The 108,377-nt window shown below is 39.2% G+C and overlaps 12 protein-coding genes across 18 annotated transcripts; 5 read left to right on the plus strand and 7 right to left on the minus strand.

Moving 5' to 3' along the window:
* Positions 1-587: 587 nt before the first annotated feature.
* On the plus strand, positions 588-7,181 carry taf5 (TAF5 RNA polymerase II, TATA box binding protein (TBP)-associated factor). Its single transcript, XM_041984154.1, has 11 exons — positions 588-1,019; positions 1,460-1,691; positions 1,787-2,102; positions 2,221-2,384; positions 3,208-3,343; positions 3,429-3,549; positions 3,629-3,758; positions 3,888-4,052; positions 4,163-4,340; positions 6,486-6,663; positions 6,740-7,181. Exons 1-11 carry the CDS (start codon positions 608-610, stop codon positions 6,952-6,954), a joined length of 2,247 nt encoding a protein of 748 aa, XP_041840088.1. The 5' UTR covers positions 588-607; the 3' UTR covers positions 6,955-7,181.
* Positions 7,182-7,184: 3 nt separating this feature from the next.
* atp5md (ATP synthase membrane subunit k) lies at positions 7,185-9,515 on the minus strand. 2 transcript variants are annotated; one of them, XM_041984184.1, is made up of 4 exons: positions 9,414-9,515; positions 7,580-7,685; positions 7,400-7,493; positions 7,185-7,300 (listed from the first exon to the last, which is right to left on the minus strand). In XM_041984184.1, exons 2-3 carry the CDS (start codon positions 7,664-7,666, stop codon positions 7,401-7,403), a joined length of 180 nt encoding a protein of 59 aa, XP_041840118.1. In that variant the 5' UTR covers positions 7,667-7,685; positions 9,414-9,515; the 3' UTR covers positions 7,185-7,300; position 7,400. The 2 variants fall into 2 exon arrangements, with proteins under 2 accessions (XP_041840118.1, XP_041840119.1); XM_041984185.1 differs by having other exon boundaries at positions 7,395-7,493.
* Positions 9,516-9,591: 76 nt separating this feature from the next.
* Positions 9,592-24,899, plus strand: pdcd11 (programmed cell death 11). Its single transcript, XM_041984142.1, has 36 exons — positions 9,592-9,676; positions 10,015-10,146; positions 10,308-10,454; positions 10,573-10,737; positions 10,833-10,994; positions 11,103-11,223; positions 11,343-11,518; positions 11,726-11,833; positions 12,114-12,326; positions 12,415-12,539; positions 12,640-12,700; positions 13,223-13,369; positions 13,484-13,735; positions 13,821-13,940; positions 14,026-14,220; positions 14,330-14,500; positions 14,583-14,796; positions 14,881-15,030; positions 16,039-16,151; positions 16,242-16,741; positions 16,870-16,932; positions 17,121-17,217; positions 17,659-17,748; positions 17,875-17,977; positions 18,079-18,256; positions 18,989-19,045; positions 19,129-19,251; positions 20,847-20,969; positions 21,279-21,447; positions 21,718-21,858; positions 21,951-22,094; positions 23,219-23,469; positions 23,628-23,796; positions 23,883-24,036; positions 24,149-24,314; positions 24,472-24,899. The coding sequence occupies exons 2-36, from the start codon at positions 10,045-10,047 to the stop codon at positions 24,641-24,643; spliced, it is 5,442 nt and encodes a 1,813-aa protein (XP_041840076.1). The 5' UTR covers positions 9,592-9,676; positions 10,015-10,044; the 3' UTR covers positions 24,644-24,899.
* A 69-nt stretch (positions 24,900-24,968) lies between these two features.
* On the minus strand, positions 24,969-34,646 carry zgc:175214 (uncharacterized protein LOC557610 homolog). 2 transcript variants are annotated; one of them, XM_041984181.1, is made up of 8 exons: positions 33,986-34,645; positions 33,691-33,758; positions 33,397-33,584; positions 31,852-32,005; positions 29,559-29,601; positions 29,094-29,135; positions 27,485-27,567; positions 24,969-25,839 (listed from the first exon to the last, which is right to left on the minus strand). In XM_041984181.1, the coding sequence occupies exons 3-8, from the start codon at positions 33,419-33,421 to the stop codon at positions 25,719-25,721; spliced, it is 468 nt and encodes a 155-aa protein (XP_041840115.1). In that variant the 5' UTR covers positions 33,422-33,584; positions 33,691-33,758; positions 33,986-34,645; the 3' UTR covers positions 24,969-25,718. The 2 variants fall into 2 exon arrangements, with proteins under 2 accessions (XP_041840115.1, XP_041840117.1); XM_041984183.1 differs by lacking the exon at positions 33,691-33,758 and having other exon boundaries at positions 33,986-34,646.
* A 3,027-nt stretch (positions 34,647-37,673) lies between these two features.
* On the minus strand, positions 37,674-45,004 carry LOC121639022 (calcium homeostasis modulator protein 1). Its single transcript, XM_041984172.1, has 3 exons — positions 44,890-45,004; positions 43,628-44,206; positions 37,674-38,459 (listed from the first exon to the last, which is right to left on the minus strand). The coding sequence occupies exons 2-3, from the start codon at positions 44,171-44,173 to the stop codon at positions 37,947-37,949; spliced, it is 1,059 nt and encodes a 352-aa protein (XP_041840106.1). The 5' UTR covers positions 44,174-44,206; positions 44,890-45,004; the 3' UTR covers positions 37,674-37,946.
* Positions 45,005-45,856: 852 nt separating this feature from the next.
* LOC121639007 (inositol 1,4,5-trisphosphate receptor-interacting protein) lies at positions 45,857-49,037 on the plus strand. Its single transcript, XM_041984155.1, has 2 exons — positions 45,857-45,953; positions 46,234-49,037. Exon 2 carries the CDS (start codon positions 46,239-46,241, stop codon positions 48,165-48,167), a length of 1,929 nt encoding a protein of 642 aa, XP_041840089.1. The 5' UTR covers positions 45,857-45,953; positions 46,234-46,238; the 3' UTR covers positions 48,168-49,037.
* On the minus strand, positions 48,325-50,807 carry zp3c (zona pellucida glycoprotein 3c). The gene is made up of 8 exons (XM_041982448.1): positions 50,467-50,807; positions 50,255-50,361; positions 50,009-50,112; positions 49,232-49,415; positions 49,031-49,151; positions 48,872-48,960; positions 48,697-48,770; positions 48,325-48,500 (listed from the first exon to the last, which is right to left on the minus strand). Exons 1-8 carry the CDS (start codon positions 50,749-50,751, stop codon positions 48,325-48,327), a joined length of 1,140 nt encoding a protein of 379 aa, XP_041838382.1. The 5' UTR covers positions 50,752-50,807.
* Positions 50,808-51,773: 966 nt separating this feature from the next.
* Positions 51,774-58,260, plus strand: LOC121639024 (ras-related protein Rab-40C-like). The gene is made up of 6 exons (XM_041984174.1): positions 51,774-52,462; positions 52,548-52,608; positions 52,714-52,774; positions 54,225-54,302; positions 54,521-54,743; positions 56,434-58,260. Exons 1-6 carry the CDS (start codon positions 52,309-52,311, stop codon positions 56,733-56,735), a joined length of 879 nt encoding a protein of 292 aa, XP_041840108.1. The 5' UTR covers positions 51,774-52,308; the 3' UTR covers positions 56,736-58,260.
* Positions 58,261-59,267: 1,007 nt separating this feature from the next.
* wfikkn1 (WAP, follistatin/kazal, immunoglobulin, kunitz and netrin domain containing 1) lies at positions 59,268-61,413 on the plus strand. Its single transcript, XM_041984156.1, has 2 exons — positions 59,268-59,773; positions 59,897-61,413. Exons 1-2 carry the CDS (start codon positions 59,507-59,509, stop codon positions 61,400-61,402), a joined length of 1,773 nt encoding a protein of 590 aa, XP_041840090.1. The 5' UTR covers positions 59,268-59,506; the 3' UTR covers positions 61,403-61,413.
* Positions 61,414-61,489: 76 nt separating this feature from the next.
* On the minus strand, positions 61,490-65,315 carry mettl26 (methyltransferase like 26). Its single transcript, XM_041984178.1, has 6 exons — positions 64,983-65,315; positions 64,577-64,739; positions 62,837-62,896; positions 62,672-62,739; positions 62,348-62,426; positions 61,490-62,244 (listed from the first exon to the last, which is right to left on the minus strand). The coding sequence occupies exons 1-6, from the start codon at positions 65,174-65,176 to the stop codon at positions 62,188-62,190; spliced, it is 621 nt and encodes a 206-aa protein (XP_041840112.1). The 5' UTR covers positions 65,177-65,315; the 3' UTR covers positions 61,490-62,187.
* Positions 65,316-65,600: 285 nt separating this feature from the next.
* On the minus strand, positions 65,601-86,036 carry LOC121638997 (girdin-like). Of its 5 annotated transcripts, XM_041984138.1 has the most exons (30): positions 85,598-86,036; positions 85,425-85,516; positions 84,165-84,270; positions 82,284-82,353; positions 81,791-81,849; positions 81,607-81,690; positions 81,381-81,521; positions 81,007-81,191; positions 80,317-80,398; positions 79,375-79,533; positions 79,119-79,265; positions 78,387-78,531; positions 76,984-77,129; positions 76,485-76,872; positions 76,190-76,395; positions 75,877-76,071; positions 75,344-75,474; positions 75,113-75,254; positions 74,874-75,044; positions 73,710-73,871; positions 73,270-73,547; positions 72,968-73,111; positions 72,676-72,862; positions 72,332-72,477; positions 70,600-70,692; positions 70,026-70,225; positions 68,357-68,437; positions 67,652-67,864; positions 67,429-67,494; positions 65,601-67,130 (listed from the first exon to the last, which is right to left on the minus strand). In XM_041984138.1, exons 1-30 carry the CDS (start codon positions 85,658-85,660, stop codon positions 66,043-66,045), a joined length of 5,370 nt encoding a protein of 1,789 aa, XP_041840072.1. In that variant the 5' UTR covers positions 85,661-86,036; the 3' UTR covers positions 65,601-66,042. The 5 variants fall into 5 exon arrangements, with proteins under 5 accessions (XP_041840072.1, XP_041840071.1, XP_041840070.1 ...); XM_041984137.1 differs by having other exon boundaries at positions 70,056-70,225; positions 76,485-77,129; XM_041984136.1 differs by having other exon boundaries at positions 76,485-77,129.
* Positions 86,037-86,865: 829 nt separating this feature from the next.
* On the minus strand, positions 86,866-98,738 carry pld5 (phospholipase D family, member 5). Its single transcript, XM_041984162.1, has 10 exons — positions 98,467-98,738; positions 96,204-96,340; positions 95,589-95,772; positions 95,285-95,393; positions 94,664-94,791; positions 92,685-92,882; positions 90,444-90,595; positions 90,071-90,236; positions 89,905-89,995; positions 86,866-88,632 (listed from the first exon to the last, which is right to left on the minus strand). Exons 1-10 carry the CDS (start codon positions 98,497-98,499, stop codon positions 88,376-88,378), a joined length of 1,455 nt encoding a protein of 484 aa, XP_041840096.1. The 5' UTR covers positions 98,500-98,738; the 3' UTR covers positions 86,866-88,375.
* Positions 98,739-108,377: the final 9,639 nt, after the last annotated feature.

A 108,377-nucleotide genomic window follows, 5' to 3' on the forward strand; every position in this document is an offset into this window, starting at 1 on the left:
GAAAAAGACATTGGATGCAGGGATGGGCATAGTGATACTCTGGAATCAATAATTCAATATCCGCCAGTCAAAAATACTGGATTCGGTACTGTTTTGAATATTACAATGCCACAAATTACAAAGATGTAATTTGTTTTGACATAAGAGTTTTAGGCAATAAAATTCTGTGGAATAAGCAGCCCTAGTGTATAATTTGGTAGTCCAATAGATGTTAGTGATGATGATGATGTTGTGCTTTTTTTATTTTAATAGTTTAATGCAGGTTCATTGGAACTTTCTTCTTCCTTTACAAAAATGTTAATTTGATATAAATATTATGTCCAATTATTTTATTATATTTTTTAAAGATTAATTTTATTATTTCAACTGGTTTAACTGGTCAATAAAAACAATATTGTTTAAATACAACTGTGTCAGTGAGATATGTAGGTCATAAAACTGTTGGTGATGATTTCTGATCCGCTTCTTTTTTTTTTCTTTTTTTTACGCCGTTGGATAGGCGGCGTCTTACATGACGCGTCATAGTAAAAACCAATCAGATTACCTGATCTTGAACCGTTGGTGTTTCCGTTTTTTCAAGTCCGCACATGCGCATTTCATTTAGAAAATGGCGGCCGTGCAAAGTGGTATTGTCGACGCTAAAGACGAAGTAGACATAAAATCAGAACCGCAAAGCGATGGCTTCGGAAATAGCAATGCAAACGACGGAAAACTGCCTTCTACATCCCCCGGAACCAGCGCTTCGGCTGGAAGCAACAAACCTACGGTGGGAGCCCCCGAGGACCAGCAGACCCTGCTGGCAGTCCTGCAGTTCCTCGCGAAGAACAAGCTGTCGGAGTCCGCTGGAATATTGCGACGTGAGGCGGGATTGCCGGAGGATGCTTTGGATCCGAAGGGGACTGACTCCTCTGGGTCAGGGTCGGGAGGAGCGAGCGGTGGGGATGTGGACGGCGGTAATGCGACCTCTTTACTCAGCCGGGTGACCATCTCTACGGCTGCAACTACGGCGCCAACCAAGGGTACAGTTTATAATAGCTATTTTTGTTTTTACGTATGAGAAACTCAAAAGTCTTAACTACGAATTACATTAATGTATTAATTGGTAACTGTTACAGTTAGAGATACAACAATGAAAGTTTTTGTCGCTCTGAATATTTCCATATTGAATACATTAAGCTTAATACTGTAAGAGTTCAACCGAGGTTTTTTTTGTTTGTTTGTTTGTTTTTTTGGCAGACTTAATAAAATCAATAATTGCCATTTTCAATTTTTATTACTTGAGAGAGAAAGCATTTGATTTTTATAGGGGGTGTTGAATTGCTAAAATAACTATTTTAATTACAAGAATATAGATTATTTAAGTTTGAAATGTATGCAAATATGCTAAAAAATTACCATAACTGTTGTTACAATCAGTCCAATGCTGACAAAACTCCACATCTCACTACGATTCTTGCAGCAACAGCTGGGGATGATCAGCCAGATGTCAGTGTTGTGCTGTCAGCCTACAGCCAGCAGGGAGACCCAGCTCTGTATCAAGTTTACTACAGAGATCTGAAGAAGTTTATAGAAGCTGTTTTGGACTGCCACAGAGCAGAACTTTCTCAGGTCTTTTATCCGCTGTTTGTTCACATGTACCTGGAACTGGTGTACAACAATCATGAAAATGAGGCTAAGGCCTTCTTTGAAAAGTAAGTCTTCTAAAATAGTATATCTCCAAATATAAACAACAGTATACACCCTGCATATCTCCTGTACACCCTCATCTTTTACTCTCCTTTCTCAGGTTCAGTGGGGACCAGGAGTGCTACTATGAAGACGACTTGCGTGTTTTATCTGGCCTTACTAAAAAGGAGCACATGAGAGGCAACGAAACCCTACTGGACTTCCGCACCAGCAAATTTGTCCTGCGCATCTCCCGTGACTCCTATCAGCTGTTAAAGAGACACCTGCAGGAGCGTCAGAACAACCAGATCTGGAATATCATCCAAGAACACCTCTACATCGACATCTTTGATGGCATGCCACGCAGCAAAAGCCAGATCGATGCTATGTCAGGCAGCTTGGCTGGAGAGGCAAAGCGAGAAGCTAATAAAGCTAAGGTTGGCTAAAAACGCCAGATATAATTCCATATTTATCACCCACATTCCCCAGCAAAATTATGAGAACCTTATTCAAACAATAAAATGACCAATTTCCTGGTTTTTTAACCCGGTTTAGGTTTACTACGGACTATTGAAGGAGCCTGAAATTGAGCTGCCTCTTGATGATGAGGATGAGGAGGCAGAAAATGAGGAGGGTAAGCCAAAGAAGAAAAAGCCCAAAAAGGACAGCATGGGCTCCAAAAGCAAGAAACAGGATCCAAATGCTCCTTCACAGAATAGGTGGGGATCTTACAAACAACAACACATTGTTTAGCATTTGCTTATGTTTCTGATTATACATCATAGAGCAGGGGAGACAAACTTATTTAAGTTCAGGGGCCACATAGTTTGATCTCAAGGGGGTCAGAGTGGTAAAATAACAGCATAATAACCTATACATGTTGAAAACTCAAAACTTTTCTCTTTGAGTGCAAAGAAGTACAAGTACATTATAAAGATGCTTATATTCAATGAACTATCCTTTTAGAAAACATGAACAAACTAAAACGTCTTGAGAAGAATAAGGGCAGTTTTAACAATATTTTGCCTCATTTAGTAGTTTTCTAATTTGTAATGCATGTGTAATTACAAATTACAATGGATCTACAAAATTTCAAAACATTTAACAGGTATCTGGAACTGAAAAATAAAGTATATAAATAACTTTTCAAGAGCTAGAATTTATTTTAAATGTACATTGTGTAGTAATCCTGACCACCTGAACTGACTCACCTCAGTTGTCTGCCGTGGAAATGTTTGTGTTAATGTGAAAAATGCAGCCTCATATAGACAAATTGGGAATTGCAGATATATTTATTTAAAAATTTAACTTAATGTCTTCTGTCATTTTAACATTTACTAAATTTTATCCTGTGGGCCAGATTGGACCCTCTGGCTGGCCACGTTTGACACCGTCTGACACCCCTGTGTACAGTCCCATCTCACATTCTCCATCAGATGATTTAGTCAGCCTCTGCAATTTAGTTATTTTCTTCCGCCAATTAGATTCTCACTTTCTCCTAATTTACTTGTCAGTGCCTGATGATACAATATTCGTATTTAGGATACCTCTACCAGAACTGAAAGACTCCGACAAGCTGGACAAGATCATGTACATGAAGGAGGCCACCAAAAGACTGCGCTTGGGACCAGATAACCTCCCCTCCATCTGCTTTTACTCTTTCCTCAATGCATACCAGGTAAATGTTTGCTTACATAGCAAAGCAGTTGATTGCCAGGACATGTAAACCCTAGTACGCACTGTTTCGATGCAACCTTTTTTAGGGTCTGACTGCAGTGGACTTCACTGACGACTCCAGCCTAATCGCAGGAGGCTTTGCCGACTCCACAGTTCGGGTGTGGAGTGTCACTCCGAAAAAGCTCCGCAAGGTCAAGTCTGCAGCAGGTAGGATGATTTTATCTTTTTTTATTGTTACAAAATAATTGATAAAAAACTTAACATAATTTTTTTCCTCTTTTTCAAGACTTGAATCTGATTGATAAAGAGTCGGATGATGTGCTAGAGAGGATCATGGATGAGAAGACGGCCAGCGAGTCAAAGATACTCTATGGACACAGTGGCCCCGTGTATGGCATCAGCTTCAGCCCGGACAGGTAGATTTGAAGCTCAGCTTTGAACTTGTCAAGACTTAATATCCTGGCATAGAATAAGAAAAGAGGAGTGAGGAGATTTTTTTTTTTCTACAATAACTGTTGTCAATTGATTGTTTATTTGCTTTTCAGAAACTACCTGTTGTCAAGTGCTGAGGATGGTACAGTCCGGTTGTGGAGTCTCCAAACATTCACATGTCTGGTTGCCTACAAAGGTCACAACTACCCAGTGTGGGACACACAATTTTCCCCTTATGGATACTATTTTGTCTCTGGAGGCCATGATCGGGTAGCTCGGTAATAAACTTAATAACTCCTTCATGTGTGAGGCGGGTATCCTGTTTTAGTACAAGTGTTGCATCTTTTTTAACAAATGTCTTCCTTTTTGTTTTTTTTTCCCCAAACAGTCTTTGGGCGACAGATCACTACCAGCCACTGCGGATATTTGCTGGTCACCTGGCCGATGTCACTTGCACTTGTTTCCACCCGAACGCCAATTACTTGGTCACGGGGTCATCTGACCGCACCATCCGCCTCTGGGATGTACTTACAGGAAACTGTGTTCGCATCTTCACCGGTCATAAGGTCAGTTCACCCAAGCATTTCTCTGTCCTTCCAGTACATGAATAAAAAAGGTGTAAGCATTTCTGGTGAAATTATAATTGTTTTTTTTTTGACCAGGGCTTCCCAAGAGTTTTCCTTTAAGTGTACATTTGGAACGACAACATGGCAACATTTAAGATTTTTATTTATTTATTTAAAAGAAATTGATCAGTGTAATTATCAGCACAGTAAGTAACTGGGAGGTTCAGGTTGGTGGTTGTCATACTAACGTCATACAGGCTGGGGCATTATGGTTTTTACCTTAGAATGAATGGTAGTTGCAGCCTCTGGTCTGAAAAACTTAACCAGAGAATGGTTGGATTAGATTAGATAGACTTAACTGTCATTGTACAGTCACCTGAACAGCTAAATTGTTAAAGTCACCTTCTGTACATCTGCCATAAATCTAAAAACCACATATTTAACAAATGAAAAGAAATAAAAACCTTAAACTTGCATTATCTGACCAGCAGGGGGCGACTCTTCAAAGATAAGTTTGTAGAGAAATTGCCCACGTGGGGTCACGGCGTCTGTCTCCAGCATTTTGGCGGCACCCTGCTCCTGTTTAAGTCGACGCTTTCAGGCTTCACACTAGTAAACTGTGTTAAAACACGCTGAAAAGAAACATCCTCACTGCGATAAGCTCACAAGAGAAATGAAGAGTCATGATGCAGAAACACTTTTAATAACTTATATCATTCCGGTCTGCTGAACAGTGAATGAAGCTCAGGTTTAGATGCATTCCCACTGGTTTCAGTCTCAGATATCTGTGTTTGGTGGAAGTTCCTACACCCGCCGTGAATTTAAAATCTACCAATCATTAAATGTCCATGCAGCCATTTAACAAACGTATGGATTAAAACCTGTGAGTCTACAAACTGTCGTCTGCAACCACACCATCATACTGAAAATTTCTATGTTAATTAAACATTTACTTCTCTGATATTTTAAGCCTGAAATAAAAAACATCTGTTCATCTATGTGGATTCATTTCTGATAAACATATTCTGGGAGTTATGAAAGGAAAAGACATGTCTAAATATGCAGGATTATTCATTTTATACATCTTGCTTAAGCAAAAGAAGCAGTAAAAATATGAAAGCAGGCAAAATATAAGGAAGTATATTTATTTATTACAACAATAAAACAGCAATAATAAAATAAACAAAACTTTACTGGATCTGGAAGCATGTCACCTGGAAAAGTTTCTGCATTAGTCCACTGTTTTCTGGGATGTGCTTATCCAACGTATTTACTAAAATCTACTGGTTAATTTCCTTTTTGGGCACTGATAACGAAGCTGCTGCTGCAACCGAGTACGCAACTCCAAGATGATTGGATGAAATCCTCGTCAGAAATTCAATAAATAAGAGATTAAGAAGACGAGAGCCAGTGCTGAACCGATGCAAACAGACCTGGAGTGCACCCAAAATTGCGAATACCCCCACGATTCTGTGGGTTGATGACATCGGTGCACATTCTCTAATAAAGTTAATGAAGTGAAATAAGAAAAACAAAAACTGATGTCAGTAAACATGATCCTGGTGACTTTACAGCCTCAATAGGAAGTTGAACTTCTTTAATAAAGCATGATGTTCATTTGGAAATGTATGGTCCACTTCAAGTAAAATATACTGTATAACACGATACTGCTACAGTTTTTGTTTTTAATACTTCTCAGCTGTCAGTAACAGCTTCATGGAAAGTCTTTGGCTGTCTGGAAAATCAGCGTCTGCTGGTTTGTTGGAAAGCATACAAAACAAATTCCTTTTTCCAGGATAAAATACAACTGTCTTGTTTAGTCAGCAAAAGAAACACTTTGAGCTTTCTAGTTAATTTTAGTAGTATTCACATTTCCTGTGTAGCATCTCTTGACCTTCAAGTCAATGAGAACTCACCACGTTGTCATTAAACATAATTTCAGCATGTTTGTCGAGGTTGCCACCTTCTACAGTTTGAGAACCATTTATTTATTTGGAGACTAGAATTTTTTTTAAATGTTGGCAAATAAAATGTAAACTGAAAGAATTTGCTTTGAGTTAAAAACTCAAAATGCAATATTAAACACAACCAAAGTGACTCTTGCAGAGACCACCACTGAAGGTTTCCTCCTACTGTAACCTCCAGGGCCCTATCCATGCACTGGCTTTCTCTCCCAATGGGAAGTTTTTAGCCTCAGGAGCCACTGATGGCCGAGTTCTTCTGTGGGACATTGGTCATGGACTGATGATTGGAGAGCTCAAGGGCCACACGGATACTATCTATTCCCTGAGGTTCAGCAGGGATGGGGAGATTCTTGCCTCTGGTGAGTTTTTATCCTCATACTTTGCATTGAAGCAGCATTAGTATAGCTTCATTAACCAATTTTCATTGTGTTCTAGGTTCTATGGACAACACAGTTCGTCTCTGGGATGCAACAAAAGCCTTTGATGATTTAGAGACTGATGACTTCACAGCAGCTACAGGACACATCCATCTACAAGACAACTCTCAAGAACTCTTGTTAGGCACTTACATGAGTAAATCTACGCCAGTTATTCACCTTCACTTTACACGGAGGAATCTGCTTCTGGCTGCAGGAGCCTATAATCCATAAGACATTACTGCAGTATGTGAAGATGAACTTTGGAACCTTGACATGGTGCAAACAACTCCATCAGTTCATACCTGGCTGATATCTTACAGACTGTGACTCATCCGTCAGTACAGTGGCCCTGCAGACTGAGGAATTATTTTGTTTGTTTTTTTTAAGTCACTGCCATGACTTCAGCTTCATAGTCTTTTATAATGGTGCACATTGTAAATAAAATTGTGTTTTCTACATTCTGGGCTTAAATTTCTTTATTGTTAACATGGAAAAACGAAACAGTCATATTTTAACACAAGCATGTCCAGCTGCTCTCTCCACTCCGAGCTGTTAGAAATGATGGTCAAAAGGAAACCTGTCAGAGGACAAGAGAGATGCAAAGTTAGCTGAATGGAGCGGTAGCTTGTAGCATGAAACTGGAACATTTTAAAAGACTTTAATGTACTTACATTACATTACTTCTTTTCTGTGACAGCAGCCTGTTTCTTGGGCTTTAATTTGAAGAAAAGGATGATGGCTGCAATGCTGGCATATGTGGCCAGAACACACTGAAAATAAAAAATAAAAGATGTAAGAATATCACACAGTTAAAGTTTTAGGCAACTTATTGGTGTAGCAGCTGAATAAAACTCACATTCCTCCTTCCTGTGATTGTGTATGAATTGAAGTACTTGGCAAAGCCAGTGAACTGGTGCTGAGTTCCTGCATCGTGTCCTCCCATGATGGATGAATTAACGGTCCTGCCAAAAGCACAATGGTAAATGAATGATAGTATGGGAGATAGGAAAGTTGACTTTGAACTTTTGATAAATGATTTAAGAGAATAATACAGAGCTGCAATGAATTGTTTTTAGAATTGCCTTATGAGTTGATCAAGTGAAAGTTTCCTTATATCCACCTTACATTTACGCAAAAACTTTGGCCGAAATTATTTTAGGCATTTTACAGCTTTCATGAGGAATGGGCAGCAAAGTACTCTGCAAGTGCAGTGCGACACCAACTGGAGATCTTAAAGCTTTATTATCTGATGTTTTGCACAATTATTCTTACTTCTAATAATTCCTTGTTCACTGTTCACAATATTCTTTTAGTACTACTGAACTTTAGCAGATTTTCTAACCAAGGTGCTCCCCTAATGATGGTTAATTCAGCATCTATCTTGAATCCTGTCTCCTCTCTGAGCTCTTTCCAGTCAACGAAAATCAGTCTGATGTTAACTCTTGGCTTATCTCATGTTCCTTCCTCTCTCCTTTTCGCTCTTCCTCTGATCATGTTCTCTAAGGTTTCTTTGATGGAAAAAAGTGTGACATGTGGTTACTCGGCCTTGGGATGCTGCTGGACAACAAAGCTCCAGGAATGTACATAATACATTACATTATAATACTCATTTTGCCATCAAAACGAGTCATATTTTTAAGGTTAAAAAGTCACATGGTGCTAGTTTATTGTCTTTTGAACTCCTTTCTAATTCAAAAAACAAATTTTAATGTGGCTAATTCAATAAAATTTAAAGAAAAGCATTCTGGCTAAGCAACTTTTTTTTATTGGGGTTTTTGAACTCAAAATACATCTTGTTACAGACTGTGAAAGGTAAATGTATTTTAAGAAAGTGTCAAATATGATTTAAGTTATTTGGTATATGTTGCCACTAATGCAAATGGTAATATTAAATGTATTTCATATTAAAATCTTAGCAAAATCTGGCTTTTGTTTTAGACATGTGATATGTTTTCCATATACATTGGACTGTGATTTTAATAAAAGGCATTGTGCAACGTTAGAAAGAGATTTGAATACATCTGTGCAAATACTGATAGGTCATTTAAAAGCTGCACTCCTAAACAATAAATAAAACAATTATAACAACCGCGTGTAACAGTAAACAATGAATCCATACTTTAATAAATAATCCACAAATTTAACATAAAATACATCTAAAACTTAATTTGACCTTTAGATCTGAGAGGATCTCAATGCACATTATTGTAGTGTAAAACAACGTAAAACTAAAACACGTTCATCGTTACGTGGTGTATTTAACTCTTTCTAAAGTGAAATAATAATAAGTTATTATTATTATTACATAACAGAGATGGTGGTCTTTTTGGTGCTTGACGTGACATGTTATATTACTCAAACACCACAGGGGCCCGGACTTAATTTTACCCACAAAAGTCCAGTGCAACACTACTTTCCTTCCAGATTATTCTGGTCTACGAATGCATTAATAACAGACATGTCATTCACAAATGTCTTTTCAGTATCTGCGAAGTAGCTAGCACACTATATTAAGTCAACGTTAGCTCGCTAGATTAGCCTACTAGCTAAATTGAAGCTAAAGCCGGGTTTTGTCATTTGTAAAAGACTACACTGTAAAAAGGGGCGTTTTAAAGATTCGTTGGTCTCTATTATACTTTCTTAAACTGAAAATAACTGACTACTTCATTTCTAAACAGGTAAATGCTTACCTTTAACACACGACCCTGTAACAACTGAATGAGACTGGTGTCCTTCAGAAGAGGCCGTAATGCTAATGCAGTAGGAAGTCCTGCCCATAATGCTGCTGTACTATTGGTAAAATTTAATGTCACTCAAATCTATGGTCATATTCGGTAACTGAATGGCCAAGGAAGTGCCAATCATTATTTGTGCTCTCTGATTGGACAAAGAATCCAACGCCCAAATCAGTTTTTCTTCCGGGTTGCGGCGATGGCGTGTTACTGAGCAACATGTGAGTATTTTATATACACAAATCTGAGTTTAAATGGAAGGAAGTATCGATAACTGTGTTATTTTTTTTATTAGATATAAATTGAGGTAGTTTATAACTGAACATGCTTCTTATTTTCTGGAGAACATGTCTCTTTTATTCTACCCAGGCGGTAGCTCGAGTACCAGAATGCGTGCGTGACTTGGTTGAACCTTCACGTTTAATTAAAAAAAAAATCAGATATTTATCTTAGAGTATGTAATTCCATATTTTAGACGTCTGCTTCAATGACACTGAAATCTAGCTATAGAAAACGTGTTAAATCTAATCAATAATCTCTTCATTGATTTGTATTCTAGATATCTAAGACATCTGAAGCAGCATCAAACATGGCATCAGTGGATGAGGACTTTCCTCGTGGAGGAACAACAAAGAAAACTACTGAGAGTAAAATAGTGGTGGACCGAACGGAAGTGGATAACCTGTTTCAGGTATAATTAAATATTTTTTCCTCTGGTCATAGGGAAATGACTTCGTATAGCGGTCTCCAGAAGATGATTGCACCATATCACTGTATTGCTCTAAATTCCATTAACTGTGAAGGCTTTGGTAAAAATACATCTATTATTTAACACTAGCTTTCCTCTTGCAGTCAAATGAACAAACAGAAACTAAGAAAAGAAAGGGGGGCACCAAAGATGACAGCAAAAAACCCAAGACACAAAAGACAGATGACAAAAAAAGAGGTGGCCTGACACTCAACGAAGCAGCTAAATGTGTGGAAATTCTGCATGTCAAGGTCAGATATGTACCAGAACCCAAAATTTGTGTATTTAATTAGTTGTTGAATCTATTCTGTTAATTTTCTATAAGAATTTATCAATTTTATTATGATTATATTGTGCTCTTTTTCCTAGAATGTTAAAGAGGGGATGCTGTTCCTGGGCTGTGTGAAAGACGTGGCGGAGTTTGAAGTGACTGTTAGCCTCCCCTGTGGTCTGCAAGGGTTCCTCAGCATCAGAAACATCTCTGACTCTTATACCAAACTGCTCTGCGAGCAGCTGGCCTCAGATGACACAGAGGTAAGGATGCAGAACTATCATCGTGTTTTGGTCCATGTTTCTTTCGTGAATTCAAGGAGATTTTTAGATTTGTGTCTGTGCTTTTTTTCTCTCAGGAGATCTGCTCTCTGGCGCGTCTTTTCTACCCCGGTATGGTGCTCAGATGTGCGGTTGCCAAGATAGATATAACTAAGGGGGGATCTCTTAGCATCCAGCTGTCAGTCAATCCAAAACTAGTCAACAAGAGTCTTACCTTGAGCTCTCTGAAAGCTGGAATGGTGAGCCAAGATGAGCATCATCAGTTAAAGAATCGTTCTGTGTCCATTGTCAAAATATTATTCAAAGCTATGTTTTGTGTTGTTTTTTTTTTTTTATCTGTGATTAAGGTCTTGAGTGGGTGTGTGGAGAGTGTAGAAGATCATGGCTGCATCATTGACATTGGTGTTAGTGGAACCAAAGCTTTCCTTCCTGAGAAAGCCTTGACAGACAAGCAAACTAAACTGGAAGGTAAGCTAAAATAATAACAATAATGGACACTTTTCTGTCTTATAGAGCAGGTTTATGTTGCCTTACATCATAAAGTTTTTTCCAACTCTGAAGCATTTTTGTTTTTGCATTGTGTGCAGACCTGAAAGTGGGCCAGCTCGTGACTTCTCTAATAGAGGAGGTGAAAAACAATGGACGAGTGGTTCACCTTTCTGTAAACCCTTCCACCACTGCTCAGGCCTATGCCGAAGCCAAGCAGGGCTGGAACCTCATCAATCTTCTGCCTGGTCTTCTGGTCAAAGCAACCATCAAAAAGGTAAATAGCTCTTTTAACTTCTCTGTGACTTAGTCATGTGAAAAACACACAACTTCCTTCAGTCCTGAGATAATGGTAATCAGTTCCTTTCCAGGGCTTAAAATAATCCTCTTTGGTGATATTGCATCATCCTTATATGTTCAGTGAAATTCTCTCAGTGTTGTTAACTTTGCCTCAGCTGATAAGGTCTATATATCTGGATTGCAGGTGACCAAACATGGTCTGCTTCTGGACTTCCTGTCCTCCTTCACCGGCCAGGTGGACTTTCTCCACATGGACCCTGAGCAGGCATCCAGCTACACTGAAGGACTTGTGGTAAAACTATTTTGATGTCTTCTTCAAAGCATCTCTGGTCATTTTCAGTCCTCAATAATCTTGCTTGTAATCTATTTAAAGATTTTTTTCTTTTTTTTTTATGTCGCATTTAGATATACAACGGTTAAAATTCATACAACTATAATTCACAAAATAAATAGAAAGTTTTACACACACAGTCAGTGATTTCCTTTCAGTTCATTCTTGGAAACAGAGGGGAGAAAAAAAATCTTTGAATGTAAACTTTGCTTCTTAACCACTTCTGCGTTCATTCATGCAGGTTCGAGCACGGGTGCTGTACATGGAGCCGTCCACTCGTCTGGTGGGACTGAGTCTGCGCAGCTACCTCATTCAGCCCGATGCTGTGATCGAAACAGGTCATGCTAGTGGAGATCGGGTTGGCGAGGTGGTGAAAGGGTGCAAGATGACTGCTATGCACCACATGTCAGGAGCCCTGTTGCAACTTCCAGACAAGTCGTTGACCTTTGCACATGTGAGTTTAGCTGATGCTTCATATGATGGATGTGAATATTCTGCTGGCCCAGCCTGGTTTAGAAGCATCTTATTGTCTGTCCCAACAGAGGAACCACCTAAAGGAGCCTAATGAGCCAGCCAATGAGAACAGAGTGTTTGCAATGCCCGAGCACACCTGCAGGATCCTGGACTTCAGCCCCATAGATCAAATTTTTTTTGTTAGTTTACGAAAGTATGTATCAGCTTGTTTTATACTTATATTTATTTTATTCCTCAATAACTTGAATAATCTGGTTTATTGAATGACATTCTGCTCTTACTTTTTATTTCAGGAGTATTATTGATAAACCTTTATTCAGATACCATGATGTCAAGGCTGGTCAGGTGGTCGAGGTGAGGATGGAGCATTATCTTATATTCCTGTACACTCTCATAATGTGACTTGGATTTAGCTTTTAAAGGAGTTTGTTAAAGTAACAGCTGGTGGCCGACTGCCCAGAGCAGGGCTGTCAAACTCATTTAGTTCAAATTTTTATTTATACATTTGTAACTATAACCTTTAATAATAAACTTGATCATTTTTTTTATTTGGTATTTTCTTAATTTCATATAAATCTTTTATCAGTGTAACTATGGGAATTTTGTCTGTTCCAGTTGTATTTATAAGATTTTTTTAATGAGAGAAAATCAAATCTGATCAAAATAATTCTTACAACTATAAATATTTTATGTTTTATAAAATATTTTATTTTTATTTTATATATATTTCCATTTACTATAATTCCAACATGCCAGTTTTGGACCTCGGGCCATGCGTTTAACACCACTGATCTAGACCCTGTATTTTTTGCTGAATTTAGATTCATATTTGATTGGGTTGTTTGGATATTCATCCTTACTGTCTCTTTGTCCTAGGGCACCGTGTCAGTCCTGCTGAGTCATGGGATGGTGGTGCATCTCTCAGACCAAATTAAAGGTCTCGTACCTCGAACACACCTCTCTGACATCATCCTCAAGAACCCAGAGAAGAAGTACATTGAAGGCATGAAGGTTAAATGTCGGGTTAGTGCAAATATTTATGAAGGGCTACAGGGATAAAACCAGTATTGTGTCATTTCAATAGTTTGGGCCTACTTTCATGTCATCTTTCCTGTGTGTGTGAACATGTGCCTTCAGGTGCTGTCAGTAGATCCAGAGAATAAAAAGTTGTACCTGACCAGAAAGAAGGCTCTGGTTGAGAGCTCTCTGCCGTTGTTCCTCAGCTATGCTGACGCCCGTCCTGGCCGCATATCACACGGCTTCATCGTGTGCCTCAGAGACTTTGGCTGCATCATCCGTTTCTACAACAATGTCAAAGGTTTGGTGCCGCTCAGCGAGCTCAGCTCTGAGCCCATCCTCAGACCAGAGGATGCTTTCTATGTGGGGCAGGTGAGGAGGTCAGACTGCATGGATGCTCAGAATTATGGCTCAGCTTGGAGTCTGATGGAGTTGTTTGTTTCTGGTGACTGTCCAGGTGTTAAAGGCTAAAGTTCTTCAGTGTGACCCAGAGAAGGAAAAGATAGTGCTGTCATTTAAGGCAGTGGTGGAGGGAGACACAGAGGAAGCTGCCAAGGTTGATTGTGAGGTTGGGAAGGTAAGGTTGATTTTTTTTTTTTTTTTTTTTCAGCTTTTTTTTAATTATAATTTTTATTTGGTTCAAATATTTCTGTGTGCTATAGAGGCTAGAGGCAAAGGTGGTGAAAAAGTTAGCCACTGGTTTGGAGGTGGCCATCCTCCCCGATGATGTCTGTGCTGTGCTACCCACAATGCACCTTTCCGATCACATGTCCAACTGCCCTTTGCTTTGGGAGAGTCTCCAGGAAGGAGACATGATCTCAAACCTTGTCTGCTTTAATAAGAACAAGCGGAATATTGTATCCTTTTCCCTCACATTTCTGACCAGAGGTAAAGTCGAACTTCAGCAAATCCAGTTCATTTTACCCTTCTGAGAATGTCTGGTTTCCTTAGCTGCTGCGTTTTTAGATTCTCACCAAGAAGCCAACAGTGAGATGTTTACTGGAGGAAGGAGTGGTTGCAAAAGATTTTTCTGAGATCACTGTAGGAATGCAGCTGATTGGCTGGATCAAGAACATCATGTCTTATGGCGTCTTTGTAGAATTCCCATACGGCCTTGTTGGTCTTGCACCCAAATCGGTAAGTTAGAGACTTTATACATCTGATCACTGGAGACGCATTTCGGTTGAAATGTTTAATTTTCAACCCTTTGTGTTTTAAGGCTTTATCTGACAAGTTTGTCAGCGATACAGCGACCGCCTTCCAGCTTGGTCAGACGGTTTTTGCTAAAGTTACCAACCTGGATGAGGAGAAGCAGCGATTCCTGGTCACGCTGAAGATATCAGAGGTTATATCCCCAGAGGGGGACGTCCAGACCAGGCTCATCAATGGTCTGAAGGAGAGAAGAGCTGTGAATGAAATGTTGGCTATGAAAGGTATGCTCTGTCTCATAGCCAACAATACCATGCCAGACACAGATGTGCGGATTTTCCTCTCATTGCCTCTGTCTCTATATCTAGATAGCAGTGGCGTTCGCCAGCAGCTGTCTGCTCTGTCTGTCGGTCAGAAGCTGAAGCTGATGGTGGATTCTGTGAAGGACAACCGTGCTGAGTTCAAGTCTGATGGCTTGCTCGGTGCTACTATCATCGCCACTAAGCATCACATAACAGGTCAGTGTTAAAGAATTTCTCACCTTTCTAGTTACTTAGAATTTATCAACATGCATAACAAATCTGAACTGTTGCCAGGTGTAGATGATGGGATACGTCAGCCAAAATGATGCTGAGCAATGTTGCGGCATTACTCTTCTGTTTAGTCTGTTTCTTTACAGCTGAAATAAGTAGTTAGTTGGTTATTAGTCTTCTGTGATCCGGAGTTAAAGATATCTTTGGCAAAAAACATTCAACTAACAAATTCAGATGCTTTAATTTTTCCCTTTTATATTACAAATGATTTAATAATTGATTATTAATTAAAAACTGATGTTTGTCCGCCACAGCGTTCGGCTTGAAAAGTAACTGAATAAGGCGTTTATGTGGTGAGATGAACTTCCCGTCCACAAAGAGGCGTGGCCTGTAACAGGAATTGTTCACAGCAAGGGTTTTATTATGATCGTGCAGTTTAAATTTCTTTTAAAAAGAAGTTTTTAAAATATTTTGTAAATGTTTTCAGTACTATTAGCAGTAGAAATAAAATTTTAATCAGACCATATTTTACAGCCTGCCACAATAAACAGCAATAACATTAAATGATTTACAGTCAGGAATAACTTCAGGAGCTCACTCTTTATCATCATATTTCACCCATATTTTTGTTTGTTTGTTTTTATTAGGCTTTTTACAAAATTAGAAATTAAAATTTGTCAAGAATATTGCACTTTATTTTGTCTGGATAATAAAGGCCATATGAGCCAGTTTTCTCTATTGCTGTGTCAATATGAGTTAATTTAATATTTACTCTGCTTTATGGTGTGTTTCTTAGCTTTGTTGAGAGAGTTTGTGTTCTTTTCTACACAATGACCACAACTAATTAAATACACAACCAGTTTATGTTGCGTCTTTAACAGATGAAAATAAAACCTAAATTTCCTGTAGTGGCATCAGGAGCCAGCAGTTACTGTGTCATTCTATTAAGTTACAGATGTAATCCATCACTGTCCCTTTGCTGCATATTTTCAGCCATCAGCCTGACTGCAGGACAGAAAGTAACCGCAGTCGTCCTCCACGTTGACATCCTGACTACTTGTGTCCACGTTTCTCTTCTTCCCAAACTGGTGGGAATGAAGAAAGCTGTAAGTGTTTTTTTTTTTTTGTCTGTTCTTTGCTGGTTTATTTCACATTTAAACAAAACATCAGTTCATTAAATTGCTTTCTTTTCATAGTTGACTGAGGGATCGAAATACACTGCAACGGTGCAGTACACAGAAAAAGACTTTACTGTCATCTCACTGAAGGATACAGCACAGCTTACTGTGATCCAGACCTGCAGCCACCTGAATGACATTGTCCTCTTGGAGTCAGAGAAGCTGAAGGAGGGGATGACTTTAGCAGTTCAAGTTGTGGAACCCAGCTGTGAAGAACTACAAGGGCTCCCCCTGGTGTCGTGGGAGCAAGGCGCGCCAAAACGCCAACGGATGACCTCAGAAAACCAGACGGGCTCCAAGGGTCACTGCTTTGGTGAAATCGTGCAGGGCAAAGTGCAGAGTGTGAAGCCCACCTGCATTCAGGTAAAGCTGGAGGATGCAAGCACGGGCAGTGTGCACGTGTCCGAGGTGGTGGAGGCGGACAAGGTGCTCCTGGGATCCTTCCCCACATCCTCGGTTAAAGTGGGCAGCGTGGTCACCGCCAGGGTCATCGGAGGACGAGAGGCATCCAGTCACAGGTCAGCGTGGCTCTAGAGATTTATCCACATTGTTGTTTTTATTCATCTTTCTTCATTTTCAGCTTTCATGTTAATTATCTGACCAATTATTTTGGGCCTACTGTTAATCTGGGCTGTTTTTATTACAGATTTCTGCCTTTCTCTCATCCCAAATTCACATACAACATTCCTGAGCTCACACTTATACCCAGGTAACCGTTCAGCATTTGTATTGTACAATGTAATCATAACTAGAAAACTGGAAATAAAATGATATAATAATGAATATTCTAAGAATTCTATTCTATTTAACCTGTTGCAGTGGTTGACGTTTTGTCATTTTCATACCACTGCAATTTAAACCTGTTTTTCTTTTATGCATTTTGTTTTCTTTCTGTAGTAAACTGGATAAAAATGTTTACTTCAGACAAGCTACAGCAAATGAAAAAATGCAGGGCTATAAGGTCGGGGAGGAAATTACATGCTTTGTATCAAAGGTAAGCTTTGAAAGCTGATTATTATTGTTTTTAATTGTTGATTTAAAAGTGTCTTATTGCACTTTAATGAACACAAATAAAACATACACAATCTAGAGCTGAGGCTAGCAGCTAATTTGCATCTGTTGTCCCCTGGCAGGCCACAGTTATGTCCCACACATGACAAGAAATATAATGAGAATAAAACACTTGACGTATTCAGCACACACATACTTACATGTGCGTACATACATGTGTGCTGCAGAGCATCTATCTAGCTGTGAGAACAGGTTTGGTTAGTTATAAGCCAGTTTTTGAGATGGGTGTATATGAATATTTTTGAACAGTGATATGAATAATTTTTTTCTTTTAAAAGAGTTGTGGGGCCTTTTTATGAAGTGATTTTTTAAATTTTGAGTACAGTCATGCTAGTTTTTTTTTTTTTTTTTTTTTTGTCTCCAGTTTCATTCAGACAGGAAGTCTTTGGAAGTCACCACTGATCCTTCAATCACAGGGACCGTTGAGCTGCTTGCAACAATCACTGATCCTAAAGTAAGTCCATGTGGCTGCTATCCTGTGTCCTAAATATTAGAAAAGATGATAATTATTATTATTATTATCATTATTATTATAAGAGGAAGTAAGATTTAAAGACTAAGATTTTCTTGTCTTTTCCAGGATGCCAGCCACCCAGAGAAACTGTACAAGCTGGGCCAAGCAGTCCGTGCTAAAGTTGTAGAAGTGAGCGTCAAACCTCGTCGCTTTGTGCTCTCACTTACAGGTTGGAGATCTTTTGACTCTCTGCTTTTAATATGTTATTTTAAATTACCATTTAGCCATTATTAAATAACGATTTGATCGCTGGTTTCCTTTTGTTTTCAGGTGTCCATAAACTGGAGAAAGGCAGCACTACTGTAGGAGTTGTGATTAATATTCAGCCCCAAAATGGCCTCCTGGTTAAACTTCCTTTCGGTAATGTGGGTACTGTCTCCATCACTGACCTTGCTGATGCCTACAGGCCAAACCCGTTAGTCTCATACAACAAAGATCAGTTCCTCAGGTCAGTAGACGCTGATGCTCAAACAATTTCACAAAGCCCTGATCAAGCCTGGTAAAGAGGGTGTTTTGTTTAACTGGATTTTTAAACTGGTAGCAGTGAGGGGATCCTGTGCTGGTGGGTTTGTAGCAGTGCCTGAAATGATTTATGTACCAGAGAACAGTAGCAAAAGAGATGGAGAAACAACTGAATCTCTAAGTTTACCTTGACACCTCGACCTTTACAAACTCTAAAGCAGGGATTTTTTGGTTTTGTGTTTGTTGCTTGGCAACAACTGAGGTGTTGCTGTCACATGCTGCATCGGCAGGTCACACAGATAAATTCTCCTGCTAGACAACGTGGTTGGAAACCTACAGGCTGCAGTTCATCATCCGGAGAGCAGAGAAGCTCACTCTTAGCAGCATGTCCAGAATTACAGCATCTGTTGCTAACAGTCACTGCAGTCCCTCCCCCTTTTGCTGCTCTGTCTCTGGTCTCGGGCTAAGCAAATTTTCTGAAAGCTGGATTGTGAGGTGTCAGAATTCAGAACTTTTTCCTGCAGCCATGTTTAATTAAAGCATAAAGCTGCATTTCCAATATTTCTGTTTTGTATTGATCAGCGTTGCACACTCAGCCTACGGAGTCAGACTTCCCACAGACCAGATTTCCTGTAGCTAACCAGTACTAGTACTGTAACGTTCCCACTGACTACCTCAACCCACCAGAGTTGTAACTTTAGCTTCTTTTTATCATCAGGTGTTACCTTCTAGGTAATGAAACAGGAAAGTGGCAGTTGTCTCTGCGTCCATCAAGGTAAGAAGAGTCATTGAAGAGTTTTTTAAACATTTTGCCAGAGTTTTAAAGAAACCTGCCTGATATTCATCACGCTCCTCCAGGCTGAACCCGCAACAAGCCAAGCCGGTGAAAGACCCCGAAGTGTTGTCTTTAGACAAACTGGAGGTGGGCCAGATCATCAGAGGCTACGTTAAGTCTGTAGGAGAGCAGGGGGTCTTCATCAGGTAACTGAGAAATTCATCCCGCACTGGTCAGATGGTACACGTCACACAAATATAGGAGTATCAGAAAAAACAGCATTCTCCTCCTAAAAGTTTCAAAATAGAAGATTTCAGCAGGTTTCATTACACATCCTCTGTAACAGCGGGCAGGAAATTCAACATCATACACTGGGAGGATGTTCTTACTGTGTTAAAATAAAAAAAAAATAAACACGTACAGGTGAAACTCAAAATTAGAATATTGTGCAAAACTTAAATAATTTTAGTAATTCACCTTAAAAAGGTGAACTAACATTTGTGAAGTAATATTTTTCAAGCATTTATTTGTAAGGATTTTGATAATGGCTTACAGCTTATGAAAACCTCAAAATCTCAGAAAATTAGAATATTGTGAAAAGGTTCAATGTTTTAGCATCTAAGTGCCTCTAGTCAGCTAATTAACCCAAAACACCAGCAAATAACTCCTGAGTATTTTCCTCAATCTATTTCTGTAGAATTCACAAATCACAAGGAAGGTTGCTGACCTGACAGTTATACAGAAAACCATCATTGACACCCTCTACAAGGAGGGAAAGCCTCAAAAGAATTGGATGCTGCACCAAAGCACATCAATAAAAAGTGGAGTGGAAGGGAAAAGTGTGGAAGACAAAGGTGCACAACCAGCAGGGATGACCTCAGCCTGGGGAGGATCGTCAAAAGGTTGATGAAAAGGAAAGGAAGAGCATTAGTGACCCGCAGTTTGATGTCAGAAGGCCAGAAGTTACTTGTTGTCCCAAAAATCCTGTTTCACAACACCACATCACTCTTTTGAAGCGGTAGCAGCCAAGTTGTGGAACGTTCTCCCTCTTTCCCTTCACTACGTGGACAATGTTTATATATTAAAAAAGCAGTCAAAGACTTTGCATTTTAAAAGGCTTTTAGTTAGACAATAAGATTTATTACTGTTTTTGCAGTCATTTTGTTTTTAATTCATGTTTTAAATCTATTTTCTATACTTCATGTAAATTGTTCTATGATGCACTTTGTGATTTCTATATGTTTGAAAGCTGCTTCATAGATACATTTAATGAATATTCTGAATATTATTTTAATTAACCTCTGCTTTTCTGCATTAACCACACCCACTTCAAATTTGAAGTGAAAGCATTCTGATTTGCATATTTCAACATATATATTAGAAATGCTAATTACAAATGGATTGCATAATTCAGAGATGTCAAGCTCTGGTCCTCGAGGGCCAGAGTCCTGCAGGCTTTAGATGTTTCCCTGCTTCAACACAACTTACTCAAATTAAAGGTACCATTTGATTTAAGTAAGGGGTAGCAGAGAATCGCCTATAACCAGCAGGATACTGGTCTTTAAGCTCCCTTTGTTTTATTTTATTTGATCTGGAAATAAATGTGCAAAAATTAGTGAAATGTTAAATATCTTTGAGTTATTTTTACAAAGCCTCAATGAGCGTTTATTGTTGAGTGAATTTTATTTTATTTTTTGGAACAAAATAAAACAGAACATCTTGTAAATGTCACGATTTCATATATTTTGCCAAGTGTGTCATCCTTCCTCATAATTTCTTCTAACCTTTTTTCTTCTTCCAGGTTGTCGAGGAACATCACTGGGCGAGCTCAACTTCAGCAGTCCACCAAGTACTTTGTTAACAACCACAAAGTCCTTTCTGAGCACCTGCCTCCCAACACTCTTCTCACCACCAAAATCCTCAGGTAAATGTCACGTTTCAGATGAATTTATTAACGATGCCCCTCTAAATGCTCCAGTCTTTCTGTCACCTCTGGTCCAGGCTAGACTTAGGACAGACACTCCTTCCTGTCAGGGACAGAAAACAACAACAACAAAAAAACAAGTTATCATGTTTAATAAACAGACATCCATCTGATCTAAAAGTCAGGATTCAGCAGTAAAATACTGATTGGATGGAATCTTTCCAAGAACGTCAGGCAGCAGCCACTTTCAGAGTCCAGATTGTTGTCTTGTTACATTCGGTCTGTACATCCTTCTGTTTCTCTCCTTAGTATTGACAGAGAGATGGAGTTTGTGGACCTCTCTCTGCTCCCTGTGGACACCGGGAAGCCAGACGTCCTTCCTGAAGCTCTCAGTCTGCGGCTGCGTCTCATCGGAGAGGAGAAAAAGAAACATGACATGGAAAAGAGCAAGAAGCGCATTCTTTCTACAAGCGAACAGGTAACATAGCAACATAAACATTCACTCTATCCCACCTCAGATTTGATCTTTTTCTTTTGTAAGAAGATAAATGATTCGTTGATAGACCTTCTCTATGTGCTGAAAGTAATCAGTGCTCAGTAGTGGAAGAAGCCAGCATCACCAGTCCATCATCCTATCAGTCATCATTGTTTGGGCTGACAGTAATAAAAGCTGCCTGGATCTTTATGTGTTATGTGGTTTATATGGGGATTGATGGTCGTTTTTACTGTTCATTCATTTCTGACGAAGCAATCAGAGTCCCAGGTTCCAAAGAAGAAGAAGAAAAAGGAAACAAAGAAAGCAAAGAATGATGGCAATGACAGCGGAGTGGAGGTGTACTTCAGAGAAGAAGAGAATCGGGAAGAGGAAGAAAAACCACATCCTGTAAAAGTAAGCAGCAGCTCAGTATTAGTTTTTGTAATGTAAATTCACTCTATGGGCTGATGAATCAGTTTCCTTTTTTTCCCCTTCTGTCTCTGCAGGTGACTCCCAGCTCAGCAGGTCAATCCAGACTGCAGGTGTCTGCGGGTTTCTCCTGGGACGTGGACCTGAGTTCCCTAAAGCCTGCATCTGCAGCACAGGAGGACGACTCCAGTGATGGAGAAGACCAAGATAAAAACGCTAAGGTGAGACAACCACAAACGAGCTTTTAAACCACCTCATGACCACAGCTTCAAGGGCTGCATGTATAATCTTGGTCTCTACAGAAAGTTGAGACATGACATTATTACAGTAGTGTCAGAATCAACACGTGTTATTGTGTTGGAGTAAATTCACCTTGAACACAGTAAATAATTTAAATGGTTATTTCTTCCTAAAAGAAAACCTCCTTACTTTAAGTGAAAACCAAAACAAAAGATTGCAGCCCAGTTCCTATAGGAATTAGTAAAGTAATGTCCATTGAGGAACTGTACAAAAGTAGAAGGTGAAAGTTTTACAGATGTTGTAATAGAGTTGTTAAACAGAACATCTCCCCTGTCAGGATTGAGAACCAAGCAGTAGAGCTGGTTAACACTTACAAATATCTGGGCACCCACTTGGATGAAAGGCTGTCCTTTCAACCCATCGGTTGATGTGATAGATACTTATAACAAGGGGCTTTGACACAGACACGGTTCTGGTTCTGGCACCGGCTCCGTTATCAAGTCAGAACCTTGGTGCTTTTTTCTGAACTGGCCTGCGTTCACACCATTTTTTCCAGAACCAAAGTGGGTGGACTTCACTACATGGAAGTAAAACATTAGCAGCTTTTAAATTTCATCCTGAACGTTTATAACCTACAGTTATAAACCTATATATGCAGATGACTGATAAGTAGTTAATGTTCCAAAATGAGTCAATATGAATTACCTAGCGAAAGTTAAGTTGGTTGCCAGGCAACATAACAATGCAGACATTCAGGTTTTACTCTATAGGTGTGTCCCAATTCAGGGTCTGCACACTTCAAAGTGCAGATTCGTCGGCTACATACGTCATCGTGGTGTGCCAAGCACTGTCCGGTTTGGAAGGAGCCCACGAATGCACACTTCAAGAGTGTCCTTTAACTGAGTTTCTTCCTGTCATTTTGAAATGCTAACTGTTAGGATTGGCGCTTTGTAGCATGTACACAGATCTTCTTCACTGCACGCATCTCATGTACAGAGCTCTAGTCAAGAAGAGGTTCATCTCTATAGAATATAATTTTGAACAGATGACCTCTCAAATATAGTCACAAGTTCTCCCTCCAATTTGATTTGGTTTCCTCTGCCAGCCCCAGAAGAAGTCTCGCCACGAGCTGGAACAGGAGAAGAAGGCAGCAGAAAAAGCCCTGGTACAGCGGGAGGCTGAGCTGATGGATCCAAACTTGCGGCCCCAGGATGCTGCCGCCTTCGAGCGCTTGCTCTTAGCCTCACCCAACAGCTCACTGCTCTGGCTCCAGTACATGGCTCACCATCTGCAGGCCACAGAGATCGAGCAGGCCCGTGCTGTGGCTGAGAGGGCCCTTAAAACCATCTCCTTCAGGTGATTAAAATGATGACATTCATGGTAGATAAAAGCAAGCTTCAAGAGGGCTTGAAGTCAACATAATCTGATGGATTAAACTTTTTTTTCCCCCTCAGTAATAGCACTGTGTGTATTGACTGTTCTTTGTGTGAAATCGTCTCCTGCTTGGTGCCCAGGGAGGAGCAGGAGAAGCTGAATGTATGGGTGGCCCTACTGAACCTGGAGAACATGTACGGCACAGATGAGAGTCTCAAAAAAGTTTTTGAGCGAGCATTGCAGTTCTGTGAGCCCATGCCTGTACACCAGCAGCTGGCTGACATCTACGCCAAGTCCAACAAAATCAAGGTTCAGTCTAGTGAGCTTTTCTTTGGTAAATATTAAATAAATTGTTCTATAGCAAATAATGTCTGAATGTTTGTGTTTGTTTCCAGGAGGCAGAGGGAGTGTATAAGACGATGGTGAAGCGTTTCCGGCAGAATAAGGCGGTGTGGTTAAGCTATGGGACCTTCCTGCTCCAGCAGGGTCAGGGCGATGCTGCCAGCATTCTCCTGCAGAGGGCGCTAAAGAGTCTCCCTCCTAAAGAAAGTAAGACCGAAGTTTAATTGTTGGCATTTTACCATCTACTGATAAAAGCTCCCTGTCTTAGCTGCATATTGACATGTTTTAACCTTCCATGTGTTATCATCCATCCTGTCAGGTGTGGATGTCATCGCCAAGTTTGCTCAGCTGGAGTTCCGTTACGGTGACGCCGACAGAGGTCGCAACATGTTTGACAAAGTCCTGACGAGTTACCCGAAACGCACTGATCTTTGGTCCGTTTTCATTGATCTCATGGTAAAACACGGATCACAGAAAGAAGTCAGGTAAGCAGAAGCTCTTTTACCACTTTGAATTCCTCCTTCTTAATTTTTACATTTAATACATTTCGTTCATTTGTCATTGATTTTATTAAGTTAAGTTGCATTTTAAGTTAAAAGGCAAATCTAAAATGATACATTTCCATCTTCTTGGCTCTTGCAGGGCACTATTCGATCGAGTGATCCACCTCAGCGTTTCTGTGAAAAAGATTAAGTTCTTCTTTAAGCGTTACCTGGAGTATGAGAAGAAGCATGGCACGCCTCAGAGCATCCAAGCAGTTAAAGAAAAAGCCATGGAGTTTGTGGAAACTAAAGTCACTGAGGCTGCAAACTAATGAGCAAATATGACAACTCATAATTCTTCCAAAAAATGTATGCTCAACATCTTAACATATCTTTACATTTTTATCATTATTGTGGAATGTTGATCCTTAAACCTCTGTGTGAACCTGTAATTCTGCAAAGCACAACAGACTTTTGTAAAAAAATAAGTTGTAATCATCTATAAATGTTAAAAACAAGCTGGTATTTTTAACATTTCTTCAGCTTACATTTTAACCATTTTGTATAATAAAGAAGGTAAGCACAAAAGAGTTTCCTCTAAGATTCTTCCAAGAATTCCCGTAAACACTTGTTAAAAAAAATCCAATACTAATATAATACATTACATGACACTTTATTTAAAATACAAAATAATGTATAGGGAGACGTTTACATACAATACATACAGGCAAGACTAGTTTTCTATTAGTCTCTTTTTTTAAAAAGGAGAAGGGCCTGGGACACAATCTGTAACAATATTGTCTACTTAAATCATGGTTGTATTCCAGCTGGTCGTCGTTTCAGTCAGGAGTTCTGGCTGCCACCGGCTGCCCGAGTATTTCACCTATGTTGGCAGTATTGAGGATGCATGTGTGGCACTGGGTTATAAGATTATTGAAATGGTTTGTGCTGGCTGTTTGGTAACACCCCTGAGATAATAGAGGTATCCATTCCGATCCTGTTTTCTAATGTCCTCCCCCTCCAAGCCTCTGGTGATGTTTGTCTCTGGCAGTGCTGCACTAGTCATCTGGTGACGATGATACTCAGCTCTCTAATGTGGCTGCTTTTCCAGTCTTTTTGTTTTGTTTTTTTTTCCTGGTGAGCAGTGCAACATGGAAGTAGAACTGGGAACATTTTAATGGGAAGATCCTACTCATCCAGTCTCTCACTTTCAGGTCCGACTAGACCATGTTGGCGCTATCAATATTCGATTCCCATCAAGGCATATTGCTGAAAGGTCGTCGGCAACGCTGCCACTTGGATCATTATCAACATTTCTTTTGAGATGATCATTGTTCATCATCTTTAGTGTATTTAATGTGTGTTTTCTGAAAGGGGGGGAGTCAAATTTTATCCTCCCCAGCTATCTCACACCTCTTCTGGGTCCATGGGACCCTCAGCACCTTGGGGAGCATCGTTGTGGAGCCGCAGGATTGGTTTGTTACACATGGGGCACACACTGCGGATCTCAAGCCACTTAAGCAGGCACCTAATAGGACAAATAAATAGATGCAGTCAGCTTATTTTTATAGTTTAATAGCTTGTATGGTTAAGAACTGGAAACATAGTAATTTATACAATTTTTACAAGCCTTCAAAACTTCAATTTTTTAAATTTTATTAAGTTTTCTAGCTTTTCAGAACATTTAGAGTTAAGTTACAAAGACCAAAGACCTTTTTTCTTTCCAGCAGAAGACACTGGTCCTGAACTGAAATACCATTTGTGGTTCACTTTTCTGCTTCATGGTGTACAGTAATATACTAACATTTCTGTCTCCAGCTCTTAAATCACGGGAATCAGCTGAAGACTGAAGACTTCCACTGCTCTCCAATGGACAATAAAGTTTTTCTATGTCCTCTTGTTTTGTTTTTTTCCCCCCTTAGGAAGGCTCCACACTGGGGGAAATTGGGGGACCTTGAAGTATCAAAGCAGCAGCCATTACAAGAACTGATCAGATTCTCCAAATCCATTGGAAAGGAACAATATAACTTCTATTATCTCTATTGGGATAGGATGCATTGGAACATCCTCTTGTTTGGAAGACTGCTAGTAATTCTTTGATAAAGGGGATTTATGTAAATATATATTAATGGTAAATGAACTGTACTTATGTAGCGCTTTTCCAGTCATGTTGACAACTCGAAACGCTTTAAATTACATGTGTGGAAGCAACTGGGGTTTAGTGTTTTGCATAAGGACACTTCAGCATGAAGACAGGGGAAGCCTGGAATCGATCCACCGACTTTCTGGTTGATGGACGACTGCTCTTCCTCCTGAGCTACAGCTGCCACATCGGTATAATAAAGAATTTAGTAACTCTTAATAAAAGGGATTAATGTGAGTATGAGGACAGAAATGTCTAGTGTGAGCCATAAATTTCACTTTTATGTCTTATGATTAACCTTGATAATGAACATTTTCCACTGGAAAAATGTCCACATTTAAGACTGCAGGGGTGAAAGTATCTCCATCTTGGAATGGTAATAGTAATTGTACACAGTATCTACCACTACTACTACACTTTCTGATTTCAGCACATTTGTCTTTAAGAATTTATCATTTCATCTTTCTTTGACCACTTGGTGTACAACATCAAGCGAAAAGGATTAACAAACAAAAGTTTTTTTGTTGTTTGTTTACTACTCTGATTTACTTACAGAGCAAACAGCAGCATTATGCTTTTTTAGGGGGCGGGGGTCCTTTTGTGTTGACTGTAAATAGATATGAACTAAAAGGTAATGTTTCAGGCTGAAGATGTTAAAGTTTGCAAAAACTATGTTCATTAAACACCTCTGAAAAAAATCTGAATTAGTATATTAGTGCAATATGAGGCCTTTGATAAACTTGATAAGGTTGAGTAACATAAAAAAATATTCTAGAAAGATTTTTTTGAAAATAATAGTTTATGGCCAAAGTATTTTGAATGGGTGCAGAAATAGCAACCTGCAACATTTAAGAAGTTAAGCTAACTTCGTAGTTTAACTTTTTAGCATTTAAAGTATGTTTCTTTTTTGTGTAAGTAAGTAATAATAATAATAATAATAATAATAATAATAATAATAATACTACCACCACCTGCATAGCACAAAGTCTAAAGTAAAAATTTGTGAAAGTTAAAACTTCATAGCACTCACTTCTTGTGAAATGCATGTGAACATGGACACACTCCAAGTTCATCTCGGGTCCTGAATTCTTCCAGACAAACAGCGCAGGTTTGCTGTATGAACAGAAATCAAAACATTAGTTAAGATGAGCTTTTCTCAGTTGAAAACTTACTTTACATATTTACTTACAAGTCTGAGTCACTTATACTTTATTTGAGCGTTTACAATTTTTAACTGCTTCATATTTTTATTCACATATATTTCACTTATTTAAGGTTTGCTAATGCACAAGCTTGGGAGCTTAAATTCTGACCAATTTCAACAATCATCTATTAAATTAGGTTTCATTTGTTTATAAATATCTTGGGAGGGTGGGAAGTGTGTACATTGTTTTTTGTTTTATTTTTGTTTTTGTTTTTTTTTGTAAAGTAGGAAATTTGAGTTGTGTAATAGAGTTGGAGTGTTACAGTGTAGTGTATATATAAGCTTATACTTTTACCTACTCCTTTTCAGGCATGAAATGTGAAGACGTAAATATTGTACATGAAAGAACATGTTTGAAATAAACTTTAAAATGAATAGAATGAAAAGGTGTTTGCTTTTTTTTGAGCTTATCTTGATCAAAGTTATCTCAAGAAAAGCTTTAAGGGTAACCAGCTGCAGCATGGCATTATTTCAAGAAAATGCAGATTTCTCGTCACGTGAAAATGAGATTGTGGAGTTAAAAAATAAATCATTGCAGTAATCGCTCCTCTCGGACATAGATTAGATAAAAAGACAACTACATTTTAACATCATATACACAAAGATAATTTATTTAACAAGAACTAATCAAAAATGAAGAAGCAATGTTTAAAAAACTAAGTGAATCCTCACTGCATCATACATACACACACACACGCACACACACACACATATATATATATATATATATATATATATATATATATATATATATAATTTTGCACTACAAGTACTTTTACTTGTGGTAGGGAAAAATAAAAAGAGAAAAATCAAAGGTAAGACTTTTAGGTGTACAATTTTTAGGTGAAAATTTCTAGATCGTAACACAAATGCTTTTAGTTCAGCATAGGATCAGGTTACTGCTTCCACTTCTGCTTTTTTCTTCATTGAACTGAATCATATCTCACCACAGCTGTCGTTTGTAGCATCATTTTCACAGTAATGTAATTCAGCCCTAAAGCACAGATATGCCAGTGGTCATAAAGTAGGCTTTGGCTGTCTTTCCAACCAGCATAGCAGCAATTGGACAGTGAATTTAAAGAAAAATGTCCCTCTGTGTCCAGTAAACAAAATAAATAAATAAATTAAATATGCAGTCTTTTTTAGAGACACCAGAAAAAAAGATCTTTTGTTAATGCATTTTGAATGAGTGTGGTTATTCCTGGAGTCCTACATTCTGCAAGCACTCTCATACAGCCATTCAAAAGATATTTGCAAGTCATCTTCACTCGGAGTGTGTTTAGTTTAGCCTTTGAATAACTTTCAAAAGGACAAACTGGGTTAATTAGAACCCTCCCATCTAAGAGTGGATAATCTGATCTAATGTGGAAACACTGTCAGTAACATTAAATGTGTACAGCTGCCTTCGTTTGCTTTAGCAGAAAGAGTGACTTACTCCAAGAAGGCTTAGTTTCTTGCTTGCTCCCTTCAACACCACCTACAGTAAGGAAAAGTGAGGAGAGAAAATGCAGTTGTTGGTGTGTTATTAAAGCTCTTCTTATTCCTGTCAGTCACCATAGCAGAAAAGCCGCAGAGTAGAACAAACACTTCAGCTGGATTCACTGTCCTTATGTGATTGCCTTAAAAAACATATGCAAAAGCGGTATGCATTTTTTTGTTTTTTGCATAGTTAAAACAACCATGTACATAGCTCATGTCACACCCTACTACCTGTTCACTACAAACTGGATTAACGTTTTAAAACCAATGAATTGTGGATAAATGTCAAGGTCATCTATAAAAGGTGGTGTTAAGTTTCACAATTGACGATAACAGCATGAGATGCTACTAGTATTTATAACAAGCCTCAGAAGCTTGTGTTACATATTTACCCACAGTGGCAGATACTGCAGAGACATACCTCATTATAGCTGAACTGCTCCCTCGTTCCTTGCTGTTTCAACCTGAGAGGGACACAGAGAGAAGAAAACTGCAGTCTGCACAGCAAACATAACTGTATCATAGGTCACTGGTTGCCATCATGGCACGAAAAGGACTCAACAGAACATGAGCTGTTTTAATATTCATATGTTCAGATATTCATATATTAAATATATGAAATGCATATATTATAACTATTTCATGAATCAATGATGGATGGTGACCACAAATGTTATAGATGTATTTGTTGTTATATACATGGCTGCACAGTACGAGAGGTGGGGATTGAAGGTTTGGTGGATTACCTCTGTTTCCCTTAAAAAAGATCATTTAAAAAACTTCCTGTCTTGTATAATATTCTTTATTCTGTATTTCATACACCGATTCCAACCAAAGTTAACAATGACCCTGCTAACATTGTAGTCAGCCGTTCCATTAAAAATTTCCTGGATGTGCCACTACGATACCGTTCACAATAGAAGTCACATCACTGTGTCATTGTCAGTTTGAGTCTTTTACATATGGTGTTTACTTTTTTTTTTAATTCATACATTTTAAAACCATCTGTATATAAATATATAAGAGATAAATGATGGCATCGGGTCTGAGACATGAAGCCAAGGTGGAGGAGCTTTAAAGTGTAATACCGCTGATAGCCACTAGGTGCTGGGCTAAAACATCCTTAAGCTCCAATAAACTCCTATTAATAATTCATTAACTTTTCTCAAGAAATACCAAGTCCTTATTTTATTTTATTTTATTTTTTATTATTTCTAACAAGTTATTATGGTCTAATTGGCTCAATCCAATCACTGTATGTCAGTTTTAAAAAGAATTACATTCCTGAGAAGAAGTTAGATCTCAGACTATACAACTTCTGGAGAAATTGCTGTGGGATTGTTGGGACTTACCATCAATTCTGTTTTACTACCTGCTAAAAAGCTGAATCTATTAAAGTGTTTAAATACAACAAAGGTGAGAGAAGCTGTCAAATGTCTATCTTCAATCAATCAATCAAAATTTTATTAATATAGCACTTTTCATACATAAGAGCAGGACAAAGTGCTTTACACAACAGTAACAACTAAATATCAACTAAATATGGCCCTTTACTAACGAATCGGTGACCAACTACAGCAGCGAACCTGCAGACCGAGCAGGCTAAGTCCCCAGCGTGGAGGATCCCAATAATTAAAAGGAAATAATTAAAAGGAAAACACTGGGAAGTTTAATTTAAAAGGAATCAAATAAACTTAAAATACTACTACTACTACTACTACTTCTACTACTAATAATAATAATAATCATAATAATAATAACTTAGTTTTTATCTAACGCCAGTTCAGTGTGATTGTGCTTGCACAACACTCCCACCAAAGGTCTTTATGTCTAGTCAGGTTTCAAGTATCATTTCCCAGCCGCACCCTTCTATCCAAAGATCAGCCATTTCCAAAAAGGTCAAGTTATCATGATGATAACTGCATGCTCACTTCTAGGCTTCAAAATCTAGCTTCACAAATTGTTAGATAAGATCAGTGTTTATGTCCACTTTATATACAGTGTTTAATACACTCTATGTAATCATGTGATCAACATATTAACCAACATTTGCAGCGTTAGCTGTTAAATGAAGTTTAAATGTTTATTTAGCTCTGTTTTGATCTATCTGGACAGTCAGGAAACTAGTTGCTAACTTTGTCCGCAGTTTAGTGCTGGACAGGTGGCTTTTAGAGGGTTTTTCTGACAACAGCTGTCTGCTGCATCTGAAATCAACACCGACGGGAGCAGTGAGTGAAACCAAAGCAGCGAAGATGTGGCCATAAATCCAAACTATTACAATTTTTGTTTTTCCACATAAAAACGCTGCTATTTGATCTATTGTTGATTAAAAAGGTGTTGCTTAGGACAAAATCTGATATACAAACAGACTGTTTTGCAGTTCAGAAACAGCACTTTTCCAAATGAAGCTCTTTGTGAAAGCAAATAATTTGTCATCTAATATTATCTACTTATGGGTGTAATGATATGGGTCTGTAGTTTTCTGCTTAGCGGTTACAAACTTCTTCTTGTGACTTTAGCAGGTCTGCAGGGCAACAATGCATAGATTTGGTGCAAGGGTGATGCTTTCACCATCACACTGAGAAGCGATGACAGCTTAGATATGAATCAGTTTTACTCTGCAGTATCACGTTTGGTTGCATTGCTTGATCAAAGCGGCAAAGAATCTCTAAATACTTGAGTCTCCATCTTTCTCCGAAAGCTGCTCCACCTACCTGAAAAGGTAGCAGCAGAAGATGAGGCTGAGCATGAAGACGAAAAGGCCGATGCCCAGCACAATGACATACACATTGAGTGGAAGTTGATAGATGTCAGACGTCATGCTGCAGTAGTGTTCAGACCGTTGAGAACCCAAACCACAAAGGCATCCTGCCAGAAAGAGTGAGCAAATACATACATTTGTCACCTTGTGGTGTAAAACTCACAAATTCCTTATTTATACATTATAATAACTAATCATTTTCTTCTTTGAATGGCCAATCCCAGCTCTGGAAAGATTTCAAGGATGGGAAAATATAAATTCTTTTTGCTTTTAAAGGTGTGCACATTTTAAACTAGTTTACAGTTTATGAGCCTCAATATCTTCAGAGTGGGAGGCTGTTGGAAAAAAAGCAATATGCTATCTTATCTATGATTTACAGTAGTTAATTCAAGTCTGCTCCAGTAGCATAAACATCAGGCTGTCCAGGGTTCACTTTGTATAGACAACTGCTGTGTAATTGTAAGCAGCGGAAACTTCTTTTTTTTTAAATGACAAAGTGTTTCATAATTATTTAAACAAACATTAAATTGTGATTATGCAGTGAAAAGAGATTATTGCTTATAAGTGATCAGACAATGTAGACTTGTAATGCCACCGTAATAATCTAGAGCCACCAGCTTTGAGTCTGTGGGTGCCTGAAGGTACAAAACTGAATATATAATGAATGCAGTTTTACCAACAGGATTGTGTATTATGTGAGAACTTAAATGTAATAATTGCTTGGCTGCAGGTGTGTCTGGGGACCTGTGACTGCCACTGTGGTGGCAACTGAGATGCTCGTAGGATTTTGCGTTAATTGGCTGTGAACAAGACAAACATGAAGGACAGACACCACTTCCGTCACACCACCATCTGTTCCACAGACTCTGCAGAGTGTCAGTGTGTGTGTGTGTGTGTTAACAGCACTGGGGGATGGAAGGGTAAGTCTGTGTAGTGTCTGTGTGGTACGGTAGAAATGTCCAAATTTGTTGCAGGGGGTGGGGGGTTATTAAGCAGAATGAACTCTGGGGACAAAGACCATTTGTTAAAACAATAGCAGAGGAAGGTCCACTTCCACTGGCCACATGCGCACTTATTAATTTACACAGAGGGTGCTCTCTGCCAGCCTCTAAATGACCATGGGAGTCTCTTTAGATTGAGTGAATGGGTACAGCTTGCACACTGTGGGGGGCATGGGCTAGATAATTTGATGTGGTTTGGGGTTGGGGGATTTACAAGCAGTCAGGGGCAGTAAAGGGGAGACCAACTTATGGGAGATAGAGTTACTAGGCAAGTTTTTTTTATGTGGGGTAGGCACACAAAAGGAATTAAATAAAAAACAGTTTAGAAGGTAAAATATATTTAGTTATCATTACTGTCAAAAAGTTTAATTCAGTTTTCTTGGTGCTTTTACCTCACTAACATCAACTGAGGCCTCAACTCTGACCACTAGCTGGGTTCAGAAAGCCCTTCCACCTCTCATGTGTTTGGAAAACAGCAGTGAAATCTGCTCACTTACCGTTACACCATTGGAATGGTTGCATGAAATTTGACTCCCAAATCAGCAGCAGTGAATTCGGGCCCAGTCAGGAGAAGGCTGGAGACAAGCCAAACTGGTGGGCTGAAGCCTCGGACACTGAACCTGTTTTGTAGCCTGGGTTCAGTTACCCTGAGCTGGATGGCTATTTTGTTGGGCTACGGTGGCTCCTGCAAAAACAGTCATCAAGATTTTCAGATTCCAGAAATCCTAAGGAGGTTGTGGTTTTGTTGGCTCAGCAGTCTGTGCTGCCCAGCATTTTTAAATCTGGATTACCCCTCTGTGTTAATATTGGGAGATTTGGGATAGGGGGTCTGGACCAGGACTGGAGACCTTGTGTGCTTCTGGAGTCCAAGAGAGAATGATGTCATCACAGAAGAGAGAAGGAGAAAGAAAGAAAGAAAGAAAGAAAGAAAGAAAGAAAGAAAGAAAGGCATAATGTTGAGTGGAAATGCTTGTTTTTTCAGAGGCCTCACAGCATATTGTAGCTGAGGGTTTGTAAATGTAAAAAACTGAATCTCACTCAGTCGCGATATTGTAAACAAGTAGCTTGCTAACAGGAAATACTCACATTTCCAGCAGAAAAGGGCCTCTTTGACTCCACTTTGCTTCTGCAGTGCCGTCCCTTCACCAGTTTCAATGACATCCAGTGTTCACAATGATAGTCATCCCCCAATGAAGGTAATTATCCAACAATAATCTGCGCTTTGTATTCCTCCTAAAGCTGCTTTTTTAACAGAGGATTTTCACAAGTCTCACCCCCTCTCGTCTCCTCTGTTGTCTCCACCTCCTCCACTCCTCTGATCTTGCAGTTGATATTCCTCTTCAGTCTAAAAGGCAAAGACGTGCTTCCCTTTAAGCCCAAACAAAGTGAAGAGAGCTCCATGCAGTCAACAGCAGTCCTCTAGCTGGGTTTGCTTGAGTGTTTGTGTGTCAGTCAGCAGATATGTGTGTGCGTAGGGGGGTGGGGGGATCCTACTCTCCCTCTAACCATCTGCTGCTTCGATTGAGAAAAAAAAAAATCTGAGACAAAGGCGGAGTGTGTGTGCAAAGCGTGTTTAAGTGCGTCGCATTCAGCCTCTCACACCTCCATCTGGCTTTGTCATGGCAGGCTTCCCCTCTTCTTCTTTCAATCCATAATGGTGCTCAGAGAGAGCCTACAATTTGCCTTTCCCTTCCTCTCCTCGCTCTGCTCTGCCTTGGGTTTGTAAACAGATCTCTGCTCATGTGACCACCCGTTTTGCCTCGCAACTCTCCTCTCTCTCAGCCCTCCCTCGCTGCCTGTGTCCTCCAATCTGTAGGCAGGAGGAAGGCAGAATGAGCCAGGCACTGGCGAATAGGGCGCCTGCAAGCATGCTGATGTGTATGTGTCTGAATGCGCACACTCCTGTGCATGTATATGTGAGAGGGAGACAAGAGACACTTGCAGCAAAGTCAAGGGAGGCCAGTAATATGCGCATGGCTGATGTCCTGACAACCAAAACAAAGCCATTTGTGTGAAATGGAGGTCAGGAAAAGACAAAATCACGCCACTGTATGCACCACTTCCTGCTTACACTGACACACCACTGATACACAGATTGTATTTAAACGGTTGCACGGCTGGATCTGCATTAGAATAACATCACACTTAGAAAGACCAAGAGTATGACATAATAAAACGTGAATTTAAAGAAATAGGGAGAGAAAATCGGGAGAGACCAGTAAAGAATAAAGACAAAGACGTTGCATGCACACCCACCCCCACACCAACAGCCCTGCCTGCCAATTCACCGAGGAGGAGAACAGCTGCTGGGCTACTGGGCAAACTGTGAGACGGTCAACGGGGAGTGCTCCTCCACTAATCCCCAAGGGCAGAGGGGAGGGAGGGGGAGACTTCAATGGGATACATGCCATTTTCATCCCCCACGTCCATGTTGTAGTAATGACATTACTCTTAACAGCTGGATGGACTGCACAGATGTATAAGCATAAAAACAGGATTTGATACTCTGCATACATTGCTGGGGGTCCAGAGGCTGTGAAATTAAACACACTGTGTTGTTGTCAGCTCAGGGCTGTGCTGTCGTTGGCATGAGAGGGGTAGTGGTTCTGGTAACGCACACCCTCTTGTGAAATATGATTTTAAGTAAACAACACTGTGTCACATCATGTAAACATTCAGCTGCACAGAGTAAAAGGGAAATCCACCTTGTTGACTATATATATATATATATATATATATATATATATATATATATATATATATATATATACGTACACATTTTTATTAGTTACTTTTATTTTTTTGCCAGGGAGTCACTGATCAAAAACAGGGACTGGGCAAATGAGATGCAAATGTTGCCCTTGTTTTCATTGTGACTTGTAAATGCTTTGGCTGCCACAACCTTTTGTTTTTGCATAAATCCTTGGCTCCACATAGGCCTGACTCAGTTTTCTGTTCAGAACAGGAAACTGACTCATTAATGTGTTTTGTTGCACAGCAATATGAGATAAGATAGCCATCATTATCAAACGACCCGTCAACCAGACAAAAAGCAAGATTGACTTTTATTGGAAATGAATTCAGCTTTTCATTTGTGAAAGGTTAGGTCTTGTCTCACACAGTTTTGTTGTAAATAGAGGGGTCACGGGTTGAAGTAGCTTCAGTTCTTTCTCTTCATATAGCCCATGTTTCACTTTGTATTTCATACTCTGGGAATATTTCTGACTGCCCTGAACATGAGAGCAACACAAACATGTATTAGTGATATCACCGAGAGCTCTCCAGTGTGCTGCAGTAGTGCTTTACAATCAGCTTGAATTTACAAACGTCAGGTTTTGTCAAGCTGAGTCTCATGTAGAGCCACAACCACAATTCATGAGGATTTGATCAAAAACTGACTTTATCTGAATCAATTTTTTAGTCTATTTTTCCCCTTTCACTCTGTACCATGTACTTTAAAATGATACCAGTCGAACTACAGTCATGTAAAAAATGCAAGTACAGCCTATAGGATTATTATTATTATTATTATATTTGAGAACAGAAATGTTTGATCCACTTTGAAGAAGCAACTTTAAAAATCAAGAATGACAGACGAAGCTTCTGGCTTCATATTTATGACCTTTTTTAAGTCAGTATAAATGCTACATGCTTTTTAACATTTCAGTAGTATTCAAGAAAGTAGAAAAGTGTATAAAGCAGCAAATGTCATTTACAAAAACAAGCACACACAACTTATTTCTCCAGAACAGCAGGTGTGTTTGGAATTGCTTGTATTCATGTGACATCACACCCGCCTCACTGCCTGGAGCAGGTGATGGTCAACCTGGAGCATTTGCCATGAACGTGTTGTTCATTGCCTTGATGCCTTGTGTTTATGATATGTTTAGCATTCATTCAATCAAATTGTGTTTGACTTTACGTCTGCTTTTTAAGTGAAGACATTAAAAAGGGAAAGTAAGCCATGGATTTTATTACTTCTTTAAAGTTTTGTAAATCCCTTATTTCATTTGGTTAGGATGCCTCTTGGTTAGTTTCTGCTATTTTGTGATTAAATTCTGCATTTAACTTTAACTAGTCAACAAGGGTCTCAATCCTGCTGTCATCCACACATGAAGAAGTTGTAGGCTTCCAAGCATTTGCATGCTTTCATCTGCTTGGACAAATAGAAGTTCTCAAACTAGGACTGACAGCCATTTCCCCAGTTCAAAGCATACATCTTTCCTGGGTGACAAATGCCACCATATTGATCAGCTTTTTAAAGTTATCCAGTATGTGAACTTGCATCTGTATTGTGAAAATACTCAGACATTCAGCATCTGCCTTGTACTGGTAATATTAGCCATTTCGATTTGACCACCACTTTATATGTGGGTTTGCAAAAGTCACATGACTGAATAGTAGCATTTGTAGGAACTGATCAAAAGATTAGACACATGACATTTGATTGGCTGTACCTACACTTCTGCTTGAAAAGCTGAACTTCAAGCAACAACATTTAAAAGCAACAGACCAAGAATTTAACCCTTAAACTTTTCTTTCTAGCTCTTCATATTTTTTGTGAGTGTGCTCACGCAGCATACAGCACGTTAGAAAAATCCAAAGGTGCATGACCTGCCAAGGCACCACCGAAGCACCCCATACACCTGCTGGAATGTTTTAATCTAAATCAAGTCTAGTCATTTATATATATAAACTTAAACTCATAAGAAGAATTTATAACTGAATAAATCAGATCAGCCTTATGGACATACAACCTTTTTCCTTAGGGATTTGTAGAGCTCTTTTATTCTACACCTGTTGTCAAGAGATTGTACACATTTTAATATGACTGTACATTTTGCACTTCTAATATTTATTCTGAAAATGATCTGTGCATTGAAATAAAAACAAAACTGGATGAGAATACAAAGCTATATTTCTAACTAACAGGTTCTAAAAATATATATTTAAAAAACCTTTCTGGAATAAAAGAATTGCTGCAGCTCTGAAACACAGTGATTATCTGACAGCTGTCTTGCCAGTCTGTCCTTTGCCTTTGAACTCTTCAGACCTTACTGTAGTACACTGCCCATTGCTTTTTTTCCACATCACGGGTGTGTCCCTGTGCAAACCCATTTACTCCTCCGGTTATATTTCCGTTCAGTTTGTCACTGTATTCTCCATCAGTTTGGTCCTTTCTCAGAGCCAAAGCTGGCTTACAGGCATGCCAGTTCCACAAAACCTTGTTCATGTCATCTTTGGCTCTGATACCCAGGAGCTTTTCTTCATCACTTTTCTTCTTGTTTTCATCGTCATCGTCACTGTCATCCTTGCTGGAGCCATGGTGATGGATGCTTCGCATCTCTCCACTGATGTTCTCAAAGTACTGGTGGATGCAAACTTTAGCAAAGCTCTTAGCGTGCTCCTTACAGGTTTCATCGAACATCTTGCGTTCAATGTCAATATAATGAGACCAGTACTTGGTTTTGAGGAAGGCCGCTTGAGTAAAGCATGGTCGAATAGCTCGGACCAGAAAAGCAGTGAAGGTCATCATGAGCAAAAACATCCACCCGCATGCCTGTAAAAATAATAATAATAGTTATTATTATTATTATTACAGAGAAAATGCCACAAGGCAAAATATTACTCCACAGTGGAAATAATAAGAACAGAATAAAGGCTCATTGACAGGCATTGAAAATTTTGCAAGTCTTGAGTCTGTCAGTGATCTCACTGACATAGAAGTTAAAACCATCTTGTCAGATATCAAAATACATTTTGCAGCATCAGTTTTATAGCTCACCAAGAGTCTCAGCAGACTTCACTTTTTAAGAGATGTACTTTAAATAACAGTATGTTTCTTTTCTCTTTTGCCACACTGACATTCATTCTGACAGTTCTTGAACCTATTTTTGCCCTGCAGCATACCAAGGTTAAGAAACTGCATTTCACAACATTTATATTTATATATATATATATATATATATATATATATATATATATATATATATATATATATATATATATATATATATATATATATATATATATAAAAATATATAAACAGAAAAACTAGGACAACCAACTGCAACACCTGCAGAGAAACAGAAAACATCTAGACAATCATCAGGAGCACCTGCAGGGGCACACTGTGAAAATTATGAACAACAAAACAGTATGAACAACCACAACAGCAAAATGTATGTGTGTGTATAAGGTGTGTGCATACATTTAAGCCATGTTGACAGGTTCTCACATACCTGAAACCAAAACCTCAGAACAGGTGTAAAAGACTACAAAGCACGCATACAATCATCGGGTGTGTTAATGCAATGTGAGATGTTTGATTGTGCAAGACCCATCCTGAACATCGTCTATCCTGTATAATGAGTTCTGTGGAGAATTTTGTTATGTATTTGTAATGTTATGTAATTGTAAACATTAATTTTTAAAAATTTTTAACAAATTTGTGACCAAATGTTCTTGTTAAAACATATGGGTTTGTCTTTTTCTCATTTTAAAGTTGGGAGTAAGGCTTTATCATCTGTTGTAAAGTGAATTTTTAAATTTTCATTTTTATTATTATTTTGCAGGATCTCAGAGTTTTTGCAGGTGGGCGTAAGCTTACATGGAATAAGTGAGGACTGAGTTATTTTAAAGGTCCCATAATATACAGTTTTCAACAATTTCATATGGGTGTCTGAGGTCCAACAACATTGTTTTCAAAGTGTATTACCCAAAATACGGCCTTGGTCCTTAATTTCAGACATTCCAAATGTGGCTGTCCTGAGAACGGGCTGTTTCTGTGTCTGAACCTTCATGAGTTGTGCCTGTCCACACCCCTCTCTGGTAGAAGATCTAGCTTTCGCTGGCACCCGCTGTTTGAGGGCAGACTCAACTAGCCGGGACGGCAGGTCAGTGGCTGTATCCACTACCAGTGGCAGTGGTTATTTCCCTTTGTGAGGTCACAAAAGGAAAGATCTCAGACTCACCCATTTGAGCACACATCCGCTAAAAAGTGGAGCAAGAAAGTGAGAGAGGAGACAGAATTTTCTCATTTTGGGGCCTCATACACAGACTATGAGGACACATATGACTGTAAGAAAACCTTTAGAAATGGAATTTTGCATAATATGGGACCTTTAAGAAATTCCCACCAGACAGTCAGAGAGGAACTGATGTTGATGCTTTTAAAACATTTATGGCTTTAACAGCTGAGCTAATAAATGGCTGGTCAGCGATTACCAGATCATCACACAGTGTTTGGTCTGCATGGAGCCATGGATCATTTAGATGGCTAGATTTAAGCCATTCTGAGACATACTGTAGCCTGTTGACTTAAAAATAGTAATGGAAATTGGGTACATCTAAACCACCTCTGTTTTAGCCTTCTCTAAAGTTTTAACTTATACCTAGTGATTTATCTTTCCAGAGAAAAAAATGAAGATGTCCAATGACTTGACCCAGGTGGTGATGCGAACCACTGAAAACAGACAATTGACTTTAGGCAGAATGATCATTTTTATAGTGGCAACTCTTCCCATGAGTGATATGGATAAAAATACACTGGATGACATCATCCTCAACTGTTTTTAAAAGCTGAACATAATATAGCTTTGTTAGTTCTGACAGCCTGGGATAAATGTTTATTCCTAAGTGTCTAATATTTACTGACTGTAGTGTAATATTGGGGATATCCTGGAAATCGTGGCTAATGGGTAAAACAGTTGTCTTAGACCAGTTAATAGAATAATCAGAAATTGATGTATCCTGTCTAATACTAGCTGCTAGCAGTTCAATAAAAAACCCTGAGTGCTTTCAGTAAAAAGTCAAGGATAAATCAGCAGGGCTGTTAAGCCATTTCATTGTGGAATATTTCATGTTTTGCACTAATAAAACTGGGTAACGTATTTACATTAAATATCTGTTGATGTTTTCCTTTACTTCCAAATGCAAGTTCAGTAAGCCACACTCATATATCTCTAAACATATATCAAGAAAAACAAAAAATTAATAGTAGGCAATATTTCTGAATTTGCTACCCTATTAAAAGCAAAACCATACTGGTATGATGTAAGCCAACCACAAATCCTGCAAATGAATGTGTGTGTTATTTTAAATGTGTATGAAAGTATCAAGCACTAGTGATAGTGGAGTATCAGTGTTACTGTGGTGGTCCCCAAAAAACAAATTTACCTTAGGGCCCCTTAAGGCTTTGAGAGAGAAAATCTGCCAAAGTTTAGTGGTGCTGCTTTAATGAGTAACCAAGACCGGTTTGGTTAAATATAACCAATGTGGCAATAAAGCAAAGGAAACCAAATGAACTTTTCTTTCAAGGATGAACTGACAGCCAGGTAGCCAGGCAGTAGGTAGAACTGGTTTAACCTACTTTATATAGAGCATTTACATAAAGGGATACAGATAAAGCTGAGGAGTCATGAGATGATTAATAGTAGAAGCCAAAGATAAAACAAAGCTCTGGCTGACAAATAAGTTTTCAGTGTTAAAAATGTGATTTTTCAGGAGACACCAAATTATTGTACATCAATAGAAATTAAACCAAGTGAGATTTTACAGGTTATCATCTTTTGCTGGCGGAGCTGCTTTCTGTGAGAACTGGAGCGCTACTTTGATTTTTAAAGTCTTATGGTTAAACAACAAAAAACGTTAATTTATTCTGTTTAAAATCTTAATGTGTGCAATGACTAAATCTTTCAGAAAAATGTACAAGAAAAGAAAGTTGATTTTTTTTCTCATGTAATCTGTGGAGTGGGGAAAATTATAAGTAGCAGCAAATTAAACACTAATGCAAAGTAGATATATTTCAAGAGATCTTTAGTAAATGGGCATATTTGATTAATCCTCCCCAGTGCTGGAATATTTCAGTTATGCTACATAACCATCATTTACCCCCCATCATGGAAATTTCCCTCTGGGATATATAAAGTACTTTTCATTTAATTTAATTCATCATTTAGACAACAAGAACTTACATCAGCATTGTTGTATTATTTTGGTTGATTTTTCACATTAACAACAGTTTTTTTCCATTCACTAAAAAGCCTACAGCAAGCTAGCATGATGAGATTTGGGAACTCTATCATCAATTTGTAAAATGTTTGCTTTTGAAAATATTTTCCTTCTGTAGTGGGACGTTTTTCCAGTGAAGAAGGTTAAGAAAAACACACACTAGACTTGGACTCTGCAGACATGCATGCAGTCTTATTTATACTTTTATATTGGTAAATCTTGCCAGAACTTCCCATTAATGGATTGTACATTAAGTACGAGCTATTCGATTTGCTCCTACGAGCACCTCAGTCCTGCAGGTTTTAAATGGTTCCCTGCTCCAACACACCTGGCTCAAGTTAAATGGATTTTACAGCCTATGAAGTTCTGCACAATGGCTCATTAATTTGAGCCAGGTGTGTTGGAGCACGGAAACTTAAAATCTGCAGGACCGTGGCCCCAATAAGATTAAACTGAGTAGACCTGCATCAAGCATGTGTATATTGTGGCAGTGAGGAAAATGGTGGTCTTCCTGCAAAGCGTCTCCAACACTGACCACATTGGTCTTTGCTCATCTTATAGACTTACTTTTTAACCTTGCACTCACAAGAGCTGTCTCTTAGTTCAAATACTTTCTTACGAACTACACTTGTATCCAAAGGATTACACAAGGGGACACACAAGCAAACTCAGACTGTGCAGATCTTCAGAATTTGCAGAATATAAAGTATACATTTTAAGACAATAAACGAGGTTAGTTTTTGGTTTATGTTAAAATGAGCTTGTCAAATTCCAGAAAAATGACAGAATTTCTGTTAGGTATTTGCATCCTACTTGACTCCCATTTGTGTATCCTATTTTTGTTTGGAGCACTTATTGTGCATTTCCTTAAAAATAAAGCTACACATAGCTAAGATGCTACATGAGGGTAGAGGAAGTGTGGAAGGAAATGTGACCAGATATTCAGTGTATTTCATTTAGTGGCCTTGAATGCCATCAGCTGTCCCACTTATGTTCTGCAGGGATCTTCACATCATTTTTGTATCCATGTTCTATTCTATTCTATTCTATTCTATTCTATTCTATTCTATTCTACAGTCATTTAGCAGACGCTTTTACCAAAGCGACTTACATTACACACACATGTTAAGAAGGCCAATGCAGAAAGGGTGACATATGTGGGACAGCTGATGGCATTCAAGGCCACTAAATGAAATATATTTAATGTCATGCAAATCCAGAAGTTCTGTAGTCTGAGCTTACTGTTGCACCCCATGGTGGAATCCTTCAGTAACAAATGTAGTACACTGGCAAGTGTGTGGACAATGACTTTGATTATTTTGGCGAATGCCTACGTTAGCACATCTTGACCTTAGATAAGAATATATATTTGTAATTAGTTTTTCTGGACAATATAAAATAAAACCAACCTTCTCAATCTGCATGATCACAAACTTTTGGGCTGAACAAGGTCAGCTCCTGAGGGACGTATATATATATGTATATATATATATATATATATATATATATATATATATACATATATATATATATATATATTAAATGGATTAGATTTATATAGCGCTTTTCAAGGCACCCAAAGCACTTTACATTGTGTATCCATTATACATTCACACACATTCACACACTGATGGCGGAAGCTGTCATGCAAGGCATATATATATATGTATATAAGACCTTCAACAAACAGGAATATAAAAAGACATATTCACTTGCCTGTGATATACACTTGATGTATCTTGACGCTGCCACTCTTACGTCATGATGCTCAAACAGGTCTTTGCAAGGAATCTTTGCCAGTAGTTTAATCTTCTCTGTCTCCGACAACTCTGAAATAAGGCTGTGATTTACAAACTTATCAATATCCAAACTGACGCTGAAAGCACAGAGGAAGCTCTTCCCATCCATGAGAGTGACAGACACCCACACTGCAGGTGCAATCAAGGATCTCTGTGTGATTGAGCAGAACATGTAGCGCAGGACTGCTGGATCCTTCGTTCGTTTCCCAGTTGGTCTTTTCCACTCCTCAGCTAGTACAGACACATTATTGTTCAATACAAAACCTAACAAAAAGAACCATATAGGAGGAACAATAAGCAGGCCGATCCCATAGGTGTAATTATATTCTGGCATACAGGGGCAGCTGAACTCAAAGGCAGAGTACATCTGGGCACTCGCTAGTGCCATAATCCCACAGATACCATTCATAAAAGACTCCTGATTGGATTGGAGAAACTGGAACATCATACGAAACTTATCCATCTTGTGATGTGTTGGTTCAGATGCTTATTAAATCTGAGAAGAAGCACAGGTAGAAAAAAGATGAGAGTAAAAATGGAAGGGAGGCTACACAGCACCCTAAATCTTGTGTTATTACACAAACAGTGAGAAGCAGCATTTTTTTAAGTCTTTGCTTGTGTTAAATTTTAATATACTAGAAATCACTTTTTTAAAAGAGAACCTGAACGGGATCATTAGTAATAGCTTTAATAATTCTTGGTAATCAATAATACTCATGTTTAGGAGAAACACTCGGACTGCTGTTTGTAAAATATCTGGTTCCCAAGCTGTTAATAAAACCATTAACTGACTTAGTAAGGGATTAAAACAAACAAACAAAAAAAAGATACTCCGGCCAAGATACTCTGTGGGACATTTCCAGATGATGACAGACTTGGCAGTTTCCTTCATAAATCAGTACTATTGGTCACCCTTTATGCCTGTCTGTAGTTTTACAAATATTTAACCAAAGATTTATGATGTAAAATACAATACCAAGTTTGATGACATTATGTATATTATTACAAAAACCATACAGTTTTATTCATTTCTTTAAAAATAAGAGTTTTGGACGTAGGAGGTTTGAGCGCGACAGCAGCGACGATCAAAAACACTTAAATTCTCATTATCATGTACAGATAACAATACAAAGTTAGGATTTTATAGTCATTGATCTGAAAACAAAATCACAAACTTACCTTTTTACTTAAGTGTAGATAAGCAGATAAAAATGAAAACAGAAAAATCATAAAATAATAAAGTTGCAGTTGTGTATAGACATGGCAAACACTGTATCCCTGTATCCCTGCACTGTAGCCGACTGTAAAATGATTCTCGAACTCTCTGGTGATATTCCAAGTCAACCCAAGCATCTGTCATTGTGCCCCTCCCTTTACAGGCACCTACATTAGTGTGACTGAACAAAAGATTCTCCTTCAACTCTTACTGTGTTAAATGTAAACCTGTTACATACTAAGAAAACGCATAGTTTCCATTCTGCCTCTCCACACTTCACATGAATGCAATTATTTTCTAAGATTAAATGAAAGTCATTTGTTTTTGTCTTAATCCAACGTGATCACCGAGGTATTGTTCGTGTGTAGCTCGGACAATCCAAACATGCAAAGTTTGGGTTGTCCGAGCTTGAATCCGCCATTCAAATTTCTGTGGCACTGGCTGGAAAATTTGGTTTCTGTCAGAGAGGTGAAGGGTGAATGCATTTCCACTAAACTGGAAATAAATCAATCAACACAATAGTTTATCACATGCAAAATGATACCATTATTTAATCCCAGAGGGATTGGATTATTTAGCAAAGCCCTTTGAACACACCTGGACCCACAGAATGACACAGAGCTTGACAAACCAGTTAGAAACCCACAGGAGGATAAAAGGCAGGGGTTACTACACTTACTACACTTAGTTTTTGTTTGAACAAAAGTATGCAGCCTTTAACCTAATCCTCATTGTTAAGTCATAAAACTGTATAACTTAAAACAATTTCAGTGGTTCAGGATTTTATGAATATGCTGTCAAAAATTCAGGAAATCAGCTCAAACGTTTTTTTCTTCTGAATCTTGTACAGGAAAATGTCACAGCAGAGCACATGGGTGGGCAGGGTGTGCAGGAAGTTAGTCGCAACTTGCATCTAAAATAGGAAGAGATGTAAGAGCCTGGGGCTGTGCAAGGTTGTTTCCTCCTTTATACCTAGTCACACATTACCGGAACCTTGTACTGTCAAGATAAGCAATCTCTTATGTAGGTGCGTATTCTTCTTTTTCTCTTTTAAGGTATTGTGGAATAAGTAACAATGGCTAATGTTCAGTTAAACCACAAAAAGAAATTTAAAGTGCTTTCAGGAAGTCACTTCATTTCCTGTTTCTTTGCATCATGGTGAAATTTAACAGCAGCATCTTCATTTATAAAATGTTTCTAATTCTCAATTTAAGGATATTAATTCACTCTCTTGTTTTTACACATTTCAAAGATCAGAATGTGTATTTTTAGATTAACTTTTGATCCCTGCTTACTTTCACAAACAGTATTGATGATGCCAGAAGCTTTTCTGCGAGTGTTAGTGGTGGCTCTGGGTCTCCTGGTGTGTCCACAGGACGATCCCGGGGTTGAAGAATGGGAAGACATCGTCACCACGAGTAATCAAAAGCCTGAAGAGAGGCTACTGAGAGGAGACGAGGAACTAAACCAAGTAAAGTCATCTGTCAGCAACAAAGGGCCTCAGGATGGTTTAGATGACTTTCCTGAAGAAGAGCAGCGTAAGTCTGATCAGCATCCTGCTGAGAAAGATAAGATGTTAGACTTAAAAATCACTGAACAAGAATCAGAAGAGGACAACGCTGATCACAGTTTACCAGAGGGACAGTTCACTAATAAACCAGGCTCAAGTCTGTCAGAAAAACATGACAGTGAACTTGAGACTGATATGAAAACTTCCCAAATCACCCATGTGCAAAGTGGAAAAGACATCCTGACTGAGAGCTCGGCTGAAGAGCCTGGAAGACCACAGGATAAAGACAGGAAGCCTAAAGAGGTAGAAACGTCCCAGCAACAAGATTCACCTCCTTCACATGTTGACACCAAGACAACAGAAAATGAGACTTCAGAGAAGGCAGCTTCAGGGTGGGAGAGGGATTACCTCTGGTACATTTGGAACACATTCTCTGTCCTTTCCATGATCCGCTTCTTTAGGAAATACCTGACCAGAAATTCCCACACGAACATAAAGGGAACCAGGTCCCTCCCCATGATCTGTACTGCTGCTGAGGTGTCGCTGCCTGACGTGAAAACTCTGTTGCAGTTTCATGCTAAATGTGTTCAAGTCTCATCAGAGAAGAAATGGAGGGAGGATGAATTTTTGGAAGGATTCGCAAATGACCTCTTAGATGCCATGAAGACCATCTGTGATAAAGATGGCAGTATGGTGATTGAGGGCGTCCAGATGGTGAATACATGTGACATCATCGTTCATTTTACTCCACCTGAGCCTTACAGGTTTCAGTGTCTGCTCTGGAACAATAGGGCAAGTGATCTGCTGTTGGAAATGCAAGTTTGTGGTCAAATCAAACTTGTGGAACATGAGAAAATCCAAAATGACTGCCCCTGTCAGTCCTCTGATGCAGACGATGATATGGTTTGCCTGCTGCATTGTGAAACTGAGAAAGTAAAGGCAAAAACAGCTGATGCTTGTGATGGCCCTCTGTGTTCTAAGAACACACCATTCCTGTCAAAATCACAGGTTACCAGATGGTTTCAGAGCACTATCAGACAAGCATGGGCACTGATTTCACATAAGTACGAGTTTGAGCTCAACATTCGCTACATTGAGGGTCCAGGTGCTCTGGTCATTCGATTCAGATCGGGGAAGATGATTAGCTTCAGTATGAACCCAGTGGTTAAATATCACACTGATGCCCATTTCTTTATTTCCCCCTGGTCCTCCAAGGAATTTGATACTTTTTGGACACTCTCACTGACCAGCTATGAAAAGCAGCTTTTAGAATATCTCAGTAAACGCCTCCCTGAAAACTCCTGCCACAATCAAACTCTTGAAATTGCACTTTTCCTTCACAAGAGACAGATGGCATTTTCAGGAAGTACGGCACTGAAGGATTTTCACTTCAAAACTGCACTAATGCACCTGCTTCTGAGCACAAAACCATCACAGTGGGAAGAAAAATGTGTGGTTTCCAGGCTACGAGACCTGCTGGTGTTCTTGGAGAGAAGCCTTGAGAAGAAGCTGCTGAACCATGTTCTTATAGGAAATCCTTTAACTGAAGTTATTGGAGTTTCCAGGGAGTTCACCAAAGCAAAGATGGTGAATCTTTTTCATCCCCTTGTGGTGCATAACTGTATATACAAAAATGCTGTCATGCATTTCCAGGAGATGCTTAGAAATGCACACATGCTGATTCATGATTATGTCGTTCAATGCTGCAACATTCCCAGCTCTTCCACTTAAAAAAAAAACAAAAATCTGTAGTTTTGATTTAAGTATTTTCTTTAAAATAATTTATATGGCAAACATTCAAGTTGTGGTCTGATCATGAGATAACGGCATACTGATCCAATAAAGGAGTCCCCCAAACTGAAGCAATTAATTTATTGTAAAATTCTGATTACATCTTAGCCACGGACATGGTCGTGGATTCCGTATGCTCTTCCATATGCGGATCCTCCAAGCTGACCTTTTCAGCATGTGTGGTTTTCATCTGAGGGTCTGCTTCCTGATATTCATCTTCACTGCTAAAGTCAACCTTCCAAGGGTGACTGGAGATTATATCCTCGGATGCAGCTGAAATGAAAAATGTTGAATTCCAAACTTTTATTTGCTCAGAAATAAATAATCACTTTGGATTTGTACTGGATTTGTTGAACTGTAAAAATGAGTCTTGTGCCACACAGAGGGTTGTGTCAACTATTGCATTTATAAACAGTTAAAGCTGCATCTTCCTTCCGTTATGTGGAAATGAAACCATGTGTGAACTTACTCTTTGGTTTTGCTGATGAACATGTTGATTCACAGCATTTGCAAACAGAGTCTTTACCGTACAGCTCCTTCCACCTAAAGCATGAACATTATCAAGTTAAATCAGGTCATTGTGTACACACATGCAACACCCAAAAAAGTTTGCCTCAGGCATGTTTTAGCATGTCTCAACTCACTTGTGGGTTGCATGATCATAATTGCAGGCCTTTGAGCTTTCACTTGGAGTAAGTGGCCCCACAGACATCTTGCAGTGCATGTAGAATCGCTTAGTAGAATTTTAGTGTTTACATAAATATCCCGTTTGACAGCATGTAGCTCTTTAATTGTTGGCTTACCTGTGGCGAGGTAGAAGAACTGTCCTTGAAAATGAAAGCACCCACACTGAATTTCTGGACCATCTTTGAGTCACCAGCAAGGAATTTTGACTGCATCGACAGCTTGCCATCAATCATACAGCTAAATTTAGAGCCAAAATAAGTGTTTATTCAAAGGAAATGTAACTCAAAACAGCAGTACTGCTACAGTTCAAATACTACCCTTGATTGGCAATGACTGTGTAGTTAGGGTGTGAGTAGGGGTCTTTGGAAGCAGTCACAAAGCAATTATTGATGTACATCCTCTTATCCCCAGAACTTGTGCTTCTGTCAGGTCCGCTGGCCTCAAAATACATTGGATGGCCCAAGCTGTAGCTTATGAAGCCGGAGATTTCATTCCCTGATGCTGCAGCAGGACGACAAAAGAAACAAAACAGTTAAACTAAGACTGCTGCAGAACATTTGACAAGTTCACGCAGTGCATAGCAAACAAGTTTAAGAAATGTTTGTGGGATCAGGCAATCTTCTGAGTAATATGAATTCCTGAGAATAATTGTCCATGTTTGTTGTGATGTACTTAACATAAAACAGCCGTTGTGGTTGCATTAAATTAAATTTTGTGCAAACTAAAAGGTTGTCCTCATTGTTTTGTTTTTTTTTAAATCAGTTTCAAATGAGGCCACAAATTCCCTAAAAGGCAGTTAACAGCACCTCAGAAGCAGATGCAGTCCTTTGCTCAAATAGCTTATATTAAAAAGGGCTACTTTCCACTTTGTTGCATAATTCAGCCCAACAATACATTTCCTGTTCAGTGTTTTCCAAATTTCCAGCCGCATTAAATTAGGAAAATCTTTTCAGCTCGAGATATTATTTAAGGCCTTAGAATGTCTCTGATTCATCTGAACATTTCAGTCTTTTTTGGCTTAAAGGTGGCAGCTTTGATTGTCATTCAAAATGTTTGAAAGTGGATATGTTTCAAACCACATTTGAAAGTCATACCATCCTGAGGGGTAATGGTGAAACTGCCTTTTGTTTGGAGTGCTCTGTAAAGTGTTCCTCCCTGTAGTTTGGGATGGAAGCCAACTTTGTAGGAGTAAAACCACCTGCAGCAATTTAGAAAGAAAGAATGAAACAAAAAAAACAACATAATACACAAGTCAGACTAAAAACCAACACACAACAGGGATCAAAAATAGCATTCACCTGAAAATCTTCAGTAAATCTAAAAGACATATAAAGTCTTACCTGGGATATTTACATTGCAGAAGAATGTCAAATGGAATTTCTCTTAAAACTGTACTGGTTGGCTTGTAGTGGAATGTTATGCTGACAGACAAATAATTTGGAAAGCTCTGGAAAAGAAATATTCCTGTTTAGTTCCCAGCATTAACAAAAAAAAAAAACAAACAAAAAAAACTAACGAGTTTCAAATTAAGGAAACTTTGTTCTTTACCAACCTCTATTTTGAATCCACAGTCGGTTTTCAGAGAGTGCATTAGAAAGTAGTAATCCTTATTTCGATAGTTGACAGAACAAGTACCTAGTTTTAAATACTTGAATGCATCCTTAGATTTGAAGAACTCCCTTCTGACTCTTACATATATTCTGTCAAAATGACACAAGATTTCAACCAAGTCTGGTGTGTGTGTTGCTCCTTCGTCATCAGAAAAAGTGGGAGGAATTCCAAGTAACACTGTTTTGAGCCATTTGGGTACATCTCTAGCTCCTTTTTCTGGTTTCATATCAGCTTTGTGATCATTGGAAGGTGACACAGTGAGATATACAGGAAACTTCTTTGCTCCAGGAACCGAGGATCCATCATTTGATCTATACCAAGATTTAGATTTAGGAAGGTGAGCTTCTTCTTCTTCTTTATCTATCACAGTCTTCCCTCTCTCCCACTCTGATCCACAAGCAAGCAAACCAGAGCAGGCAGAAAAAAAGAACAGGAATACAAACCCATCATTTATTGGCACCATTCTCACTCCACCATATGCCTCTAGCAGAGGTTCACCTAGCTTTCCCACACTGCAATCAAGAAAGAACTGTTACAGCTGCAAAAGATGACAATCACAAACAACCAATGAGGTGGAAAAAAAAAAAAAAAAAAAAAGTAAAAAAATTGCTTTTTAATTTGTGACACAAATTAGTTATTTTATTACTTTAAAGTTAAGTCATTTTACATTGATTTTATAGTAGCCTCTTTAAATAATTGAACAACAACAAATTAGCCTATTCAATTAAAATTTTCAAAGGGGTTTATGTCTTTTATTCTGCAGTATTGCAGCAGAATGACATTTACCCACATCTTTTTTATTCACAAAATGAAACGCTTGACTGAGCCAAGATTTCAACTGCAACTTATTTATCGAATATAAAGATAAGATAAGATAAGAATCTTAATTTGTCATCTTATTAGATCTTATCTAAAAGAAAGTAATTGTATAGAGCCAATATAGCATTTATTCACCTATACATTATAATTAACTTAAAGCAGTAAATTAAAATGGGACAGTTTATTCTAAAACACATATTACTTTTTTAATAATTCCACTGAACGCCCTAATCAGTACAATTGATTACATGTAAATAAGTGGATACAGGGCAGGTTAGAAACATTAGTTATACACATTTTGGACATTTTGAAAACTTAATTAAATACTTGATGTAGTTGAAAAATAGATAAATAAATAAATAAATAAATCTATTTTTTATTTTTATTTATAAAGAACGGATGTTACGTTTCTTGTGACGCAATTCACAGGAAGTTCCAACACGTTACTCTTGGATGTACATTTTACGGTAGTTGAATGTTCCTTTTCGGCTCTTTCTGTAGAGTAACTGTTAAAAATATTATTTTGTTTGGTAGATTCTAATTATATTTATTAATAAATTGCCCAGTTTATTCTCTGCTTCTGTAATTTTTAACAGAATGCAATAACATCGTTTGTGTTTGCAGACTAGCTAACGAGTAAGCTAGCAGCTGAGCTTGTTTTGATTATTCGATACATCTTCGGTGTTTAGATTTAGCTTCAAATGCTAAAAAATAAACTCTTAGAAGATCCTTCACGTTACGGCCTGTTGAACTAGGAAGTTACTTTGGTTGTCAAAGGTCACAAAAAGTAAAGACATTAGTAATCGGAAACTCAAAATAGCACACCTGCTAACTGGTTAGACTACGCTAACGTCAAACGGCGGTCCTTAAGCTTTCGCGACCTTTGTCGGGACCCTCTGGTTTGTCCCGTGCCCCGAGTAGGAAACATCGGCGAGCTTAAAAAGCTCTCTGTTATTCGAATCCAATGCGTGGGATGATGGGAACTCAGAGCAGCCCTGTAAAGAGTTATGATTATCTCCTAAAATTTCTACTGGTGGGAGACAGCGATGTTGGAAAAGGTGAAATACTGGACAGTTTGCAAGATGGATCAGTAGAGTCTCCATATGCCTGCAGCAGTGGTAAGTATCTGCGTGTGTTTGCTTGTTAAATTGAGTTGGAAGCCTGGAGTATGGCTTACTCTCTGTGGATTATTTTTACCTGTAGGGATCGATTACAAGACCACCACTATACTGCTGGATGGAAGAAGAGTAAAATTAGAATTATGGTAAGCTTTTATAACAGTATTGCACAATGCACTCGTGTTTACAGTGACGACCAGCCCTAAAGAAAACTTGTAAGGATTATTTATGTGCTTGTGCGTCTATCACAGGGACACGTCAGGACAAGGCAGATTTTGCACCATCTTCAGGTCTTACTCTCGTGGGGCACAGGTAATGTGTACTGCCATTGTTTCCCTTTTATATTAGAAATCTGTATTTAAAGTCTGGGCTAGAGGTGTGAATCTTTACTGATTTCAAAATTGGATTTGATTAAGATTTACATGCTAATGGTTTGATTAATCTACACTACCAGCCAAACGTTTGGACACACTTCTCAATTAAATCTAATACATAAGTGTTTCCAAACATGTGGCTGGTAGTGTAGATTTGCATAATGAATGTACTATAAAACCAAAACAGCTCTCTGGTGTATTACAGCTGTCCTTATTTACAAAAAAAAAAAAAAGAAGTTACACAGCAGTGTAAAAATTGGACCAAAAATTTGTGGTGTGTGGCAAATTTTTTTCTTGGTTGCACTGGTGTGCGTAACATTTTGCAGGTCTAGGTGTAGGACTCACCTACACCTAGACCCCCACCCCTCCACCCAAACAAAAAAAGGCAGTCTGGGTATTCAGTGTTAATTCCTCCCTTAACTGAGCACAGGGAAGAATAACATCCTGATTTAAAAAAAAAAACAGAAGAGGTGGTTCTTCTCCTTGAATTGGCTCTAGTCCACAGTTGTACGCCATATTGTGTGTTGGTTTGAATCCAGTACAACAAAGAACAACACAGACATGTAATTATCATTTCAAGATGGAGGAAAATTGGCCTAAAGAGTGTTTGAAGAAAATGTATTTGTAAAAAAAAAAAAAAAAATATATATATATATATATATATATATGAGGCAACAGTTAAAATGGATTCAAAAGTGTTGAGAGCAACACCGAAAATTTGGTTGCACATCAACTTTTTTGCTGGTGCACCCAAAATAAAAAGGCGCACTAGTGCAAAAAGTTAGTCTAGCGCCCTGAGTAGTTTCTGTATAGTCACTTATACACCAGCTCCAAGGTTATCCACATGTGCTAAAACCCAGAATTTTCTACCAGTGAAAAAGGTCATTAGCTATTAAAGCTAATACTGCTTTTTATTTATTTATTTTTTTGCTATCTAGTCAGGCTAGCTGTGTTCTATGAGGTTGCAAAGGTTAAGTCAGGATGGAAAGTTCTGCTGTGATTGCTCATATTATTTCTTTACAAGGTAGACTTCACAATTTTACTCATTTCCATCTTATCAAGCTGCTTATTTATAACAGGGCTACTCAGTGGAGACTTACGAAGGCCACAGTCCTGCAGTATTTAAATGTATCCCTACTTCAACACACCTGACTCAAATGAATGAGTCATTGTGCAAAACTAAGTTGTTGGATCCATTAAATTTATCTAAAACATTGAAAAGCTGCAGGACTGCCGCCCTCTCGTATGACCAAAATGAGTAGCTCTGCTTTATAAGTTCATCAAATGTGCCTACAAGTTTGCTTTAACAGTCTTTTTTTTTTTCTTTTGTGGTCAGTCACTGTTGATCATGTCTAAGAAGGTCATATGTGAATATGTTTACTTCACAGGGCATCCTGCTTGTGTATGACATCACCAACGGCTGGTCGTTTGATGGGATTGACCGTTGGATACGAGAAATTGACGAGGTAATCCCCCTTCAACCCCTTTCTGTTGCACAAAGACAATAGCATGTACACGTCGATGAGGAGATTATCTTGTTTCATGTTATTACAGCCCTGGGAAAGGTCATCATCTTGTTCTAGGTTTATTATAAATAGAGTTAATCTAGTAAATTTGCATTTTCAAGAAGCAAATTAGAGTTTAATAGCCTAATATTATCGCATTATGATATTATTTCCATCAGCATGCTCCAGGTGTGCCCAGGATCCTTGTGGGAAACAGACTTCACTTGGCCTTCAAGCGGCAGGTGCCAACGGAGCAAGCGAGGGCTTACGCAGAGAAGAACAGCATGACCTTCTTTGAGGTCAGCCCTCTTTGCAACTTCAACGTCATCGAGTCGTTCACAGAGCTGTCACGCATTGTGCTGATGAGGCATGGGATGGAGAAATTCTGGAGGCCCAACAGAGGTAACCCTGCTAATTCATTTTATTTCCCACAAACTAGGTCTAATAAGGAATGAGTGTGTTTTTTCCTGTCACACAAACAAAATTATTATTCTAAAAAAAGGAAAATGTTTCAAAGATTTAGTTTGTTCCTAGTTTAATTGTAGTTAAGATAGTTAGATTATAAATTAAAATATAAATAAATTGAATGAGGAAATTATTGAAATTAATAAAAAATGGCACCAAGACAACTTATCAGATGTCTAAAGTTCAGAAATAACTTTACTTTGAAAAGTATTAGCTTGTTTTAAATTATTCAGCATTAAAACAAAATTAAACTAAACAGAAAGAAGTTGGGATACAGTAAACAAATGTTTTCAAATAGTGCAAGTTCAAAAAAGATAAAAGAAAAAAACCTCAAATGGTTCATTGGTAACAGACTAGTAATTTGATCGTGAACACACACACAACTTTCCAGCCAGGCTTTCTTTCACAAGTAAACCCTGTAAGATAGTTTGAGGAAATAGTTTAATATGTGAAAAGTGAAATTAATCAGCATAAAGAAAAAAAAATTCAAACAGGAATCAGGTAGGGCTGGTATGATCATGCTTAATGATCGCAATAAATGTCTGGTCCATCAGCTGTAAGCCCATTTACTCGATCAGACATGGCGGAAATGCACGTGAAAACAGCCAGTGAGAGTCGACCTTTTTCTGCTCCACCTCCATATGCTGCTGGAGAAGTTGAAGCTAGGCAAGCAGAATGACCGAACGTGGTGGTGAAGGCAGCAAAATAGATGCCAGACATGACATCAGAGTTATCCTCCAAAGACGAGGTCACGTCGGTTGTGTGGCGGAGGTTTGGATATCTCCAAAGAGACGTGGAGCAAATTAAACCAGTTTGCAAGGCATCTAAGTGATTGGTGCCCTCAAAATCCAGCAACTCAACAAATCGGTTTAATTATTTAAAGGAATAACACCGAAGTGATTATATGCAAAGCATTGAAATGCTAGCACACAGTCCACACAGCCTGTCAGTTTGACACAAAGTAGACCGAGCAGTTTAGCCACTACTAGCGGTGCAGCCACACGACCAAAACAGCAGCCAGTGGCCTCATCGTTTGCAGCTGTTACGCTGTATGTGCATCTTTCAAAGAGGAGCAAAAGTTTTGCTCGGGCACATGCTTTTACAAGTCATGCAGACAGACGGACAGATGTTAGTGCATGGTAGCGTGTTCAAAAACATGTTACTGTCAAAAACATTCTGCTACTACTGTGTGCAGTAGTAGCAGAAAAGTAGAACTAACTAAAATGAACTAATCTCTAATTGTTTTAGTTTTCAGTACAAATGATTTAAAACTGACAGTATTTAAAAAAAAATCATCAACAAAATTGATATCGGTCAATATATTTAAAAAAAAATGTATCGTAATCTTTTTTTTTTTTTTTTTTTGCCATGTCGCCCAGCCCTAGGATCAGGATAAAGCATATAATTTCTAAACTTAATTAGAAATATTTAAATTTGCTGTCTATCAGGTGTATACGTATATTATATATCTATTCCACATGTTAGAAAGCTTAAGTTGAAATATTTTATAAGAGCATAAATCTGCTGAGGTTTAAGCTTGTTTACTACAGTTCATTAGTTCAAGGAAAAGGTTCAGGTACCAAAAGTACTGTATTTGTCTCACAACCCTTTGTTCTTTGTTACGTAGTCTTCAGCCTCCAAGACCTGTGCTGCCGTTCCATCGTTTCCTGCACACCAGTGCACCTCATCGACAAACTACCACTTCCCGTGGCCATCAAATCCCACCTTAAATCTTTTTCTATGGCTAACGGGATGAATGCTGTCATGATGCACGGACGCTCTTACTCGGTGGCTAACAGCACGGCATCTGGTGGAAGCAGCAGTGGAAGCAAAGCTAACAGTCTCAGACGCTCAAAATCCTTCAGGCCTCCACAGAGTCCTCCAAAATACTCATCATCCTCCTCCAAGGGGAACTGTAAGATTTCATAGTGACAGAGTGGACTTGTTCTTGTCTCCATGGGGCCGGTATTAAAGGCATTGTTGCTTCAAGAGATCACACAGCTAGAGGAGAGCATGGAGAGCTGCTAGCAACCTTCATCACTGATGAACATAGCTGTGAACTATGATCTTTGGGAACTGACTGGGACAGTTGGGTTGGTTTCTGTTGTCTTTGCTCCTGCTGGTGCCATCTTGTGGATGTTTGTTAACCTGTACCCCTTACTACAGAGGCTCACTGTGACCGAGTAGAACAAGATTTCCTTGGGACCAACTGATGTGAATTGAGGATTACCACTCACCCATTAACACTACAAACGTCTTGCTTTTATGTGGAAGAGGATTTATAGGTATTTAAACTGGACTTGAAGTTGTAAATATACTGTTTGGTGATAGTTGTGGGGAGTTTTCGAATGCTTGTTTTTGTCTTGAATGTGTTGGGAGACGTTCTTTTGATGTTCTTTTTTTACAGCAGAAAATTACCTGTGCAACCTCGAGAGTGCTTTGCTGTTTATTTTAAAACTCAGCGTTTCCTGAGTATTGATTAAAACTGGTCTTAGTTGAGTTTGATGGGAGGAGCAGCTGTTTTCCAGATAGACTGGAACTAATGAAAGATTCACGAGCAATTTATGGGAAAACATTTTTAGACTGTGAGCCAAAAAGGCAAATCAAATTTTTCTTGTTTTCAAGCCCAACCCTTCATCTCCATTATGTTTTTATGCCTCTAGATCCTATCCCATTTGATGCATCACTTCTTTAACTGGCTAAAATCACTATCATGATTCATTTTAATCTTGGCAAATGAAGAATTTGCTTTGGAGCCGATGAGAAAACTGAGCATTTTTTGCTCACATGGATATGAATTTATAAACTCACAGGATGTTGGTTAGAGAAACTTCATTTTTTTAAATCATAGTTGCGTTTTACTGGATGTTTTATGTATATGCTATGTATTTATGAATGTAAAACGATATCCATTTGCTTATTTTCTGCAGCTATGTGGTAACGTGTGCGATTGTGAACATCTGAAGGGAAAAGCTGTGGCGTACTTAATTTCATTCAGCATCACTGCTTGTTTGAGTATTTGTTCTTCTGCTCAGTGTACTTTCCAGCCTGTGTGTAGAGTAGGAACAGTTACAGTGGCTGTTTACCATGGAAGATGTATTATGGACAAAGTGTTTTAATCAAAACGGATTATATTTTAAAAATCAAATAAGCAACACATTTGTTATTCTAATATGAATTTTAGTTTTCCTTCCACCACCGATGTGCTGTGCTCAGCATCTTCAGTGTCATGGGTCTGTGTGTGTGTAATAAGGTCATCCAGGGCATAGAGAATGGGTGCATGTTTCTCTTTTATGTTGTACTGAGACCAGAACAATAAACTACCAGAAACTCTTGAGTGAACATTTAAAGCACAATATGTAAACGTTTCTTAATGATTATTTCAAGGTTTAACATTAATATTTTTGCCTCCATCAAAGGCAGTGCTCCATCAAAATAAAGGGTAAAAGCCAAAGCTGGATTTTAAGTTTTCTTGAACTTGTTCCACAGTGTAATATTTTTCATTCTAACATTGATTGGTGATGCTGTGAGAATTGTGGGACTCCTTTCTTCCCCCTTTCCTTTGTCCACCTCTGAGCTGTGGGTGCTTAAGTGCATTAAAACCCGTGGGAGGAGGAAGGGAGGGGGGGTGCTGAATTGATTATCTGCTCTCTCGGTATTGGTTAATTTGGGGGGGTAACCGGGACGCATGAATGCAGCGCGGTCAGAAGTCATCCAAAGGTTGCGGGGTCACTGCCAATGAAAGGACGAGGGGAGCTGCTTCTCATCGCCTTCCGAGCCTGGTCGGCTCAAAGATGAGTCACACACTGTTGAAAATGTGGCGCTTTACGTCTTCCCACCTGGCCGTGGCATCTCTGAGCTGCACGTGAATGAGGGCCGGTGATAAATTGACCCATGTCTAGACAAGAAGGGCGCAAACAGCGTGTTTGTGTGGGACGTGATGCGACACGCCCCGTGTTTGGTTTTCATGCTTTTTCTGTCCTGCGCCTTGGGCAGCTATAAACATTTTGGCTCTCTTGATTTGTGCACAAAAAAATAAAGGTTTACAAATATCTGACTTGCATGAAAATATTTTAATTTATTCATTTAAACGGACCTTTTTCTGAATGGCGCGATTTGGACGCATTTCTTGTTGGATTTCTCACCGGAATGTGTAGCTCTGTGCGCACGATGGTGAAGACAGCTTGCAACCAAGGCCACACGTTTTCTTTGATGTTTTTACAATGTTTGTCCAGTTGCGTAGCGCATGGTGCTGCTTCATAAAAGTTTCAGACACAGGACGACCAGGGGGGCGGTCAGAGGGGGCTGCCCTTTCCACCTCCATTCACACCCTGAAAGGCTGCTGTGCGTCCTTCACTCTCATTGTGCACTTTTCGCTCGTTTCTCTCGCGTTTACTGGAGGTTGATTTTGCTCATTGTTGCATAACTTGTGATAATCGAAGGGAATATTTTACACAGCCAATTACGGTGTCTTATCTGACCACCGGAGTTAACATTGTTCATTAAACGTGCAGCGCACCGGGACTAATCTTAATCGTTCGGAATACAACTTTTTTTTTTCTTCTGCGCACAATTTTCCTTCACTTTACGCGTAAAACGGTCTACTTTATTCGAAAATTAACCATAATCGTCTTTCTTTTCTTAAAACCCCAAAGGAGGGATGGGAATCTTTGGTGGGCGCCTGATACAAAGGAGCAACAATGTGTAAAATCTCTCTACAACCTTGGGAAGAAAGACATTCAAAGGACACAGATTGGCATAACGCACCGAGCTCAAATAAACTACAAACAGGATGGATTCGTGCGTGTTTCTTGGTGATCTTGGTGTGCGATATTCTCGAATTTTCTTTGTGTGCAAGTGTGGCAGGGTCCAAAGTTGAACATGAGGGGTTTTGTCCAAATAAGCTTAATGCCAATCTTTGGGTTGATGCGCAGAGCACCTGCGAGAGGGAATGTAGTATCGATGAGGTGAGGTCATTTGTTTATATTCATTTCAACATTAGAAATAAAATAAACAGTCAAAATATGTTCATTTTGAGTTTTTTTTTTAAAAAGTAGGAATTACAACTAATTAAAATATTCTGTGTTCAGGACTGTGCTGACTTTGAAAAATGCTGCACAAATGTGTGTGGCCTCAACAGTTGCGTTGCTGCACGTTTCTCTGATGGCACTCCAGCTCAGCCAGATGGAAAAGGTGGAGGGAAGGAAGGCGATGCCACCACTGCTACCTGTGAGGGCTTCATTTGCAGCCAGCAGGGAGCAACATGTGACATCTGGGACAGACAGCCTATCTGCAAGTGTCAGGACCGATGTGAAAAAGAGCCCAACTTCACCTGCGCATCAGATGGCCTCACCTATTTCAACCGCTGCTACATGGATGCAGAAGCCTGCATCCGGGGGGTGTCTTTAACGGTCATACCCTGCCGCTTCTACCTCGCTGGGCCCCATACCAGCCCACTGCCTCAAGACACTACAGCTTACCCCACCCCAACATCGTCCCAAGAGGATCCTATGCCCCCGACACTATACTCCAACCCTCATCACCAGTCTATCTATGTTGGAGGCACAGTCAGCTTCCACTGCGACGTAATTGGAGTCCCCAGACCTGATGTAACGTGGGAAAAGCAGAGTGATCGGCATGAACGTCTGGTCATGAGGCCAGACCAGATGTACGGCAACGTGGTTATCACCAACATTGGACAGCTGGTCATTTACAACGCCCAGGTGTGGGATACAGGCATCTACACCTGTATTGCGAGGAATTCTGTTGGAGTTCTTCGTGCAGACTATCCTTTATCTGTCATTCGTCGGGCTGATGATGATTTCTCTGAAGATCCTGAGATGCCCATGGGGCGTCCATTTTCACCAGCAGACTGTCTGGCTGAAGTCGACCTGAGAAAGTGCAGCGGAGAACGTCATGTTGACTGGTATTATGACAGCAAGTTGGGATCCTGCATGGCCTTCAACAATGGTGGATGTGATGACAGTCGCAACCGATTTGAGACTTATGAGGAGTGCAAAGCATCTTGCCAGAGAGAGGGGATGGGGATTTGCTCTCTGCCTGCTGTGCAGGGCCCCTGTAAAGCTTGGGAAGCCCGTTGGACCTGGAATTCCTTAATGAAACAATGCCAGGCCTTTGTTTATGGTGGCTGCCAAGGGAATGCCAACAACTTCCGAACCAAAAAGGAGTGTGAGGCAAACTGTCCACAACCTAAACGGAAGCCCTGCAGGACCTGTCGGATGAGGGGGAAAATGATGCCCAGCTTGTGCCGCAATGACTTTGCCATTGTGGGCAGGCTGACGGAATTGGTAGAGGATCTGGACTCTGGGTTAGCTCGCTTTAGCTTGGAAGAAGTCCTGAGGGATGAAAAGATGGGCCTGACTTTCTTCAATACAAAGCACCTTGAGGTGACCATCACCAAGATCGACTGGAGCTGCCCCTGCCCCAACATCACCGTGGAGGAAAACCCTTTGCTAGTGATGGGAATGGTGCAGGATGGAATGGCCGTTATTCAGTCAGACAGCTACGTCAAAGCCATAACTGAACGCAGACTCAAAAAGCTGCGCGATGCTCTGGATAAAAAGACATGTGAGTGATTATAAACTTCCTAGTACAGACTGGTTTAGCCATAAAGGGACATTGGTCACATCTACCTTTATAATAAGAAAAAAAAAGCACCAGAATGACCACAAATAAGCTGATATTTAATATGTGATTACAAAACACGCCCACAAGCATTTCAATCAAGTTATGAAAGCATTTTCATCTCAACACAGCCTGTTACATTCCACTCGAACCAGTACTTAAAATCTATATTTACACACACACAATTTATATATATGTATGTGTGTGTATATATAATGTGTGTGTGTGTGTGTCTGTGGAATGTGTTGTATGTGTTTGTATTTAACAATAAGACAGCAGCTAAACAAGAGATTCTTGTATGACTTGAGAAATGGGCACCTGCAGATCTTTGCTTCTAGTTTGTTTTGTTTTTGCTTCCTTAAATTAGTTGTTACATTTTAAGTGTTTTTATACAAATATTCTTATTTTATGTAATGTATGTTATGCAATATATATTCTCTCTTATCTCTGCAAAGCACTAAATTACTATAATAAAAATAATTCAAATAAAATAGAAAAATAATAGCTGGTAATTTTGAGGTAAAGAACAGAGGCAACATAAACTGTTTCAGAGCTTTTAACTCAGCTAAGCAATACAGAAAAAAATGAGTTGTTTCAGTGTGTTTCAGAGTATGGAAATAACATGACTTGTTTATGAATCTTAAAAATTTGGCCATATATCCAAGCTTAAATTAAGATGCTGAGGCCATGCAGCTCCAAAACCAGAGTGAATCCAGAAAAGGACTATCAGGATACCTCACACTAGGCTCTCCTTCCTGAACAGAAGACATTTATTGTTCGCTGGCATGTCCACCTACAAAAAAAAAAACAAAACAAAACATTACATAATTACATATCAGGAAACAAATGTACTCCCACAATGAAAGTGCAGAAGGTCAACAAGCCCACTAACTTACCATTTTCTCCAGGAATAAACCATATTTCTGTGCCAGAGAACTGAGGAGTGAGATATCCCTGAGTCCCCATTCTGGGTTCCTGCAAGATAAAGAAATAACTAAAGTTTTTTTTCATCATTTTTTGCTTGGCTTATTGCATTCTTTGCATGTAATATGTACTTAACTAATCTGTAAAAAACAACCTTGTGTATTTAAAGCTGTATTATAAAACAGATGCCACTTGGCCTCCCATTTATTTTCACAACTCAGTCCCTTACAAATATATAAAGTTATCATAAAACTCACTTCAACAAGGCATAAGTAATAAAAAATGGAGCTTTTTACCTCTGCCTTAGACTGTGGTCAAACTCTACATTGCTCCGAGGGGTGATCTGACCATTCACCGCATAAGGCTGAGAAGAACAAAACAACATGTCATGTGGAGTTTATGTTTATGGGGTAAAGTGTGCATGGTAATGACACGTTTTTTTATTTATTTTATATACTTACCCCATATGTCAAAAGAAGACCCTGTGGCTTCAACACTGCCCCGGCCCCTCTGAATAAACCCTGAAAAAAAGCAGCAGTGTCTTTAAGTACTAGAATCTCATCACAGGCAGTGGGGGTTGAATAACAGATGGTAACCACTGAAGCCTTTTACTCTATTTTATAGAATAAGGCCTCCAAGGTGGATATTGTACAAAAAACACTGTCTATTGCAATTACGTGAGGAGTTATGCATCTTAAAAGCTGTAGTATAAATACACTTGCACTGCATTACTTCCACATCATGTGACTTGAAAACTATTCAGCGAACATGAGTGAAACCAAACCAGGTCAGTTTCTAAAGGAGGAACTTTTTTTCTTTTTTACACAAGTGAAAACATTTTTAAAGCAACAAAACAGACTGTTATATACTTAGTTATGACCTCAAAGAGTACTGTGTAGCTGTCGTTTGTCCCTTTGTGACTCTTTATGCAAGTTATCAGACTGTGACCATTGAAGCCAGTTAGTCACACTGGTCCCCTTCAACAAATCTCTGATGATTTCCAGTGAAGAAACAAATACTTACGGAAGTGATAGAGACTTACTGTGAGACAAATAAAATATAACAACAATTTGTATTTTTTGCATGGCAGGACCATCTGATGAGATGGTCCCTGAATAAAAATAAGCTCAGGACCCATTAAGTGAGTTAATTTACTAAAAAGTGGCTTATAACAGAAATAATAATAACATAATATAATAATAATAACATAATAATATAATAATAATTTGCTAGTAACAGAGGGTACAATTCATCCATCTTCTTTTGTTTATCTGAGGTTGGGTAGCAGAGGCAACAGATCCAGGAGGGAAACACAGACAACCCAGCTACACTCTCACTAGAGGGTATATAATCCCTCTTGTTTGTTCTGGGTCTGCCCTGGTGTTTGCTCCCTGTTGGACATGCTGGAAAAACCCCCAAAGGGAGGTGACCAGGAGGTACCAAACCAGATGCCCAAACTTCCTCAGCTAACTCTAATTTGAGCTCCTTTGGGATCCTCAAGCTCCTCATTGCCTCCTTAGGCTGAGCCCTGTGTCCCTCTGGAGGAAACTTATTTCATCTGCATGTATCTGCAATCTTTTTCTTTCAGTCACTGCTCAAATCTTATGGCTACAGGTAGGCACTGGAAAAAAGAAAAAAAAAAAAAAGGACCGGTAAATTGAAAGCTTTGACTTTAGAACAAGGTTTGGTGCAACATCCTTAATACAGCTGTATGTCCATCTCTTGCTCCAACTTGCCATCACTCATGAGCTATAGAACCAAGATATAAGAATCACTGTATGAATGTGTGCACGAACGGATGAATGCAGTCCATTTACTATTTCCCATACTGAAGTTTAAAACCAGGGACAACTACGCAGTGTCCAAGGCTGCAGATGACGGAGGTGTAAGTATTTAAGAATAAAACAGCAACTTAATGAGTTTGGTGTGTCCTGGGTCAGGCACCATTTGTTCTTTTATATGGTGAAAATGCATCTCAAGGATTATGGAGTACGACCAATCTCAGACGGGGCAGATACTGCATAAGAGAGAAGTGAACAAGCCAACACAGGCCAGTCTAAACATTACACTTAATACATGGATTTTAGATTTGGATTGTTATCTTTTGGTCTAAACTGCTTTGTCTTTTGACAAGCAGTCCTTGGGTGTCACAATGAATAAAACCATTCTTTTCATTACTGACATACATGAAGCTGGCCTACCTCCGTACAAGCAAAAGGAGAAATATGGATCATGTTGATGTTGAGGACCAGGTCGAGACTCTCTGGATGGATCCATCCCCAGTGTTGGTACGGCAGAGAAGCATCCAGGTGGATGGCAGGCTTCACATTGTCCAGCTTGTAGTGAGCTCTATAAGCTTCTATACTGAGAATGGTAACAATAGGCTTTATTGTTAATACAGGTACCCTCAAACAAAACCCAGCTGACACACACTGATGGCCTTCATCAGCTCTTGTAATGGTTGTAGTGAACAAACATTAAACAGTATTTTAGGTGCTGATATTCTCATCACCTTTATTACAAAGATAGTAACAATTAGCTATCCGAGGTAGGATAGGTAATTATTCAATGTGTAGAAATGTTCACTGACACACAACCCGTGTTTACCTGGCAAGAGACTGGTGGTCATACTCGGAGGGTTGCCAGATTATATTCCGCAGAGCTTGTGCGAAATAAGTGACATGCTGCCCTGTACCGGACGATATCTCCAGTGCCTGCAGAGGTCTGCCGATGTTCACCGTCTGCCGGAGCACCGCCAAAATAGGCTCCTTATTTCTTTCTGCCGCGGCGGCGCTCAGCATCGTGCCAAGGCCTGGGTATAACTGCCGTGTTACACGGTACAGATTACGTAACCACTCCAGATAGCTGGGTTAAGATACAAACCACACTGAGTTACCAATGCTACCTTTAAATGTTTTTCGATAGATCACTGGTCACTTCCGCATTGTGTCTCGTGACTGATCTGTGAGCCAATGAGAACAAGGGGCGGGAACAAGCTCCTTGATATTTAAAGAAACAGAAGAGGAAAAAGAAAAAGAAAGAAATGAAAGACATTAAAAGTAAAAACACAATTTTTTTTTTTTATTTTATTGTGGGAAAACAGCGGTCAAGCGGTCACGTATTCTATTTTACACGACACAAATTTATGGATTTTTTTAAATATATAAATAAACATAGTCAAAGCTATAAAAACAGATTAAAAAGAAAAAAGAGGAAAAGAAAGAAATTTAATAATCAGTTTGATAATAGGTTAAAGGTTATGTATTAGTAAAAAAAAAGGAACATGACTTCAAAACACCTTCACTGAACAAAATGGTTTGGCCGAGGTTCTTAAAGGATTGTCAGAGAGGCAAAATATAAGTAAACAGACTTGTCTGACAAACACCAATTAAATTGATGATGGAGAAAAAAATAAGTCTAGGTCTAATTTGTATAAAATAAGGACCAAGACGGAAACATAATACTCTGGATCTACTGCTTATATGTGTGTGTGTTTGTGTGTGTATTGACGACACATTTTAAATAACTGTGCACTCATTTAAATGAGAACAGTAAAAATGCCTTAAATTAAAATGATAAATGTTGTCTCGTGTTAATGTGTGGAAAAATGGCATTGCAAACACCTGCTTTGTTTGAATAACTTAATACATAGATATAACAGCTGCTTTCATGCAATTATGAGCAGCTGGCTCTTCCCTTCCAGCCCAGCTACATGCTCTGTGTTTTGACCCGGCTCCGTTTCAGAGCTGAGCACCGTTTGGGGTGTGTTTTCAGCCAATCCCTGGCTCTCAAATGGACAGTTTTGCACCAGAGAAGGATTAGGGCATAGAAAGGTCTGGTCCACATCAAGCACATCCAGACTAGTTCTCGTTGTAACCACAGAATCACTGAAGATTGTGTTTGAAAAGACAGAGTTAAAAGTGAACGAGGAGCCAAGAAAAGACTCCTGCACAGGAGATTTGTGGTGTTCTGCTACAACAACAGCAGCCGGATCTCTTGGAGGTTTAACAGGAGGAATGGGATCAGGCTTGCTGTTTTTAGCAGCTGGTTTTGTCTCTTGACTCTGACATGATATTTCTTCTGGATTATGGTTCTCTTCTATAATCTGCACATGCTCAGTTGTGACTATCCTCTTACAGTCGCTACTGACACTTGAACGTCGAGAAGAACCCTCTGCTGTAGAAATAACACTGCTGGCATGGGGGAGACTTTTAGGGGACTTGGTCCCTTTTAGTCGTCCCTCTTTCACCAGAGGTGTAGAGAAGCAGTTGAGGCAGCCAGACATTGAGGATGACTTGCCCTGAACGTATAGCACTGTAATTGGCGAACAAACAGATGCTCGAGTAGCTTCAGCTTTGGAAGTCATTCCATTGAGCTCTGAGTTATTTTTGCTTGTGCCTCCTAAATCTGATGAGCGACGTGCGACCTTGTTTCTCGACCCCCTTCGGATGGTTTTTGTACCTCTTGTGAGCCAGAAGTCCTGTGACAGCACAGGGTCTTTCTGTTTTTGTACAGATCTAGTATCTGCATTCTGACTGTCAAGAGTGGGCATGGTAAAGGCTTTCTCCCTTTGCTGGTGCAGCTTTTCATGCTGGGGTGTTGAAGCATCACTGGGTGGTTGGTAGGAGGTGGAGGAGTGGCGTGATGTGGGCCGCTGAACAGGACTGCTACCATTTGACCATGGCTCATTTTCCAGGCTTAGACTAAACTCACAACTGCTCTCACTTTGGGCTCGACTCTGGACTCCATTCAGCCCTGGAAAGAAACAATACTTTTATTTATTCATTAGTATTTTTAAAGAGCTATAATAAATTATGTTTAGAAAAAAAATCCTCTTTTATGAGAACATGTATCTGCCATCACAAGACAATATCCTTAATGGCCAACAGGGAGCAGCAGAGTCAAGTCTCAATACTAGTTGTTGTCCTCAGTGATAGAGATTACTATGAAACAAGGTCATGGTTGTGATTTGATGGGTTTAATCTAATTCCTGAGCTGGCTACACATCTGCATGCTGGCTGAATCCTCTACAAGAGTATCCAGAAGGTTTTACCATGATTCGGCAGCTCATCGTTGTCCTCACATCCAGATGGCATGGTGCTGTCATTTGGATCTTTGTCTGTTAGGCAAAAATGAGAATCACCTATTGAATAAAAAAAAATTGCTTCTAAAGAGAAAAGCACTTGAAAGTGTATTTCTAGTTCTCTAAGCCAAATTCTACCATGTAACTGTTGAGGATGATCTCAAACAAAACAGCAGTGACTGGATGGCTCTACCTGTTACCCACAGCCCAGAAACATCTGGGACAGCGTCACCAGTGGTGTGATGGTGAAGATGGAGGGTGGACAAGTTGGAGGTGGTATGGGATGAGGTCAGTGGGTCCTTCTGGCCATTTTCCACATCAGCCTGTGACCCCTCCAGCAGCTCTGAGCTGTCAGCCCACAGTGCTGCCTCAAACTGGGCTGAGGGGGAGGCTAAGCTGCTTAAGGCTACATTGTCGAAGGAAAGGGAGTGGTGAGTGAGGGAATGGGATGAACAGGTGAAATGGTCATGTGGTTTATGTTTTGTTTCCCCTTTAGCAAAGCCATGTGGGAAACACAGAACTTTTATCCTCTGTACATTCCCACCACTTACAGCTGGCTCCAAAGCTCATGCATCATCTATGTTTTTCTGCTATGCAGAATTTCTAATATAGCAAAAAAAAAAAAAAAGAAACAAAAAGGCATGTTTAAATCTGAAGTCTTGAAGGGAATAATGAGTACTGATGGTATGAAGGGTGATGAAATGTGGTTGATGGACACAGTCCTAATATGACCTGTAAATGTGGTAACAAATGCACATCATAAGTTGATGTTATGCTTGCAATATGGCATGTAATACTAAAACAAAAGGCATAGCAGCTACAAGAATTATTGTGTTAAAAGCCAAAGAAAAGGTGCCAGTTAAGATCAGAGCGGATGTCAAACTGTGGGCTTTCTTACACATGGACCGACGGAAGAGGGACTTGACTTTGGCTCTGTCCTTTAGCCTGTTCCTCAAACGGGGAAACTTTTTCAGAGAGGCTTTTTAACATCGAGTGAGACCACATGAGATGTAGACAGAGGTGATGGGAGGGAAAAGATGGATGCAACAAAGAGAGACAGTAGTGAGGTAGGAGAAGAAAAAGACAAGGGGAAGAAGGAATCCAAAGGTGATGGGAGGAGTGAATAAATAAAGGACAGGAGAAAAACACAGGGAAGACATACTGAGGATTGTTGAAGAAAGTTCCACCATCTCATGCATCAGGAAAAAATGACTATTTGGATGTGACATAAAATGTGTTTGATTTCTAAGTTTTGAGCCAACCCTCATTTTGTCATTTATAGTTTTAAGTCAGACTGTCTTACAAATGTTCAAAGTGGACTGGAAAATCAGTTTTCAAAGCATTCTAAAAATCTTCTTTTTTAGACAAAAAAGGTTGTGTTTTTTCTTTTTAACTTCTTTTCAGTTCAGTCCATCTACTGTTCAGCAGAGCCTCATTAAAATGGTCTCCATGGAAGAGTGGTTCTCAAGACGCACTTCTTAAGGATGGAAAAACAGGAATGAAAATCTATAAATCTATAGCAGCAGGTTTATGGAGTGATAGATCCTTCCCAAACTTCAGAGCTTGGGCTCATCATCACCGAATGGTAAAAAAAAAGGCAGCCAACACCCAAAGAAGAGCTTTGGATAATAATAAAAAAAAAAACAAAAAAACTGGAGATTTATTCCTGAGGAGGAATAGTGGCGAGGGTTTGGCTTGGTGGTTCAAATCCCAGTCCCCCAGTCATCTGTTGTGTCCTTGGGCAAGAAACTTTACCCTCCTTGCCTCCAGTGTTGGCATTGCTGGTATATGACTATGGCTGCATATGTCGCTTATCATCACCAAGTTTGAATGAGCAGTGAATGAATAACGGATCCAAATTTGAATGCTGTCAGCAATATAAATCTAAGCCATTCTTATTATGAAGATACAAAAGATGCTTGAGAGGTTTTTGGCTGTGAAAACTAATAACGAATATTGACTTATAAGTTCCTAAGGTTCACACCCTTTCTTGCTTTACATATTGTATTTATATTTATGCTCGCACATTTCAGTAAATACCTGACAATGCTACTAGCAAATGGTTGCACATATTTACCATTTTCCTTGGCAGTTTGGAGAAAAATAAAGGATGGCTCAAGACTTTTGTAAAGAACACAGAACCTTTTGTAGATAAGATACAAATTGAGTTTTCTGTTTCAGTCATGCACATTTTACGGAATGAGAAATATTTTTGTTTTGTTACCAAACTGATTAAAACATTTCGGTAATAGAAACATCCTGTGAAAGTTAAAAATGATGGACATCACAATCTAAACAAGCAAAACTGTAAAAAGCGCTCAGAGGAGTTTACATCACAATAAATTTATTAGATTTTCTTTTCCACCTCTGCTGAAAATACAGCTGTGGTGTTGGTAGATTTGGCAAATTTTGGGCAGATTGCTGCCTTTCAAATGCAACTTCAGACGATGCTAACACTGTTGATGATTCACCCATGCTTCTGTGGTCTTCATATGAACACCCTCCTGAATGATCTGTCTTCCCTGCCTCTGAAGATGATCTGGTGAGTTTCAGAAGGTCATACTCACTGCTGTTACGTTGGTGTGAGGCGGGATCACCTGCTGAAGTGGAGGCTGAGCCTCCAGAGCCATCTGAGCTGATGAAGGAGCTGTTGTCATGAGAGGAGAGTTGAACCTCAGAAACACCCAAGTGTGCAGGCTCAGGCCCATTTTCACGGCTGCCAGACTTTATCAGCTTCTTTAGCTTCAGAGTTATCCAGCTACCACGTCTGTGAGCAACCAAGTGACAAACAACACAGATATAAGACATATGAGGAAGTAGGCTGGACATACACTGGCAACTGAGATCAGATTGATCAAACATGTAGGGCTTGAAATATTAGAGAAAAGCTTCTATTCTTAGTATATCCATATTAATGACAGAGAACTGCAGATAACAGATGTCTACATGTTCCTTGTTGTGACAGACTTATTAAAAATTATTTTCTACTTGTCAACCTGCAGCTTTACAGCTCTGGCTTACTTTCTTTAGCTAGATTCAGATTTTATTCAACATCCCATCCAGTAAACACGTAACACGTGGAAATTGCTGCATATTAAAAAAACAGAAAAAGGCCATGTGTCACTTTTACAGGCTACTTACTTGCGAGGAGGTGTGGGCTCATAAAACCTATACTGGTCCATTATCTTTTCCTCCAGCTTCTCCTTCTGCCTTCTCAAATCATTAAGTTTATCACTAAACAGAGAGACAAAGAAAAGATGGCGACATCATGATTAACATTGTGGACCTATTTTTAAGTACTGTGGCATTTTTGGTGTCTTAATTAGTTTAAATCTAATGGTAATTGTGAATATGTTACCTCATTAAGTCTTGAATGTTTGGGCAAATATGGTCCATTTAAGTTTTTGGGTAACATAAAATATTAATGTGTTTTAAACTGTGACTGATGCATTCCAGCAAAAAAAAAAAAAAAAAAGAAAAAAAAAAAAAAAGAAGCTTTTTTTCAGCCTATTTTTATTGGATATTTATCATAGAACCTCTGCAAAATTTTATGGTTGTAATAAAATAGACTTAAATCACATTAACATTCCCATATTCACCCAACAATAAAACACAGATTTTTTGCAGCTTCAACAGCTCCTATTTTCATTGTGCACTAATCAGAATGCAGAAGGCTCTTCATGTGGGATGTGTTCCCACTAGTCAAGTGTACAGGATGCTGAGAGAAAGCTGCAGAGGTTGAACTTTTGTTTTGCCAACTTCACCCTGACGAAGGCAGATTAGACTGCAGGCTTATCTTTATTGACAACTAGTTTTTGCTTTGACATCAGTTTGATATTTTTTGGACACATCTGCACTAAAAGACTGGAAAAACACATACAGGCCTGTAGAAGAGAGTGTGAAGCAGCAGATGTTACTATCTTGCACATTGATCCCCTGGAAAATTATTCATTCACATATGGGCTCATTCATCTATTATGGGAGAATATTATTAGGCAGCTAGCAAAATAAACCCCACACAGATTCACCCTGAATAATTAAGGCATTTGCATTCTCACAATTATCTCTTGCAGGTCATTTTTGGAAAATTTCAGATCTGTGATGCATTCAAGAAAGCTGCAAAGTCAAGCTGCAACACCATTATATTTTAGGCACTCAATATGTTACTTTCTAAAAATATCTTGCATGAACTAACACAATGTTATCTCAAAACAGACTAACAGAGTCAAGATTCAACAAATAAATAGCCTTGTATGCAGGTTTTTATTACAGTTCATCGGTGCAGTGAAGGAATTCTCTGCTCATAGAACTTCATAAATTGTTCCTCTAATATTTTTTAAATAATGATATATTTTGTTTTTAAATCTAATTCATTTCTACAAAATGACATGTCTCCACATGCTGCAAGACACTGCAACTCTTCTCTGGTTGCAAGACATCTCCACATTGCACCAATATGCATATATCTGCACCAATCTGATGAGTTTGTTAACATGTTTGTCCCAAAACACTCAAACCCATAGAAGGACTTTCAACAAATCACAAAGTATTCAATAGAAAAAACTCTTTCCTAGCAAAGCACAAGTTCCTAAACTTTCAGAACATGATTCAATTAAAAACAATCTGCTTAACAAATTAAGGTACTACATGGTCCCCATTGATGGAATTCATGACATGTAATATAATATTTGTGTGAATAAGAAACAGACTTTAAATCATTTTGTAGAATCTGGATAAGATTAAAAGGTCTACATAATCGTAGAAAATTTACCATTTACCCCCAAAAAACAAGATCTTCATGTGACAGTTAGCAGGCATGGTAAAATGACAGAGAGGAAAATATTAAACTTGACATTTTCTTTGTGCTGCTTACATATACTGTCGCTCTTCAACATGAAACAAATCCTTGCTCTCCATATTCTGCTCCAACAAACTGCGGTTCTGTAGCATTAAAGTCTCAATCTGGCTGATCAGGTGACGATTTTCTTCCTCAAGGTTTCCTTTTAGCTGGCTCAGCAACTAAGAATTGCACGGACAAGTAAACACATTTACTTCTGTGCAAACATCTCTCAAAACATTTACTGACTCAAAATTATGAAACCAAAAATGTTGCAAAGAATAATATGTTTAGTTAACTGAATCTATGTAGACATTATAAGGTAAATAACAAAGATAGTTAAAGTATTATATAATATCACTTCAGCGTCATGGTCATACCTCACACTGGTTGGTGAGTTTTGTGGAGGTGATGTCCAACTGCTGGAACTCCTTTTTGAGTTTGGAGAAGTCTGCCTCCAGCCAGGTGTGCTCCAGTTTGGCCTCGTTCAGCTGGCTCTTGAGCTGTTTGTGATCAGCTGTCAGCGCCTCATTGTCATTAAGAAGCTGACGGTATATCCGGTTGAGCCTTAACAAAGATGGAGTGTAATATGAATGCTTGTGTTTAAGCTTGAACCCATGCACAGTCTGGTTAAAAACTGACATGCGTATATCTATGCTTGTACTTTCTCACCAGTCCTTCTCATCACGGAGCTTGCAACATTCAGCAGCTGTTGCTTGGTGCTGCTCTTTCTCCAGAGTAATCCTCATTTTCTCCTCTTTTAGGACTTTTTCTTGGTCCTCTAACTTGGTTTGCTGCTGTAGCAAGTTGTTGTACCTAAACACCATGTGAAGGACATGAAGAGATTTTGCATCACATTAAGTGACTGGGTCTGGAGTGGGAATTTAAATACACCTTTAAACATCTTACATATAATTCCTTGCATTTCCTAAGTCTTCCTGTACTGAGAGACCGTTTCCCTCCCTCTCACCCACCTGTCCTGCAGGGTGCGATGCTCCAGTTCCAGTGTACGGTGGACATTTTTCACACAAGCATGTTTGCCCATCAGAGTTTCATATTCCATGGCTTGCCGCTCATGCAGAACTGCCAGCCGCTCATGGTCTCGTAACAGCTGCTCATGTGCACCACGCAGCTCTTCACGTTCACGTATGACGCAATCACGCTCATTTTCCATCCCAGACTGCTGCTGCTGCAGCTGGGCATTCTGGGCCATGAGGGAGACGCTCTGTGAATTCAGTGTAGACTTTTCCACCTGGAGAAGAAGGTTGAAAGGTTAAAAGGTTAAAAGGTTGAAGGTTAATGTTAAAGCATAGATGGCTGGTAAGTGCTGTTGACCAGACTGAGGATTACTGGAGTGATATAGGAGCTGTTACGTAAAGTATATTATAGAGAATCGTGTATATTGTAATGTCACCTGCAGGCCAGCATTGTGTGTCTGCAGGGCTGTGTTGTTCTCTTGCAGTGAGGCTGCCTGCCTCTGCAAGGCGAGGATTTGAGCCTGCTGGCTGTCAGACTGACTATCAAGCTGTCTTAGTTGGGCCTGCATAGCTTGCCGTTCAGCCTCCAGTGTCGCATTCTGCAGAAATGAGGAGAGGAGAACAGATTAATATAATTAAAAGCAAGACGTAAACAGCAGTCCAAATCCAAAGGATAATACCCGTAATTCTAATTATAAAAAGATTATTGTAATTATCGTTTCAATTCAAGAGGTTAGAAGAGTCCAAATCATAACTACAATGACAACATCAGAGGTTTGATGAAAGATTTGAAAAAAATTATAGTCAATAAAAAAATAATGATGCAAGAGCCACTTTCCCCAGAAATAAACCAGGCTTGGCTACAGATTACTTATTAAGATATCAGTTACATAGACATAAATTGAAATTTGATTAAATAAATAAATGAAATGAAGAAAAAATAAATCCCATCTTTGTTGCAAATGGGATCTCTTAAGTTTTATTTTCGCTGATGTCCTCTGATGATTGCCAGGCTATCGTCAAACTGATTTTAAAGCAGCGGCAGATCCCTCAAATCCATTTTAGGGTCTAGGAACAGCTTTAGTTTGCAGTGCAAATATGGGATCACTGTTTACCGACTATCACCATTCTGCATGTAGATGTACATTTCTATTAGGGGTTTTGAATTTAATCATTTCTACAATGCTCCAAGACACGGACATCGACAATTCTGCATCGATGCAGCAACAAAACATAATCGATTATAATAATGTAATTTATATATTATGCTGTCATAAAAGAGAACATGAAAAACATCTTCTTAAATTCCGTATTCTTTCTAAACTGACTATGGAAAGACTGAAGGGACAAAACACACTGCTTCACTGCAAGAAATCTCAACACTAGAGGGCTGCTTAACCAGAGCATCACATGTTTCTTGATTTTCCAGCATTGTAGTTATTGTTACAGTTCTTGTTTTTACTGCCCTCTACAACTAGCTTAAATGCAATCTGTGCTCTACTTTCATTTCAGTATGAAAAGAAAATTCTTGTGTGTAAAGGAACTAAAAATTAAATTAATACTACAGGGTGCGCTTTAACAGTCAACAAAAGCAAACTCACGTTTCTCTCGACTTCAATGAGATGGTCTTTCAGCCTCAGCAGTTCCTTTGTAGCCTCCTGGCTTTCACGCAACCATTCAGTCATGGCCTTCCCAGTCTCTGACGGAGGGCTGGAGCTTGACGTTGTCCACTCCTCGTGCCTCTGTTTCAAGGCCTCATAGCTCAGCTTCACCTGTGTAATAGCGAGGGGTATAAAACTTGTACCTTGAGAAATGAACTGAATTTTATGACATGACTTACAGTCTTAAGCTCCTGGCGCAGCTGCTCGTTCAGGGAGGATGATTCCTGCAGACGAGCCTCCAGAGCGGCCATCTTGTCTGCTTTGATTTCTAAAGACTTTTTAAGAGATGACTCCAACTCTGATTCCAGCATCTTAAACCTGCTGTTTAGATAAAAAAAAAAGGGGTTTGACTATGTACAACTTATTTATTTTCACATGAAGATATATAAATCCAAGCAGTATGCATGTACCTGTAATCTGGGATTTCTTGCTCAGCCTGCTGTGTGCTCTCCTGGTTCAATACTTTCATCTCCAACTCATGGGTCAGCCTCTCCAGCTCATTGTCTCTCTGCTGGGTCTTCAGCTTCTCACTCACCAGCTCCTGAAATGAACAGTACATCCTGATTACACTAAATAGGTCATTACTAGCAACACTGCTTAAGCATTAAGTGACTAAATGGCAGATTAGGAAGGTTTATCAAGTCTAAGAGAAAGGAGATTCTACGCATTTCGTTTTAAAAAAATTAAGCCCAGTCTACAATACTTGTATCTATTCTACAGTGCTACTTAACTGTATTTTAAAACTCTATTAATAATGTTAATATAAAACTAAATTATAGTCTGTAATGCACCATAAAAATCTATTCCAAACATCTTAGATTATCAACTCTTACATTAATACTGAGCAGCAGGCTTGTTTGATTGTTTGAGAATCAGTTATAATTGAAATTTCATATTGGTAAGACAGGGGTGCAGACAAATGATATATTTAGTCAGTTCTCACCTCCCTGAGGGTTGCAAGGGTCTTCTGGTCGATAGCAGCTTGCTTGGTCAGTTCTCTGTTATCTCTCTCCAGGTTTTTGACCCTCTCAGCAGTTTCCCTTAACCCCTCCACCTCCTTCACTAGATAACGCATCTCTTTTTCCAAGCTAGCCATACAGACATGACTACTGTCTAAGTTGGCCTCCTGAATCTCAGCCTGGAGAAGATAAAGATACAGCAGAACAGTTTAACCACAGCAGACTGAAGACTTTTAAATAGATATCCAGTCTTCAATTAGCAACAAATCTTTTATCTGTGGAAACAAGGAGTCCCACCTGCTGCCGGAGGCGTCGGTTTTCTTTCTCAAGTTGCCTCTTGTCTCTCTCCAGAACGGTAGCTTCCTGCTCCAGGTCCCGCTTCTCTGTTTCTAGTTGCTCCAGGCGTCTTGCAGTCATTCTAAGTTCCTCTAAAGAGGCCTGCAGAGTCTGGTTCTCTGCCTCCAACTCCTGAACTTCTGCTTCTAAACGCTGAACTTTTCGGTCTCAAAGGTAGGAAGGAGGGCAAAATAGGTAAACAATTTAGTTATAATTTTAAGAGTATACATTTAATAAATAAGTCAACAGAACCTACCAGTGTTGTCAAGGGAAGCCTGTAGCTGCTGATTGGCTGTGTCCAGAGCCCTGCACTTGGCCTCCAGTCGCTGTGTGTGCTTGCTGGCATAGGAGGAATGTGCTGGCAGACCTGAGAGGATGCTCTCATGGCAAGGACCGTTTCTCTTTGAGCCAGGAGAGTGATCACGCAATCCAACAACACAATGGAGCCTATTGTGATTATTTTCTAAGTCTTTCAGATCCGAAATTATTTCTTTGAAATGTTCTCCACTGGCTCGATCCTCGAGTTGTCCTTTCTCCTTCACACGAAGGTCTACATTATCTGTAAGAAAGATTTCACTATGGACTCCCTCCAGCTCTTCTGTATGGAGTTTCTGATGGTAGTTCGAATCTCCATTCAGGATTTGCTGTGTTAGTGTGCCGAAGGAGGGTGCATCAGAGTGTTTTTCTAGAACTGAGCTGGAGGTTTGTAACACTGAGGATTCTTCTGTTGAAGTAAAGTTGTGGTTGCTACATACCATGTGGTGTTTAACGTTTGCACAGTTGTTGTGAACAGAAGCTCTGAGCTCCTCTACGGTCTTCAGGAGACTTTGGTTCTCCTTTTCCAGCTTCAGCATATGACTACGTGTCTTCTCACTGACCTCCTCACTCAGAGTCTGCTGCCCTACAAACAACCACACAACATCAGTCAACTTTTCCTGCAAGGAAGTTAAAAAAAACTGAGAAACAGAATTCAAGATGAGCTGTAGATGCAAACATTGATCTTATTTTATGTTTTAAAGTGACTAAGAGTGATTATGAATCAAAATTGGATCAGTTAGGCTTGTAAATTAGGAACAGAAAACTGTTTGATTAAAAGGTGCCACAACAACTACCTCTTCTTGCTGAAACTGAGAATAAATCTTGCAAATTTGGGTGAATGTCGATCTGCTTTGGGTAAAAGCAATAGGAATATTATAGAAAATTTCAAATGAATTATTTTAGTTTTTCTAATAACCAATAAATAGAAAACTTAAGTCAATTAAGCAATAAGTTTAAAAAAAATGTTTTGGAGAAGCAAAACAATAAGAAAAGCCAGCCTTCCCCAATTAGTCAGCTACATGCAAACTAGAGGTAAAGGACATAAAAAGGCACAATTACGTCTATTTTTCATCACAATCTTTCCAAATGAATATAATTTTACATTCTTGTTATTTTTATACCAAATCAGAAAATAAAACATAACCAAAGCAACAGAATACATTAAATCTTTCAATAAGAATAAATTAGCTTAAAATTATTAATTCATTATAATACTCATTATATACATTATAAACATAATTATTATGCTCAACCAATCCTAAATAAAAAAAAGTGTCAATTGCCTCAAGTTATTTCCCCTGTACCAGTGTTACCTGTAATGAAAGTCAGTATTAACTGTGAAGGTAAATAATAGCTTTAAATTTTAAACTGATTAAAATTTCCTGGTTCAGAGTACAACTTAACTGTTTAAAGAAAATTAAACAAAAAAAGAATTATATAACAAATTTTAACATTTGGTGCATTATAAATCAAATTAAAACATCAGGTTCTGAAATGAATCGTCTAAATCTGGGATGCCAGACTCCGGTCTTTGAGGATCGCTAGCTGTAGGCTTTGGATGCTTCACAACTTAGGTGAAGTTCTGCACGTTGAACTATTAATTTCAGCCAGGTGTGCTGAAGGAGGGACACATCTAAAACCTGCAGGACAGTGGCCCTTAAGGACTGGAGTTTGACACCACTGGTCTAAATGCATAGATTTAAAAAAACTGCTGCATGAATGTGATCTTTTTGTTACATGCAGTCTAAATAAATAACAGATAGGTAGAGTCATGTAGACATCAGGAAACACATATCCTTCACTACTTTCCCTGTTAACACCCTCTCGCACCAGCTCTAACCTTGGGAGTTTTCTGAAGTTTTGGAGAGTTGCTCCAGCTCCCAGCCTAGGAGCTGCGATTCCTCCATGCTCCTTCTTTGTGCCACACACAAAGCCAGGTTCTCTTCCTGCAATTCCTTGATGCGCATCCGATCTGCCTCCTTCTCCTGAAACCAAAAACAAGTCTTAGTCGTACCAGAAGACAGCCTGTTGTAAGGACTACCTGAGCTTTGAGCTCAGATCTAAAATCAGCCCTATCACTTGGTGCAACACTTAAATTTTGAAGGGATAAGCTTCGGCTGTTTTGACAGGATCAAAGATTAATGCTAACAACCTGGTTTAAGGGCTAGTTGACTCCATGACACTCAGAAGAAAAGAAGCACCTCACCTCTTTGAGAGGTAGGGTGGAGTAGTGAAACTGGGAATGTGTGAGGGACTTTTAGAGGTGTAGTATTGGATTCTAAATGTTTGTTGTTTGTTTTTGTTTTTTTAATAGTGTGACCAGTGACCCTTTGTTTTTCATTTCTGTTAGAGACTTAACAAAAAGCATGACAAGAAGTAAAAAAGAACAAAAGAGAGTGCATCCTCTACCACGGCCAATTATAAGGCAAGGTTAACAGAAGTCTCCACCAGGTTTTATGAAAACCATCCTGTAATCTTGCTTTCAAACAAACATAATAACAACACTCACATACCTCTGCTCAGCCTGTGCAGAGGAGCTAAGAAGGCTTCTCTTTGTGTGCAAATGTCTGACCTGCTCCATGTCATGGACCTGGGCATTCAACAGTAGATTCTGCTTTTCTAGCTGGTGGATCTTATCGGTGCGCGTCCTCCAACCTTCCAGCTGATCTTCCAGTACTTCTTTGGTTTCTTGGAGTACCCTGTTATCTTCCTTTAGATCCTGAAGCAGAAAACCAGATGAATAGTTAATTCTAACTGCTTACTTATCAAATTAATTTTCTCTGTACCACTTTCAAATTAAATACACAAAGTTTTTATGCTGCTTCAACCTCCACTTTGGCCTTGTAGAACTCCATCTTATGCAGCTGCTCCCTGTAACGTCCAACTTCACTCTCCAGCTTGTCCGCCTTGATGGCTCTCTCTCTAAGGGCATCCAGCTCGTCACGGTAGGTCCGAGCAGCGCGTGCATCCACAAGCAGCTGGGAGTTCTGATGAGGGTTCACACAGAGATCCAGTTTATGGCAAAGGTTTAAAGTAAATGCACCTCTTTTGTCTTTACAGTGAGAAACTCCCCCCACTAAATGAGAGAACAATAGTGTTTGTTGTCATGCAGCATAATCAGTTTGAAATATGAAAAACTGTAATAATTGACATTTGTTTATGGAAAAATTACAAAATCTATTCTAAGAATAAAAAAAAATATTTGCAGTTTTTTAAGGCTATAGATTTGTTTTAATAACATACTTCAATGTTCAGTTTGACAGCTCTTATAAATCTTGCTTTGAGGTGCAGCAAGCTGATTTTGGAGAAAGTTTGGATTGAAACCCTGATATGTAATTGGACAAATAAGTTAGCTTCCATTTCATACAGAATTAAATTTACCTTAATGTAGCCATGGATCTGTTGCATGTGCTATATATGATCACAGCTGTCACCATAGAGTGTATAAAAAGATAAATGAGAGATTAACTCAGTACAGAAAAGCCTTAAAGTCTAATATCACTGATGGCCACCAAAACATCAGTGGCTCTACCAGACTCCCTGTAAGAATGAATGTTAATAAAGTTTTACTGCTTTTAATTAGTTGTTCTGACAAATCTAAAGTGCTGTAGTTTTATCTCTGAATATTGACAGCCTTGATATGTGCTGTTGTTAAGCACCGTAGTGAATCTAAGTAACAAAATTAATCCGTATGGGCTCCAGAAAGCTCATGAGGTTAATGATTGTCATCATCACAGGATGCCATGATTTACTCTCTGCTGACTTTATACCTCCTGCTGGATCCTCTTCAGCTCTGCCTCCACGTTCTCCAGCTCATGTCTGCAGTCGAGCACCTGTTCACTCTTCTCCTCTCTGTGGTCATTTGTGTAGTGGAGATTAGCATAAAAAAATGTAAAAGATAATGAGACCCTCATTAGTGCTACACTATTCACAGAGCTGATTCTTATGTCATGACAAAGTGATGACTTTATGTGACAGCATACATGTTCAGAGGCAGCAGGATGTAAACCTGAGCATCCCAACAAGAGAGGATAATACAGCAGAGATGAATGGATGGATCAGGGACCATGATTGGATCAGGGTTAGTCTGTATGTGTGTATGTGCCTGTGTGTGTATGGTTATCTGCTGAAATGCACATCAAATGTGGGTCAGTGGTAGTGCACAGCCATAGAACCTGCCAAGCAGGCAGCAATGTGGGCCAAACTCCGCAGGGCTTCTCTTATCCTGCACTATCACTCTCACCACCTCTTATTCTCTCTGTTTGCAGCTCCAGGGAGGAAGAAACTAACCAAAACTTAAGCAAAATCCCCAAAAACATTGTGAATTTATGCTCTATGAATATGTTGCTATGATTTAATGGCTGAAAAAAAAGAAGTACTGAGAACTAGTAAATTCTTATGGCCAATTTCTGTCAATAAACCAAACGTATTCTTTATTTCTCAGTTTATGAGTTACTTACAGTTCTTGTCTGAGTCGTCTGATCTTTGCCTTGGAGTCGGCTAGTTCCACCACCAGGTGTTGCTGGGTTCCCGCTGCCCCCGGCTGCTGCTGCGTGCTGGGAGAGAAGCTGGCGGACTGCGGGTTGGAGGGACTACTGAGAAAGCTAACAGCGCCTTCTTTTTCCTGCATGAGCTCCGTTATAGTCTGCACGGATAGAGGGAGAAGACTGCAGCAGGTTGGAGTGCATATATTGTGCTTTCTCTGCTTTTTAAAAACTGTGACCTTTGTTTAAAACAATTTGTTTTTAGACAATTCTCATGTACACTTTTTACCCCAAATACAACAGATTGCAGAAAACATGTGATCATTACTATATTTCACTTGCCACTGTACCTCCAGATGTGTGTCTCTCTGCTCCAGCAGGTATCTGAGATGAGTTGCCATGTGCCTCATTGCTGCCTCCATCTCCTCTGGGTGCATATCACTGGACTCCAGCCACTGCAGATCCAGCACATTGTCCTGACTGTGGGTCAGCTTTTAAAGACAGAAAAAGAAAGCCAAAGATTCACAACAATGCTGCGGCCTCCAAAGACATATTATAAAACTGAAAATCGGATACCTCTTGAATATGTGCTGCTATCGCAGCCTTTGTGTCAAAATCAAGGGTCTGGATCCTTTCAATGTACTCCTCCTTTTTCTCACACTACAGATACGTAAAAAATAAACACAAATTTGAAAAAAAAAAAAAAAAAAACTTTCATATTTGAAATGTTAGTGCACTGACATCAAATGCCAGATTTTACCTGAACTGCACATCCCAACAGTAACAGCAAAAGTTTCTTCATTTCGTCCAGACTTTGCTCTAAAAGAAGCAGAAAAAAGTTAATTGCATGAAGTTTATCCTCTCAGACTGAAGTATGGAGGATTGCTGGCATGAATTTCAGCTATACAGACTTCTGGCTGGTGAATTTGGGTCACCACTTGCCAAAGCCTTGCCATCACAAGCCAGTGCAGTTATCAGATTGATAATGTGTAATTGAATTAAAATGGTATCAGTAAGAACTTAAACATTCTGTCTGAAAGGAAATACTGGCACTCTTAAGGTCTGAAAAGCACTGAAGTTCTCCAGTATCTCATAAATGACACCAAGTCTGTGTCACAAATCTCTTAATATTCGTGGAAAATCAAACAGTGCATGTTAAGCTTCTGCAAGATTTTCAGCCATTTGCTAACTACCCAGCTCCAAAAGAGGGACGAGCTGAAGAATAATGCTGTAAGCTGCTTTAAAAAGCATACCACTGTAAGGAGTTCCGCCAAGAAGCAGCACGTCTGGCAAAGGAATCATGATTAATTGTCTCAGATTGTCCTGCAGAGAAGAGAAACACAAGCGGAGATGGGCAGTGAAAAACAAGATAAGCACATTTTGGTTAAAGTGAAACAAGAACTGAATAAAAGACTTCTTGAAGTTTTGCCAAAGTGTTTCAAAGGATGTGGATGTATGTATGTACAACACATAGCACTCTGCTAGACAAATGTATAGGAGCTCAGCCAACAAATGGGTGAGGATTGTGAATGGGTAGATGACGAAGCCAGTTTCCTTGGTGCAGTGCTGAAATTCTCCAACACTGTTTTGTGCAACCTTGTTTCAGACGATAGGTGGCGTAGATGTGTGCACGGCATGTATAAGTTCTTGTTAGTTTGTGCTGAAACCCTTTAAGGACAATTTAACTGATACCAAAGCTCTTGTTTCTGCTTAATAGCAGTCTATAATATAAAGCCATTTGATTTAACTGTTGATCTAGTGGAGAGACAGAATATAGACTAAAATGTGCATACATTTAACACATGATAAGACACATCTTATCAACTTATTGCTATAAAAGCTTTGCAGATATTTATGGTCTCCAGAAAATGAAACATACAGAATTCTTTTTTACAAAATAATTTGCATGTTAGCTTTGCCACAGTGAGTTTGTTCCCATCATTTAGCATAGTGTTAGTTCTATCAGGTAACTCAAGCCACACCCAGCTCCTTATATCAGCTGATCTAAATACATGATTGATCAGCTATTTCCATTCTATGAATCCATCCATCCATTGTTTATACCTACATATAGGTGTACCAAATGCAGGATCACAGGATCCTGGATCTCCATTTATAAACTGTACTAGTCTCCTTAAGCTGTTTTATAGTCACACTGTGCTCTTGAGCCTCCATTTCAGGTTGAGTTTTACTTTTCCCCCTGCCTAGGGAGTTATATGATTGAATGTGGAAATGCAAATAGGTGCCACACTAGAGCCATGCCAACAAATATAAACTACTTCAACTGCAGAGGATTACACAACTGTATTTAAGGTGAAACCTCTCATGACTGAACCAAAATTTAGCTGGAAGTTACACTTAGCTTTGTTTTTCAACATAGGAGCAGACAAGTCTTTCAACTAACCTAAGAGCATAAAAATAACCCAAAAAAAACAGACTGCAGCATCGTTTTCTAAAGCTGCCCTAGATGTGCAGTGCTTGATGATTAATCATTGTGAGGCTGATAAAAACATGAAGAGACCTCAAAGATGTCTCAAAATTTTATGGCCAAAATTACTTACTACAGCAAAAAAAAAAACAAAACAAAAAAAAAAAACAAACAAAAAAAAAACAACAACAACAACAAAAAAAACTTGTGATATCTCTGATATCTGTTGATCTGTGGAAATAGTATTATTAAAAAGCTAATTTTTTTGAGTGTGCTCATCTACAGCATTGACTTTTGCTGTCCTCAGTGAAGTTACTTCTCTTATGAATTTGAAAGGTCTAAAATCTCATCTCAAATCGTACTTAATTACTCCAACAGAGCCAGACAATCCAAGATTTGAGCATCATTGGCATCCGCTCATGAGTCTTGTGATTTAGTGTGTCACTGTAAAGCTCTGAGTGCAGCTTTGCTCTAACCTCTCTGCTGTGCTGATTACACAGATGTTAACATGACTGATATTTAGGCCACACATCTTAAGAAGGACAACACGATCCGCTGGGACATGTATTGCCTAAATGAATGAGTGTGTGCATGAAACAAAGTTGTAGAAATAAATTAAATTAAATCAGATTTAGGGAGACTTAAAGCTTTGAATATGAAGCACATATATGGCTTGTGTAACATTAGGATAAGAAATCAGACTCACCAGATAATATGTCCTGATTTGTTGAACAAGAAAGTTCAGGTTCTGGATGCTTTGACTTGGATCCCTGCAGACTTTGTGTGCACCCTGAGGTGCAGCTGAGGGGTTTCTGAAGATGATAAACAACAAAAAGACATTTCACCTATTATAAATATGCTGTTCCCAAACAGAGAAATACTTGTCACTGGAAACATGTATGAGGACCCCATTCATTCCTAACTTTAGCCTGAGTGACATCATTCCAGTAAGCTTCCAAACTGGAGTTTTTTTTTAATGAAATGGGAATGGCATTACAATTTTCAGCCAAAAGCAATGCCTGTTCGTGGGCTCATGGGCAGTTAGACTTAGAAGTAAAACGGACCAATTTTGTTTATTTTGACTTAAACAGACATCTGTGATGCTCCATGCAGCTTGTCCTGTCTCTGGACTCTGGCTTCCTCCCATCTGTTTCCCACTGGCACTAAACACCAGGCCCTAATCCTGGAGGGTCTCCCAATCCAGAAGATTATCCCGCCTCTTCCCCTCCCTTTAGCACTGCATTGTTTTGCATTTGGAGTTGTGACCACGGGGGATAAGTGGGATAAATGGACATTGCAAACTTGGGGTGGCCACACAGAATCATCAACAAGTGCACAAATTTCTCCTCTTCCTTTGCAACTTCCCACATTCTGCTGTTAATGTCTGAAGGGTAAACACATGAGCACCATCAGTTAGTGTTTGTTATGTGTGTGTGTGTGTGTGTGTGGGGGGGGGGGGGGGGGGGGGGGGGGGGTCCTCTGAACATAAGGCAAGCAAATCATAATCTCTTAAGTAGCATCCTGACAGTGTCTATGATGTCCCTCATGTTTTATTTTGGCAGATCTTATTTGTCTTTCGGCCTTGTCGGTGAACATATAACTTACTGTATATGTTAATTCTAACATTTTCTGAAAAACCCCAACCTGTAAGTAATGAGGAAGTTACAGTTAAACTTGGCTGCTTACGACAAAGATCCCCTTTATTACTGCAGAGCGACAATGCCGGTACTGTTGTGGCCTGGATGAGATACTGTTTTAGAGATGGTATGGGAGAAGTTACTTCCAACTCAAAAAACATTTAATGTCAATGTACTCCAATGACAACTGATGCCCATTTAAATTTTACTTTTCATCATAACTTAAAGGCAGAGACCTTAAAACACAGGCTATTTATTCAAATATGCAGCTGAATGAGAGATGTGACAAGTGAAGACTGCAAGACCCAAACAGGCACGAGGTGACTTACATTTGAGTCATTATGTCGTTCAGTAAGACTCCATCCACCAGTTCTGAAAAGTCCAAGTGCGTTCTCCCATCACTTGGCACAAATGTCTTTACCTAAATAAAGAAGATATTGGATGTATTGGATATTGATTCTCAATCTCTGTGCAGAAAGAGCTATGAGAATTCATTACTTACCCAAGTGACAAGTGGGCTCAGCATGAACTGATCCAGACAGGGCAGAAAAACTCCACTTTCCATCGTCACTAAGGTTGAGATTTATCTCAACTGAAGATCCGAGCTGTTTCAATCAAGAAAATATTGAAAGCCACGTTTTTTTTTTTGTTTTTTTTTAGTGAAGTGGTCCAGCCGGGTAGGAGTGCACCATTCAGGTCGCTCTATCCATCTCATTCAGCCAAGTTGAGAATTTCTTCCTGACATTGCGGACTGTCGACCTTTTCATTCACAAACTCACGAACTGTGGCAGTTTAACGTCAACGTTCAAGCTTTTGATTCCGCAGCACCACGCGCACACCCTGACAAACACAGACAGACACACACACACACGCACGCACCCTCCCTGGTGCTTTGCTGCAAAGGCTTCTGCCGTCAATCGTCTCAAACCCCTCCTCCTCCTCCTCTTCCTCCCCCCAGCCTCCAGGCTCGTCCCACACAGAAAGAGTTAGCGCTGATGTATTCCAGGTATTAAAACGTGGGATAACAAAATAAACAAACACACACCTCCTCCTTAATAAAATTTAGTGTTCCACGAATTAAACGAAACGGGTCTGGTCTGAACATTCGTATTTCCAAGCTACTGCAGCAGAAATGGGAACGATCCTAAAAAAATATCTCTGCTTTTAATCTGTTACCATGGCGACAGCCGTGGCAACAGATTAACGGCTAAATAAATAAATTGGAGGAAAAAAACATAAATAGGCTACATAAAGAAATAAAGCATAATCAATTGCACAAATAACTAGATGTGGTGATGCAACAGCACCATCTCGTGTTAACAAAAGGAGTTGCATTTGTCAAAGACATCAGTCACTAAATCTTCAGAAAGCTTCGGTATGTTGTGTGACTTACCTACCAACTCACCAACTTCCCTGAATTTCCATTCATCCTTTTGTAGTCTTGAGTAATAGTTCTCCAAAGTTTTGCTTTGGACTTTGACTGCTTGTTTTTTTTTTTGTTTTTTTTTTTTTAATATTTTTTGTCACCAAAATGTTGACTCAAAGACTTATTTGCAAAACATCACAACTATATCTCATGTGGTGTTCAGTGAGTTCTTAAAAATTTGTGGGAAGTGGAGAAGTGGAGGACAAACGAGGAAGTGGTATACCAAAAAATAATTTATCTACATAAGATGAACAGTATCTGGAAGTGATGTCCATTACTCAAGTACTGTGGCAATGTATAAAGGAATGAGGAGTGACTCAAGACTTTTGCATAGTATAATTTATTATATTTTCAGATAAATTACAATGTATTTGTTGAAACTAATCAAAATAATTGTTTTACGTGTACATTCAGGGCAAAACCATGAAAACAGACTTCCAGCTGTTAAAAAGAAAATACAAAAAACAAAACAAAAAAAAAAAAACAAGATAATTTTATCCTAAAAAAAACTTCCGACTGCTTATTTCCTATAAACTTTAGGCTCACCAACCCTGGTCCTCCAGGGTCCTGTCCTCCAGGTTTTAGACATGTCCCTGCTGCAACACACCTGACTCAAATAAATGGACTGTCAACAGGCTTGTGTAGAACTTGACAAACTGTTGGGGAGAGCCATTTAATTTTAATCAACTATGTTGGAGCTGGGAAACATCAAAAACATGGAATACAATAGCCTTTGAGGGCCAGGGCTGGTGACCCCTGCTTAAGATTATCAATACAGTGGAATAATGTGAGAAAGGAACCTTTAGTTGGCAAATCTGGTTCAGTGATTATATTGGCACCTTGTTATCCTGAAAGATGTGGAAAAGAGTAAACCTATCCTTAAATGAAAACCAGTTGTTGCCAGATACTAATTTCAGGGGTTTTCATCCCCCAAGTCACCAAAAATGGTTGATTTAGTGATATATGCTGAGGCTTTTAAAGCTTTCTCGGCCCAGACATGGTAAACACTGAATTAAAAGATTTAATGTTAATCATGCCAATCTGTTTATCATATCTAAGCCCTTTATTTAAACCCTACGGTATGAACAGATGCTGTGATTCTTAAAATCTATCTCTCTTTAAAGCACTTTAAGAGAGCCCTTCAGATCAATACAACTTGGAGATGCCTCTCCACTGCTCTGTGTGAATTATTTTACTTCCTGATTTGTAGAAAATAAAGAAAATACAAAACAGACCCATAAAGCCTGACTATCAAACATTTCTCAACGCACTCGATCTTTTGTTGGTCACACAACCTAGCAGACTGAAATAAACACATGAGGAATTAGGAAAAAAAAGCTCAATTTTATAAATGCAAATAAATAAATATTAGTTAGTACTACTGCATAAGCCTGTGAGTGTCCCAGAAATGGACTTAATTACAACTGCAGACAAGGTTGCGTAGCATTAAAACCTTATTTCAATCATTAAAATATGTATTTCATTCAAACCAAGACTGTAAATGAAAGGTATTTTTTCAGGCTTCAAGAGTTTGATTGGATATATAAATATTTTTTTCATACATTGCAGATTGTTTCTGTTTTGTAATATTGCATATAGTTTTTACATATTAGTTTTTGTATATAGTTTGTAACTGAATATTGATTTCAATATTCATGCAGCAGTTCATGCCCATCACAGCTGATTAAAACGTGAAGCAGAATTACCTTGCAGTAGAGTCACAGCAACACTTAAGAAGTGAATTCTCTAAATTAAGGACACAAAAACAAGTTTAGGTCTACATTCTTCTTTGTCTACATGTTTGTAAAATCTAGTTTTCAGGCATGTGAGGCTGAGAAAACCGAGGGTTTGTGCTTAGAACGGCTTGTTCCATTCATTTTCCTCCTTGGTTTCCCAGTGATTTTTTGGCCATTGTGGGTGTCTGTATTTTCCCTGCTGATCTTTGCTTCCTTGTAGACTTTTAGCATAACGGGACCTCCAGTCTCTTTCAAAGGCAGCTTTAATGTGCTCTAAGACCGTCACCCCTCTGTCTCTAGGACCATCTTCCATCTTGATCACCAGTCCAACTCCTGCATTAATTGCAAAGTCACTCCCAACCCAGTCATGGTTTCCTGTGGACCAAAGGAAATCAGACTTTAGATATTATTCTAGATGATAAAAACAACAACAACAACAACAAACAAACAAACAAACAAACAAACAAAAAAACAGCTTTGATTCATAGACTTCTGTCCATTTTCTCTTTATACTCTATCAATATTGTCTGTGTCAAAGAAAAGAAAATGCTTAAATATTTTGGCTGATTATCACATAAAAAGATAAAGAACTGACAGGACTGTTCCTTAAAGATCTGATAAAATGCCCATGTATAGAATTATAATATATCCTTCAAACGAACAGTCTGCAACTGTTACTGACATCGGGCAGTCAAGTTGGAAAAGGAAACCAGCAGTGTTTGTCAACCCACTATCCAGCAGCAAACTGTATCTTTATCATTGGAACAAACTGAAGAAACTCTGGCCTAAAACAGCAGTACCTTTGTTCTTCATCTGGGAAAAGACACACCAGTATATGTTTTCCTTTTCTGCCTTTAACTATCCCGAAATCTGCTAATCCTCTGATGTCTTTTCTTTTCTTTTTTCTGTCTTTCTTAATAATAATAATAATAATAATAATAATAATAATAATAATAATAATAATAATAATAATAATAATAATAATAATATTAAAACAACAGAAACATGACCTGTAAAGTTCCACAGTTCCAATATTCCCTAAAACCAACATTTTCCTTGAATGAAGCACTATGTTGTATCTCTTTAACGTCACCTAAAATAAACAAATAAAAAGAGAAAAAGAAAAAAGAAAGAAAATACCCATCTGGTTAAAATAAAATAAAATAAAATAAAATAAATAAATAAATAAATAAATAAATAAATAAATAAATAAATAAATAAATAAATAAATAAAATTTTTGGGAGATGTCAAACTTGGTAATTTTTTCTACAACATAAGATAGATAGTCTGTTGTAACTCTACTGCAGATTAAGCTGGCTAGCTAATGCTCCGTGCCTTAATAGTGTTCGTGTTTAACTCTTTTGTCTGACAAACAGAACTCATAAACTCAAGTTTTCAGTTATTTTCTTCTTGTCTTGTTAAATTTTCTACTCAAGTTTTTTACATTTTAAAATAAATGAAATCACATTTTTTTTGCCTATGTGTATATGAGGACATTGTTGGGCTATAAAAAACCTTAAAAACCCAATTAAATCCATGACCAAATTCAGAATATCCCAGATTGTCTTCAGTCATTTCAATGTTAAATTTAACCAGCTGACAATCCCAGCAGAAGAAATATTCAATCTAGAGTTTACATTTCTTACCAAGATAGGCAGCATTGTCTGTCACCATGTACTTGTTATGGTTGAGTCCAAGCTGAAAGTCATCTGTATGCTCCTTGTAACTAAAAAACCTCTGTAAGAAAAAGTGAAGGCATGTGAAAGACAGATAATGGACTAAATAAAACACAGATTTGGATAACTCACGTACCACCTCCAGGGAACAGTTGTGAAGCTGCAGGCACAGAGACTTGAGGGAGGTCACAAAGTTAAAGGTGAGGGGGTGAGTTTTCTTCCAGAAACTTATGAGCAGGCGAACTTTGACTCCTCTTAGTACCACAGCCTCTCTGATCGCCTCATCAATAGGTGACCAGTACCTGTGGATGTGCCCATTGTAACAGATAATAGTTTAACAAATTTTGTGATCTAAAAGGTAATTATACCCTAATTTGAAGTTGCTGTAGTCAGGCAATATCTCATATTTACTTTCCTTTACAAGTTTATCAACTAAGGTTTAATTTCTCTGTAGCACAGTCACACAAATAATCAAAACGTGACCAAACTGAAAACATTTTTAAAAACACCTCATGACTGAAGTTCCTCTCAAACTCCTCTTCACCAGAGGGAGGTAGTCTGTCACAGATATAAAGATAAAGGTCTTTGCACTCTGGATGACTTGATAGATGGCGTCTACATCTCTGGTGCGATCTTTGGCACAGAGGAGTTCAGGAGAGGTCTGCAGAAAAGAAACACACTAAAAATTCTATCTTCTTTCTTCCCTTTTCTTTTTTATTGACAATAATCAACAATGACAATGAATGATAACAAAAAACACCAACGGTAAAATCCAAAACAAAACAAAACAAAACAAAACAAAACAAAACAAAACAAAACAAAACAAAACAAAACAAAACAAAACAAAACAAAACAAACACGCACGCACATACACACACAAAAACTAACACCAAAATAATGAAGAGCAACATGTATTCCTACAAATAAAAAAGTAGGAAAACAGGAAACAGAGGAACAAAACAATAACATTTATAAATCCAGCTACAGAAAAAGGTTGCTTGTGCTACCTCAGCTTTTGGGTGAGTGTGAACGACTGTATGAATGTCTGTAATCTGCGTCTGTTTTATGTTTTGAGAGAGGGAGGATTATAAGAATGCAAACCTTTAAAAATGTATAACATACGACTGTAATCAGGGAGCAAATGACAATAATGGATTGTGGAGGCACTGCATCCCTTCTCAGGCCCAGTGCAAGCTGGCCCCCACCCACACAGGTGAGGGGTTTAGGTTTTTCATCATATGCAGGTACAGGTGTACAGTGTATGCTAGTACATGCACACACCAGTTGTAATTGTGTATATATCTAATCCAGATGAGTGAAAACAGAAACAGTCCCGGTCAGAGGACCCAAGCAGAAATGTGATGGAAAAAGCCGAAACATGAGCCCCAAGACGATCCAACCACTGCTGTCCCATCCAATGCTCAACAGGCCATGACAAACTCAGGCAAATGCAGGGAGATCGAACTGCCAACAACAAACTTTAAGAGGACATCATATAACTGCATTTCCACAGCGAATCATCTGCCTCCATCAAATCCTGTCCTCTGCTTCCTCTTCACGTCTTACACAACATCCATAAAGCTCCTCGCTAGTCTTCATTTAGGGCTCCTACCTGGTAGTTTCTCCCTCTGCATCCTTCTCATATATTCATCATCCCTCCTTTGGACATGCTCAGACCAGTATGGCCTCAGTCTTTGTTTGGAAAACATCTAACATGTTTGTGATTCCTGATCATGTAATGCCCAAAGAGAACCACAATATTTTAATCTCTGCAACTTCCAGTTCTGCCTCCTGTCTTTTCTTCATGACCAATATCTCCAAACCATACAACATCGCTGGTCTCACCACAGTCATCAGGATAAAACAAAAATGACCAGGTTAGATAATAATATAATGCAGAAAGCTTTTTATAATTCATGCTGGCGTGTTTAATTGCCAAAAGCTTCCACCTAACATATAAACAAAGGGAAGGATAAGAAGGCCCTTTTCCACAGCCATGTATCATTACTGGAGGAAGTGGAGCAGAAGAGCTGTTTGGAGCTGCCAGCAGCCTGTGACAGCATGGTGCCATTAGTTCATATAGGATGATAAATGCCTTAAACACAGCTGATAAGTGTCTTGTCGCTTGGAGGGTAACAAGATTCATTACTGTCAAATTAGGCTGAGGTGCTGAGATAGTCAGACTCAAGATGCTCCTCAGCGTGATATCAACATGATTAATCACTTGCAATATGAGTGTTATTACTTTGTAATAAAACTTTTATACAGAAATCTTCCAATGAGACCCGAGACAGGAATGCAATGGCTAAAGAGCAATCTAGACCAATTAGAACATTAATTTAGACACATAAACTTTGTTTCTTTTTCTTCTGTTGTTTTGTAAAGCTAGTTTTTAGCATTGAAGTCTATTTTGAAATTCCCATGGGAGTGCTTGAGAGGCTTGGGCTGCTCTGATTGGTCTGCCCTAGGAGTCTGACCAGGAACCACTCACTATTTCATATGTGCTCTGCTAAAATAAATCTTAGAAAGCATCTAATCGGGTGTAATATCCAAGTCATCAGCATTTTTAACTATTTTCCAGTAAACAGCAAACTCTAAAAGAGCATTAAGAATAAAAAAAAACTTCGCGTCTGTGTAGGGCCAGATACTGATGTTTACAAAAGTACAATGAAAAAGAGACTTAAATGCTGAATTTAATTTCATGGGGATTTTAACATGTGAATCCGGTAAAGAACATTTGTGTTCCTCACAGACAGATAAGCCGTGGCAGGGGTAGCATTGAGCTGCAGCTCCAGGGCATCATGCTTTCCATAGAGGGCTGTAACTCTCTTCGACCAGATGGAGGGGACGTAGTCCCTTTCATGGAGCTGCCAGTAAAATGAAAAGACTCTGTGGAGGTCCAGGGCCAGACAGCTGCAGTTATACACCACCACCCCGAGTTCTTTCCTCTGTGGAGTTTTAGAAAGATATACACAAGAAAAGAAGTTGTAGCACAGAAGTTGCAGTCTTGACCACTTGTATACACAGACCTTATTTTACAAAATAGAAAGAATATGAGACATTTTGATGGAAGAGTGATGTTATGGACAGTTATTTTATTAACTTAAAATCACAAATTTATCTTAGAATGTTGGATTTTTAACAGGGTAGTGTAAGTAGTTCAATTTCTGCCCTACAGCTAGCATTGTTGCAGATGCAGTTGCATTAATTGTGCTGACACGCAGTAGTCAGTGACATAATATTAAGATTCTTATCCATTGTCCCATGTCAACCACTAAAACCTTTGTGTCCGTACAGTGATGCCATGGTCTTATAGCCATACCAGATAGTTCTGAGGGACTGTGAGATGATTAATGGGAGACACAAACCTGTTATAATACTCAACTTCACCTTGGTTTCATTGCTGTTCATGTAAACATTCACTGACGTAAATGTTTCCTTCAGCACCATGGACAGCAGCATTGTTTTTGTTGGATGCTGCGAGCGTCCATACAACGACCACGTCATGTGCTTCTTTTGTGGTTGTTAAAGTTTCTGTCCCTGTTTCTGATAAAAGAAGCTGCACAAAGTGGTAGCAAAGGGGATTATTGGTAGTAACCGTATTTTTGACGAAACAAATAACTATGTGCACTAATTTTTCTGCACATGCATGTGACCTGCATGCCCGAAAATAAGACACCCCAAAAGCCCTAGGGTAATTCGAGCCCTAGGCGGTGCATTAACCAATAGATGGGCCAGGTTTCGTCTTTGGTGTTTGTCACAACAAACATAAGAAACCATGTTACACTGTTATTGTATAAGCAAAAATATGAATTTTAAAAAATTGCATTGCAGCCATCTGATTTGTAATCGGATCGTGAGGTGCCTAAAAATTCCCTCCCCTAGTGTGTGTGAGTGTATGGAGGGGTAGGGGAGGAAGGGTGTGGGGATATGTATGACCAGAAGGAAAGGAACTTTAATATATTTAGTTAATTACTGTCCACAACATTACTTCGAAGTAATAGGTGAGGCATTCCTTCAGGAAGTATGATAAAACAGTTTATTCTTTAGTCATAACACTGATTATTATCCCATTTTTTTTTCCATAGAAGCAGAGAAGGCAGACAAACAGATCAACGCTGCATTCCAAAGTCATAGCTGCACAGCTGAACTTTCTTTGGTGTTTATTCTATTTTAGTTTGCTCCAGAACAAACAGCTGTTGTGTTGCCACATTTCTGCCCTGCACTAGTTTTGTCTTTATTCTCTCCTGCCTATCTTTCATTTCCACTGCACAGTATGTATATGTATGAGCATACTGACACATTTATGTGTGGCCCTCCATCCTTCTGGCTGCTTAGTTAATTACAGTCAGCTGTGGTTTTACTTCCAGCCAGAGCTGAGGCATCAAAAGAGTCAGGTAATCATTTCATGTTAGAGTATGTGCCCATTCTTTCTGGTTCCTTCTCTGAAAGAAAAATCCTACTTGTCTTTCTGTGCTGCCTCAGGCAGCAGACTCCAACCATCCTCTTGATGGAAAATTTGCAGGTAAAGCAAACTTGTGTGCAAGCATGTGTGTGTGTGTGTGGTGGTGGTGGTGGTGGTGGGCGGCGGGGGGAATTATCTTTTAATAAAATTCGCTTATGCCCAGTTTTTATTTCTGCATGAGTAAAAACAACTGAAAACTAGTCAACACCTGACCAGACAGGCTTATTTATTCTTTACACACTAGCAGCTGATATTTGGAGTTACCTTGGAGAGTGACCTCCAGTCCATGTCTGCGCTCCCGATGTAAATGTGCTTCCGATCCACTATCCAAAATGAAGAATGCAGTCCTCCTCTGGTAAGAGCTGTCATATTAACAAAATGAACCTCTGCATCTAAAGAGTGATAAAAAGAGGCAGACAGAGAAGTGGGAGACTGAAAAGTTGGAAAGAAAGAGATGGAGAAAACTCTGGAGATTGGCCAGTTGTCTGTCTAACAGAAATGTGGGCAACAGGGACAGACAGCATGAACAGCAAATTCTTTGACAATACACCAGATAGTTACATTTGCACATTCAGGGTTTTTTGACCTTGGTTATGACGTTTGGCAGATGTGTAGGTTGACACATGGTGTGGAGCTGCTGGGTGGTGCTGCATACTGTAAACGCATCTGCTTTTTTAGAGATTAGGCATGCTTCATGCAACATGGATAATGCAGTGTTGCATGTACCTCAATCAACTTTACATCATATGTCATGCATTGTTGTAAAACCTTATCTCAGAAATGGACATTCCATTACGTTAATGGTGTTTTAAATATAAATCTTTGCTCTTGTTTGAGTGACATAAGAAACTGCTTTTCTAAAGTAAAAATGTGACAGCCACTTACTGTGTGCTGCCAAGGCTTTCAGCTCAGTAGAGTTTGTCAGGCTGCTGGCAATTTTCAGCCGAACCCCACGAGATTTAAGGCTGAGCAGTCTCTGGAACAGAAGCTGACCCTGAGGAAGAGAACAACGTTCTTTATTACAGAAGCAGAACATCTGAGCAATGTTTCTGGATGTGCCTTACAAGGGCAACATTTCATCAAGATGTGACATACAGATTCACTGGAAAATAATTACATTTGCTCTACGAGAACATACAGGAAAAGCAGCAGGTTCATGTTCTGCAAACCTTTCTGCCATGAATTTTACCTGCTGTGCAGCACTTGGTATTGGGTCCAGCTCCGAGGAGTTTAAGTCCCAGACAGATGACACCAGCTCAACTGAGTGCTTTGCTTGTTCCAGTAGTGTGTGAAACCCAACAGAAAGAGGAAGGAGGGATCTGCCATCCAGGTGGAGAGAGAGGTCGTCTGGAATATTCTCCACAAGCACGATCCTAAAATTAAAATAATTTCTTTACTTTCTAGAGTGTTAATATGTAGCTCTAGAGCAGGAATAGGTCAGTTTGGTCCACAGGAGGTGGACGTTTTAGAGGACAGAACACACCTGATTCAAATAAATAAATTACTGAGCAGAACTTGATAAACTGCTGAATCCAGGTGTGTTAGAGCAGGAAAACATCAAAAACCTGTAGGACTGTGACTTTCTAGGACCAAAACCACCATATCATCTTTCAAAAATTGAGCAGTGTCTAGTAGGTAATTTCCTTCGGAATGTGTAGAAATGTGCAGTATCTTCTTAGCTGCAGTAAATTAAAGAACAAATCAATAATTTTCTAAATTAATTAACAAACAAATGAACCGTTATGTTATAAATGCACAGTTGCAATTGAAATGATTTTGTTGCCATGCTTGCAGAACATCTCACCGGCAATCTCTGCTGCAGTTTTCCTCTGTGATCCCATCCTCATTGTCCCCCCAGATGTCCACAGAGGAGAAGATGAGCACCAGCAGCACCGCAAAGCAGCAGAGAAGAGCAAAGATAGCAATGCACTTCTGCTGCGTCTAGAAAACCAGTAAGAGAAATACACATTGACAGAAGTCAAACCACATCGTTGGACAATAGCACAAATGAAAATGATCAGCCCATAAATGCTAATGTCCTTAGTCAATAACATTGACTAGAGGTTAGGATTCATGATCAATACAACTACTATGCGACAGTAGAAACCCTTGAATTGACAATCACTTTGCTGCAGAGTTCAATGCTCCTGAGCAAACCCCCACCCAGTCCCCAGCTTTAACAATCGCACATGTCACAGAGCACCGAACAAGTGACGTGGAACACTCAAGCTGAAAGCAAACTGATACAGCTATGAAGAATATATTGGAAAGCTCTGGTTTATGCTTTTCTGTATACCATCTTCTTCGTTGTCCAAGCAGTTCCCAGCTGAAGTGGATTTTATGAGCTCTGTGTCGGGAGGGGTGCAGCCACTGTTGTTTTTATGATGAACAATATTAAAGGCTATATTTGTGTGCATGTGTGTTTGCAGTATAGCATAAAGTTGCTGCAGTATGGGGGGGATGACAGCTTGTGTGGTCAGAGGTTGTAATGCTGTAGCTCCAATCCAGCCTGAGGAGTGTTGATTTTCACAGTTTTAAAAGTGCAGTAAGGCACTTCTGTTTTGCTTAGGAGTGCAGATTTATACAATCTCATTCCCTGCCCTGTTTGGCTTTGTCAGTTTGTGAGCCGTCAAACATCACATTACATATTCCCTTTTGCATTTTTGATCAGTCACATCACTTGCATTCCACTGGTGGGTAGGATTGCATAAGTAATGGATTTCCTTTGGAAAAATGACTCCCAGCTACAACTTTTATTATGATGGAATAAAACAGAAGCACTATTCAGCAGTATATCACAGAGATGTGGGTCTGTGGATGTATGCAGACCCTGGCCCTCACTTTTTTGTTTCAGGCAATGAGGCTTAACAACCGGTGCCAACCAGATTCACATTACACTCTGCTGTCCACTGAGACCACTGAGCTCTTCATTACATTTAGCAGAGTCAAGGACTGTGCTTGACTTGTGGTTGTGCACATGGCTGTGAGGAAGTAAAACTTTGTGATGCAGAACGAGACCGACAGGGTGAGACAGGTCCGTCACTAACAGCTAATATGTCACTTCTGAAGCACAGTAACACATTTAGCACAGGCAGTGAATTAGTCTGACATGGTTAACACACCGTTATTCAAAAGAAATGTAAAGCTTTTTGTGATATAATTGTTGTTTTTGGGAGGAAATTGTACTAACCAATACGTTATGTATTCTGTATGTATTCTGTTGTCTATTGCTTTCTATTTCAGATTGTTTTGTTTCCATTTATTTATTTAAATTCAATTTAGTTTCTTTTATTTTCTTTTACTTTTTAATGTTTCTTTTGCACCTTACTGTTAATGTTTTATGTAAAGCCCTTTGAGTGGTCTTGTGCATGAAATGTGCTATCCAAACAAACCTGCCTTGCCTTACTGACTCCAAGTAAAAGCTCTCTTAAAATCTGACAAAAACCTAATTTCTAGCAATTTTAACAAAGAAAAGGCTTTTTCGAGGATTTCACTTGACAAAAACACTAAATATTAGCTAATTTGTGCATTTTAAAATGACGCTACTATTGTCTGTATTTGTATATTGTAAATTAATTGTATATAGTCTTTGTACTATTGTTCGGACACAATCAATTGCTCTTGGAACCAGTCTATAGACTTAGTAGTAGCCCTAATTGTTCAGATAAATGGAATAAAATAAAAAATTTCCATATGACCATGCCCATAGCCTGAAAAAAATGGCAAATCAAATAAGTAATAGTACAACTGTAAGCTGATGCTCCATTGGTAAAAGTTGTAATCATCCCCAGTAAGAGATATTCAGTACCCTGCTGGCCTCTAATTCACACTTTAACAGGAGCAGCCAATCAGGAAAATTAAAACAATGAAGCTCATGCACCACCCAAAGACTCTCCACTGCTGCTCCAGGGCCAGTAGGAATGTAGAGGGGTGTTAAAATATTAAAAGAATTGAAAGACGGGTTAATGAAAACCTTAATTTAATCACAAACATGCATCAAAATCAACAAAAACATACTGAATGAACAGATGGAGAGTGAGGAAAGTCTAGAAGGCTACAGACATCACCTTCACGGGCTCCTGTGTGGTTGGTCCTGCCATGGGAGCAGCAGTCCTGAAAACTTCTCTGACAGATGTGAAACAACAACTCAGATACACATGTCTGTCAGTCCGTCTCTCTTCTCTGCCTTTGTTACCCCACCCTCAGCCTGTTCAGATCCTCACTCTTTTTGTGTGTTTTCATCTTGTTTCTTCCCCACCGTCCTGGAAGATTTGTGTGTACACCTCAGTTCCTGGTCTTTAATGTGCTCTGACATGGTCTTTCCAGCCTGTATGTCCGTGTGCTGCTCACTCTGTTTCTCAGTGGAGGTGGAGAGAAAGATGGAGAAAGACCAACCCCTCCCAGTCAAATGGCCAATACAGAGCTGTAGCTCTAAGCTTCCCCCTTCCTTTCTACCTCCCTCCTCTTCCTCTTCCTTCTGTATCTCCCTTTTTTATCTGCCATGCAAACTAAACTCTTCTAGCAGAGAGCTGCTGGTTTTGACTTAGAGTGGAGGGATGCTAAAATGTGCCATTTTATGACTGTGACAGCCACTGCAAATCTTCCGAAATGGATATTTCTATTTTTTAAATTGGAAACATACACAAATGCACACACAAATCCTGCCACCATTCTATTCAGAGGTAGACAAAAGAATTTACAGTATCCCAAAGGCTCTCATTAATAACCTGAACTAATGGCATACATAAAAGTCAGCAGTACCGTCTGTTTTAATCCCCACTGTGTTAAATTAATTGCTGTTTTCAGTACTGTTCAGTCTTTCAATGCACATATTCATGTTTTACTTCTGTGTGTTCTAAAACTGCTGCTTCTTATTGCACAGAGGCAATTTAAAAGGAATGAAATGAAATATGCAAACACTTTCCCACCCTTTCAGTTGTCCCAGTGCTTTCCTCACATATGAATATTACATTGCCTAATGGCAAAAAAACAAAAACAAAAAATAAAACAACATATGCTGCTGACTGCAGGAAATCTGCTGCTGTTTATCAGTCCAACAGTATATACTGAGTAAAAGAGGGCAAAATAAAGACTACCTTCTTTCACTTACAGTACATAATATTGACAAAATTAGGAACCTCCTGTGTTTGAGTGATGCAAAAAAAAGAAAACAAAACAAAAAAAAAACAAAAACAAAATTATTGAAAAAAATCCTCTACCTGATCAAAAATGCTGCAACAGTAGTTCTGACAAGAATTAGCAGCAGGCATTAAACTTTTCCATTTTATGCTTTTATGCTTCCCTTCATTAGCTCACGTTAAATCCAGGATAGAACTTACATTCAGTGATCAAGCTCCATTGCATCCTAAAGATCTCACAGGTCCTTATTTTTCTACTGCAGCACTTTGCTCTGATGCAGGCTTACTTAAAGATTCAGAAAGTAGATTAGGAGGCAGAGCCTTTAATTATCAGGCCTCACTCTTTTGGTACTAGAACCCGATTTGAGTTCAGGAGGCAGATGCCTTCTCCGTTAAAGCTTATAAGTAAGTGTTGGTTTGGGTGACCCATAGTTATGCTTTACTTGTGCTGCAATTGGAGTAAATCTGTTTATTTCCCATTTAAATGGTGCCACATTTGTGAGGAAAATGTATTTGTAGGATGAGTAGCAGAGTTTAGTATATGGGTTGCACTCATGAAAAATATGTTTTCTCCATCAATGCCAAACAGCTGATTCTTCCATTGACTTGGTGTTGTTATTTGATTGGATGATTGAAGTCTAAAGAAACAACAGTTTCTTCATTTAACAGACAGGGGCTTCAGTAGCATGTTGAAAAATCATATACAGCCACAACAGCCAGGAACTTCATGCTGGTCACCAGCTGGGTCACACACTGCTGTGTGATGGCAACCCATTCTTCAACCAGCACGTGTCACAAGTCAGCCATTGTGGTTGTGTTGGTCACTTTGGCACCAACAGAACGTCCAAGCTGACCCCTACAAGTGTTCAGTGGGGTTGAGGTCAGGATTGCCGGCCGGCCATTCTTTCCTCTCCACTCCCAAATTCTGGAGGTATAGTCTCTGAAAAACTTTGCACCGACAGAGTAGATTTGGCAAGTTTTTCATGGGCATAACCCTACTCTGCTGGTCGCCCCACAAATGCATTTTCCTTACAAATGTAGCACTATCTTGGAAATAAAAAGGCTGTCCAACAGTAAAAGATTGATTACCAATACGGATTGTTACAACAAAGAAATAATCCACCATGTACCGTATATCTACCTATATATTAAAAGTCATGTAGAAAAAAAGTGCCTCTAATGTTGCAAGTCCAGTAAAAAGATTCCGTGAAGAGACTATCATTAATTGGGTTTTTAATTATAGCTACTCATGGATCACTTTGTGAGGCACTATATGTGGACAAAGTCATGGCAAGGAAGCCTGCTGTGTCTGTTGAGGACAGGTGCCCTCTGCACGCCATGCTGTCTGTGAGAGAAAAACAGTCAGAGGCACCAGAAGTGTTGGAGTTGCTTCCCGGCAGAGAGGAAGGCTCCTAATGCCGAACATATGGGGTCAAACAAGCATACAATAAAGCATTAAGAAAAACAAAGAGATAGTGTGAATCTGGTTTTACTGTCTCCCTGATCATCATGAAGAGACTTCCAGCTTTGAAAGAATTATGGTGCAATTATGCATGACATGGTGCAAGTATGCATGCTATCACCAGCCTCCCATCAGGCCAGGGCAGCGCTAACAAACATTTTACCAACTGCAAAAACACTGCAGTCATTTAACTAAAAAAAAAGTATGATATGAAATGAAGAAGTTAATTTTAGATTCTTGTTTAAACAAGAGGGTTCAGAGGTGACAGCAGCTTTGGAGTCCGGTTCGTCCCCCTCCCTCCTGATTTCCTGAGACAAACTTAATTATCTGATAACATCCAACACAAGAGGTCAATTAACAGTCCTCATCTTTAATAGCTACACTGTGAGAAACATCCCAACTATACACACAGGCTAAGTGTTTAAATAAAAATACAATAGGCCTGCACTGGTGGGACTGAAAAGGTGTAATTGTATGTGACAGAACTGAATGGAGAGAAAAGTTTAAGGTATATTTCATCTAGTGTTAAGATATTTTCCATAGAAACAGGGGCTGAATCACCTGGGTTTGATCCATCAAACAGTATTTTAATGACAATGCTGGAGCATGTGTTCAGCTCCGGCTTCATGCGATAATACAGGCATAGAAGTACAAGTATACAAGTGAATGCAAACAAGACATTCACTCAACATTTTAATGCAATTTTAGATGTAAAACAACTTTCAGGTCATCCAAAGTCTCCTCACAGGCTTGAGTTTAATACTCAGCTTGACATATTTTCACCACTTAGTTCATATGAATAATGCAGACTCTTCCCACTGAAACACACCCGTGTGAGTTCCCATGAAGGACACTTCACTGCAGGTGTTTCACCTTCAAACCAAAAGCAGGTTTCCACGTGTGCACAGGACATGGTATTTTTATAACGTCATACCCAGGGTGATATGTGCTGAGTGAAAGCTGACTGGGCACTGTGCCACAGTTAGACAGCTGGGCAACCGGCCAATGAGACCGTAGATGGCGTGCAGATAGGGATGTTAGGTCATTTTGTACATCAGTAAATAATAATATTTTAAAAAAATTCATGTAAGGGCTGAAAGAAGAAATGGGAGGAAACGGGACTACAACATTCTGCTGCTCAAAAAGCACTTCTGAGAAAAGCCGTGAATGCATGCCAACTCTGCAGTCTTATTAAACTGATGGAAGTTCGGACTGGTTTAATTTATTTGGTTGCACGGTTGCAGCTTCCGCAAATATTTAGGAAGTCTTTTTCAGGTCAATTAAGTCCTCAATTTTGTGAAGATTACATTTCTATTTCCCCCTCAACTTTATGAGCATTTTTCTTTCTATATTAGCTGAGCTGCAAAATGATCAGTGGTCAGGGGCTGACATGCCAGAAAATTGTTGACACAAACAGTTTAACAAGTGTAGTCACTGCAACGTTGCAACATGGAATACTAATGAATAATATGCCTACCGGTCAATTTTCTAAGGGTTACAGATCAAGAAGCTTCCCTTGATCTGTACCCTTTTCAAGCAATGCTGTCTGTACGAGGATGCAGAGGTCACAGCAGCTTTTTCCTGCTCCCCCCACCTATTTCATTATCAAAGGAGCACAGTTTTTCAACACAAGGGACTAATTAAAAGCAGTTATATGCAAGAGTCACACAAGGTTCACTAAGTTTTACCCTTACATGAACATATTGTAATAAACTGAGTCTGCAGACAAAACCAATCAGGCAAAAATCTTGTAGTGTATATTACAACTTCATTAAGTTTTTCCCCATTATTAGATTTTTTTCCCAAAAGCAATTCAGCCACAACACCTAATTTAGTTGATTATTCAAAACAAAATTTTCCCAGTTTTTGGATTATAGGATTATATCACACGAGAGTAAAAGGTGTAAAGCTTTAAAATGAGTCCTATCTATGAGAGTTATTGTCATTCAGATGCCAGTTTTTGATTCGATAACTAGAGTAGTGGGCAAGCTTTATTCCAGATGTTTCAGACAGCTAAATGTGATCATATTGATCCATTGTTGGTTAGTACCTCCCTCCTACATCCTTACCCATTACACATCTACAACATAAATCATAAATCAAGTTTGAAGCTCATTTGTGGCAGCAGTACTTCAGGCCACAGTTTCTATGAACCTTCAATTAGCTGCCCTAGCTTTATATTGTAGAGGTTCAAGGGGGGGCTGCCAAGTAGTTCAGCACAAGGCTAAAACGAAGAGAAAATGGTCCATTTAGAATCACCATGGGAGATGCCCATACAGGCAAACTGCAAACTACACAATCATATCCAAGACCAGCAGCTTTGATCACCTTTCAATAAGGCAACAGTGACATCTGATAGATAAAGGTATTTAGAGCTAAAAGTAATGGTAACCTTTATGGGTAGGACTGTGTCTCTTTGGCATTTGAGCATGTTTTTCGGGCATGTGGCAACAGTGAAAAAAGTGGCAATCAATTCTCATTGGAAGCAACAGAGCTCATCTGGGCGTAGAAGTAATTCTTCAGGGTTAAGGCTGGTGAATCACAGATATACAGAGTAAATCGATTTCCAGATGATAAAACAAATTCCTTTCCTGGACTCAGAGCATCCCACTTCGTATACTTGACTGTTGCTTAGGATTCATTTCTTAAGGCTTATTTTCACGCTTACAATATTTTATTTTGGTGTGAAAGGTTCTGTTTTTTATTTGCTGAATGCAAATGTACAACTTCCATTTGTACCTCCATCTTTACATTCTCCAAAAGGTACTCACACATTTATGGTGATGTCTGAAAGACATTTTACAGTTGGCTCACCTTTTCCAGTCTGTCTTTGCGTCGCAGAAAGATGGACGCAGAGTAGCCCTGCTGCTGGACAGCACTGTAGTTGCTACTTTTTATTTGGGACACGCAGGCCAGTAGAGGTGGCAGAGCTTCGTCTTGACCCCTCGACCGCAGATCAGCTGACATCTCCATTGACGACCTGTGGACTGATGCTGTCTCCTGAGCTGAAGACACACTCTAAAGTACACACAAACACACACACAGATGCTGTCTCTCCCGTCTTACCTCTTTTTCTTTTCAATCTGTCTCTTAGAAGCTGAATCAGCTGCTGCTGGTTTCTGCGCTGTCTGAGCACTCTGGCTGTTTGTGGCCAGAGCACCTAAGCCTCTTCACTCTTCAACACTCACTGGGGAGGGTGTGTGTGTGTGTGTGTGTGTGTGTGTGTGTGTGTGTGTGTGTGTGTGTGTCCTTGTGTGTTTGTTTAGCTCATGCAGTACAGTCTACCAGGCAGAAGGGGAGGGGTAGACAATGGGTTTCTGTTGACTGCTGGACAAGCTGCAGGTGCAACAGGATCTACTGCATGGCTGGAGGAGAGTAATCTGATTGATAAAAGTGTAAGAAGACTATCTGACATGAAGACACTCACTCACACACTCACACACTGAATATAATTTCTCCCTTTTGCACCTCACATTAAAAAATGCTGATACAGGCAAAGACAGAGCATTCCAAAGTACTGTACTGTCACCTTAAGAAACCTTTTGTGCAGGTCATGAAAGCACCATATTGCTTGGTAGACACACACACACACACACACACACACACACACACACACACACACACACACACACACACACACACACACACACACACACACACACACACACACACAAAGAAGGCAACTAAGAAATTCTCTTGTCTGTTTAATTGTGTTGTAGATTAAGTGTAAGAGAAACAGAACACAGACCTACTTCATCCTAAACCTTTTGGTGCTACAAGAGTAGTTTCTTAAATAATAAATCTCTCCAGATGCAGATAGGTGGGTCCTCGCCTAGCAGGCATAGTAAACCGACTCATACTTCTATTCTTTCACAGAGTTTCTGATTAAATATTCCTGTAAAGGGACGGATTTGTGTTTTTGAGGGGTGTAAAAGTAACGCTGGATATTTTTCTTTACCTGCTGATGCTCATCTAGTGACAGATAGCAGCTCAAATCGTAGCAGTGGCAACTTGCAGCGGCACTTCCTGCAGCTACCATAACCTGCCGCGAGTCTCCACAGCTTTCCAGAGCTGCTGGAGCTGCTGACAGGCCAAAGCAACAGTGCTAACGGCTCAGACTGATACGGTTCAGGACCACCTTGTTCGTATGTAGCTGAGGAGATTCTGGAGGGAAGTCTTCCACCTCAAAGACCGCTCGGTGGCGTAGGTGCTTTGTGAATCTCGCTTTCCATCTTGCCAGTGGCCACTGAGCTGCTGTCTGTCATTTCTGCTCTTGTATTCCCTACTCACCCACTCTTCGCCCCTGATCACCCATCTCACACCCCAACCCTTGCAGTTTCTGGCATTTTAAAAAAATTTGGCAGTGGGTGGAATTACGCAAGAAGTAGGGGGTGTGGTTACACATTAATAATCCCAGATGGTGTTGTATTATAGGTAGTTGGTAAGCCTGATCAGTCAATGTTACAACAAGGTAGAATCTGTAGGGATTGGAAGTTTTTGGAATGACCAACACAGCTAAACGTGTGGGTTTTGCCTACTAAAGATGTGCCCAAATCCCCTGGAATATTCTTCTGTTGTAAGAGCTGCCAGTTGTGTGTCAGTCACAGATGTATGACTAACATCTTAATGAAAGACAGACATATCAGAATGAGAATTTAGATCCACTGGTGATCCCATATTGCAAGGTTCTTGTCATAGTTTGCAGTTTATGTTCTTGTTTCTTATGTTTGGTTTTTGTCTATGTTTTGGTTTGTGTCATGTTTAGTTCTGTCATGATCTTGGTTTATAGTTCTGTTTTGTCATGTTTGGCTCAGTTTCCTGTTTTGTAGCTTTCCCTCATGTGCTCTGTGTTTTCTGTTCCTGGCTCATTAGTTTACATGGTTTGATTACTCATTCACTTCACCTGCTCCTTGTTACCCCCTCTGTGTATTTATATATGGTTTTCAACTGTCTATGTCAGGTCCTTGTGGTTTAATCCCTGTAGTGTGTGGTTTTGTCCTGTTCCTGAGTTTCTGGCAATAAACCTTTTACCGGCACCCTTATGCCCCCTGCTTCATCTGCCTGCATTTGGGTCCTCATCTCTGCACACACAACAATTCTAGGACATAATTCTGTCCTCTAGGTTTACCATGCCCTCTCCCACAAAGCCATGATCACAGACTACCTCCAGAATTTGGGAGTGGAGGGGACGGAATGACCTGCTGTGAGGCCAGGCCTTAACCCAGTTGAACACTTGTGGGATCAGTTTGTTTGTGCAGTACATACCAGAGTGACCAACACAACCACACTGGTTGACTTTCAACAGCTCCTGGTTGAAGAATGGGATGCCATCCCACAGCAAGTCTGACCAGTGACCAACATAATCAGGAAATCTTAGGCTGTTGTGGCTGGGTATTGATCTTTTACATGCTACGGAGGTCCCTAACTGTGCAAAATGAATGTATAAAAATGGTCAATATGTGTTGTTTTATTTCTTATTACTGTGGTAGAGTATCCAATCCACCAAGAAACTCAAAACCAGAGTGAATACCAATAGGAGAACATTGCAAAGGATTTTGGCACAATTTTACGAAGGCACTATATGTTTAGCTGTGTTGGTCATTCCACAGAGGTACAATCTCTAGGGTTCTACATCTACATCTACATCGTAAAGGTGACTAATCAGGATATCCAACAATGTATAGTCCAACATCAAATGATAAGAGTTTACCCGCCTTTTGTATTCAGTTAAGTTTACTTCCTGTTCTTGTGCTGCAACAGACTTTTCACACCTGCTCCTCATTTGAAGTTATGGTTTCGTTGCTGGACCTTTGCCATGAATATCTTTGCTTCCAGTTGGTCACTTTGTCAATTCACTTGTTTTTTTGCCCCTTTTGTTTATTGGAAAGATCTTGTTTTGCAGTGTTTTATTCTAATAAGTCTTAATTAATTATCCTGCCTGCCCCCCACCTGTGGTCCTGTAACAAATAAACAGTTGCTGGAGTGAGGCTCTATGGGCATGGACACATAGACACTGAACAATATGCATCAAATCAGATTATTCTTTTATTTTTTTATTCTAATCCCCCTTATCAGCAGGTACCAGTGATGTACAAGTTCATGCGTCTTATGAACTAGTTCAAACTTCAGTCAGTTCAAAATGAATAGTTGACATTCATAGTTCAGAGAGTGAAAGACTGAACTTGAGCAACTAACCCACTAACATGCTGGGAAATCATAAAGGCTGCAGGCAGTGTGATCTGGCTTGTTTGAGGCTGTTGGCAGGGGGTCTTATCTTTTCCCTTTTCCTTTTTCTATTGTTTTTTTTTTTTAATAGCGAGGACTATATCCTCACATGTCTATACAAATTAGAAACCGAGGCTGATGTTCTCACTTGCTTTTTAAGTGCAGGCAGACATAACTTGCATAGAAATGTTAGATTTTTAGATCAGAATCTTCTGCAGACAGTATGTGATATTCCCATAAGTAATTCTAAGCACACGAAGCATGTGATATATGTGATGAATATTGCTGTTCAAAAAGTTATTTTAGAGTGTATTTACAAAGACCGTCTAGCTAATACACTAATGTGGCTGAAAACATATTCTGTAATTCAACTATGTTTAGTAATGTAAAAATTTGATGCCCATGTTAAATGCTACAAAACAACTCAAATATGCCACTTATTGTAGTAAATAGGCTAGCAGAAATGTCATTTTATTAGTAAGATTAAAAAAAAAGAAAAAGTATATTATATTAAGTTTAGGCTCTTTGTAGCCAGAAGCGACTGATATATGATAGCAGCTATGTCATCTCTGTTGCTTTTAAGATATATCTAATCAAAATATAAATTTTTCAGCTTAAGCATTGAAAACTTACCACTCTTATAGAGAATTTAATCACAGCCCACCATCTGTGTGGTCAGATCATGGCTGCGATCTAAACACTTTCAATTAGTGGTGGGAAAATCGATTCATGTGTCGATGATATCAATGTTAATGTTGATATTGATGTCAGTCAATACTACTGTGATAAAATCGATACTTCAGTGTGAGGCTTCAAAACTACCACAATCTTCATAAATTAGGAGGGAAAATTGTTTTATTGTGGACTCGGGTCACCACTGTGACAAGGCACTTACATGTCCAAAATCAGCTTCTCTTGCTGAGATAATGCCAAATTAAGATTTATGTGGTATGAGTAATCGCATTAAAAATATGCATTAATTCCACAGATTAATATCTTTGCATTAACAAGTTAATTTTGACAGCCCTATTAAAAAAAAATATTGATATCTCTGTCGATGATATGAGTCCTTCGTTTACTTGGTCAGATTGATACCGAATCTTGCATTATCGCACACGCCTACTTCCAACCGGTGCAAATGGCAGCACATGGC

This window comes from Melanotaenia boesemani, chromosome 4 (assembly GCF_017639745.1).
Source record: "Melanotaenia boesemani isolate fMelBoe1 chromosome 4, fMelBoe1.pri, whole genome shotgun sequence".
Lineage (NCBI taxonomy): Eukaryota > Metazoa > Chordata > Actinopteri > Atheriniformes > Melanotaeniidae > Melanotaenia > Melanotaenia boesemani.

What these genes read in the sequence shown, in the direction of transcription:
- wfikkn1 (XM_041984156.1), top strand. Translation starts at nt 59,507, where the DNA reads ATGTGTAAAATCTCTCTACAACCTTGGGAAGAAAGACATTCAAAGGAC. An exon ending in GGGAATGTAGTATCGATGAG is followed by an intron (nt 59,774 to 59,896) that starts GTGAGGTCATTT and finishes TTCTGTGTTCAG; the next exon opens with GACTGTGCTGACTTTGAAAA.
- pld5 (XM_041984162.1), bottom strand. Translation starts at nt 98,499, where the DNA reads ATGGCAGGACCAACCACACAGGAGCCCGTGAAG. An exon ending in ACTGGAGGTCACTCTCCAAG is followed by an intron (nt 92,883 to 94,663) that starts GTAACTCCAAAT and finishes AAAACTCCACAG; the next exon opens with AGGAAAGAACTCGGGGTGGT. An exon ending in AGACAATGCTGCCTATCTTG is followed by an intron (nt 88,633 to 89,904) that starts GTAAGAAATGTA and finishes TTTGGTCCACAG; the next exon opens with GAAACCATGACTGGGTTGGG.
- zgc:175214 (XM_041984183.1), bottom strand. Translation starts at nt 33,421, where the DNA reads ATGCAACCATTCCAATGGTGTAACG. An exon ending in TTCTGCTGCTACCTTTTCAG is followed by an intron (nt 29,602 to 31,851) that starts GTAGGTGGAGCA and finishes TGTCCCTCTCAG; the next exon opens with GTTGAAACAGCAAGGAACGA. An exon ending in AGAAACTAAGCCTTCTTGGA is followed by an intron (nt 27,568 to 29,093) that starts GTAAGTCACTCT and finishes CTGTTCATACAG; the next exon opens with CAAACCTGCGCTGTTTGTCT.
- LOC121639007 (XM_041984155.1), top strand. Translation starts at nt 46,239, where the DNA reads ATGATGCCAGAAGCTTTTCTGCGAGTGTTAGTGGTGGCTCTGGGTCTC.
- pdcd11 (XM_041984142.1), top strand. Translation starts at nt 10,045, where the DNA reads ATGGCATCAGTGGATGAGGACTTTCCTCGTGGAGGAACAACAAAGAAA. An exon ending in CACTAAGCATCACATAACAG is followed by an intron (nt 15,031 to 16,038) that starts GTCAGTGTTAAA and finishes GCATATTTTCAG; the next exon opens with CCATCAGCCTGACTGCAGGA. An exon ending in AACAAAGATCAGTTCCTCAG is followed by an intron (nt 18,257 to 18,988) that starts GTCAGTAGACGC and finishes TTTTATCATCAG; the next exon opens with GTGTTACCTTCTAGGTAATG.
- zp3c (XM_041982448.1), bottom strand. Translation starts at nt 50,751, where the DNA reads ATGAAACCAGAAAAAGGAGCTAGAGATGTACCCAAATGGCTCAAAACA. An exon ending in CTGCAATGTAAATATCCCAG is followed by an intron (nt 50,113 to 50,254) that starts GTAAGACTTTAT and finishes AAATTGCTGCAG; the next exon opens with GTGGTTTTACTCCTACAAAG. An exon ending in CACCATTACCCCTCAGGATG is followed by an intron (nt 49,416 to 50,008) that starts GTATGACTTTCA and finishes GTCCTGCTGCAG; the next exon opens with CATCAGGGAATGAAATCTCC.
- LOC121639024 (XM_041984174.1), top strand. Translation starts at nt 52,309, where the DNA reads ATGCGTGGGATGATGGGAACTCAGAGCAGCCCTGTAAAGAGTTATGAT. An exon ending in TCCATATGCCTGCAGCAGTG is followed by an intron (nt 52,463 to 52,547) that starts GTAAGTATCTGC and finishes TTTTACCTGTAG; the next exon opens with GGATCGATTACAAGACCACC. An exon ending in AGAGTAAAATTAGAATTATG is followed by an intron (nt 52,609 to 52,713) that starts GTAAGCTTTTAT and finishes CGTCTATCACAG; the next exon opens with GGACACGTCAGGACAAGGCA.
- LOC121638997 (XM_041984136.1), bottom strand. Translation starts at nt 85,660, where the DNA reads ATGGAAAGTGGAGTTTTTCTGCCCTGTCTGGATCAGTTCATGCTGAGC. An exon ending in TAGCAGCACATATTCAAGAG is followed by an intron (nt 81,522 to 81,606) that starts GTATCCGATTTT and finishes TGTCTTTAAAAG; the next exon opens with CTGACCCACAGTCAGGACAA. An exon ending in CCCTTGCAACCCTCAGGGAG is followed by an intron (nt 75,475 to 75,876) that starts GTGAGAACTGAC and finishes TGTTCATTTCAG; the next exon opens with GAGCTGGTGAGTGAGAAGCT.
- atp5md (XM_041984184.1), bottom strand. Translation starts at nt 7,666, where the DNA reads ATGGGAGGACACGATGCAGGAACTCAGCACCAGTTCACTGGCTTTGCC. An exon ending in CAATCACAGGAAGGAGGAAT is followed by an intron (nt 7,494 to 7,579) that starts GTGAGTTTTATT and finishes TTTTATTTTCAG; the next exon opens with TGTGTTCTGGCCACATATGC.
- taf5 (XM_041984154.1), top strand. Translation starts at nt 608, where the DNA reads ATGGCGGCCGTGCAAAGTGGTATTGTCGACGCTAAAGACGAAGTAGAC. An exon ending in CTTTCCTCAATGCATACCAG is followed by an intron (nt 3,344 to 3,428) that starts GTAAATGTTTGC and finishes AACCTTTTTTAG; the next exon opens with GGTCTGACTGCAGTGGACTT. An exon ending in CAAGGTCAAGTCTGCAGCAG is followed by an intron (nt 3,550 to 3,628) that starts GTAGGATGATTT and finishes CTCTTTTTCAAG; the next exon opens with ACTTGAATCTGATTGATAAA.
- LOC121639022 (XM_041984172.1), bottom strand. Translation starts at nt 44,173, where the DNA reads ATGGATAAGTTTCGTATGATGTTCCAGTTTCTCCAATCCAATCAGGAG. An exon ending in ACATCAAGTGTATATCACAG is followed by an intron (nt 38,460 to 43,627) that starts GCAAGTGAATAT and finishes TTATTTTTACAG; the next exon opens with GCATGCGGGTGGATGTTTTT.
- mettl26 (XM_041984178.1), bottom strand. Translation starts at nt 65,176, where the DNA reads ATGCTGAGCGCCGCCGCGGCAGAAAGAAATAAGGAGCCTATTTTGGCG. An exon ending in CTCCTTTTGCTTGTACGGAG is followed by an intron (nt 62,897 to 64,576) that starts GTAGGCCAGCTT and finishes GCTTTTTTTCAG; the next exon opens with GGTTTATTCAGAGGGGCCGG. An exon ending in GTCTTCTTTTGACATATGGG is followed by an intron (nt 62,740 to 62,836) that starts GTAAGTATATAA and finishes TGTTCTTCTCAG; the next exon opens with CCTTATGCGGTGAATGGTCA.